Consider the following 130779-nt stretch of genomic DNA (forward strand, 5'->3'; position numbering starts at 1 on the left):
CCATTGAAGGAGAAGCTGAACCTCAAAAAGAGGTGAGAAATCCCCATTGAGGGGGTTGAACCTCAAAAAGAGGTGAGAAATCCCCATTGAGAGGGGGTTGAACCTCACACAAACCTCTGGTAGTAAAAAAATATGTGTATATATATTCAAAACTTCCCTTCCCCCTCTTCTCGAGGAAAGAAAAAGGCTAAGCTCCTCTCTCACTCATTGCTCCCCTAGTGGAAGAGGAAGGAGAGGGAGGAAAACAGCCGCAGAGGGAAAGGAAAAGACCAGCAGAGAGGAAAAAGAAACTAGGAGAGGAAGTCAGAGAGAAAGAGAGCAAAAACAGCAAGTGTGGTGCCAAACAGCCAGGCACGCCAAAAGTTAAGTTCCTCTCCCCAGTCAGGCTGTATGTGAAAAAGAGGGTGAGGACCGGTGCCAAGAGGAGAGCAGAAGAGGTGAAAAGGCATAATTCTTGCAAGTTGTGGCAGGCATCTGCCAAGCCTCAAGGCCGGTGAAGGCCCGGGACCTGGACTGCAGCCGTGCAAATCCCACGAAGCCCAAGAAACTACGTGTAGGAAAAAAGGGGGGGAAAAAAGTAAAAAGTGAAATCAGATAAAAATAAAAACAGGAGAAACAGACAGCAGCGCATACATGGGGGCGAGGCCCATGCCTTTGCCCAGCCCTGCCGGCTGCAAGACCAGAAGAACTCGGAAAGGAAAAAAGAAACAGAAGATGACAGAGAGAGAAAGAAAAATAGAGTGCAAATGAGAGAGAGAGAGAAATAGAAAGAAAGAGTAAGAGAGAAACTGGAAGAGACAGAAATCAAACAAAGACCCAGAAGGTGAAACTAAGAAAAGAAACAGTGTAAAGGAAGGCAGAAAGTTAAAATATGTTGAAGATTGTCTGTGAAAGTCATAAGAAAAGTTATAAAAAGGAATTTATGCAAGAAATATTGTATAATTTAAAAGTAATTAGGCCTCCTGAATATAAAACTATTTTAAAAACAGTTTATGTGCAAAGTTTTAATAACAGGATTATAAGGAGGCATAAGAATATGGATTTTTACTTACATTAAAAGGTTAAAAAAATTTGTTTTAAATAAGCAAGTTTTAAAATGTTAATTGTAAAGGAAATTCTGTGTGTAAATATATTAGCTAAAGTTAAAGAGGTATCATCCAGTTTTTCTGTGAGCTGGACATTAAAATAAAAGCACAATAGATTTTTCTTAAAGCACTAACCTGCTCTTTAACAAAAATTATAAAAGGTTAAAAAGAGTATAAAAATCTTACCTTATAGTCAGACATTAAAATTGGATAAATAACGTCTACAAGATTTTATTAAAATTAAGTTTAACATTAATAGCACATTAAAGGTAAAATTTAACTTATCTGGTATAAAATCATACAAAAAGCATTGTCAAATATAAAATGGTATTTAGTTTTCTTAAGGCCTGAAGGTGGCCAGGTAAGTCACAGAGCCCCTCATCCCCAAGGTTACAACGCACAGGGGCGGTGAAAGCCACGAGAAGGCCAAGACCTTAAGACGGCTCAAGGCCGCCGCGTCCCCTGGGCAGCGCTGAGCAGGAATGGAGCGGGAGGCATCACCATGAGGCCTCAAGCCCCAAGATATGCAGCAGAAATTATATACGTAATTTATCTTCCATTTTCCCTTCCCTCAGAACGAAAAGTCTTTTAGCACAGGTACCACCCCTAGAATTTCCAGTACACCAGCACCAGCCCAAAAATCACGTCCTCATCAAAAGAAAGAAAAAAACTCGAGTCAGCCTAGGAAGGACCCTATTTTATGCTGTTAACCACTGAGACTGCCGTGGCACAGCCAAGAAAGAATGGACCCACCATACTCGAGTCAAGAAAACATCTTAGGTTACTGTACTAAGATCAAGCCCTACTAAGTTAAAGAAAGCTTAATTTTCATATACCTTCTATATTGCTTCCTTTTCTTTCCTTATTCTGTTACTAGCTCCTTTGTTATTAATGTAACTATTGATAACTCACCTCAGAACATTGCCTTTAATGCTTGCTCTATCATACCTTGTAGAAATGTAAAAGATCAACGACAGCTAGCCTTTTCACACAAATATTTATATCCTGGCGCTCTAATTGACACAGTTACCCCTAGCACTCATCATTGTGATCACCTGCAGCCAAGATGCTGATTTTCTGATCCTACAGCCTGGGAACCTTGTAGTAAATAGGACTGTGTCCTTTAAACTACTTAGGAGCAAAGTTAGACTTCCACAAAAAAGGTTTGTGCAGATCTAAAACCTTTCATCTATTTCACTAAAAACACTGCCCCTTCTAACTGTCAGCTTTATCAATGTAACCCTGTCCTTCTCTCTGTCACCACCTCCACCTTAACTAACTCTAGAAAATATGCATTATTACCCCATCTTCTCCTTCTTCAGTGGCCTCAGTTCTAGATCTCACACAGGTTGCTCCTACATCTAATAAAACTAGAGTGTCTATTGTAAAGACACTGGCAGACCTTAACCATCAAGACAAAATATCAAGATGCAAATGCCAAGCTGGAATGGATTAAATATTCCGTTCGCCTTTAAATAAAGGCAATTATTACGCTTGTATGCATGGTAGGCCAGAGGCCCAGATTATCACCTTTCCACTCGGATGGTCTCCTTGTAGACCGGATATGAACTGTATGGTGGGTCTTTTTCAGAATCCCGCTGCTTAGGATAATCCATCATGCCGAGCTTTCTCTGCTATTTCCTGAAATTCAACACCCTGCTAGTCAGCCCCTGAAGGCAATCCAGCTTCCACCTCTAAATGCCAAGTTTACTTTGGGCCTCTCACAGCAAGAGGAAAATTTGGTTTCCTTGGAAGCATGAAAAGGTGCAAGGAGCTCAAGCCTTTCCAAGAGCTTGTCCATCAGTCCATGCTTAGCCATCCCCAAGCAAATGTATGGTAGTACTGTGAAGGACCTTTACTGGATGCTCTGCCAAATAATTAGAGCAGGACTTGTGCTCTAATCCAATTGTCTATCCCCTTCACCCTGGCATTTCATCAATCTAAAAAAGTAAAAACAAAACACCGCAGGCCAAGAGAAACTCCTTATGAGTCCTTTAATCCTATAAATGCATAAATGCATAGGATAATGGCCTCCAGTTACATCCATGTGGCTGCAAAGGATGTGATTCATTTTTTCATGGCTGCGTAGTATTCCATGATATATATGTACCACATTTTCTTTATCCAGTCCACTGTTGATGGACATCTAGGTTGATTCCATGTCTTTACTATTGTGAATAGTACTGTGATGAACATATGAGTGCATATGTCTTTTCAATAAAATAATGTATTTTCTTTTAGATATATACCCAGTAAGGGATTACTGGATCAAATGGTAGTTCTATTTTGAGTTCTTTGAGAAATCTCCAGCCTGCTTTCCACAGTGGCTGGGATAATTTACATTCCCACCAATAGTGTATAAACATTCTCTTTTCTCTGCAGCCTCACCAGCATCTGTTATTTTTTGACTTTTTAATAATAGCCATTCTGACTGATGTGGGATGGTATCTCACTGTGGTTTTGATGTGCATTTCTCTAATGATTAGTAATGCTGAGCATTTTTCCATATATTTGTTGGCCACTTAGAGGTCTTCTTTGGAGAAGTGTCTGTTCATGTCTTTGCCCACTTTTTAATAGGGTTGTTTGGTTTTTGCTTGTTGGTTTATGTTTCCTACAGGTTCTGGATATTAGACCTTTCTCAGATGGATTGTTCGTGAACATTTTCTCCCACTCTGTATGTTTTCTCATTACGCTATTGATAGTTTATTTTGCTGTGCAGAAACTCTTTAGTTTAAATAGGTCTCACTTGTCAATTTTTGTTTTCGTTGCAGTTGTTTTTGAGGACTTAGTCACAAATTCTTCCCCAAAGCAAATTGCCCAGAATGGTGTTTCCTAGGTTTTCTTTTAGGATTCTTATAGTTTGAAGTCTTATATTTATATCTTTAATCCTTCTTGAGCTAATTTTTGTATATGGTGAAATGTAGGGGTCTAGTTTTATTCCTTTGTGTGTGGCTAGCCAGCTATCTCAACACCATTTATTGAACAGAGAGTTCTTTTCCCATTGCTTATTTTTGTCAACTTTGTCGAAGATTAGATAGCAGTAGGTATATGGCTTTATTTCTGGGTCCTCTATTCTGTTGCATTGGTCTATGTGTCTGTTTTTGTATCAGTACTGTGCTGTTTTTGTTACAGTAGCCTTATAGTGCAGTTTGAAGACAGGTAATGTGATGCCTCTGGCTGCGTTCTTTTTGCTAGGTATTGCTTTGGCTTACCAGGCTCTTTTTTGGTTCCACATGAATTTTAGAATAGTTTTTTCTACTGGTGTGAAAAATGACATTAGTAGTTTGATAGGAATAGCACTGAATCTGTAGATTGCCTTGGGGAGTATGGCTATTATAACAATATTGATTCTGCTCATCTGTGAGCGTGGAATATTTCTCCATTTGTTTGTGTAATCTATTATTTCTTTTAGCAGTGTTTTGTAGTTCTCCTTGTGCAGATCTTTCATCTCTTGGTTAGATGTATTCCTAGGTATTTTAATTTTTGTAGCTATTGTAAATAGGATTGCATTCTTGATTTGGCTCTCAGCTTGAATATTACTGGTGTATCAAAATGCTACTAATTTTTGTACACTGATTATCAGGGGAACCAGCCCCCAATAATTCAACGTTATTTTGCATAGGTTATTTTCTATTTCCCTAAGTGTCAGCTGGTCTGAGAAATAAAGGGAAAGAGTACAAAAGAGAGATATTTTAAAGCTGGGTATCCGGGGGAGACATCACATGTCAGCAGGTTCCGTGATGCCCCCTAAGCTGCAAAACCAGCAAGTTTTTTTTAGTGATTTTCAAAGGGGAGGGAGTGTATGAATAGGGTGTGAGTCACAGAGATCACATGCTTCACAAGGCAATAAAATATTACAAGGCAAATGGAGGCAGGGTGAGATCAGAGGATAGGGGCAAAATTAAAATTGCTAATGAAGTTTTGGGCACACACTGTCACTGATAACATCTTATCAGGAGACAGGGTTTGAGAGCAGACAACCAGTCTGACTAAAATTTACTTAAGTAGGTATTTCCTCATCCTAATAGGGCCGGGAGCACTACAGGAGACCGGGGCTTATTTCATCCCTTATCTGCAATCGTGAAAGACAGACATTCCCTGAGCGACCATTTTAGAGACCTACCCCTGGGAATGCATTCTCTTTCTCAGGGCTGTTCCTCGCTGAGAAAAAGAATTCAGTGATATTTCTCCTACTTGCTTTTGAAAGAGGAGAAATATAGCTCTGTTCTGCCTGGCTCTCAGGCAGCCAGACCTAATGGTTATCTCCTTTGTTCCCTGAACATTGCTGTTATCCTGTTCTTTTTTCAAGGTGCCCAGATTTCATATTGTTTAAACAATTTGTGCAGTTAATGCAACCATCACAGAGTCCTGAGGTGACATACATCTTCAGCTTGCGAAGATGACGGGATTAAGAGATTAAAGTAAAGACAGGCATAGGAAATCACAAGAGTATTGATTGGGGAAGTGATAAACGTCCATGAAATCTTCACAATTTATGTTCAGAGACTGCAGTAAAGACAGGTGTAAGAAATTATAAAAGTATTAATTTGGGGAACCAATAAATGTCCATGAAATCTTCACAATTTATATTCTTCTGCCATGTCTTCAGCCGGTCCCTCCGTTCGGGGTCCCTGACTTCCCACAACAAACTGCATTGAAGGAACATACCTCAAAATAATAAGGCCACCTATGACAAATCCACAGCCAATGTCATACTGAATGAGCAGCAGCTGGAAGCATTCCCACTGAAAGCTGGAACAAGACAAGGATGCTCATTCTCACCATTCCTATTCAGCATCGTACTGGAAGTCTAATCACAGCAATCAGACAAGAGAAAACAAACTAAAAGGCATAAAAAAGGAAGAAATCAAATTATCTGTCTCCTCTGACAATATGATTCTATACTAGAAAACCCTGAAGACTCTGCCCAAATGCTCCTAGAACTGATAAACGACTTCAGTTGATTTTTTTTTTTTAGTGTACCATTTCAAGTCCCTTCCCAAAAATAAATGAAAAAAGAAAAGACAGCAAAAAAAATAAATAAATAAAATAAAAACAAAACTATCTCAGTCATTGCAGGTTAGCATGGTTCTGGGACACTCTTGCAATGCTTAACAGGCTGTTTATAATTCTGCCTTAGCCTTCTCTTAGAGCTTGCACTGACCAAGCTGTTAGCCAGAGGTGAAAGCTGAGGGTCTTCTCAGGTTTGTTCTTTCTTCTTATTTTCTTTTATTATATGCATTTTATTTATTTATTTATTTATTTATTTAATTCATTTACATAGACAAGTAAAATTGTATATATTTATTTTTTATAACTTATTTTTAGATATGTATACACTGTGGAATGATAATGTAATTAACATATACATTACCTCACATATTTATCACTTTTGTGTGTGGTAAGACCACAAAAATCTACTCCCTTAGGAATTTTCAAGAAAAAAATGCATTATTATTAACTATAGTCATGATGTTGTACAACGGATATCTTGAACGTATTCTTCCTACCCAGCTGAAATTTTATAGCCTTTGACCAACATCTCCCCAACTCTCACCCCACTACTGAGTCCCAGGAAACCACCATTCTACTCTCTTCTTCCACAAGATCAACTTTTTTAGATTCTGCATATAAGTGAGATCATGCAGTATGTGTCTTTGTGTGCCTGGCTTATTTCAGTTAACATAATGCCCTTCAGGCTTATCCATGGTGTCACAAATGACAGGATTTCCTTCCTTGTTAAGGCTGGATAGTAGTTCATTGTATATACAGGACACTTTTTTAAAATAGCCATACCACACTTAGGTTGCTTCCATGTCTTCATTATTGTAAATAATGCTGCAGTAAACATGATAGTACAGATATTTCTTTGACATACTGATTTCATTTCCTTTGGATGTATACCAAGTAGTGGGATTGCTGGATTACATAATAGTTTTATTTCTAATGTTTTTGGAAACCTCCATACTGTTTTTCCTCAGGTTTTTTCTAAATGTATGTCCTGCCCTGGGCATGCACTTGACTTTCTAAATTCCTAGTACACATAAGTGCTTTTGAATGCCCCAATTTTCTAAAGAAACTCTGTTCCCTGCTTTTCCTTTTATGCTTTTGATTATCTATTACTTTATTCAGTTCTAATATTTTGCACCAAGTGAATTTGGATTGTTTGGTTGTGTTACAAAGTTTTTGAGGAATGCTTACTAATTTCTACCTTTTATGCTGTTTTTTGCTCCATTCAGCCTTTGCTTGGTTGTTATTCAACTATGACTGTTTTGCAGAGTTCTGATAATTTTGGTTCTGATTTTTTATGTAATTTTTTTCCTTTCAAATGTATTTAGAGCTTCACATTTCTACTAAGCACAACTTTAGCTGCATTCCACAAATTTAACATACTATATTTTAATCATCTTTAAATATGAACTATTTTTAAATATTCATTGTAATTTCCTCTGGAATTATTTTGCAGTATTGCATAATTTCTGAACTTAGAAGCTTTTTTCCCAATATCATTATAATGGCCCAGTTTATGATCTTTTCAGATATCTGTTGCATGTAAACTTGAAAGAAATATGTGTTTTTTAGGCTGAGAGTGTAGTGTTACATATGTTAATTAAAATAAGTTCATTAATCATTACATATGAGTTTATTAAGTCCATTATTCATGTTGTTCATAAATAAATATGTTAAATGTTTTTAACTCTTCTATCTTCTACTTATTGTTGAGAGAATTGTGTTAAGATTTACAACTATGTACCTGCATTTCTTTTGTTTTTTAATTATACTTCTGTCATCTTATCCCATTATATATACATTTGAAGCCATGAAATTAATTTTACATAAAATTAGAATTTCTGGCCACTACTTTTAATTGATAATTTTATTAAAGTAATTTATTCATTACTAGTAGTGCTTCCTCAAAGACTAATTTAGTATTATTATAGCTATGAACGCTTTCACTTGATTAATTCTTAATTGTTAATGTTTCCATCCCTTTACTTTCAATTCTTTTTTCTTTTTAATATAACGTTTATTTTGTACATGATGAAATATTCCTCTAAAACCTAATTTTTAGTAGCTACAATTAAACATTTAGGTTATATTCAACCTTTCATTGTGTATAAAAATATTAAGGTGAGCATTATTGCATATTAATCTTTACATACATCTATGATTATTTCTCTAGGCCAGAAATGATAAAATGATAAGTGGAATTTTTCTAGGTTAAAGGTATGCACGTGCCTTTTTTAACATGACAAGTTTTTTTTTTTTTTTTTTTTTTTTTTTTTTTTTTTTGAGATGGAGTCTCACTGTGTCTCCCAGGCTGGAGTGCAGTGGCGTGATCTCGGCTCACTGCAAGCTCCGCCTCCCAGGTTCACGCCATTCTCCCGCCTCAGCCTCCCAAGTAGCTGAGACTACAGGCGCCCGCCACCACGCCCGGCTAGTTTTTTGTATTTTTAGTAGAGACGGGGTTTCACCACGAGGCGGGTGGATCACGAGGTCAGGAGAACATGACAAGTTTTTAAATTAATACTTGACAAAAAATAATGGTATATATTTATGACATACAAAGTGATGTTTTGATATGTGTATACATTATGGAACAATTAAATCAAGTTAAATTAACATATTCATCACATATTTATCGTATTGGTGGTATGAGCACATAAAATCTACTCTCAGCAATTTTGAAATATACATTACATTATTAGCTATAGTCACTGTGCTGTGCAATAGATCTTCAAAACTTGTTCTTCCTGTCTAACTGAAACTTTGTACCCTTTGATGAACATCTCCATATTTCCCCTCATCCTCTGGGAACTGCTATTCTACTCTTTACTTTCATGAGTTTTACTTTTTTATATTCCATATATAGGTGAGGTCATGCAATATTTGTCTTTGTGAGTCTGGCTTATATCATGTTAATGATAACCCTCAGTTCCATCCATGTTGCTGCAAATGACTTGATTTCATTATTTCTTCTGGCCAAGTAGTATTTCATTGGGTATGCATACCATGGTTTCTTTATATGTTCATCTATTGATGGACACTTGGGTTGCTTCCATAGCTTGGCTATTGTGAATAATGCTGAAATGAACATGGGAGTGCAGATATTTCTTTGATACTGATTTCAGTTCCTTTGGATATGCCAAGAAGTGGGATTGCTGGATCATATGATAGTTCTACTTACAGTTTTTTGAGGAACCTCCATGGTGTCTTCCATAATGGCTGTACTAATTTACATTCCCACCAGTAGCGTACAAGGGGTCTTTTTGTTCACATCCTCACCAACACTTGTTACCTCTTGTCTTTTTTATAATAACCATCCTAACAGATTTGAGATGACGTCTCATTTTGGTTTTAATTTGCATTTTGCTGATAATTATTGATGTTGAACATTTTTTCATATACCTGTTGCCATTTGTATGTCTTCTGTCTTCTTTTGAGAAACATCTATGCAGGCCCTTTTAAAATTGGATTACTTATTTTCTTATTATTGAACTTTGAGTACTTTATATATTTTGGATATTAACCTCTTTTCAGATGTATGGTTGCAAATATTTTCTTCCATTCTGTAGGTTCTCTCTTCACTGCACCTATGCTGTGCAGAAACTTTTTAGTTTGATGCAGTCCCGTTTGTGTATTTTTGTTTCTGTTGCCTGTGCTTTAGGGGTTATATCTAAAAAATCATTGCTCAGAACAATGTCATGGAGCATTTCCCCTATGTTTTCTTCTGGGACTATTACAGTTTCGGGTCTTATGTTTAAGTATTTAATCAATTTCAGTTGATTTTTGTACAGGGTGTGAGATAAATGTCCTATTTCATTATTCTGCATGTGGATATCCAGTTTTTCCAACACCATTTATTGAAGAGTGTCTTATCCCCATTGTATTTTCTTGATACCTTTGTCAAAAATCAAGAGACGATAAGTGCATGGGTTTAATTCTGTTATTTATTCTGTTCCATTGGTTTGTGTGTCTGCCTGTATGCTGATACTATGCTGTTTTAATTACTATAGCTTTGTAATATATTTTGAAGTCAGGTAGCATAATGCCTCAAATGTTGTTCTTTCTGTTCAAGATTGCTTTGGCTATTCAGGCAGTGTCTTTGGTAGTTTCATATAAATTTTTGGATCATTTCTACCTCTAATATGAAAAATAACATTGAAATTTTGTAGAGATTGCATTGACTCTGTAGATCACTTTGGGTAGTATAGACATTTTAACAATATTAATTCTTCCAACCCATCAACTGGTATATGTTTCCATTTATTTGTCTTTTCAATTTCTTTCATCAATGTTTCATAATTTCCAGTGTACAGATATTTCACCCTCTTAATTAATTTCCAAGTTTTATCTTCTATTTTATTATTAAATTATTAAATTTATTCCTAAATTTTAAAAAATTTACTTCTAAATTTTTAATAAAATTGTTTTTATTATTTTGATACTACTGTAAATTTAATTTTTTAAATTTCTTTTTCAGATAGGTCACTGTTAGCATATAGAAATGCTCCTAATTTTTCTATGTTGATTTTCTATCCTACAACTTTACTGAATTTGTTTACTAATTCTACTAGTTTTTTCATGGAGTGTTTAGGGTTTTGTATATAGAAGATCATGCCATCAGCAAACAGAGACAATTTCACTTCTTACTTTTCTATTTACATGACTTTTTTTTCCTAATTGGTCTGGCTAGGAACTTGCAGAAATATGTTGAATAGAAGAGATGAGAGTGGGCATCTTTGTCTTGTTTCTGATATTGAGAAAAAACTTTCAGCTTTTCACCATTGAGTATGATGTTAGCTGTAGGTTTGTCATATATGGACTGTATTTCCTTGAGTTACATTCTTTGTATACTTAATTTGTTGGCTTTTTTACTTGTAAAAGGAGGTTGAATTTTATCAAATGTTTTTTCTGCATATATCAAGATGATTATATGGTTTTTGTTTTTCATTCTGTTAATGTGATGCACCGTTGTCACCGTTTTCCCTCCCTTATCCACAGCTTCACTTTCTGCAGTTTCGGTTATCCACAACCAACTGCAATCTGAAAATATTAAATGGAAAATTCCAGAAATAAACAATTCATAAATTTTAAGTTGCACATCATTCTGAATTGGGTGATGAAATCTTGCACCACTTCATCCCACTCAGGACATAAATCATTCCTTTGTTCCGGGTATCCACACTATAGACAGTACCTGCCTGTTAGTCACTTAGTAGCTGTTTTCATTATCAGATGTATCATAATATCACATGCTATATTCAAAATAACTCTTACTTTACTTAATAATGGCCCCAAAGTGCAAGAATAGTGATGCTGGCAATTAAGATACACCAAAGAGAAGTTGTAAAGTGCTTCCTTTAAGTGAAAAGGTGAAAATTCTTGACTTAATAAGGGAAAATCATATACTAGGTTGCTAATATCTACAGTAAGAATGAATCTTCTATCCATGAAATGCTGAAGGAAAAAAAAATATGCTAGTTTTGCTCACACCTCAAACTGTAAAAGTTACAGCCACAGTGTGTGATAAGTGCTTAGTTAAGATGGAAAAGGTGTTAAATTTGTGGGTGGAAGACATGGACAGAAAATGTTCCAATTCACAATGATTGAGTTCAGTACTATCCAAAGTTTGAAGCATCCACTGGAGGTCTTGCAACATATTCCCTGTGGATAAGAAAGGACTACTAGATATCCTTCTTCATGTTAAATATATGTCCAGCATGGACAACAAAGAGCGATTATGAAAAAGAAGCAAAAGAGAAGTTGAGCTCTCCCCATATCATTGCTTACTCATAAGATCAAATGACTTCGTTTATTAGTTGGCTACTCCTATTATAATTTTAAGTGAGTCTCCCAGATGGTAAGAAATTTGCCCGTTTCAACAGCAAATTCTGTCAGATTCCAAACTTTATGGGTTGCATAGTGTTATTCAGTAAGACCCCAACTGACAATGTTTTTAGTCTTTTGCCCTTGGAAATTATACTTCAATGACAGTTCTTGAACACACATTATTTCACTACTTTGCGAGTCTTAATCTGTGGTAGATGCCAAGAATTTGGATTCCTGTGAAGTTAAATGCACAAGTAATTTTACAAACTAGTGTCGCATTTTTCTCCATAAGATTTATAGAATTTTTCGTTCTCAATATCAATGTATGCATTTCCCCCAGAAACTTGCCAATTGGTATGTCATTAGTCATTTTTTGGATTTATGCCATTTTGATAAATGGGACATTATCTCAGTGTAATTACATTCACATTTGTCTTATAAGAAAAATGCTATACTTTTTAATGCATAAAATCAATTTTATATTTTTTGTGAACAACCTTTTGCCCATTTTTCTATTCAGTTGTTCTTTTTCATTTAAAGTCTTTCTTAATATATTAAGAAGATTTACATATTTATGTGACTAAATGTAAATATTTTTCCAGTTGATAAAATCACATAAAATTCAACATTTTAACCATTTTAAGGTATACAATTTAGTGGAATTTAGTACATTCATGGTGTGGTACAGCCACCACCACTACCAAATTCTAGGACATTTCATTACCCCAAAAGGAAACCTATGCCCTTTAAGCAGTCACTCCCATTATCTCCTCCCCCAAGTCCCCAAAACCTCTTGTTTCCTGTCACTATAGACTTACCTATTCTGAATATTTCACATAAATGGAATCATACAATAGGTGACCCTTAGTGTCTGGCTTCTTTCACTTCGCATATGTTTTCAATATTCATTTATGTTATAGTATACATAAGCATTTCTTTTTTATGGCAGAATAATATTCCATTGTAGGAATTTGCCACATTTTGTTTAACCATTCCTCAGTACTGCAACTTGGTTATGGTGAATAGTACTACTATAAATATTCATGTAAAAGTTTTTATTTGAAAATAAATTTTTAATTCTTTTGGGTATATACTTGAATTTGCAAACTTACTATTCTATTTTTAACTTTCTGAGGAACCACCAAAATATTTTCTATAGCAGCTGCACCATTTTATATTCCTATCAACAATGTGTGAGGGTCTCAATTTCTCTGCATCCTTGCCAATACTTGAGAGTTGCATTATTATTATTATTATTATTACTACTACCATCCTAGTGGGTGTGAAATGGTCACTCAGTGTGGTTTTGATTTGCATTTCCCTAAAGAGTAATGACATTGAGCATGTTTTCTTATGTTAGGTGACCATTTGTATATCTTCTTTGGAAAATGTCTATTCTTGAAGCTCTTGGTCTATTTTTTAATTGGGTTGCTTGTCTTTTGTTACTGAATTTTTATGTATATACTAAATACAAATCCCTTATCAGATAAATAATTTGCCAATATAGTCTCACACTCTATGGATTGACTTTTCACTTTCTTCATAGCGTTGTTTGATGCGCAATTTTTAAAAAATGTGATAAAGTTCAATTTATCCAATTTTATCTTTTGTTGTTTGTGCTTTTGGTGTCATATCTAAGAAATCATTACCACACTCAAGGTTACGAAGACATATTCCTATGTTTTTATCCAAGAAGTTTATACTTTTAACTCCTATGTTATTTTTATGGTAAATTTTGAGTTAATTTTTGTATATACTATGAGGTAAGTGTACAACTTCATTCTTCTGAATGTGTATATCCAGTTGTCCCAACAGCATTTGGTGTATACTTTCTCCCTTGTCAAAATTTGATTGACCATAGATGTATAGGTTTATTTCTGGACAATTATATTCCATTTGTTTATAGACTAATCCTTATGCCAGTAATATGCTATAATGATTGTTGTAGCTTTGTAGTAAGTTTTGAAATTGGAAGTGCGAGTCCTCCAAATTTGTTCTTTTTCACAAATTGTTTTGACTATTTGGGGCCACTTCAATTTAATATAATTTTGAGAATTGGCTTTGTGTGTGTGTGTGTGTGTGTGTGTGTGTGTGTGGAGAATGGGGTCTTGCTATATTGCCCAGGCAGGTCTCAAACTTCTAGGCTCAAGCTATCTTCCCACCTCTGCCTCCCTAAGAGCTGGGATTACAGGCGTGAGCCCCCACACCCAGCCTCTCCACATCTGCAAAGAAGGACACTGGGGTTTTAATAGAGATTGCATTGAATCTATAGATCACTTGAGGTATTGTGTCTTCCAATTATTAATTCTTCCAGTCTGGGAACACAGGATGACTTTCAATCTATTTAGATCTTTAATTTCAGTAACATTTTATAGTAACATTTTATATAGTAACATTTTATAGTAACAGTATATACATTTTGTATCCTTTTGGTTAAATATGTAAGTATTTTATTCTTTTTGATGCTATTGTAGATGAGATTGTTTTCTTTTTAAATTTTCTGTAATTTAAAAAAAAATGTTGTTGGTACATAGTAGGTGTATGTACGGCATACATGATATATTTTGATACAGGCATACAATGTGAAATAAGCACTTCATGGAGAATGGGGTATCCATGCCGAGCATTTATCCATTGAGTTACATATAATCCAATCACATTCTTTAAGTTATTTAAAAATATACAATTAAGTTATTATTAACTATAGTCACCCTACTGTGCTATCAAATCGTAGGTCTTATTCATTCTTTCTAATTTTTTTGTACCCATCAACCATCCCCACCTCCCATGAACCTTCCACTACCCTTTCCAGCCTCTGGTAACAATCATTTTACTCTCTATGTCCATGAATTCAATTGATTTGATTTTTAGCTCTCACAAATAAGTGAGAACATGTGATGTTTGTCTTTCTGTGTCTGGCTTATTTCACTTAACATTATGATCTCCAGTTGCATTCATGTTGTTGCAAATGACTGGATCTCATTCTTTTTATGTCTGAATAGTACGCCATTGTGTATATGTAGGACATTTTCTTTATCCAGTCATTTGTTGATGGACACTTAGGTTGCTTCCATATCTTAGTTACTATAAACAGTGCTACAACAAATATAGGAGTGCAAACACCTCTTTGGTATGCTAATTACCTTTCTTTTGGGAAATTTCAGTGGGATTATTGGATCATATAGTAGCTCAATTTTTAGTTTTTTGTGGAAGCTCCAAACTCTTCTCCATAGTGGTTGTACTAATTTTCATTCCCACCAGCAGCGTTTACAAGGGTTCCCTTTTCTCCACATCCTCGCCAGCATTTGTTATTGCCTGTCTTTTGGATATAAGCCATTTTAAGTGGGGTTAGATCTCCATGTAGTTTTCATTTGCATTTATCTGATGATTAGCGATGTTGAGTACCTTTTCATATGCCCATTTGCCATTTATACATCTTCTTTTGAGAAAGGTCTGTTCAAATCTTTTCCCCATTTTTGATTAGATTATTATATTTTTTCCTATACAGTTGAATTGGTATCTCCCAGAATTCCCACGTGTTGTGGGAGAGACCCATAGGGAGGTAATTGAATTATGGGGGCTGGTCTTTCCCATGCTATTCTCATGATACTGGATAAGTCTCACGAGATCTGATGGATTTATCAGGGGTTTCTGTTTTTGCTTCTTCCTCATTTTTCTCTTGCTGCCACCATGTAAGAAGTGCCTTTTGCCTCCTGCCATGATTCGGAGGCCTCTTGGCCATGTGGAACTGTAAATCCAATTAAACCTCTTTTTCTTCCCAATCTCAGGTATGTCTTTATTAGCAGCATGAAAACAGACTAATACACCCCTTTATCGTTACATAGTAACCTTCTTTGTCTCTTCTTATAGTTTTTTATTAAAATCTATTTCATCTGATATAAATATAGTGACTCCTGCTCTTTTGTGGTTTCCATTGGCATGGAATATCTTTTTCTGTCCCTTTATTTTTAGCCTATGTGTGTCTTTAGAGGTTAAGTGTGTTTCTTGTAGGCAGCAGACCAATAGATCTTTTTTTTTTTATTCATTCGGCCAGTCTGTCTTTTGATTGGAGAGTTTAGTCCATTTACATTCAATGTTGTCATTAAGAAGTAAATAGTTACTCCTGCTATTTTGTTATTTGTTTTCTAGTTGTTTTGTGGTCATCTCTTCCTTCTTTCTTTCCTTCCTGTCTTCCTCTAGTGAAGGTGATTTTCTCTGGTGATAGGACTTAGTTTCTTGCTTTTTATTTTTTGTTTATCTATTGCATGTTTTTTGGTTTGAGGTTGCCGCGAGGGTCACAAACACTATTTTTGTTTGTTTGTTTTGTTTTTTGTGTTTTGTGGGGTTTGTTTGTTTGTTTGTTTTGAGATGGCATCTCACTCTGTCACCCAGGCTGGAGTGCAGTGGCTTGATCTCGGCTCACTGCAACCTCTGCCTCCCAGGTTCAAGCAATTCTCCTGCCTCAGCCTCCTGAGTAGCTGGAACTACAGGCATGTGTCACCACACCTGGCTAACTTTTTGTATTTTTAGTAGAGATGAGGTTTCACCATGTTTGCCAGGATGGTCTTAATCTCCTGACCTTGTGATCTGCCTGCCTTGGCCTCCAAAAGTGCTGGGATTACAGGCATGAGCCACCATGCCTGGCCAACAAATACCATCTTATAACCCATTATTTTAACACGATAACAACTTAACACTATTTGTATACACAAACAAGCAAAAAGAAAACTAATACAAACTCTACCCACCTGCTTTTTAACAGTTTTTTGTCTCTATTTATATATTGTATTGACTATGTCTTGAAGAGTTATTGTAGTTGTTTTTGATTGATTTCTTTAGTCTTTAGTTCATCATTTAGTCTTTCTATTTAGGATAAGGGTAGCTTACACACCACAGTTACAGTGTTATAACATTCTGTGTTTCTGTGTACTTACTATTTTATCCGTGAGTTTTGTACCTTCAGGTGATTACTTATTGCTTTTTAACGTCCTTTTCTTTCAGATTGAAGTACTCCCTTTAGCATTTCTTGTAGGAAAGGTCTGGTATTGATGAAATTCCTCACCTTTTGTTTGTCTGGGAAAGTCTTTTTTCTTCATGTTTGAAGGACATTTTCACTGGATAATACTATTCTAGAGTGAAAGTTTTCTTCCTTCATCACATTAAATATGCCATGCCTCTTTCTCCTGGCCTCTAAGGTTTCCACTGAAAAGCCTGCTGCCATATGTATTGGAGCTCCATTGTATGTTATTCATTTCTTTTTTCCTGCTGCTTTTAGAATCTTCTTTTGTTTCCTCTCTGTATTTTCAGTTAGCCTGTCTTTAAGCTCACTAATTCTTTCTTCTGTTTGTTCAATTCTGCTATTAAAAGACTTTAATGTATTCTTTAGTAGTTTGCATTTTTCAACTCCAGAATTTCTGCTTTGTTCTTTTTAATTATTTCAATCTCTTTGTTAAATTTATCTGATAGAATTCTGAATTCCTTCTTGGTGTTATCTTGACTTTCTTTGAGTTTCTTCAACATAGCTATTTTGAATTCTCTGTCTGAAAGGTCACATATATGTTTCTCCAGGATTCGTCCTGGTGCCTTATTTGGTTAGGTCACATTTTCCTGGATGGCATTGATGCTAGTAGATGCTCTTCAAAGTCTGGCATTGAAGGGTTAAGTATTTATTGTAGTCTTCACTGTCTGAGCTTATTTGTAGCCATCCTTCTTATGAATGCTTTTCAGATATTTGAAAGGACTTGGGGTTTTGTGATCTAAGCTGTATCTGCTTTAGGGGGAAACCCAAACCCAGTAATGCTGTGGTTCTTGCAGTCTTATAGAGGTACCACCTTGCTAATCTTGAACAAGATCTAGGAGAATTCTCTCAATTACCAGGCAGAGACCCTTGTTCCCTTCCCTTACTTTATCTCAAACATACAGAGTCTCTCTCTGTTCTGAATCACCTAAAGCTGTGGATGGAGTGACAAAAGCACCCCTGTGGCCACCACCACTATGACTGCACTGGGTCAAACTAAAGCCAGAACAGAGCTGGGTCTTGCCCAAGACCCACTGTAGCTTCTCCCTGGCTACTTCTTATGTTTACTCAAGGCCCTGGGGCTCTACAATCAGCAGGTGGTAAAGCCAGTCAGGCCTGTGTCCTTCCCTTCAGAGCAGCAAGGTCCCCCAAGCCCCAGGTGGGTTCAGAAGTACCACCTAGGAATCAGGGACTAGAGTCAAAAACCTTAGAAGTCTACATGGTGTTCTGTTGTATGCAGCTAGGCTGGCACTCAAACCACACAGTGCATTTCTTCCGACTCTTCCCTCCCCTTTCCAAAGGAAGAGGAGCCTCACCATAGCTACTGCCACCCAAGGCCATGAAGAGTACTGCCAGACTACCACGGTGTTCTGTTAAGGCCCAAAGTCTTTTAAGTGAGCTTGTGGTGAATGCTGCCTGACCTGGGACTCATCCTTCAGGGCAATGAGTACCATTCTGGCCCAGGACAGGTCCAGAAATGTCCTCCAACAGTCAAGTCCTGGAATTGAGAACCCCAAAAGCCTGCTTGGTGCTCTACACAACTGTGACCATATTGGTATCTAAGATGTAAGACAAAGTCTTCTTTACTTTTCCTTCTGCTTTTCTCAAGCAGAAGGAGTTTTGTCCCATAGCCACCATAGCCATAGCTGGTTATGTCCTGAGTCTCACCTAAAGTCATCAAATCTCAGAAGTTCACCAAGGCCCTCAATGTAGTACCTGAATATTGCTGCTGGCTTTTTAGGGCCCGAGGGCTCTTCAGTTAGCAAGTGATGAATGGTAGCAGTACTGGGTCCTTTCCTTCAAGGCAGCCAGTTCTCTTCTGGCCCAGAGTGTGTCTAGAAAAGTTGTCTGGGAGCCAGGGCCTGGAATAGGGGCCTCACAATTCTGACCAGTGCCCTATCCTACTGTGGCTGGGCTGGGATCCTAGATGCAAGACAAAGTTCTCCCTACTCTTCCCTCTGCTCTCCTCAAACAGAAGACAAGGGTTCTCTTTGAAGCCACAAGCTGTGTAGCCTGGGCTTAGGAGAGGCGTGATGCCAGCGCTCCCTTAGCTGACCTGGCCGGTGTCTCAGTATGTCACGTGTCCCCCTAGTCCACTGCCTCTGGGCCTAATTCAACACCAGGACTCACCTACAAGTTGCAGTCCTTATGGCCTAGACTGCCTTTCAAGTTTACTTGCAGACAGAGTGCTGTAGCCCATGGTGGTGAGGTTTGCAGGAACTCAAGTTTAGATCACTGGGTCCCTCCCTATGTGGGCAGGTCAGCTGAGTTTGGTCTGTGTTTCCTTTCTGCTCTAATAGAACAGCACTTTCAATAACTCACAGTTGGTGTGTTCTCCCTCCCCCAGTGCCCAGAGATGCCCACTGCTGCTGCCAGGGGTAAGGGAGGGGTGGTGTCTGCGATTCAGGATTCTTTTTTTCTTTTTTAATCTCTTCAGTGCTTCTTTCAATGATATGAATTTAAAACCAGGTACTTATGAGTGGTCACTTGATTTTTCATTCATATGAAGGTGTTTTGTCTGTATAGATAGCTTGGTGTCCTTGCATTGAGGGACAATCAGTGGAATTTTCTATTCTGCCATCTTGCTCCACCCTCCTGAAATTATTTTCTTAATTTAGTTTTGGATTATTCATTGCTATGAGTAGAAACAAAACTAATCTTTTTTTAACATAGTGAACAGCATGTTGACAAAACTAAGTTTTAAGTGCTAGTTATATACTCAATACTTTCATGAATGTATTAGCTGTAATAGTTTGTGTGTGTATATCTTTTAAGATTTCCTATCTATAAGATCACATGATCTGCAAATAGTTTTATTCCTTCCTTTATAATTTGGATCCCTTTTGTTTGTTTGTTTGTTTCTTGCATAATTGTTCTACCCAGAACTTTCAATACTATGCTGAATAGAAGGGACAAAAGCAGGCATCATGTATTTTTCCTATACTTAGGGGAAAGCTTTCATTCATTCTTCATGGAGTATGATGTAGCTATGTGTTTTCCCTAAATGCTGTTTATCATGTGTTGTAGGTGAGCGATGACTATCTGGGTTGGTGGTATAGAGATAAAAGAATTTACCAAGATAATTGTAGGTAAAGAAAGGTAGATTCATTAAAGAAAGTATGAAAAATATGTTGTGAGGAGGCAATGTGCAGGCCAGCAGTAGAGGAGGTGACTACAAAGAAACAAAAGCTTGCTGGAGATTTTATAAGATGGAACTTGGAAACTTGCATTCTTCTGTCAGCCAGGATGTTTGATAAATTGAGGCATTTTATGGTAAGCAGAAAGTTTGTAGGTTATGTATGTTATTTGTTCAGGAGGACTATATGTCTTGGGTCATAAAGAAAAACAGACCTATAATTCATTTACTTCCTCTTTTGTTTATATAACTATGAAGAAAGACATATTTATAGTTTATTTGCGCTATCTTTTTGCTTTGCCTTGGTCCCACCAGCCTGACTCCTTTTCTCTAATTAGGTCTCTACATCATGTTAAGTAATTTCCATTCTATTTCTAATTTGTTGAGTATTCTTGTCATTGTCAAATACTTTGCATAAATCAAGATGGTCATTCATTTTCCCCTTCATCTTGTTACTGTGGTGTATTACATTGAATAATGTTCATAAGTTGAGCCACCCTTGTATTCCTGTGATATATTCAACTTGATCATAGTGTATAGCCTTTTTAGTATGTTACTTGATTTGGTTTACTAGTATACATTGACTAATTTTCATATGTTTTCATTGGGAATGTTGGTTTGTGGTTTTCTTGTCTTGAGGCGTCTTTGTCTGGCTTTCATATCAGGGTAATGCTGGCCTCAAAAAATGAGTTAGAAAGTATTTTCTCCCCTTCTATTTTTTGAAGAGTTTGAAAGGGATTGGTGTTCATTCTTCAGCAAATGTTAGGCAGAATTCACCACTGAGACCAACTGTCTTGGGCTTTTCTTTGTTGGGAGGCTTCTGATTATTGATTCTATCTTTTTAGAAGAAGTAAAGTGTTTAGAAGGTGTAAACATATCTACTGTTATAGACATGTTCAGATTTTCTATTTCTTCTTGAGTCAGATTTCAGGGTTTGTGTGTTTCTTGCCCGTTTCATCCAGGTTTTCTAATTTGTTGGTATACATTTGTCCCCAGTATTCTCTTTTAATCCATTTTCTTTTTGTGTGTCCAGGAGAACACCTTCATTTAACTTCTTATTTTAGTAACTTGAGTCTTCTCTCTTTTCTTACTGATTTGTTTGAATTCATCGTAGATTCTGGATATTAGTCCTTTGTCTGATGTGTAGATTGTGAAGATTTTCTTCCACTCTGTGGGTTGTCTGTTTACCCTGCTGCCTGTTCCTTTTGCCATGCAAAAGCTCTTTAGTTTAAGTCCCAACCATTTATCTTATTTTAAAAAGTCAACTGTAAAACAGCCTCAGGTAGGTCCTTTAGAAGGAATTGCAGAAGAAGCCATTGTTATCCTAGAGATGTGATTTCGGTCAAGTTACTTTACCCCACTGAGTTTCAGTTTTTTCAACTATAAAATTGGAATAACAATAGAACTACAAAATAAGAATGTAGTTCTGAAATTTAGATGAGACAATTTGCAAAAAGCAAATGGCGGAATGCCTGGCATGGGCATTACATAAGCTGGCTGATAGTGTAGGAAGGTAAGGCCTCAGTGCAAGTTTGTAAAGACATGAAAAATACAATGCGAGGAACAGGGTAGGTTTTTTAGTACAATTTAGAGTAGTTAGATTAAGCAGGAAACTTACCAAGTTACTGTAAAACTGACAATTAAATAATAATAGCTGTTAGCTAAGTTTAGAAAGCCAGTCTCTTCTAAGTAATTACTCAGGTTTTCCTTTCAGAAACTGTTTCATACAATGCATCACCATTATTTAACAAAAGGCAAACAATGTAAGAAATCTTCCTTCTTATACGTCTTTTTCTAAATTATGGAAAGGCATATTGAAAGTGATTCACAGGCCGGATGTGGTGGCTCATGCCTGTAATCCCAGCACTTTGGGAGGCCAAGGTGGGTGGATCATGAGGTCAGGAGTTCGAGACCAGCCTGACCAACATTGTGAAACCCTGTCTGTACTAAAAATACAAAAATTAGCCATGTGTAGTGGCACGTGTCTGTAATTCCAGCTACTCAGGAGGCTGAGACAAGAGAATCACTTGAACCTGGGAGGCGGAGGTTGCAGTGAGCCAAGACTGTGCCAATGCACTCCAGCCTGGGAGACAGACTGAGTCTCCATCTCAAAAAAATAAGTAAAATAAAATAAAGTGATTCACTGTGTAGTTTAAAGTTTAAAAGTTTAACCCTTAGAATATGCTTTAAAACAGAGAGAAAAGAAATAAAATTATGAAATGAAATGGTATAAATTATAAAGTACATTTTGAAATCCTTAATGCCATAATTAAAGAGAAAACATTTTCTTTAAGTACAATCTTTTCAAAATATGTAATTAGCAAATTATTACTGCATTATCTATCTTGGGCTTGTAATTGAGACTTCTGACAATTACATCCCCAAAAGATTTATGCAGTACCAATTCTATGATTACTGACTATGAAAATTAACTGTTTTTTCTATGCATCACATGTACACAGCTTCCAAGTGGAACACTGGTTTATAGTCAGTGAGATAAGTTCCAGTCCTGGATCATCCATTTACTGGCTGTGGACTCTGGCAAGTGACAATTTCTTTCATCTTGACTGCTTCAATTAGTAAAATGTAATCAAGGTTATTATGTAACTAAAATGAGATAATATAGAGCTTGATAAATAGTACTCAGCAAATATTAACTTGAAAATAAAATGATAACTTCTCTTTTATCCTTTCCTTGTTCAGATCAATCCAAAGGACACTAAGTGGTAAGAGAAATGAATATGGCAAGGATAGGGGGAATCCTGTGGTTACCCAAATCAGAATGCTAAAGCCCAAGCAAGGTGAGGATGCTGGACTAGTTAGGGGTAATGGAGCCCAAGTAGACCAAGAAGAACATCAGTGAGAGGAGAAGCCTGGTGTGGGATGTTGGAGCCCAAGCAGGTGGGGAAAGCATTGCACAGGGAGTGTGGGATGCAGCAGCAATGACAGACTGGTGACATACAGAAGGCTTGATCAAAAATATATCAAGGCTTCTCACTATTGGAGAAGGAAGTTTCAAATATGGAAGGAGAGAAAACATGAATGAACCCTGTGCTGTTAGATTGGAATTGGAGATATCAAAGTGAACCCATGGTTTTCAATAGGGATATAGAAATATAGACATAAAAATGTGCTTATGTATGTATACAAGTATATACATATATTAACTAGCTCTGTCCATTGAAAACAGGAAGTAACAAACCCCCAGTAACAATGAGCACACCTGGCTCTGACATCTTTTCTGAAGACCATACTCTGAAACAAGATCCAAGGCTCCTTGGAGAAATGGCTGATCCCAAGTCTAGGACAGAGAAACTATAAGATGAGCCTGGGACATCTTTGCCAGGAAGGAAAGAAGTGCTAAAAGACTTATGAGAACATGTCAAAAAGACTCTTGAAGGAGTTCTAACTTGCAGGGGTCTGACCCACAGACCCTGAGCCAGTGACGGATGAATGAAGTACACTGACACACAGATAATCTGCTTTGCTTGTCCAGCTGGGTGTCCGAGCCGCTTGCAGACTCCCTGGAGAGTACTGTAAACAGTTGTGACTGTGGCCCTGACCAGCTAGTGAGACTCGCATTTATTTGGTAAAGATTAATTGACAAAGGCTTGAGTCAACAGCACTAGAGGGTAATTGACATTGTGGACTTCCCAAGTAGAAAGACTTGGGGGAGTGAGACTCACATTTATTTGGTAAAGATTAATTGACAAAGGCTTGAGTCAACAGCACTAGAGGGTAATTGACATTGTGGACTTCCCAAGTAGAAAGCAATTAAGTACCTGTGGTACATGAAAGGTTAGTCTTAAGACCACATGAGTAAATAAGCTAGCTAGATAACTTCCCCATATTCCTTAGTTACTAATTTAACTTGTTTAACTAAAGGTAAAGGGAACAGGCCACCTTCAGCCAGATCTATTACTGAAGTTATACAAACTCTCAGGCCTTACAAGAGAGTTTGTTGCTATTATTATTATATTTTTCCCACCAGACTAATTGAACCCCCACACTCACTGACCAAATCTGGAATAATCTGAGCATCAAACTAAGTAATGAAAGCAACTGGTTTTAACCTATTGAATAAGATAGGAACCCATGAGTCCACACTGAAATAAATAAATGAATGGACAAATTGAAAGTCTGATGAGGAACAGGATATTTGCATAGTCTCAAAGTGCCTCCTTACAAAGTATTTATTAATTACAAAGGGAAGAAAGAGTAACTTTACCATGGAGAAATCTAGCAGACACCAATCAGTGACCAAAGTTAATATCACCAGTAATGAGGTGAATCATAATTGTCACCATTGCTATGATATTCCTATCAAAGATGCAATCCTAAATCTATTCATAAGAAAACATTAGGTGAACTCAAATTGAGAGTTATTCTACAAAATAATTGGCCTGTAATCTTCAAAAGTGTTAATGTCATAAAAGCCAAGAAAGACTAGGGAACTGTTCCACACTGAAGAAAACCAAACAGATATGACAACAAAATGAAACACATGATGCTGAACTGGACCCCTTTGCTATGAAGGACATCATTGAGAAAATTGAGGAAACTTGACAGAATTTGAGGATTATATGGTAGTAGCCTATCACTGTTAATTTGCTGACTTTGATGGTAATATGGTTATGTAGAAGAATGTTTATAGGGAATACATAGAAGTAGTCATGTAAGTTGAGTGATCATGTTAGCAACTACACTCAAAAAATTTCAAAAAAGTTCTTTTACTGTACTTACAACATTTTACAACTTCGAGATTGTCTTTAAATACAAAGTAAATGGAAAGCATACAAATGAAAGAGAAAAAATACCAAATCCACTCTGAAAGAAGGAAAAGCCACATGAGATTGTTCACATAGGAAAAGGATGATACAATGAAATGAAAGAATAAATTTTGCAAATCTCAATATTCTCCTAGAAGATAATCATAACAAACATTGTTTTAGAAATGTATGCCTCCTGAGATTCAAATAATCAGTTTCACTGTTAGTATGAATCATAACTTCATTTAATGCAGGAGTGCTTTACATTTCTTTCCACTATCAGTCAAAATTTCTCCTAAATAAAGGACATGTTGGGGTTATTGTAGAAAAATAGTCTAGCATATCTCTGGCTACCCTGCTTTAGTTCATGATGACTAAATAATTGAAAACTGTTCTGTATCACAGAGGGGAAAAAATGTCTTTTCTACCATGAAAATTAAGAGTCCATTGGTTAAAAGAAAGGCTCTAGACATTAGAGCAGGAGCATCCCGATGATTTGTTTTTAATGAATGAGTAAGGAGTTGTGAGCTCCTGGGCAATTGAACCTCATACATATGCCTGACATTTTCAAATTAAACAAGTGCTGATCATTATTAGAGTGGCATGGGCCTTTGAGAAAATTAAGAAGTTTATAAGAATTACATTACAAATATCTAACAGAGTAAGGAATTACCATTATCACTTGAAGCGAAGAGACATTATCACCATCAAGCATTTTTTTAAAAAAGAATAAGAATAGAGAAGAATAAAGAAAAAAAGAAATCAGAGTCAAGTAGATTCAATAGAGTAAATGGAGAAACATCTCAGAATAATCAGAAAATTAAGACAAAACTTACCTGGTCTGAGGCAACATAAAATAACAAAGGCCTCATAAGTTTATTTTATACTAATCCGACCAATATGCTTGGGAAATGTATGTGTTCCTGTAAATACCTGGAAGACATGCAATGATTCCTGGCTGTAAACCAAGGAGAAGAAAAATTCATCAAAGTTACAGTCTCCATCAATAAGTTTGAATTGTTTACTAATAATCAGAGGCACTAAAGAGTTAGGAAAGGTCTGGGATGTGTCTTAGAGGGGAAAAAAGTTGTACCGCTCTACATCTTCCCCTTAAAATGGAAAGAGTAGAACACTGTGGGAGCTCCTGTAGATGGGAACAAAAATCAGAAAATGAGGCAATATTTTCATTTCTACAACCCTCTTGACACTGCCAGTCCCAGTTCACTGGTCCAGTTGTACAGAAACATAGTTGACGGAGATTCTTAATTAGAACATTTTTCTTGAAAAATTTTTGATAGAGAACATTTTGAAATTTATTTTTATTGCTTTCCCCCACTTGATCTTGACTGATTAGATCAAACATACATTAGCTCTGTCAGTGTCCAGGTTTTAGCCCGAACTGGAGAGAGAGAGTGCAGGGAACTTTCTTCATTTAACTAAGTAAACACTGCCACAAGAAAAAGCATTTGCTGAAGAAAGAGACGAACAAAATTGCTTTTACAAGGTAGACTTGTTAAGGGCTGCATGGCTGTGTGTTTCTTTGGTGCTTTTCCTGGCCTTTTCACCAAGCTTTGGGGATCTGGCTCTGAAGTTTGTGCTTCCCACCATCCATGGTCCACCTGCCCGCCCCTTCTGGAATGTTGTCAATTGGACACCTAAGAATTTGTGTAAGGAGAATTGTTTCTCCTGCTCTTTCTCCTGACAGAAATTACTGACCTTGCAGGTTTTCTATCAAAAGAAAAAAAAAATCTTTCACATGAATCTAGTAGTTAGGTAACATTTTTGTAAGATTACATAAACAAAATAATGGTTTTGCAGGTACTAAGAATTCTTAGAAGCAATGAGAAGATTTCTCATACACCTCAACATATTCCAAGAACAAGACGTTTTTCCATGATTTGATGGCCAAGAAATCATGTTTTCTTAAGTTCAAAGTAGAAGTTTTAAAATATATTTTGAGGCATTTTCACTTTTCACTTGTAATGTTAATCTATTTTAACCTTATGTATTAAGATTCACTAGAGAAATAGAACCAGTGGTATATCCTGTTCTTTAATAAATCTCCATATTTATTAAGCAAGAGAAAAAGAGAGAGACAGAGACAGAGATTAATGATGGGAATTAGCTCATGGGGTTATAGAGGCTGAGAAGCTCTGCAACCTGCCATCTGCAAGTTGGAGAATTTGGAAAGCCAGTGGGTAATTTAGCCCAAGTGTGAAGATCAGAGAACCGGAAATTCTGATGTCCAAGGGCAGGAGAAGATGGATGTGCCAGCTCAAGAAAAGAGAACAAATTTGCCTTTCCTTCACCATTTTGTTCTATTGGGGTCCTCATTGGGTTGGTTGATGGACTCTCCAACCACCACATTGGTGAGAGTGATCTACTTTACTCAGCCTACCAATTCAATTACTAATCTCTTCTGGAAACATCTTCACAGATACACCCAGAAATAATGTTTTACCAGCTATCTGGGCGTCCTTCAGCCCAGTTAAGTCAACACATAAATTAATCAGCACATTCCACCTCTTCTGTTCAAATTTTCATTACCCAGTTTTAGGGATAAAATTGCTCTGGTACCTAGCTAAACTCTGAGTTAATAGAAATATTTCAGCCAGGTGCAGTGGTTGAGTCTCCCATTTTGTTTGCTATTGTGTTAATTCTTGTCTGTTTTCTTAGGTGTCCTAAGCTTCTATTTTATATGTAGCTTTGGATACCTCAGCTCTGTCTGATCATTAAAGCTGCCTTTGTCACATTCAGCCTTTCAGAATAAAATAGAGCCTCTCAGAGGGCAGAGCTACTTTCTACCCTCTCCCTAAGTTTAGAGATCCCTTTAGATTGGCAGGAATCCATAGCCGTAGCCAAAAAGAAATATTTTTTTCAGACATAGCCTATTTTCTCCAAACAATTGCTTTCTTTGTGCTGCAGCACTCTAAGTGAGAGTCCCATTTTCAGAATTTAAAAAGCTCGACTAAAGTTAAAAGGATGCATTCCTCCCTTATTTCATACAGCTAAGCTTTGATAAGCATCAGTGAAAAACTCCTGACTCTTAGTTTTCTAGGGCTCTTTTCTGGGTGACTTTTTCTTCTTTTCCAGTATCTCATTTTCTTCCCAATGTGATGACTGAGTTATATGTGTCTCCATACTTAAGCTACTGGTTTTTATTGAGGTTTTTCCATCACCATAACATCCTAACTTAATGTTTCTGAAGAGAATATTACTAAAACATTGCATTTTCTCCAAAAACTTTCTCTGAGAGGTTATTTCTGAGATAAGATATTTACTTAAAATATGTGCTTCATCACACACACACACACACACAAAGCAATCTGAATAAAATATGAGAAGACAAAGTAGCTCCCTGAAATTAAAACATATTTAGGGATATCATTTGTTTTTCTCCTCAGTCCGTACTCTGCTTGGGTACGATGTCCTCCCTATTCCATCTCCTTAGCTCACATTCTGGTTATTCACCTTCCTGGTGTCTGTTTTTCACTTTTTTTCCTCACTCCCCCGACTCCTTTCTAATGGCTATCATGTCATCTCCCCTTACCCAATAATGTTTATTCTTTAGAATAACTTTTTTTTTTTTTTGGCAGAGTCGCCCTCTGTCGCCCAGGCTAGAGTGCAGTGGCGCCATCTTGGCTCACTGCAACCTCTGCCTCTTGGGTTCAAGTGATTCTGCTGCCTCTCAGCCTCCCGAGTAGCTGGGATTACAAGCACCCACCACCACACCCGGCTAATTATTCTTTAGAATTCTTAACCCATTCAAGCAATTATGAAAAAACTCTCTTATTCCTCCATCAGCTTACCCTGTGTATTAGTTTCCTGTGGCTGCCGTAGCAAATGATCACAAACTTGGTGGCTTAAAACAACAGAAATTTATATTCATGCAGTTGGTTGCCAGGAGTCCAAAATCAGAGTGTTAGCAGGGCCACACTCCTCTGGAGGCCAGGGGATGATGTACCTCTTACCTCTTCCATCTTCTGGTGGCTACAAACTTGCCTTGATTTGTGGCCACGTCACTTCAGTCTCTGTCTCCATGATCATATTGCCTCTTCTCTGTGTGTCAGTCCTTCATGTATGTTTTATAAGGACTCTTGTCACTGGATTAGAACCCACTCAGATAATCCAGGATCACCTCCCCATCTGGAGATCCTTAACTTAATGACATCTACAAAGACCCCCTTTTTTTTCAAAGTAACTTTCACAGGTTCTGGATTTAGGAAGTAGACATAATTTTGGGCGGGGCCACTATTCAACCCATTACTCCGAGACAATATATTTATCCCTCACAAAGTTCTCATAATCTCCTCTATGCTCCTTCCCATCGTGTTTAGATGTGGATGCATATGTATTCTAAATATTATATCTAGTCGCAGCACCCTCAAATTCTTTTGCATGGGCATTGACCTTTTCTCCATCTTACATAAAGAGCTATGAAAAACTATAGCAGTTCATGTTGCATTTTTCAACTAGTCATCACCCTTAGCCCATAATATGAAAATTCTGGAGGTGTTGCTGAGAAGGTGCAATTTTGTATTTTGCTTTTTGTTGACTACCAATAGACAGTGCTTAGTTGCCATGTTTTATTTCATTGTTTGTACAATATTTACCAGACCATTCCTTTATGTCTGTATAAATACTATAATTGTTTCTCTTTTTTTCTTCTAATAATTATCAAACAAGTTGATTATTTCTGGAGTCGGAATTGGGAAGGGGGAAGTTTGGAAGAAATGTTATTAATGATCTTTAGTTATTACAGGAATACTGTTCTGATTTACCAAACATCCTTTTCTTCCAAAATGTTACTTCTGCTACCTTCAGTCGGTATTAAATGTGGAAACATGAACTGACATGTATTGGGAGCTGATGGAAAATAGGTTCATGTATTGTTCTTACCTATAAGCACATATATATTCTTTACATTTTTAAATGTAAATCATCTCACACGACTAAATAATTTAAGCACTAATTTCAATGGATACAATTTTTAAACTCTGATATATGTTATCAGACCCCTTATTTTTCCAAGAGGCCAACAAGTTTGGATTCGGAATTTGTATTTTCATTCTCTTTTCAAAAAACACTATACATTTTCTAACTAAACTATCTCACTATTCTTTTTTTTTTTTTTTTTTTTTTTTTAGTAGAGACAGTGTTTCATCATGTTGACCAGGCTGATCTCGAACTCCTGACCTCAAGTGATCCGCCCGTGCTGGCCTCCTAGAATGCTCATTATTCTTTTAGTATTATTACAGCAATACTATAAGCAAAGTTCTCATTCTATCGCCACCAATAGACCTCTCTGAGCTCTCCTTGAGGCCACCAATTCATTACCATCTCTATTTCTAGAAGACCATCTGCCTCCCATTAACAGAGTTTTTCCCCCATAATGCTGGATCACATGATGGACTTAGAAGTGGAATTGCTAGGATACTAATTGATAGGAATTAATAGATTTTTCTTCCATCTGGATCAATTAAGGTATACTCTAGCAAATGGAAATTAAACATGCTTTATTTATTTATTCTTTTTTTTTTTTAGATGGAGTCTCACTGTCACCCAGGCTGGAGTGCAGTGGCACGATCTCAGCTCACTGCAACCTCCGCCTCTGGGGAACAAGTGATTTTCCTGCCTCAGCCTCCTGAGTAACTGGGATTATAGGTGCACACCATCACACCCGGTTAATTTTTGTATTTTTAGTAGAGAGGGGGTTTCACCATGTTGCCAAGGCTGGTCTCGAACTCCTGACCTCTCGGCCTCCCAAAGCGCTGGGATTACAGGTGTGAGCCACCACACCCAGCCTAAATATGCTTTAATATAGGGAATTATGTGCTTAAAATCATTAAAAGGACTGGGGGAGCACAGAGGGCAGGGGTTACTAGAATTCCTTCCAGATCAACACTGCAAAACCAGCCATCTTGGGGAGCTACTACTTCTGTAACAAGTGGGAAGCTAGGGAACAAGAAAGCCACAGCCTTGGCTGTGGGCTGCAGGACTGTCCCATCTCAGCTGAGATCCAGGCATGAGAAAGCAGCTTAGCTCCAGAGTGTGCTGCAGCTTTGGGATTCACACCAGTGTTGTGATTGTCTCACACCCTGTCCTGGCTCTCCCAGCTGAACTGGATTCCAAACTAAAACATGGCATGCCTGCATCTGAACAGCAAAGCTTAAATCACGTTTGAATCTCTATCAAGTGTAGTTACAGAAATACAGGTTTTTACTTTCACTGTAGTTTTATTTGTTTTGTTTTACTTTCCAGGCTCTGCCATCCAGGAAGCCATGCCAGAAAAACAGTTGGAAGAGATGCTGAGCAAACCAATCAGAATCTTATGACATATAACTAACCCCTTGCTATGGTCTGAACGTTTGTGTCCCTGCAAAATTTGTATGTTGAAACCCAACCCCCATGGTGATGGTACCAAGGCGGTGAAGCCTTTGGGAGGTGATGAGGTCATGAGGACTCTGCTCTCATGAATGGGATTAGTTTCCATGTAAAAGAGGCCTGAGGGAGCTTGTTTGTCTCTTCCACCACTAGGACACATAGAAAGTACAATCTATAGGCCAGGTACGGTGGCTCATGCCTGTAATCCCAACACTTTGGGAGGCCAAGGCGGGCAGACCACCTGAGGTCGAGAGATCGAGACCAGCCTGACCAACATGGAGAAACCCCATCTCTACTAAAAATACAAAATTAGCCAGGCATGGTGGCACATGCCAGTAATCCCAGCTACTTCGGAGGCTGAGATAGGAGAATCGCTTGAACCCAGGAGGCAGAGGTTGTGGTGAGCCGAGATTGCACCATTGCACCGCAGCCTGGGCAACAAGAGCAAAACTCTGTCTCAAAAAAAAAAAGTACCATCTATGAGGGACAGGCTCTCACCAGACACAAAATCAGCATGTGCCTTGAACCTCTGTGTCTCTAGAACTGTGAGCAGTAAATTTCTGTTGTTTCTGAATTACCAGTCTCAAGTATTTTGTTAGAGCCACCCAAATGCACTAAGACAGAAACCCCCTTCACCATTTTCCCCTGACGCCCTCCTGTAACTCTTACCTCTGTATTACAGTGCTACTCCTGGAAAGGTTTCTGTTCTCACTGTCTCAACTTCCTAACCTCCTACTCATTTCTTAATCTACAAAATACTATTAGGGCCAGGCGTGGTGCCTCATACCTGTAATCCCAGCACTTTGGGAGGTGGAGGTAGATGGATCACTTGAGGTCAGGAGTTCAAGACCAGCCTGGCCAATATGGTGAAACCCCATCTCTACTAAAAAACAAACAAACAAACATATATATATATATATGTGTGTGTGTGTGTGTATATTATTCCACCTCTGTTAAAACACCTCATATTATAGGACCTATCCAATCTCTCTTTTTTCCCCTTCTATTCTCCTTCCCCTCCTATTTAGTGTCTTCCAAGTTCTGCATTTAGCATCTCACTCTCCTAAGTCTGTATATTCTGATCCTATCTGCTTGTACAGCATTATCTACCATAGGGGTTAATCCCCCGTACCCTAATACCAGACATAACATCTTTCCCAAGAATAGACTCAGATCTCCAACCGCATCCTGAATGTGTCCACCTGAATATCACAAGCACCTCAAATGCAACACGTCCAATACTAAATTCATGGTCTTATTTGTCATTCTTTGAATGTGATATTCAAAATCTGTTCTTCCCCTCTGGACTATCTGTGTGTAACCTGCACAACTGCACCCATGTGCTGAAGCTAGAGCCCTGGAAGTAAATTTGATTCTCCTCTTCCCTTTTCTGTTACTATATTCAAACTGTCTCGAAGGCCCATACCTTCAGTGTAAGGCTTTTACTTGAGTTCTGAGTTTAACAATTGCTCTTTAAAGAAAGACCTCAGACATGCACATTCTAGCACTTTATTGGAAATCGGTTGTGTACACCAATGAGATCACATCAAAGTAAAAGCAGCATTTTCCCACAATAATATCCCGATATCTGTGCTATCTTCTTACATAATTTAATAAATCCCAAGATGCTCCTGATTGTGGTATTGAAGAGCTTGAGTGGTCCAGAAACAGCTCTACATAGATATAAATCATCACATCTAAAATAACCATCATTGTTTCAGTAGGTCCCAAAAGCCTGGGAACACCTCTTAAAATATAATTGCTGTAGGCTGGCTGCAGGGCTGGCGCGAGGGAGTGAAGGGGGCACACGTGGAGCTAATTACAGCAGGAGCTGGGCAGAGGGACACACACACACACAAGAGGATGGGGGCCAGAGATCCCGAAAGCTGGGCAGGGAACTCAGTCACTCTGCATTTTCCAACACTGCTTGAGTGTCAACACTAACAGGTGTGAGACTCCAGTGCAGAAAGAAGCCCATCACCCCAACTCCCTTGGCAGTGCCCAAAGATGGCACAGCCTTCCTTCAGATTATACAAGGGCAGAAATTCTGGAATAGAGAAGGTTCTGGAAAGCTCTACCCATCACCTTCCAAACTGAGAAAACATGAAGGAACATGAAGGAATGGCACCTTAAAGAAAATAACTTTGAGCCATAGTGCTGCTGGCCCCTTGGAATGGGGACAGGGTGCTCTTGGCTTGCTTTGACCTGAGGGGCACTGGCAAAGTCTGCTCTGCCCCCAATATCTCCCTCACCACCTTTAACGCCATCATCAGCAATCAGGTTCTCTGATTCTTCAAAGCTTCTCAGCACTCAGTATAACACCTTTATATCTGTGGCAGCTTTACTGCTCACAAACAGCTTTCACATCCACTAAGGCAGGTGGTTCTCACACCCCTATGAGGTAGGAAGGGCAGGGATCACCATCCCCATTTGAAAGATAAGGAACCTGGAACTCAGAGAGTTAGGTCCCTTGAACAAATTCACACAGCTGGCTCATGGCAGAATCAAAACCAGAACTCAGGTCCACGTCCCAAAGTCCCTCCTGCTGCTTTTCTGAAGACAGGAAGAGGCTGGGGACAGGATGCCTGTCATCATCCCTCACCCAGCCCTCTTGGGAGGCTCTCAAACAGCCCCACTGAGGATTGGATGAGTCCGCATGCGATAGATGATGACTGCAGTGGCTGGGCACAGCAACAACGAGGTCATGATGACAATGGTGGCCAGGATGATGAGGACAATAACCCAGATATCCAGGATGTGCTTGGGAAGCACGACTTCCATGGGGACTTGGCTGACTGCATCCATGTTGCTTCACTCTGCAATAGACAAGAAAGGAAGATCACTGTTGTGTACTCTCTCCCTGCCTCCCTGCTTAGAAGGAAATCCTCAGGAGTCAGAAGCCTGGGTCACTTACTGGATATATAAACTTTAAAGTTTCCTGATTAGTAATTACAATGGCTTCATTTACTGAGGGCTTCCTATTGCCAGACCTGTGCTAGACACTTTATGTCTATTAACACATTCAGTCCTTACTTGAACCACTGATCCTATAAGGCAGGGACTATAATTGTTGTTTTCTGTTTATTGGCCTTTACCTTCCATTACACCCATTTTACAGATGAGGACTCTAAAGTCTTAAAAGACAAGATGTCATTAATTTGACCAAGAACGTGAACCCAGATGGGTGGGACTCCAAAGCCTTCCTGCTTAACTATTAAGCTACCATACTACCAGTCTGTTCTCTCATCTGTAAAATGAGAGATGCACTGTTTTTGGTCCTATACCCCTTCTCCCATTCTCCCCTTTCTGGGGAGAACCTACCTATTCTGTGTGGTTTAGTTGGGACACTGACCTGAGCACAGGGATGGATATGTGACCCAGAGTTGACCGTTATAAATCTCCATAACCACAAATCAGAGTTAGGAAAGTGACCAAGGCTAGGTCAACCAAAGTCTTCCCCACAGAGCTTTTATGCACAAGCTCTTGGGAAAGATGATCCCTTCTCCTGGGATTGCTAAATTGAAAGGATGTGAGTCTGGAGAAAACTGGCCTGAGGCTGTCTCTCCCAAAAGTGGTGAGCCTGTCCTAAAGCTGGAAAGACAGATGGAGCCTCAGTGACCTCATATGAGCACCTAATCCAGCCAAGATTGATGCCATCTGCAACTCTAGACATCCCAGATATACAAGCCAATAATTCCCTGTTTTTGCTTAAGCGTTGTCCATTTGGTGTCTTTCATTTGCAGCTAAAAGAGTTCAGATGGATAAGGATGTAAATCAGCTGTTCCCAGTCATTTTCAATTCACGGAATCCTTAGTGTCTTAGTCATCTTTTAATTGCACCCTAGGTCAAAATAAATACCGAGCAGTTCAATTTATTAAGTAGTTAGGCTCAAACAATTTATTTATTTATTCCTTTAAATCTTTATTTTTCCATAAGTTATTGGGGTACAGGTGGTATTTGGTTACATAAGTTCTTTGGTGATGATTTGTGAGATGTTGGTGCACCCATCTCCCATGTATACACTGTACCATATTTGTAGTCTTTTATCTCTCACCCTCCTCTCACTCTTCCCGCCAAGTCACAAAGTCCATATTATCATTCTTATGCCTTTGCGTCCTCACAGCTTAGCTCACACATATCAGTGAGAACATATGATGTTTGGCTTTCCATTCCTGAGTTACATCACTTAGAATAATAGACTCTAACCTCATCCAGGTCACTGCAAATGCTGTTAATTCATTCCTTTTTATGGCTGCGTAGTATTCCATCCTACGTATATATCACAGTTTCTTTATCCACTTATTGATTGATGGGCATTTGGGTTTGTTCCATGATTCTGCAATTGTGAATTGTGCTGCTATAAACATGCGTGTGCAAGTATCTTTTTCGAATAATGACTTCTTTTTCTCTGTGTAGATACCCAGTAGTGGGACTGCTGGATCAAAAAGTAGTCCTACTTTTAGTTCTTTAAGAAATCTCCACACTGTTTTCTATAGTGGCTGTACTAGTTTACACTACCACCAGCAGTGTAAAAGTGTTCCCTGTTCACTACATCCACACCAACATCTAGTGTTTTCTGATTTTTTAGTTATTATTATGGCCATCCTTGCAGGATTAAGGTGGTATCACACTGTGGTTTTGATTTGCATTTCCCTGATCATTAGTGATGTTGAGCATTTTTTCATATGTTTTTGAACATTTGTACATCTTTTAATAATTGTCGTTCATGTCCTTAGCCCACTTTTTGATGGGATTGTTTGGTTTTTTCTTACTGATTTGTTTGAGTTCGTTGTAGATTCTGGATATTAGTCCTTTGTTAGAGGTATAGATTGTGAAGATTTCTCCACTCTGTGTGTCTGTTTACTCTGCTGACTGTTCCTTTTGCTGTGTAAAAGCTCTTTAGTTTAATTAGGTTCCAGCTATTTATCTTTGTTTTTATTGTATTTGCTCGTGGGTTCTTGGTCATGAAATCCTTGCCTAAGCCAATGTCTAGAAGGGTTTTTCCAAAGTTATCTTCTAGAATTTTTATAGTTTCAGGTCACAGATTTAAGCCCTTAATCCATCTTGAGTTGATTTTTGTATGAGGTGAGAGATGAGGATCCAGTTTCATTCTCCTGCATGTGGCTAGCCAATTATCCCAGCACCATTTGCTGAAAAGGGTGTCATTTCCCTATTGTATGTTTTTGTTTGCTTTGTTGAAGAGCAGTTTGCTGTAAGTATTCGGGTTTACTTCCCAGTTCTCTATTCTGTTCCATTAGTCTATGTGCCTATGTTTATAACAGTACCATGCTATTTTGGTGACTATGGCCTTATAGTGTAGTTTGAAATCAGGTAGTGTGATGCCTCCAGATTTGTTCTTTTTGCTTAGTCTTGCTTTGGCTATGCAGGCTCTTTTTTGGTTCTATATGAATTTTGGAATTGTTTTTTCTAATTCTGTGAAGAATGATGGTAGTATTCTGATGGGGATTGCTTTGAATTTGTAGATTGCTTTTGGCAGTATGGGTTATTTTCACAATATTTATTCTACCCATCCATGAGCATGGGATGTGTTTCCATTTGTTTGTATCATCTATGATTTCTTTTTAGCAGTGTTTTGTACAAGAAAAACTACAAAACACTGCTGAAAGAAATCACAGACGACACAATCAAACAATTCAATACGTATTTATGGCCTAACAACTTAGTAGCTGTTTGAAAAAAAAATACACACAAATTGAAAAAAACAGTTTTTATTTCATTCTTAACTAGTTACTAATGGAATATATGCACCTGCTGGACACTGTGTAACTTTTCAAACTTTGGAATAATATTGGACAATGCTATCCTCACTTATTATTCCACATTAATTTTTGCCCAGTACTTGCCATACCATGCAACCACCAAAAAATCAACTTCAGGCTGGGTGCATTGGCTCACACCTAAAACCCCAACACTTTGGGAATCCAAGGTGGGAGGATTGCTTGAGCCTAGGAGTTCAAGACCAGCCTAAGCAACAGAGTGAGATACCATCTCTATATTTTTTTTTAAGTTAGATTGGCATGGTGGCTTGTACCTGTGGTCCCAGCTGCTTGGGAGGCTGAGGTGGAAGGATTGCTTTGGCCCAGTAGGTCCAGGCTACAGTGAGCCATGATCACACCACTGTACTCCAGCCTGGGTGACAGAGCAAGATACCATCTCAAAAAAAATTTTTTTAAATCAACTTCACAAATGATAACATTAACAAAAGGAATGCAGTAAGATTAGTGTTAAACTGTGAACTATCTTAAGCTAGTCATTTGCAAAGTGTCTGAGAGATGTCAAATATCACTATTTTTGTCAAAAATCTTAAAAATCCTGCAGCACTTCCCTCCTTCTAGTGAGTTCACTGGGGCTCCCAGGACACTTCAGTGCACAGCTTGGGAACCATCGATGTAATACATTCCCTGCCCAGAGGGCGCAAGGCTAGAATTATCTCCTGCAGTTCCTTTCAAATGTAAGATCGATAATTCTGTGATTCTAGGTTCCAAGCAAAATTCCTAATTGCAATCCTACTTCCTATTCTTATCTAATCACTAACTTTTCCTTTCTAATGCCTTTGACTCCATGTCCAATGTTGCCACCCTAAGTAAGGTATTGATCAGCATACCCCAAGGAGAGTACCCAAGAAATACATACAAGGACGTTACTTTCTGCATTATTTGTTAAGGCAATAGACACAGCAAGCATCCACTAATAGTAAAATAAAGAAGGGTATATCTATATAATGGGATGCCGTGCAGCAATTTTCATGTATTTATTCACTCACCCTTCATTCATTCATTTAACAAGTATATAGTGCTTACTCCACATCAATCATTGTTCCAAATGCATTACAAATATTAATTTACTTAATTAATACAGCTACTTTGAAAAACAGAATGGAGGTTCCTCAAATAACTGAAAATCGAGTCACTATATGATCTCAGTAATCTCACTTCCGGGCATATAACCAAAGGATTTGAAATCAGTATGTCAAAGGGATTTCTGCACTCCCATGTTTATTTCAGCATTACTCACAATTGCCAAGTTATGGAATAAACCTAAGTGTCTATCAACCATGAATGGATAGAGATAATGTGGCATATACTCAGTGGAATACTATTTAGCCTTAGAAAAGAAGGAAATTAGTGCCATTTGCAACAACATAGATGAACATGAGGACATTATGCTACAGGATATAAGCCAGGCACAGAAAGACAAATACCTCAAGTTCTCACTTATATATGGAAGCTAAAAATATCAGACCCATAGAAGCAGAAAGCAAAGCCTCTGGTGGTAGATTTTAGAGGAATCTGATCTGTAGTGAGCTCCAAAAGTTTTAAGTGGAAAAAATAAAAATAAAGTGTAGAACAGTGTATATAGGATGATTCCTTTGGTTCAGATTTTATAGAATTAAGTAGGTAAATAGGTGAGGATATATATAGGAAAATTACTTTCTGAGTGTACTCTCAAGAAAGTGTTAATAGTGGTTACCTTTTTGGGAGCTGGACTAGGAATAAGAGGTTTTGCTTTTCATTCTTCATTCATAAAACATGATTTTATGCCATTTGAATTTTCTCAACATGAGCATTTATTACTTCTAATTTTTTATGCCAACTGGGTTAAGGGGACAAAGAGGCTTTTTTTGTTTTTGTCCTAATAATTCTCTGTCTTAAAAAGTAAAAACACATATATACAATTTTAAAATCAAATAAAATTAAGAGATGAGACTAGATCAGTAGTCACCAAATGCCATATACCATGGTGAGTGACCTTAAGACAGTATAAAAGAACACTGATTTCTGGGTCTCAATCCATACATACTGAATTAGACTCAAAGGGGATGAGGAGGACCCCTTTTTTCCCATTGTACAGGTGATTCCAACATGCAGTCAAATTTGGGAACCTCTGGACTCAACAAATCTTTAAGACCTCTAAGGCCTTTTCTGGAATTAAGATTTGGGAATTGATTTCCAGGTGCTCTGCAGCCAGGCTGGGCAGATCTGGGCAAGTTCCCAGATGAAGGAGAAGCCTCTGACAAAGCTCCCCAGGGCCACAGGATTATCTGCCAAGGCTTGCAGAGGAGACAGAAGCACAGGCTGGCCCTGTCTCAGCCTAGGAAATGGAGTAACTTTCTCCAAGGTCTAAGACACAGAAGCATGAGTCACAGGAGATTGAAACTGTCAGAGGACCGGGGGTGGGATAAATCATTCTTTGCGGTCTCCTGACTACATCAACAGCTAGCTGCCTTAGACTAAAGGAACCCCACAACAGCCCTTTCCTGTAAACCCATTCACATCAAATGGTCTTCGTGACTTCAAATGCCAGGAATACATAATCACCCTGGTGACTTTCATAAGCAAAGCCTGTCAGATACAGGAACTCAGGCTTCAGGGCTCATCCACAATCAAGAATCCTGGAACATTAAAGAAAGAATCAGTGCCATTTCACAGATGGTGAAACTGAGGTCCAGGGGGTCTTCTCCCTCCTGCCATCTTACTCCTTAAGGGAATAATCATTCAAATACATAGATCTGATCATGTCGCTGCCCCTAACTAAAACAAAACAGAACAAGTAGATGAATAAATGAAATTATTCTGGAACCTGTATCCTAGACTGTACCAATATTACTCTTTTGCAAATGAAATTGTCTTTCTGGCCAGGCGCGGTGGCTCACGCCTGTAATCCCAGCACTTTGGGAGGCCGAGGCGGGTGGATCACAAGGTCAGGAGATGGAGACCATCCTGGCTAACATGATGAAACCCCGTCTCTACTAAAAATACAAAAAATTAGCCGGGTGTGGTGGCGGGCGCCTGTAGTCCCAGCTACTCAGGAGGCTGAGGCAGGAGAATGGCATGAACCCAGGAGGCGCAGCTTGCAGTGAGCCAAGATTGCACTGCTGCACTCCAGCCTGGGAGAGAGAGCGAGACTCCGTCTCAAAAAAAAAAAAAAAAGAAATGGTCTTTCTAACCCCAATACCCAACAGCTAACATAAGGCTGCTCTAGTAGAGCCTGGAAAGTGGGGGGGCTGGCGGGGGAAGCATGCAGTCCTACCTACCCAGCAGGGCTGAATACATATCCTCAGAGACCCTAAGCACTAGAGATGAGGGTGCCCACTCCCTTCACATACGCAACTCAAACTAAAAACAGTACTACACCAGAACACACAAACTTTACATGTTATGAAATTAAAGTCATTTTTTTCTTCTAACTGAAAAAAATTGGAAGAAACGTTTCCCAGCTGTCTTTTGGCATGCCTGCTCAGTGCAGTGGGCTTATATCGGCAGGGCAGCAGCACTGTTCAGTGTCCCCTCGACTCCCTGGGCTCCTCAGAACACAGTTTGAAAGCCACAAGTTGCAGTGTTCTCCAAGGGCCCTTCCAGAGCTACTGTTCCAGGATTCTAAGGCTGGCCATAGATGTAGTCAGGTGTCAGAGGGCACAGGGAGCTCTATCTCCGTTTCACTCTTCTCCATACTCAAACATGTCCTTCACTGCGCTCTTCTTCCCCATGTAACACGGGTTCCAGTCGCTTCCACCTCTCCCTACTGTGAAAGAAAAATCTTGTCTACCAAGTGAAAGCTAAGGAAACCATATGTTCAGCATCTTTAATTGCACACTAGAAATATTTGCTTGAGAAAAAGCAGGACTCTAAGCTTCTCCTAGGTGACTTCTATTTGACCTCTCTGGCATGAATGCGTAAAACCTTGTTTATTGGTATGTCTAACATAATAGTCATAGATTAATTTATCATTTGCCTCACAGACATATTGCTTGATATTTCTGATTAATGGTTCACATGGGATATGGCCCAAACCATTTATGTCACAAATTTATGCCTATCACTGATAAGAATATGATGCTTTTATGACCATAGGAAGTAAAACATCAGTCAGGCCTAAACTCTCGTTATTTTGAACCAGCATACTTTATCTGCTATTTGCCTCCTTAACAAATAATAAACTTTGACATATGTTCAGTATAAGTTTGTTTAAGAAACTGCACTGAAACAACCCTGAGCTCACCAGCAGAAAAGCCACTAGTACCAAACATGCCATCCTATCAGGTCACAGGCCCTATACCACCAGCGCTGTGAACTGGACACACCATTGCTCCTCCTCAGTCCATAGTAGTTAAGTAACTTAGCCAATTTAATGGAAAAGTCAATAATCCCAAAATGACTATTTTGTATCCACTAACAAAACTGAATGTGGGGGGTGGGGGGAATGTAGTTTCTACAAAAGAGGAAAAAAACTTTTTACTTTTTTTTTTTTTTTGAGACAGAGTCTTGCTCAGTTGCCCAGGCTGGAGTGCAGTGGCACAATCTCAGCTCAGTGCATCCTCTGCCTCCTGGGTTCAAGCAAACCCGTGCCTCACCCTCTTGAGTTGCTGGGACTACAGGCGTGCACCACCACGCCTGGCTAATTTTTGTATTTTTTTGTAGAGATGAGGTTTTGCCATGTTGGCCAGTCTGGTCTCAAACTCCTGGCCTCAAGTGATCCACCCACCTCAGTCTCCCAAAGGATGAGCGACCGCACCTGGTCAAATTTTACTTTTCCAAAGGTAGAAAATTCATCCCCTCTATCAAATATTCCACTTGATCCAATTTAGGCAGGCAAGGGGAAGCCCTGCTGCCTGATTAGAAAACACCAAGTTTTACTTCTGGGACCACTTTTCTTAAGTAACAAAAAGTTCTTTTACAAAAGAAAGAATCCTTGTTCCAGCCAATCCCACCATTTGGCAAGTTTTCTAGTTATATAAAAATTATATAAATTTCATAAATTAAAATTTCCCACAAGTTTATAGTTTTGGGGTAACTGGATTCAAGGCAACAAGCCCATGTTATCTACTCGCCAGACTCACTAGCAAGCAACTTTTTCCTCTCTGACACGACAATACTGTTTTTGGTTTTGGTTCAGTGCTATCATGACAAGTAACTCAGTCCAGGATATTCATTCATTTATTCATATGTCAAGCACTTGGTATTTGCAAGGTACTCTCTCAGGACTTACTATCACTTACTCCTTATGACTCTGTGCTTCAAGAAGCACAGAGAAGTGAAATACCACTTCCCGTATTTCCTCAAACACAGGATCATACGAGCCAGCATTTGTTTAACAAATTGTATTTGTTTAAATTTGTAAGAACAAAAATAAATTGTTTTATTTCCCAAATTTGTATTACTTGTATTTGCTTTAAAAATCCCATTCATTAACATATTAAAACTTCAAAAAAATCCTATGTATCCTATGTGGGGATTTTACAGCTATGAAAACTAAAACTGAGAGAGGTTAGCCAGACATTGATCATAAAGCTAAGCGAACAGGATTCAAACTCAGGAATCCTGATTCGGCACTTACCACTACGCTAGAGCTACCTTCAAAGAGTCCACACAGACCCAGTGTATAAGCACGGAGTATACCAGACCCACAGCTTTCTTCTAAGTCCAGGTCAAACACTGTTTCTAGCTGAAGGCCATTCCATATTTACAGAATTAAGAAGAGATATGCAATCTACAAAGATCAGGACTTCTGATTCTGGTAATGGTAAACTAGACAATTTGGACCAGTTCTTTTACTGAAGACAGCTAGAAAAGTGGGACCAAAAAAACCTGCTTGAAGGCACTAAGAGTCAACGAAATAATGAAGAATTTCCATTCTTCATTGCTTGAGAAAAAGCAGGACTCTAAGCTTCATGCAGGTTTTTGTGGTCCCACTTTTCTGGGAGAAGGCAAAAATCTAGGGAGGAGAGCCTGTGATTTTCCCCTACTGGAGAATGGAGACTAAGCAGTTCTGACAGACTCAGGAGACTAAGAGGACAAAAGGTGGAGTCCAAGACTGCCAAGAGAGGGAGAGTAAAACTTCTGCACTTTGAGCTTGGACCTTAAAAAGCACCCTTAGTGCTAAAGACGAACTGGAAGTACACCAGTCCTCCCAGAGACTACAACTCAGCTTTGCATTATCATAGCTCCTGAAATTAAATTAAGGAATCTCCAGGTGCTTGGCAGAGGCAAATATACATCCTCTCTGGAGGCAATAACATCATGATAGGTCTCAAATTATGTTTTGTTTACAAATATAAGGTCCAACACATAACCAAAATTAATCAAGAATGAAAAAGAGCCGGGCGCGGTGGCTCACGCCTGTAATCCCAGCACTTTGGGAGGCCGAGGCGGGCGGATCACGAGGTCAGGAGATCGAGACCATCCTGGCTAACACGGTGAAACCCCGTCTCTACTAAAAATACAAAAAATTAGCCGGGCGTGGTGGTGCGCGCCTGTAGTCCCAGCTACTCAGAGGCTGAGGCAGGAGAATGGCGTGAACCCAGGAGGCGGAGCTTGCAGTGAGCCGAGATGGTGCCACTGCACTCCAGCCTGGGCGACAAAGTGAGACTCCGTCTCAAAAAAAAAAAAAAAAAAAAAAAGAATGAAAAAGACAGGATGATACAAACAAAACAATCAGAAACAACAGACAATAGGAAAAAAAGTCTACTGGGGCTCCAGGTATTGGAGTCATCAGACAGACACATAGTTCAAATAACTTTGCTTACTATGTTCAAGGAGGAAAAAACTCCAAGTTTGAGAATTTTGATAGAGAATTTGAAATTATAAGAAAGAATAAACAGATTTTTTTTAAAGAATCGAATAGAGGTTACAAGTAGTGGCTCACACCTGTGATCCCAGCACTTTGGGAGGGAAAGGCAGGTGGATCACTTGAGCTCAGGAATTCAAGATTAGCCTAAGCAACATGGCAAAATCCCATTTCCACAAAAAAGTTTTAAAAATTAGCCGGGCGTGGTGTGCACCTGTAGTCCCAGCTACTCAGGAGGCTGAGGTGGGAGGATCACTTGAGCCCAGGAGGCTAAGGCTGCAGTGAGCCATGACTGGGCCACTGCACTCCAGTCTGGGTGACAGAGTGAGACCCTGTCTCAAAAAACAACAACAACAAAGAGAACCAAATAGAAATTCTAGAATTGAAAAATATAATAGAAATTAAAAACTCAGTAGATGGGCTTAAAATTCAGTAGATTAGCCATAGTTAAAGAGAGAATTAGTAAACTGGAATCAGGGGAAAGATCAGGGGAAAATACTTAGAATGAAGTAGGGAGAAATGAAAGGATGGAAAATACGGAAAAAAATAGGTAAGAGAGATAGAGGAAACAGTGACAAGGTACAACATAAATATATTGGAGTATCAGAAGGAGAAAAGAGAGAATGAAGTAGAACAATATTGGAATAAATAATAACAGAATTTTCCAAAACTGATGAAAGACACCAATTTGCATACTAAAGAAGTCCCATGAACTCCTAGCAGAATACATAAATTGGAATCCATGATTAGAAATACAGTAAATCTGGCCAGGTGCGGTGACTCATGCCTGTAATCCCAGCACTTTGGGAGGCTGAGGTGGGCGGACCATTTGAGGTCAGGAGTTTGAGACCAGCCTGGTCAACACGGTGAAACCCTGTCTCTACTAAAAATACAAAAATTAGTACGTTGTGGCACACGTCTGTAGTCCCAGCTACTTGGGAAGCTGAGGCAGGAGAATCATTTCAACCCAGGAGGTGGGGGTTATAATGTGCCAAGATGGCACCACTGCACTCCAGCCTGAGCAACAGAGTGAGACTCCATTAAAAAAAAAAAAAAATAGTAAATATGCTGAGACCCAAAGATAAAAGAGAAATAAGACAGAATATCTTTAAATGAGAAACAATTAGATTGACAACCAACTTCTCAACAGAAACAATGGAATTTAAAAACAGCAGAATGATCTCTTCAAAGAGGTGAACAGAAATAACTGCCAAGAATAATGGTGCAATAAGACATTTTCAGGCTGGGTGCGGTGACTCACGCCTGTAATCCCAGCACTTTGAGAGGCCAAGGCAGGTGGATCATTTGAGGTCAAAAGTTCAAGACCAGTCTGGCCAACATGGTGAAACCCGTCTCTACTAAAAATACAAAAATTAGCCAGATGTGGCACACACCTGTAATCTCAGCTACTCGGGAGGCTGAGGCAGGAGAATCGCTTGAACCCGGGAGGCAGAGGTTGCAGTGAGCCAAGATCGCGCCACTGCACTCCAGCCTGGGCGACAACGCGAGACTCCAACTCAAAAAAAAAAAAAAAAAAAAGACATTTTCAGAAAAAAAAAATACAGAATTAAAGTATTCAAAAACAATAACAAACAAATTGTGGAAGAAATAAAATTAAAGTATTTTGATTTTCTTGTATTGCCTAAGAAAGGGCAGAAGAACCAAATCATATCAGACTTTGTTAAATCAAGGATGCATATTGTAATCTCTATGGCAGCCACTAAAAATATCAAAGAGTGCATAATTTCCAGGGGAAAACAGCAGAGGTGAAAAACAACAACAAATACTTACAATAGAGGGGACAAATAGAAAGCATAGAGAAAGATGGTAGATTTAAACCCAAACTAAGAAGGACCATTAGGGTATATACAAATAAAAATAAAATATACACATACATATATATTTTTTAGAAGAGACACATGGGGTTTAGAAAGATTGAAAGTCAAAGGATACAAATGAAACACTGTGTAAGCATGAATCACCTACACTGGTAGCCCCATACTAGTATAAGGCCAAGTAGACTTTTAGGCAAAAAGTATTACTAGAGATACCAGAAAGGTAAAGTGATTTTCTATTTTTATGTACCTAATCTCAGAATTATAAGGAGAAATAGACGAGTCTACAATTATAGTGGGAGATTTCAAGACATCTCTCTCAGATACTGATAAAACAAAAAGCTTGTGGGGAAAGGCAGGATGAGCAGAATAGATGTTATCAACAAAGCCCAGAGTTGATGAGATACATGATGTGTTGTAAGCATATCGAGTCCTGGTGGCTTTGGCAAGAGGTTTAACCTCTTTGAGCTTTAGTTTCCTCATTTGTAAAACGGAAATAATAACTAATAATTGTAACCACTTCATAGGGATGCTCTGGAGGTTAAATGAGCTAATGCACATAAAGCACTTAGGACAACACCTGGTACACAGTAAGGGCTTCACAAAGTTAAGCTGAGCTAGTGAACCCAGCATTGTTCCTAAATCACAAGGTCAAGAGATCGAGACCATCCTGGCCACCATGGTGAAACCCTGTCTCTACTAAAAGTACAAAAATTAGCTGGGTGTGGTGGGGCATGCCTGTAGTCCCAGCTACTCAGGAAGCTGAGGCAGGAGAATTGCTTGAACCCAGAGGTTGCAGTTAGCCAAGATCGCACCACTGCACTCCAGCCTGGCGACAGAGTGAGACTCTGTCTCAAAAAAAAAAAAAAAAAAGAGTTCAGAGCCTCTGCCATTAGTTAGGGTGTCGTGACTGCTTCGTGACTGATCTGGGACCAATGTAGGAAACCACAGTGAAAAGTTTTTTTAAGTAAAAAAATTTTAAGTTGTCCCCAGCTTGAACCTCCCACCGGAAACTTACACCCTCCACATTTGAGCTGCAGCTAACAGTCAACTTTTGAGAGCTTGCCAATGGTTATCCAACAGGTTTTACTGCCAGAGAGTTCACTAAGGAAGAAGGCAATAAAAGGAGTGACTTCCTGCTGGCAGGCAAGCTTAATTATCTCAAAGTGGGAGACAAGGCAGATAGAGGCAGGCGGCTTCCTGCAGGTGTGGCCTTAGCCCAGCACTGCCAGCGCTCTGTGCAGACCATGCTGCTGCTGTTTTGTGTCCACCAGCCACGGTGGCCAGAGAGCAGACAGCTATAACCAGCTCCGAGTTACTGATGCTGGGGCGTCCAAAGATGCATAACTCTTCAAGTATTTTGCAGAATTTGAACAAGGCTGATGGTTCCCAGGGCACAAGACTAGAGGGTTTGCCAGCGTTGTCCACCTTATAGGACCCCTTCCAAAAAGGCTCCACCCTCAGAAGATGCTGCTGAGGTTGTCAGGAAAGAATGGAACATTTAAGCCAGAGATGGCAATTCAGGTTCCTAGATGGAGCCACACTAGTCACTTTGTAGCCTGGGGAACCCTAACAACTGTGTCCTGGCGGCCGATCCCACTTGAAGACCTTTGTGCTTGCTGTTTCTTCTCAGAATGCTCTTTTCCTCCCCTGTCCACTGCCTCAATGTCCATGACCTCAATCTAAATGTTACGTTTTAGTAAAGTCTTTCCAGACCCACTCCGTTAAACTACCATTCTTATCTTGTTTTATTTTCTGCAGACGCTTTTCACAATCTAAAATTAGCTTGTTTGTTGCTTGTTTGTTTTTATTGGCTTTCTCCCTATCAGGCTAAAGATTTGTTCATTTGGTCCCTCAAATGCAAGCACAAGGATAGCAGAAGCCTCAGCTCTTGTGTATTGCTGTGTCCTCAGCACCTATCACAGGGCCTGGCATATCATAAGTGCCAAAAAATATAAAATCAATGAAGAAATGAGTATGGGAAGACTATTTCAGATGTGAGCTCACTCGTGGCTCACTCGTGGAACTGAAGAGGTCCAGAAAGAATCCTCATCCCTGCAAAAGTCCCAATGATCCTAAAAGTCAGAATCCTATCTCCAAAATAACATGACATCCTCTGATTTTATCATTTTCTGGGCTCTTTGTACATTCAGGAAGGATTATGGGGGCCCCTTTCCTTCCCAGACCACCCTGTACATACCAGGCAGAAGAGAACTGGCCTTTCAGAATGAAGTCCTCTAGGGTTCCCACTTGTTGATTTGCTTGGACTGATAAGTTCAAATTCGAGTTCTGACACCATGTGCTCAGGAGCTGGGCACTGAGGTGGGGAGGGGGGACAGGGGTGAGGGGAGCAGCGTTGTTGCCCAAGATGTGAATCTTTCTGTTCTCAGAAGAGGACAGGGAGGCTGATAAAAGGGGTGGCAGGTTTCCCATGCCAAGTCCATTATGAGAAGGCCATACCAGCTTCACATTTACTCTTAGCAGTATTATTTCTCCTCCCATTGTGTAACAGCCTCAAACATTTACCAACCCAGCACAGTCATTTCACCAGGGACCTTTGGTCCAAATAAAGGGGCCAGACGAAGGAATGGACAGGACATACAACTACCAAAACTGTGAAATGAATCAAATAACAGGCTTTTCTCCACTGTCCCAAAGTCCCTAAGGAGCACTGTGTTCTCATTTCACCCCAACTGGCCCCTGTCTCTCCAAACTTCCTAACAGGCTACAGACCTGCCTGAGTTTCCATCTGCTCCTCTGTGGCTGCAAAAATGGAAAAACACCAGGATATTTCAAAGAGATCGGAACACAGCCAGAGCTGTGTAAGACCGCACGTACCATCTGACCCAGCCAATCACAGAGTCTTAGAAACCAACAGAGAGCTAGCAGAGGAGAAAGCCCAGGCCAAATCCCCAGCATCCTGTTTAAGGCACTACCGTCCATCATTGCTATTTGCCAGTGACTAAGTGCCTGCTGTGTGTCAGGCTAACAAAGGAGACTGTCCATGAGAGGGGCTGGTAGGGTGCTCCGGGACAGAGCTGCAAGAGCACCGGGTGGTGGTAGTGCCTTGCCTCAATGTGTGAGCCTCAACAGGTCTCTCTCCCAAAGTGGGCCTCATGTGTATAGAAGGCAGAATAATGCCCACCACCACCACCAAAGACATCTATGTCCTGGTCCCCAGAATCTTGAATATGATCCTATATAGTGGGTCACTAGCAAGAAACATCCAATCAGCCAATCAGAGTGCAAATCAATAAAATCAGGAAGCTCTTTGTATCCACAACTAGGAATTTAAAGTATACGCGGTTTAGACATGGAATCTGGCTTGCTGTTGTTTAATGTGCTAGGCAATTATACTTCTGAGCAGTTCCCCTTCCTAACTACCTAACTCGAAGCCTTTACTGCTAGATGTCTCCATTATCTCTTGAGGTTCACCTTCTGCTTCCCTAGTAAGTTGGAAGGGTACTAGGTCTCCAGGGATCCACTAGAACAGTGACTATCAAATTCTCACTTCACTTCTCCCAGGTCACCCTGAAAGTAAGTGACAGAGGCAAGATCTGAAACTGGTTCCCCCCAATTCCAATGAAGTTCAGAGGATAGGCCCTGGAGCCAGGGTGCCTGCATTCAAATTACAGCTCTGCCACTTACTTTCTGTGTGATCATGGGTGAGTCACTCTCTCTGGACCTCAGTTTCCTCATCCACAAAATGGAGGTGATGACAGTCCCTCCCTAATAGGATTGTGGTAAAGCCTAAATGAGTTAATACAAGTAAAATGCTTAGAGTCATGCCTAGCTTATAGTAAGTACTCAGTAAATGGCAAGTATGATCATTATAACATCATTCCGCTTACTGGGCCAGTCAGAGTTGGGGAGGACAAGGCAGGGTGTGGCAATGCTAACATTTACTCCTATACTCCAATAAACTGTGTTTGTGAGTACCCGTGCCCATTTTTTATACCACTGTCACGCTCAACCAAGATATCCTCTTTCCTTGGAGGTATTTCCTCTGTTTGCATGTTTCAATCCATAGAGGAGAAACGGAGGCACAATGTTTAAAGGATTGGCATATGGCTGGGAAAGCATCTGAGGCTGTGACCAGCCCTTATTCCCTTGGTCTGTCACCCCCAAGGGCCTGGGATCTGACCTGACCACAGGTCCCCAGAGTCTCTCATTTGTTTGGCATCTCTAACACCTCACTGCAGCTCAGTGGTTCTCTGGCTGTTCTCTGGGACTCCCCAGATCTTTTGTGTCATGGAGCCACAGTTCTGAGGTTTGGAGAGGTCAGTTGTGGGAGACCTCATGAAGCATGACTTGTGACCCCCATAGCATGATTCACAGTCCCAGGACGGCTGGGAACAGGAGGGCCCGGTTGGAGCAGGAAAACAATTTTTGTTTTTTTCAGTTGTCACTGCAGAAGCACATGATGTCCTAAAGCTCAGCTGTGCTGCCTTGCGTGTGTCTAGATGGCTGCTGTGCGGCCTGCATAAACCAAAGAGCATGTCATGCTCAACCACAGACAAACAAACATCTGTTCCACTCCCGCGTCTTCACTTTACAGATGGGGAAGGCAAGGGCCAGAGAGGGGAAATGCCTCCATTAGGGTAACTGAGAGGGTCTCCTAACCTGCAGAGAACCGTTCTTTCCACTCCCACCTCCACCTCATTCAGGCATCCCCAATTCTTCCAAACTATGTGCCCACTGCAGTAGCAGCACGCATCATAGCAGATGTTCAAGGAATCTCTGATACTTGTGTGATTGTGCAGCCTTCACCACCACACCCGGGAGCTTTGAGGACCTTAGTATTCACTACAGACGATCTAGAGATTCCTCAGCCCCCAGGTGCAGCAGGATTCCAGCTGGTCCAGAAGAAACAAGTGCAGCTGCATGAGTAAGAGCCCAGCCTAGCCCTCAATCAGAATAACAGCCCCCGAGGTTTGTTTCAATTTGGGGGGGGGTTACCCCTTTCATCCTTTCACTCAGTACCTATGTATGGAGCACTTACTGTTAGCCAGGCCCTATGCCAAGAGCTGAGGATGCCTCAAAGATGACGATGGACAGGCAGTCCCTACCCTCAAGAAACTGGCATGGGGGAGAGTAGGGAGCAAAAGAACCGGCAGCTGGAACAACTACGTCCTCAGGAAAGGGAGAGATAACCAGCAGGAGGAAGCCTGAAGAAAGGCTTCTCTCCAAGAGACTTTGCTCACGTCCTTTCTCGCTTGCTTTCTGCACGCAAAAAAAATGTTTTCCTCGTTTCACTGATGGAAAAACAAGGATGGTGAAGCAGCTAGTGATAGAACCAGGGCTGGAACTCGCCACTCCCGACTCCAAACTCCTGGCGCCTTCCACACGGGGCCTCGAGAAAAGGGGGACAGATAAGTGCAAAGACCAAAACCCAGCACAGCGCCCAAGCAGGTGCGCAGGCCCGGGCGCTGAATCCTGACGCTGGGCCTGGAGAGCCAGGAGGTGGCAGTCCGCCCGAGGAGAAGGCTTCCCGAGAAGGCAAGGGCAGGGGACCCGGAGAGAAGCCAGTCTCCGAGTGGGGCTGGGGCTCGCCCACCCAAGCTCCGCCTCCCCCAGGCCCAAAATTCTGTGCACGAGTGGGCTCGAACTTAGGGGCTGACAGCGGGAGAAAAAGGAGGAGGGGGTAAGGGCAAGAAATACAAAAGTGATGAAAAGGGAGAATGGGGGAGGAGAGAACGGACTTAAGAAGAACGTTGGGAGCCCTGGGAAAGGGGCCGCACTAGAGGTAGGTCGCAAGTCCGAAGAGCTCCGCTCTGCCAGAGTCCCCACAAACAACCCCCCGGTGGCTCCACTCACTCCAGATGGCGGCGAGTCTGCGGAAAGTTCCTGGGGCAGGGATGACTCGGTGCTTCTCAGGGTCCCCAGGACTGCATGGGATCTGGCGGATGGAAGCGACCCCCAGGCCAGGAACCTCAACCCCAGGCAGCGCCCGGAACGTGCCCCGGCTGCCCCGGGAGGCGGGAGCGCGCAAGAGCGTCCGGGACGCGCGACTGGCTCTGGAATGCGCGGCCGCTGGGGACCGCCCCCGGAACGCCCCAGCCCGGGGCCACGGCAACTCCGGCTCAGCTCCTCCTCCAGCGTCCCCTGCGGGCTGTGCACCGGGAAAAAGGAACCTGCGAGAGAAAGGAGAGACCAGGGCGTCTCGGTCTCCCCTCCTACCTTGCCACACACTCGCCGCGTAGCCTCGGACAAGTCACTTGGCTTCTCGGGGGTCTCTGGATTGTAAACGGAGAGGGTTGGCCTAAAATGTGTCCTCCAGGACCTTTCCAGCTATAGTCTAGACATAGGAAAGAAAGTCTAGTTGGACGGAGGAGCCGGGACTCAGATCCTGCTTTGCAATGTCCGAAGTGTAGGGTCCTTCGAAGGCTTTGCCTCTCTGTTTCATTCTCTGTAAAGTGGAAAGGTAACACCTGTCTCCCAGCCCTGTTGTGAGTATTGGTTTAGAGGACCAGTGTGAAGCTGGTTGGTTCTCTGCCATAACATTACTTTGAGCGTCCTGTTTATTTTGTGATAACAATGAAATAGCCCAATCCAAGGTGATCAAGAGCCCATTAGAATCCAGCATCTGAGAGGCTTCCCACGCCACTGTGGGTGGCCCAGCTTCCATGCAGGACAATGCCAATTCTGCAATCTTCTGCCCCCTCCATGTCATCCACAGAGTGAGAGGGGACTCCCGTCCCATCTTGGTACCCACACTTTTTAATTCACAGTTTTCTTTAATCTTACTCTTCTGAAAAAGGGAGCACAAGCCTTGACTATCAGTGAGACTTTGAGCAGTCTTGGAGCCCAGTAGTGTTTTGGAGGGTTTGGAAAGAGCCATACTGCCTTCCCCAGGCCTAAATTTGATATGGTGTGGGCCCCAAACTTAGAACTTACTCCTTGCTGTTCCCTCTGATTCAGGGATGAGGTCAGCAGAAATGACCTCTAAATCATCATTATCAGATGCTAGTTTCTTAAGTGAAGGACAGTGAGGATGAAGGGGATTCACAGGAGAAATGATTTGACAAAAACCCTAAGGGCTGTCCCAACAACATGTTTTATTCAAAAGAGATAGTGTGGGAACCTAAAAACAAGGACAACCAAATTCTGAATGGTTTAATACAAAACTCTCATTTAATAGTAAAAAAAGAGTTGAAGGAGGACAATCTTTTTTTTTCTTTCTGCCCGCAGAGGAGTCTCGCTCTGTCACCCAGGCTAGAGTGCAGTGGCACAAATCTCAGCTCACTGCAACAGGAGGACAATCTTAATACAACATTTTCCCTGGTTAGTGAAGGGGATGAGAGTTCCCTTGGGTGGACAACTGGTAACTCCATGTACCCTGCTGTGAACATTGGCTACCCTCTGGGACAAGGCAGAAGCTCAGGACTGGAGTCAGCTGAGGCCTAGTCTCGCTTTCCATTTAGCAGTTTATTAGTATCTCTTTAATATCGACTTGCCCTGGGACCCTAAAAGCAAGCCAGAAATAAAGTTTGAATCCCCACGGGAGCATACCATGTTAAGTCTGCTGCCTCAGCTGGACTGATTTTGCTAAGAGAGCACTGAAGGGAAGAATAATGGATGCTGTGCTGGATGTATGAGGAGGGGAAATAGCCAATTTCAACAAGCTTTTGTTACAGCAAAAGCCAGAAAACAACTCACAACTTCTTTGGCCCTCTGTTACAACCACTCCAAAGAGAAAACCATCAGGACCTGAAAGAAATAAGTAATACTCTGTTAGAGAGCCCCTGATACTGGGGGGGAACTTGTACATTAGAAGTTGTAGTCTAATGACATTGGCTGCCATCAAAACACGGCCTTGGCCAGGGGTGGTGGTTCATGCCTGTAATCTCAGTACTTTGGGAGGCTGAGGCGGGTGGATCACCTGAGGTCAGCAGTTCGAGACCAGCCTGGCCAACATGGTGAAACCCTGTATCTAATAAAAATACAGTAATTAGCCAGGTGTGGTGGTGGGCCCCTGTAATCCCAGCTACTGGAGAGGCTGAGGCAGGAGAATCGCTTGAACCCTGGAAGCAGAGGCGGCAGTGAGCCGAATTGCCCCACTGCATTCCAGCCTGGGCAACAGAGTGAGATTCTGTCTCCAGAAAAAAAAAAAAACAACACTGCCTTTTGAGGCCCCCATTAGGATGCAATCCATAGCAAATACCCTCTCTAGGAATTATATCTACACAAGACTTTTTCTTTTCATTTTTGACTTGTACAGATGTATTTATTTTGTTGTGGGGAATAATATGATCGATTGTATTAGAAATCAGAAAACCAAAATTTTGAGTCTGACACCCAGTAGCCCACCCAAGCTCCACAAAATAATAAAATGAGACCTATTCCTCACATCTGGTACAATTATGATGAGTAAAGATTTTATTCATGTACAGCAGACCCCTGAATAACATCCTTCTGTTATAACGTTGATGAGGAAAAAAAATTGTTTCCCTGCTAACTGTGTGGAGTTTGCATGTCCTCCTCATGTCTTCGTGGATTTTCCCCAGGTACCCCGGTCGGTTTCCTCCCACGTCCCGCAGATGTGCATGTTAGGAAAACTGGTGTGTAGCCCCAGCGTGAATGACTGTGGGTGTGTGTGAGTGTGCTCTGCGATGGGATGGCATCCTGTCCAGGACTGGTTACTGCCTTGAGCCCTGAACTGCCGGGATAGGCTCTGGCCATCCGAACTCTAAACTGGAATAAGCGGGTAAATAATTCTCTTCCTTGTTTTTACTAATCTTTACTAAACATATGTATGACTCACAATTATTTCAGTGTTCAATATTGAAAGTGTGTTAGTCTTTATTTAGAAGTTTGGTGGTATTTTTGTTATCAGAAATATGCTGTAGGAACTTAACTCTTCTTTCTGTCCATTTGTATATGGTAAAATTGATTTCCTTATATATAATTTCACTTAAAATCAAAGTGTCCAAGCCTATTGAGGAGGCTGAGTGAGGACTTACTGTATTCCTTCATTCAAAGCTATTTATTGAATATCTCCTACATGTTCTAGGCACTAAGGAAGACAAATTATCTTTATTTATTGTGCTTACATCTACTGGGAAAATATTCACAAAAAATAAATAGGCAAATAAATAAGCAAGATGATACCAGTTTGTGAAACCATGAAGAACATAAAGCAAGATGATGAGAGAGTGATGGAGAGTGTTTTATCGTGGAGATTGTAGCTAATCTGAATTTCCTAAATAGTTTATATCATTAATGATTATGTTACTCTGTAATATATCAACTTAAACGTAATTTCCAAGGTCTTTAATTAACTGAGAATTTAGATTGATACTAAATTAAGTAAACTGGTGAATAATCTTAGCTGCTTGGATAAGTTCTAAGCAAGATAGAATACAAAAACATTGGTCACCAAGCATGGTATTGTACACCGTTTGCACACCTTTGCCTCTTATTTTTATATGTTTGAGAGTTGATAAACCTTTGGAATATATTAATGTACATGTTTTATTTTACCACTTAAAGAAATGCAAAAGGGGTCAGCACCGTGGCTCACACCTGTAATCCCAGCACTTTGGGAGGCTGAAGCCAGCAGATCATTTGAGGCCAGGAGTTCAAGACCAGCAGGGCCAACATAGTGAAACCCTGACTCTATTTAAAAATACAAAAAATTAGCCGGGAGTGGTGAAGTGAAATCATTACTGTGAAAAAGCATGTGCCTAGTAAATATTACCTATTTGAATAGATAGTATATATGCATGGCATGATCATATATCAGACTTTTCCCTAGGCCCTAGAGTAGAGCCTTCACACTACATACAATTCTTTCCTTCCTGAATTTTCACTAAAGTGAAACACTGCACGTCCAAAACTAAAGGGAAAATTTAAAACAATGTAATCCAAATTCTCCCTTTTACAGATGCGGAAACTGAGGCTCAGGGAGACTGAGTGACTTGCCAAGGCCACCAACTGACAATTGTTAGAGCCAGACTATGAACCCAGGACAGCTTGACTACTGAGCCTAAACTCTTTGCCACTCTGCACTAATAATTTTGAGTGGGTTCTGGTTTTATCAAAGTCCTCCCTAAGTTCAAATTTCTGGTTACAATATTTTCCTTTCAATCACCTGCACCTAGGTGCAGAATAAGCGCTCTACTAGTTGAATGAATGAATAAATGAATGATAGGATGACAAGAGGTCAACCTAGACTTCTCTTTCCAGTTCTGAAATTGTGCCGAAGGCAAAGTTGTATGCTTGAAAAACTATTGTATTAACTCACAGAGTTCTCCAGAGAAACAGAACCAATTGTGTGTGTGTGTGTGTGTGTGTGTGTGTGTGTGTAGAGAGAGAGAGAGAGGGAGAGAACAAGAAAGAGAGATTGATTCTTAAGGAAGTGGCTTACATGATTGTAAAGGCTAGCAAGTCTAAAATCTGCAGGGTAGCCCAGCAGGTTAGAAACCTAGGGAAGACTTGATGTTGCCTCCTGAGTCGGAAAGCAGTTTGCTGGCAGAATTCCCTTTTCCTAGGGAAGGTCTATCTTTTTCTTAAGGCTTTCAATTGATTGCATGAGGTCCACTGACATTATGGAGGATAATCTGCTTTGCTCAAAGTTCACTGATTTGTTTTTTAAGAGGCAAGGTCTTGCTCTGTTACCCAGGCTTGAGTGCAGTGGCACAATCATAGATCACTGCAGCCAAAAACAGAATAGAATTGTAAGACAATAGGATGTTTAGTCTAGAGATGGGAGGACTCATATAGGCAGTGCGGAATCAGAGCAAACCTCTGAAGTATGCCTGGGGCAGAGGGAGCCGACCTAGCATCAGAGAGTGTCAGCTGAGGAGAAGCAAATCTCAGCTCACTCAAAGAAAGAATTTTTTAAAGAGCTGTCTGAAAATGGACAGAATAGGCCTTCTTGGGATGTCATGCATTCCCTAACACGAGAGGCATGGGAGCAGAGAGATATCGCAGAAGGTTTTCATTGACAGAGTGGACGACTGGGGGATGGGGGCAGGGAGTGTGTCACTGGCACAAGGTAAAGGTACTAAACTGGCACTAAACAGTACTAAACCATGACTTCTAGTCCTGGCTGTGTCACTAGTTTGCTATGTGATCCTGAGGAAGTCCCTTCTCCTTTCTCTATCTTCAGGTTCCAGAAGTGAAAAGAAGATAGTTGAGTTAAATGTTCTCTGAAGTCACTTGCACCTCCAAAATTTTTTAAAACTAAGGCTCAAGGATCTTAAGATTACTACAGTTTTTAATTAAAAGCATACCTGTGTGGGGGTGATCTATTTTGTTTCACTGATGAATCTGGCTGGCTCTGACATTAGATCTTCACTTACAGGCCCATAAACAGCTCGGGTCTTCCCAAAAGTCAGGCAATAAGCACCAGGACTCCTGATATTACTAGTCTCCCTCTCTTCCCCTTTCTTCCTGAAAAAATTTCCAAAGTTCTTTCAAAATGCCTTCTTACTCTTTGGGGGAAGCTCCACTTGCTTGCTAACTCAAAAGAAATAACTTTCTAGCCTCAAAATAAGAGACAGGAATTTTTATTTTAATTTGTATTGTGGCTGAAAGACTTCATTGAATTAATGACAAGGAAGGATGGTGAAATGATGAAATTTCTCGAACATGTGGAATTTGAGATAAAACAAAGTGCTAAGCAGACAGGGAGAAGGAAGAGGAAATGGAAGCGTTCCGTTTTATAGCTTTGAAGTGGAGTGATAGTCATATGGCCTCATTAGTGTGGTTATAATTATTTGAATCAATTCTCATGGCTTAATTCCAAAGTGTTCAATTATTACACAGTCATGTAGCTAGAGATAATAGAATGTCTATTACCAGAAGATATCTCTGTTCAGTCAGTCTAATTTTTGAAGTAAACTTTGGTCTTAAATATTTATATGCATTTGCCTATATTTTTCAAAAAAGAGTATTTACTTGAATGAAACACTTATTTAGCACTTATTGTATAGCAAAGATTTTATATGCATTATATTACTTAGTCCTTAAAACAGTTCTAGGGTGAAAATGTTATCAATCCCTATTTTACACATCAGAAAACAGAAGCCCAAAGAGGATATGTTAACTTTTCTAAGATTACCCAACAGTAAGTAAAAGAACTGATTCTAAATATCTTGCATCTTATTGAGTTAGGGCCTCTCTGTGCCTCTTTTTCTGCTCATTGAGTAATTCCAACTCCTGACCTAGGTAAGGCACAGTGAAATGCACAGGCACAATCAGAATTGCAGTGCACACTGCATAATGCACAAGCAGAATCAGACAATTAGCTACATGGTTACAAGAGAGGGTAGAGTAATTGTGAGAATAAAAGGGAAAAATTATTGTTCTGAAACCTATACAGTGCATCTATATTTAAGAGTATTAATAAGTTTTACTTATTAACTTTAAGCATGCACTTAAGTTTCATTTTTGCTTCCAGATTCACCCTCTGCACAGTTCTCCATCCTGCCTTGTGAATGGGAGGTTCATCTGAATGTATCCCATCAGTGGGCCTGGTAGCAGACACTGCCAATCCCTGCACAAATCTCTTAGGCCTTCTCTACCTCAACGTTTCACAGACTTCCAGTTGCCAGTATCTGTATCTTTGTGTCTGAGGGCTTTTCCCAGAAACACAGAAGGTTGGTCTGTCAGTCCAAAAGTATCCAGGAATTAACCCTTTTCTCCAGGAGCAGCCCTCAACCAAGACTTTAGGGGTATAAATACCCCAACTCCCTCATCCGTTGGTGAAATAATTCTGAGAGGTGTGTTTTCATTGTTTCCAGAGTTTCTCTGTTGGACTAGGCTCCAGTCACCCACTATGATAGCTGGCATAATAACACAATGATAACAGCTGTCTTCTCTTCTTTATTTCACTTCCTCAATTCCCTACTGGTATACCCTGAACCTCTGAACCTCTCAAATAAATGACTTGCACTTAAACCCTTATCCCACAATCTGCTTCTGAGGGAAATTAAGATAGATTTCCTTGATGTCTAGCTTTCTGGTGGGTTCATCTAAGAGGGAAGCACCAGCAGGAGCTGAGGTGTTTTGCATTCTACCCCCACCCCCACCCCAGGGGCTGCAAGGCTGGCTCTGTGGCCCAATTCCTGTCAGCGGACCCTCTTCACACAGCTCTGTCTGTCTCCAGAGTACAGTAACTGCTCCCACCCTTGCTTGCCTCTTCAGGCCTCAGGCCATAAACAGCACCCACCTTTACTAACCCTGTGAACTGCAGTATTCCTTCCTTTTCATTGCTCTCCACCCCACCCACAATTTCGCAAATAGTTTAATTTCTATATAAACCTTTTATATGTTAAACTTTTTAGAAATTAAAAGTTTAATTTCTATATTAAACTTTCTTCAGATTATCCATTTTAGCCCACCATCTGTTTCCTGTTGGTACTGTGACTGATTCAGCTGGTTTGATGATTTCTGGGTTTGACCTCAGAGAAGACAGTTGGTTATGGGGACATGTGGGGAGGGCATGAGGCCATGACTAGGACAGTGGAGCGGGCAGAGATGGAAAGAGAAGTATACAGTGTGGCAGAGGTTAACTGTTATGGTGGTGGTAAGGAAAGAACAAAGTATCCCCACACTTAGCAGCTTAAAATAAACATTTATTATCTTACAGTTTCTGAGGGTCAGAGTCCAGGAGTTGCTAACCTGGGTGGTTCTAGCTCAGGGTCTCTCACAGGTTTGCAGCCAGGCTGTCATCTGGGTCTGTAATCATCTCTATACTCAAGTGGAGCTGGAGAATCCACCTCTGAGCTCACTCGCTGGTTGCTGGCGGGCCTCAGTCCTCACCAGCTGTGGGCCAGAGGCTTCAGTTTCCTGCCACACAGGCCATGCTATGGGGTTGCTCACAAAATGGAAGCTTGCTTCTCCCAAACAAATGATACAAGAGAAAGGGTGTGTGTGTGTGTGTGTGTGTGTGTGTGTGTGTGTGTGTGTGTGTGTGTGTGTGTGTCAGAGAGAGAGAACTCCAGCAAGAGAGGGTCCAACACAGAAGACACAGTCTTTTATAATCTAGTCTCGGAAGTGTCATCCCATCACTTCTGTCATATGCTGTCGGTCACACAGACCAACCCTGGTAGACAAGGGTAGAAACACCAGAGGGAAGTAGCCGCTGATGGCCAACTTGGAGGCTCACTTCCACCAGTGCTCAAGAGTAACAAAATATCCCATTAAACTTCCCTGTGAGGACAGGAAGGCTCTCAGATGAGACAGCTGAAAGTCTAAAAGAACTTCCCAGGAATAAATTGTAAGAGGGGCAACACTGGAAATTCCAATTGTTCACAACAATTTTTTTAAGAAGCCAACTTAGTGCTGCTCAGAAGTAAAGCTGGAAAGCCCATGTAACTTTAGACAAATGAATTCCTCTCTCCAAACCTGTTTTCTCACTTGTTAATGAGGGGATTGGGCCATACTCCATGGCCTAATAACCAATACTTACATAGCACTGATAGCACTGACAGCACTGATAGTGTGCTGCCCTCTACCCACTTTACTTGTATTAACGCATTTTACCTTCACAGCAAGGGGAGAAGCTACCGTGGAGAGCCTTTGGTCCCATTCCAAACAGGCTGGGCTCTCCCACACCAGCGTCACCTCAGCATGAGCTGGAATACTGAAGGTCTGATTAATGTGTTTAGCAACTGACTGACTGGCTATTTCTCTGGCCTCTTGTGAAATATGCCTTCCTGTGTTGTCATCACTATGCTTTGTGGGTTGAAACAAAATAAGAGACTGAACAAGTTAGCTTCATTTCCTTTTCTTAAATATAAAAGTGTCTAGTCCTTTCCTGGATGTTTTTATCTTGACCTCAGGGAGAAGAAATAGTCTTGGTAATTTCTGAGGAAATAAACCCCCAGTGGCTGAATTTGGTCAAACTGAGAAACAAACTGTCCCCTGGCCCAACCAGGGCCTCCCCATTGCCTAACTTCAAGCCGTCCCCTCCCATATGGCAGTCTATGGGCATGAGGAAATCCCATAGGCTCTATCTTCAAAATACAGCCAGAATCCCTGGTCCATGGCACTATCTTCTTTTGCTTGGATCACTATTGCAGTTTGCTAACTGAGCCCTGATTCTATCCTTGTCTCTCTACAGTCCATTTCCAAAATGATGAGAGGAATGACCCCTGTAAAGTGTAGATTAGATCACATCACTGCTGTGCTCGAAATCCTGCAATGGTTCCACATTCCCTTCAGAGAAAAATTCAACATCCTTTAAACGCCCTTTGAGATCCTACATGAGTGCACCCCCAGCCCCCATTAACTCTGGGACATCATCCCCTAAACCCCTCCCCCTTGCTCACTCTCTAACAGTGACACAGGTCTTGCTGCTCCTCACACACACCTTAGAGACCTTAGAGAAGGCTCTTTCCCCAGATAGCCACTGGGCTCTTGCTCTACCTCCTTCAAATCTTTGCTCAAACCTTACCTTTTCAAGAGGGTTACCCTGACCACACAATTCAAAACTGCAATCTTCCTTTCTCCCCCCAGTTCTTGTTCTGCCTTCTGAAAGAAGGAACTGCTTAAAGGTGAAAAAGAAAAAAAATTTTTTTTTTAGTTGCCAGCTTCCATATGGCAGCAAGTTCCAGACGGTTTAAAATAGTATTCATCCACTCAACAAATACTAACTGAGAGTTTGCTTTGTGCCAGGCACTGAGTTAGGCAGGAATTCAGTCTTCAGTTCTATTTTGCTCAATTCAGTGAGCAATACACTGGTGCTCTCCTAGAAGCAAGCCTTGGGGTTGGGTGGTGAATTGTGCAAGAGGGAGGGTGAGAAACATTCTTTGCTTGGCCAAATTTTAGTCAGGCTTCGGAATCTTCTGTAGGCCCATCTGTGCACTTCCTCATAAAAAGTGGTTTTAGTGGGCCAGGCATGGTGGCTTATGCCTATAATCCCAGCACTTTACGGGGGCCAAGGTGGGCGGATCACGAGGTCAGGAGATCGAGACCATCTTGGCTAACACGGTAAAACTCCATCTCTACTAAAAATAAAAAAAGTTAGCCGGCTGTGGTGGCGGGCACCTGTAGTCCCAGCTACTCAGGAGGCTGAGGCAGGAGAATAGCGTGAACCTGGGAGGCGGAGCTTGCAGTGAGCTGGGATTGTGCCACGGCACTCCAGCCTGGGTGACAGAGCGAGACTCCGTCTCAAAAAAAAAAAAGTGGTTTTAGTGAAGAACTCTGCTAAGTCAGTTTACTGAGAACCCCCCTATGACTAGGTTCCTCATCCTCTACCATCCCCCAGGTGCTATCTGATGACCCTGGCCTGTCCTCAGCAAGAATCCCGTTAGGTGAGTTTAGCCAGAATCCCCCTTACTCCTGATGTTTGCTCTTAGCAATTTTCCTTCCAGTAACCCCCACCCTGCTCCTTGGCTATACATTCCCACTGGGCCATGCTGTATTGGGAGTTGAACCCAATCTCTCTCCCCTACTGCCAGACCCCATTGCAGTAGTCCCTATACCGATCACGATGGTCCTGAATAAAGTCTTTCTTCTTGTGCTTTGACAACTATCTTTGAATAATTTTTTCTTTACCAAGCGCCAGCCAAGTGTAGTAAAAGCAGGAAACTTGGAACCAAGCCCTGAGTTCAAACCCTAGCTTCACCTCCTTTGATCTTAAAGTAAGGGGACTGGATTAATCTCTAAGGTCACCTCTGGCTTTACTGTTTCATGATTTCACCCTCATTTCACCGAGAGCTGTAGCCCTTTGTTCGGTGTGAGTGCTCAGAGGTGAGTCAGGACAAACATGCAGAAGAGATGAGTGGAATAGAGAGGCATGTGTTAGAGATACTCGGGTGGTAAAATCAAAGGAAGGAGCCACCAAGGAAGCTCTCAGGTTTTTGGCTGGGGCAGCTAGGTGTGGGTAAGGGTATAGCTACTGTAGGAGTGCCAGGTATATGAGAAAAAATGAGCCCTGTAAAAAAAAAAAAAAAAAAAAATCGTAGACCGAACTTGGCCAAACACAATGGCTCACACCTGTAATCCCAACATTCTGGGATGCCAAAGTGCGGAGGATCCCTTGAGCCCAGGAGTTAGAGGCCAGCCTGGGCAACATAGCAAGACTTCCACCTCTACAAAACATTTAAAAATAAGCTAAGCATGGTGGCATGTGCCTGTAGTCCTAGCTACTCGGAGGCTAAGGTGGAGGATCACTTGATCCCAGGAGGTCCAGGTTGCAGTAAGCTCTTATAGCCACTGCACTCCAGCCTGGGCAACAGAGCAAGACTCTGTCTCTTAAAAAAAAAAAAAACAAAAAAGAAAAACAAAAAGAAAAGACTGAACAATTTTGCACTTGAAAAAACAAAAGACAAAAACAATTTACAGTTCAGTTCAATTCAAAAGCAAAAACAATTCAAAAGATTTCCCAGAATAAAGGCAGGCCAGCAGCCTTTTGCCATGTTTACACTTGGGAAATTAGCTTTAGCCCTGCCGCCACCACATTTCCTGGGCAGGGCCCCCACAGGCGCTAGCATGGATAGTTATGAAACAGGGACTTCTTTTTTCTTCCCCCTCTGTTCACTTACTATGACTTTGAGATTAGCCTGCAGATAGATTCAACACAGGAAACCCTGTAATTAATACAGTTTTCAAGTAGGAAACCAAAAGTGGGGAAGGCAGCCAGGGCAGGTGGCCAGCATTGGTTAAAGCAGTTCCCCGGGATTCCTAAGCTATAGAAAACCCTGAGTCTTCGAGGTCAGAGCCCAGATTCGGTCCCCTTCACAAGACCTCATTTGACCAAATTCTGACTAACTCCCAGTTTTTTCCATTATTATTGTGGATTTACTCTGAAGGACTCTATAAAAATGAAAACCACTTTCAGTTTTTTATATTTGGGACATTAAGGGAGCATTTCTTCCATGTGCTTAGTACTTCAAAGCTTACAAAATGCTTTCACAGCCTGGATGATTTTTTATTTTCACCAAGGCAGGGATTATTGTTCTCAATCTATGTGTCTTGAAACAAGACTCTGAGGTGTTAATGGCTTTTAAAAGATCACATAGCTAGAAAGTGCCAAAACTATCCACTGGAAATTGGATAATATTCCAGGTAGGCAAAACAGTGGGAAATCGATATCTCATACACTTACAGTGACAGTGTAAATTGGCCTAGCATTTCACAAGGGCTCATTGCCAGTATTTACTAAATGCGGTTATCCTTTGACCTGCCAGTTCAACTTTAGGGTCTCTGTATTAGCCTGAGCTCCCCCTAGAAAGCAGAGCTCAAAATGAGAGCCTGCAGGCAGGAAGCCAGCATTGAGAAGTGAATGAGCGTGAGTCCAGGGCTGGGAAGAGTGAAAAAGCAACACAAGGCTACATTATCAAGCTGGTCACCATTGTGCATAACTAGGACTCGATCCTGCTAGAACCCTTTAAGGAACCATGGAGAGTGGGCCTGAAAAAAAGAAGACGCCTGAAAAAAAGAAGACGCAGACATTTATTCACAGGCTCACACCCTACACTGGTGAAAGGTTACTCCATAGACTGTTAACTCTTCCGCACTTCCATGTTTGACAGAGGAATCCCAAGAATGTATTCATGTATTAATTATATAGTTATTAATAAAAAGATTAGGGGAGAGCCTGGGCCTGGAAACTGGAGTTGGCACTGGAACATGGATCTCCAAAGTCAAGTCTAATTTTCAGAGTCTGGCAGATAGGGTTCTGTGGAACTGGAGTTATAAAGAATAGAATCCAGTTCCCTTGAAAGTAGAGAGAGAGGCATAGCAAGAGATAGGTAGGGTGTTTCACTTTTCTGCCACAAGCGACTCCATATTCCACAGCACACTGGGCACAGAACATCTGATATCCTGCCAGGCAGTGTTATCAATAGTCAAAAGGCATCAGAGATAAGGCCCACCATGCCCAGTCCCAAGGCCAAAGACAGACAATTTGTGGGGAAAAGAAAGATCAGACTGTTACTGTCTCTATATAGAAAGAAGTAGACATAAGATACTCCATTTTGTTCTGTATTTGAGATGCTGTTAATCTGTGACCCTACCCCCAACCCTGTCCTTGCAAGAGACATGTGCTGTGGTGACTCAAGGTTTAAAGGATTTTGGGCTGTGCAGGGTGTGCTTTGTTAAACAAGTAACTGAAGGCAGCTTGCTGGTTAAAAGTCATCACCATTCTCTTAATCTCAAGTACCCAGGGACAGGTACACTGCCAAAGGTCGCAGGGACCTCTGCCTAGGAAAGCTAGGTATTGTCCAAGGTTTCTCCCCATGTGATAGTCTGAAATATGGCCTCGTGGGATGGGAAAAACCTGATCGTCCCCTAGCCTGACACCTGTGAAGGGTCTGTGCTGAGGAGGACCAGTACAAGAGGAAAGAAGGCCTCTTGGCGGTTGTTGGCAGTTGAGATAGAGAAAAGCATCTGTCTCCTGCCGGTCCCTGAGCAATGAAACATCTCGGTGTAAAACCCGATTGTATGTTCTGTTTACTGAGAAAGGAGAAAACCACCTTAGGGCGAAAGGTGGCGCTTGCTACCGCAATGCTGCTCTTTATGCACTAAAAGGTTTATGAAGATGTTTGCATATGCACATCAAGGCACAGCACTTTTCCTTAAACTTATTTATGTCACAGAGATCTTTATTCATATGTCTTACTGCTGACCTTCTCCCTACGATGATCCTATTATCCTGCCACTTCCCTTTTTTATAAGATGGTAAGAGAATTATCAATAAATACTAAGGGAACTCAGAGACCGGTGCTGGTGTGGGTCCTCTGTATGCTGAGCGCCGGTCCCCCGGGCCTACTTTTTCTATCTCTATACTTTGTCTCTGTGTCTCATTTCTTTTCCCAAGTCTCTCGTTCCACCTAACGAGAAATGCCCACAGGTGTGGAGGGGCAGGCCACCCCTTCAAAATTAAGTGATTATCAAAAAGCAGTACTTTTCCAATTTAGTAAGCATGAGATTCACCTGGGAGCTTGTTAGAAATTTAGATTCCTGGACCCCACCCCAGAAATTCCAATTTGGGTCTTGGGCAGAGCCCTGAATCTACATTTATAAATCCCTCAAGTAATTCTCATGTAGGTGATCCAGGACCACACTTGAGAAACACTGCCCTAGGACCTAGACTCTGAGCCTTCGAGGACAGAAAGTATCTCATTTATCGCTAGTTCCCTCCCCAGCACCGGGCATGTAGCACGGACAAGATAATTGGCCACTGAATTATTCAAAAATCAGTGCTCTATAAAAAGTGTCTGTTTTATGTGGATTCAGCTCAAGTCTGCAACCTTTCTGTACCTGCAGCCTCTTGGACTTCATTTTAACAGCATAGTCCAGAAGAGGGAATTTAAACTCAGTAGAGACTAGTTTATAAGCCAGAAAGCCAACGAATTCATTAACCTAAAGAAGTAACTGCAAGTCAGTTGGCTAGTAATATATTTTCTCCTAGGAGCAGAAGCTACCTATGAAACTAAATTAGTACCAGGCTATTGCTTGGTGAACACGTAATGACTTTTAGGCTTAATTGGTAAAGCGTGACATAAATTGTGAGATTAGCACTGCATAAGTCAAAAAGGTCTATATGAATGTAAGGTATTATTTGTTTGGGTGAGGGAGAAGGGACAAGATGGAGGAAGGTGAACAAGATGGAGCAGTCCCTGTTGTTTCCGGGTTCTTCATCACAGATTTTCCCGTGCCCGGGAAAAATTCCCATGCCCGGGAAAAGAACCAAATCAACTGAGCATGAGCAGAGTGACGTCAAGCTGGGGACACCGAAATTCAAGAAACCACTCCTACACACACGCCCCAAACTCCTCCCCTTCCAGCTCCCAGGCATAAAAGTCCACCGCCGGTAAGCGCCGGTGTGACTTCTTCAGCCCCCGCATTTGTGGACCGGAGAACATCACCCAAGAGAGCTGGCGCGACTTCCCTGGCCCCCCACACCTGAGGACCAGAGAACCTCGCCCAAGAGTGTGTGCATATTTGCAATAAAAGACTGCCACTTTCTTACGTACCTTGGCCTCATGTTTAATTACTTAGCTCTCCTAAATTAAGTTACATTAAATTAAATTAAAACATTATTAACATCACTATATTAGAAAATATGCTGCAGAGAGTATACATAGGGGTTATGCCTGGAAGCACTAGAATCAGACAGAAAAGGGTTCTACCTCTATGAAACCTTACAGATGAGTCACTGCACTTCCCTGTGCCTCAGTTTCCTGCTCTGTAAAATAGAAATAATGATAGCCACAAGCCTTTTGGAGTTGTTGTAAGAATTAGACAATATATGTAAAGTTTTGACACAGTGTGCTGCATTTAATAAGTGCTCAATAAATGTTTGCTAATAGTATTCAGTTCCCTTTCTCCTAAATCACCAACTCTAACGTCAGACAGGTAAATAATACAACACTACTACAATTATAAAAACGCAGACCTGGTAGCAGGCAACAGAGGCTCCAGTTTCTGCTAGGCAATTCTAGGTGGTCATTTTACATACTGTGGAGTCCCAATGAGAGAAAGGCAGTCAGGCTAGTAGGACCAAGGGAAAGCAAAAAGAGCAGATGCGCTCTAAGTCTGCCTTTCTTCATGGTGCAGGACACATAGCCCTCCTGTGCAAATAACTCACAATCTTCCTGCACTCAGCTATCACGAGACACATGCAAGTTAGCTCCCTGTAACCTTGGAGTTATGGGTATTGCACAGCACTCTGCAGCCCAAGAACCATCCGATAAAATCTCCAGCAAGTCTTTGTTTCCTTGAAGTCAGCTCCTCTCTGGCTGGTCGGCCCACTGCAACTTTTCAACGTATTTCCATACCTTTTCTAATACATCTGCATTTCTTTTAGGTTGAATGTATCAACCTAAAACTGTTGATATATTCTTTTCCCACCCACGTAATACCAGTCTCACATAGTCGCTGCTCACCCAAGACGCAGACTTGAGCCTTAGTTTACACATGAGAAAAACGTAGATGCCTACCAACATTGTTCATTCATTGATTTCATTCCCTCCTTTCATACTTATTGAAGGTCCACAATACACACTTAGACCTAATGCTAACTCTGTACTCAAAACCTGCGTGGAGGAACTCACAGCCTGAGTTTCAAGCGAGATAATGTATGTGAAAGTTCCCAAAGGCCATTGGCAAGACTCAGAAGACAGTGCTGGTGTGACTCTTGTCTTTCAGTCCCCACGGAGCCCTGTCCCTTTGAGACCTTCCATTTGTCTCCTGGATGCTCACCTGTTAAGTGGGGCAGGGGAGGCCGTAGTAAATAAGACAAAAGAGCTGCCTTCCATTCTGGAAGAAAAGAATAAAAGGAGCTCACTGAGTCCAGACCTAATGACAGGAAGAGCAGTGGACGCTCACACAACCGCTGGGGCACAGTCCCAGGGTTGGGGAGAAAACTGGGATCCCAGCTGCGCACGCGCGCTCTGGTTTTCGACGGGCGCAGAGCAGGACGAGGTGGGAAGCCTAACGTCAAAGTCTACGTAGGAAGACGTAGGGAAGGCAGCTAGGAAGACGCTGGCTCTCGGGTCACGTGACGCGGCGGGAGGGTCGTCGGCTCCTCCCTCCCCAAGATGGCGTCGTTGCTGCAGTCGGACAGGGTTCTCTATCTAGTCCAGGGAGAAAAGAAGGTTCGGGCCCCGCTCTCGCAGCTCTACTTCTGCCGCTATTGTAGCGAACTGCGGTCGCTGGAATGTGTGTCTCACGAGGTAAGGGAGTCGCCCCATAGCGAGTGTGGGGGGTGGGGGGCGCGGCGTTCCTCCTAGTCACTGCCACCGGCGGGCTGGAGCTATTTTCCTTCCTTACTGATTGGTTATGTCTTCCGTCACTCGGCTTTGCCTGCGATTTGATTTGCTTATAATCTGTCACTTGGAAAGGAGGAGCAGCCTCGGGTGGGGCTGAGAGGATCTTCTGGTTCTAGAGCGGCCTCTGATTGGACAAACTTGACTTAGGGACCGTGTCTGTCTCCGATGGGGCTTTGTAATTGGGTGGACTACAGAGAAAGGTCTGGGGGTGCTTAGTTCAGTTCATTAGAGGGGCGAAAAACTGCCTTTCCAGCTTTTATTGCGAGGATGGAGGAAGGCGCAGGCGTTCTCATTCATGGTTCTCCCATCGTGGAAGTTCTGCTCCTCTTTTGTCCAGAAATTGGGCCCTCGTCAGACTGCCCTTGCCCTGTTCCTGACTCAGGCCAAGGCCCGCAGCCGGGGAGAGGTTGGGGCGGCGTGAGTTATGTGCAAAGCCCTCAGGATAGAGTATGTCATGTAAGAAGCTGAAAGTGTATTCATGGAGCTAGAGAACGATCTGTCCTTCCCTGGCATGAGCGGGCGTCCGAAGTTGGATTTTTCAAAAAGAAGACGACCCCGGCCAGTAAAAAGTCACCAAATAACAAAACCCCAAAACTTCTGCAGCGCTTGGCACATCTTGTTTATTCAGTAGGCTTAAGGGATTAAAAGGCGAGTAAGACATAACATGCGCTGTTTAATAAGCCATAGTCTAGTGAAGAAAAAGCTGATAGTAATAATAGTTGCTGCTTGTTCGATACTTGCTATATGTCATGTGATTTATGTAATCTTCTGTCCAAACCAATGAAGTGGATACCTTTAAGAAAATTTTTTTTTACAGGTAGAGAAACAGATACAGAGTGTTTGCTGTAAGTCACACAGCCAGTAATTTGGGGGTGGGAGGGAGGGCCTGGATTTGAATCTAAACAGCCTAACTCAGAGTGTTTTTTACTGAAGATCCCGGGACTGTTAAAATAAGTGCACATGAAAACACATACTATAAGCTATTTAATGTGTTATTAATAACTTATTTTATTGAAGATACTTTTCATAATAGAAATAGTCAAGAAAAGCAATAAAATAATACGAGAAAAATCGTAAAAATATGGCATTGATTTTTCTTCTTATCTCCATTAGCACTTTCCTTGTGTGTATCTCCTTGATGATTCCCTATTCCAGCTCCACCTCCAGAATTTATTGGATCATATTCTTCTGTGGTGAACAGAGTGCTCAGTCTCCATGATCTGTCTCTAAGGGTCTCTTCAATTAGGACATCCAGTCTGTGACAGCATCTTTTACAGCCTGATGTATACCTGTGATGTGGAGGCCATTAGAGTTTAGGGAAAGATGAAGCTCTGAGGGCTGGGGCAGGCCGTGACGTTCTAATGGAGAATCTGGGTCTGGAGCTGCACATGAACAGACAAGCAGAATATGGAAAGGGGGCAAAAAGGAATGATTTGTATTTTGCCTTTTTTGATGAGTCAGTGCAGGTACTAGCAATACTGTATTTTGTGTTCCTGGAGATTATTTGAGCAACAACTTTATTAATCTTGTCAAATTGACCTGTTTATAGCAAATGATGAAAAAAGTCAGTTTCTGTCATAGTATTTATGTTCCAGTGATTGTCTCTTCATTTGCAGGTGACTAGAGTTCTGTAATTGTCAAATAGGACCTACATTAAAGAAAATAATTATTCAGACTTTGAAAAAGTAAAATGAACTTAATTTTTTGGCTTCCAGTTTTTTTAAGTACAATAAGACTGTCCCATTAATTTGTTTAAGAATCTCTAATTGGTTGGCTGTGGCTGACTATGTAAATATTTATGCTTTCCTTGAGTCAACCTGTATTACTTCAATAATGAGAAATCTTTAAAAAAATTTCCTTCAACAATTAAAGTATGGTCAAGTTTTTATAGTCATATAAAGCTAGCCTAGACAGGAGGATATTTTATCACAACTTTACAAATTGAATTGTTTTATTAAACTCTTTATTAGATTATCATAGAATTCTATGGAGTTCAATTGGAAACTGTAGATTGTTAAATAAACAACTTTCAACACATAAAATCTCAATGATGGAATAGGAGAGATGAGAAAAATAGAAGGGTTTTTTAAATCCGGAAGGAAAAAAAAACACACAAAAACAAAAAACAGGTGACTGAAGAATAAACCCTAAGCTGAGAACAGTCTACCTTCTGCTACAGTATAACGTATTTTAAAATTCACTATTTGACAAGACATATACACAAGTTAAACTGAGTTCTCCTCTTTCTTTTTTCTTGTTTCCTCCTAGGTGGACTCCCATTATTGTCCCAGTTGTTTAGAAAATATGCCGTCGGCTGAAGCCAAACTAAAAAAGAATAGGTAAGACCTGGATATATATATTTCTTTCCCTGTTTTCCTTGACTGTTCTCTAAAATAGCTGGTTAAAAAGACACATGGGCCAGGCATGGTGGCTCACACCTGTAAACCCAGCACTTTGGGAGGCCGAGGCGGGGATCACGAGGTCAGTAGATCGATACCATCCTGACTAACATGGTGAAACCCTATCTCTACTAAAAATACAAAAAATTACCTGGGCGTGGTGGCACGCACCTGTAGTCCCAGCTACTTGGGAGGCTGAGGCAGGAGAATTGCTTGAACCTGGGAGGCAGACGTTGCGGTGAGCCACGATCACACCACTGCACTCCAGTCTGGGCAACACAGCAAGTCTTTGTCTCAAAAAAACGGCACATGAAATTAACTTTTTTAACCAGCTCTTTTTCATTTTTAAGCATCACCATTGGCAAAGATTAAATGTCTTTTGATTTTTGAAATAGATTTTCTACTTTAGAACAGTTTTATACTTCAGAATTATGGTGAAGATAGTACGGAGAGTCCCCATTTACCTCACATCCAGTCTCCCCTATTGTTAACATTTTACATTCGTGTGGTATATTTGTTACAATTAATGAACCAATAAACTACATTTTATTCAGATTTCCTTAGTTTTTCCCTAGTCTCCTTTTTTCCCAGGATTCTTTTCAGGATATCACGTTATATTTAATAGTCATATCTCCCTAGGCTCTGCTTGGGTGTGGTAGTTTCTTAAAATTTCCTTGGTTTTGATGACCTCAAAAGTATTGAGGACTACTCGTGAGGCATTTGATAGAGTGTCATTCCATTAGGATTTGCATGATGTTTTTTTCTCATCAGACTAGGGGAATGTATTTTGGGGAGGAGAGCCACAGAGATAAAGTCCCTTCTTCCATTACATCGTGTCAAGGGTAAATACTTAAGACTTGTCACTGTTGGTGTTAACCTTGATTATCTGGCTTGAGCTAGTGTTTGTCAGGTTTCTGCACTGTAAAGTTACTGCTCTTCCTTCTTTTTTGTACTCTCCTCTTTGGAAGGAAAATCACTGTCACAGCCTATACTTAAAGACTAGGGAATTATGCACCCCTGTCCTTAAGGACTATCTGCATAAATTATTGGGATTTGTAATTCTTTTGCATGGAAGATCTATCTGTGTCTTCTCCCCCCATTTATTTTTTAAATCACTTACTTATAGGACAGTGGGATCATGAATATTTATTTTACACTTTGGGGTGTAATCCAATACTACTTTATTTATTTATTTATTTATTTTGTTCAAATTATTTCAGCTTTCGCCATTGGGAGCTCTTTCAGTTGACTCCTAGATCCCTTTGACATACCCCCATCATTAGGGGCAGGAGAGAGTTCTCTGTTCATTACTTCGATCATTTTCTTACCAGTACTACAAGATACTCCAGACTCATCTTGTGTGTATGTTTTGTGTGTGTGTGTGTGTGTGTGTGTGTGTGTGTGTGTGTGTGTGTGTGTTTGAGACTGAGTCTCACTTTGGCGCCTAGGCTGAAGTGCAGTGGTGCAGTCTTGGCTCACTGCAGCCTCAACCTCCCAGGCTCAAGTAGTGCTTCCACCTCAGCCTCCTGAGTAGCTGAGACTACAGGCACGTGCTACCACACCTGGATAATTTTTGTATTTTTTGGAGAGACAGGCTTTTGCCATGTTGCCCAGGCTGGTCTCCAACTCCTGGGCTCAAGCACTTCACCTGTCTTGGTTTCCCAAAGTGCTAGGATTACAAGTGTGAGCTGCTGTGCCTGACTTCATTTTGTATATTTTCTGTGTCAGTCTTAACAGTTGTTTCTCCAAGGAGCCTTAGTTCACTTTATTGGAGAATAGTCTTAGGAACCAAGGTATGGCTGCTAGGCGTGCTCATTGCTTCAGGATGGTGTTTAGTTTTTAGCTTGAAGTGAAAGTCCTTTTGCTATTAGTCACACCCCCATACCCTGATGGATGTGAACCACTATTGTTTGTCTTTCCTGCCCTGAGAAGTAACCCCTGATAACCAGATACTGTTTTATGTGCTTTCCACAAATTAATTTTTATCATTTGATCCTAACGCTTTCTTGTAAGATGAGTACTATTACTATCTTCTTTTAATAGTATCCAGATGGCAGACTATAACAGATAATGCAAGTTATATTATAGAACAGAACTTCAAGGCAAGTACAGGACTACAGGTGAAATCTCGATAATCTGTGGTGGTAGGAGAGTTAAAAGCAAGAAGACATAGGGACCTCCTAAAGGAGAAATGTTGGCTGAGCACTAGGAAGAGTAGCATTTAAGGAGAGAACAGAAAGCCCTGAAAATGTGCTGCTTCTGAACCATTCCAGTTTGACAGCATTGTTTGCTTTCTGTTTCAGCTCTCTGGCACAGCAGTCAGTTATTTTCCAAATCCAGTTTCACAGCTTCTTGTATTGTTGACTCTAAATTTTCTATGGCACAATTGGTCTGTCATCTCTAAAGTTACAAGCTGTGACATTTCTCCTGTCCTCAGAAATTTTTGTGATCAATATAAGCATAAAAAGAGTCTGGAATCGTAAACTCCATCTGTTAACAATGATTCTCTCTGTGGAGTAGGATTAGGTTGGGCTCCATTTCTTACTTTGGCAATAACTGCATATTTTTTAAAAGTGATGAACATATAGTACTTTTGAACTATTAAAACAAAGTTGGTAAGAGACCTGCAGAGTGTTACTGTTTTTTCTTGAGAGGTACTTGTCCTTATATTTATTCTCTCTTGAATTCCTAACACCTGGAACAATGTCTGGCACATAGTAGGTGCTTGATAAATATTGGTTAAATGAATGAATGGTTGTGTTTGTCATGTCACAGATGTGCCAATTGCTTTGACTGTCCTGGCTGCATGCACACCCTCTCTACCCGGGCCACAAGCATCTCCACACAGCTTCCAGATGACCCAGCCAAGACCACCATGAAGAAAGCCTATTACCTGGCATGCGGATTTTGTCGCTGGACGTCTAGAGATGTGGGCATGGCAGACAAATCTGTAGGTGAGTGAGGTGGACTTCAACATGAAATTTTGTGCAATTGACAGTGCTATAATTGCCCATAGATTATTATTTCTGTAACCTGTTGGGGCGATAGGAGCTAATAACTCTTCTGTGTTCCCATATTTTCACATTTATAGACCTTGGTGTTTTATCCGAGATTGGATAATATTTAGTTTTCTTGGACTTAATAAAATAGCTTTTTTAAATCTGGTACTTTCTTGGAATCAAAATATTAATGCTCTTCATGAAAAACAAACATTCATGTTAAGACATCGTGGATAAAACTAAAAGATAAAAATGACAAACTAAGAAAAATAGTTGGGTCTTATATAACAGGCTAAGGATGAATACTTAAAAATGAGGAACACTTGTAAGTCAATAAGAAAAAGACTTACTAGGAAAACAGGCAAAGGATATGAACAGCAGTTCTCATAGTAGAAATAAAAATGCTCAATGAATATGCAAAAATATATATTCCACTTCCTTAGTAATCATGTAAATGCAGATTAGACCTTCCGTCTATTTGGTACAACATGTTTAATCTGGTTGTATCAAGTGTTGGCTAGAACATGGGAGAATAGTTCCCTCATACACTACGGTAGTCTATCTTGGAGACCAATTTTAAAACACTTATTAAAATTTTAAATTGCTTATATCTTTCTGCCCAGTAATTCCATGTCCAGGTGTCTGTCCTGGAGCATTCACATGTGTGCTCAAAAACTTTTATATATATGTATATATAATGTTTATCAGTGAAAGAGAAAAATTGTGTATGTTTGGATTTAAGACCACCTAAGGCATTATATACCTCCATCATTTGAGTGTTTGAGTGTTTTAGAACAGAGATTGCACTTAATTTTATCAGGAAACTTTATTTTTACAAATTCTGTATTTTGTGGTTAACATCAGAGAGTGGAAACATTCTCTGAACAGTCAGTTCAAAATCTTGAGTTGCTTTTGATTGAAGTGATCCAAAGTTTAAAAAAAATTAATAAAATCTTGAGTTGCTATTTATGCTTTATATAAGTAGTAGCATCACTAACTCTCTATTTTTTTTCTGAAAGTTTCATTGTTTAATTTTCTTTTTGTTTTTTTTTTTTTGAGACAGAGTCTCGCTCTGTCACCCAGGCTGGAGTGCAGTGGCCGGATCTCAGCTCACTGCAAGCTCTGCCTCCCGGGTTTATGCCGTTCTCCTGCCTCAGCCTCCCGAGTAGCTGGGACTACAGGCACCCACCACCTCGCCCAGCTAGTTTTTTGTATTTTTTAGTAGAGACGGGGTTTCACCGTGTTAGCCAGGATGGTCTCGATCTCCTGACCTCGTGATCCCCCCGTCTCGACCTCCCAAAGTGCTGGGATTACAGGCTTGAGCCACCGCGCCTGGCCTCATTGTTTAATTTTCTAAAAACATTTTAAACTTGTAAAAATTCTCATTTTGGGATTTTCATAAAAAGTATAGCTTATTGACTAATAATTGGGGAAGCTCATAACAAACTCATTATATGTCATTTGACATAACTAAAACGAAGCAGACTGGCTAAAACCTTTCCATATATTCTCACACAATTTGGAAGTAATTATGGGTGAAGTTCTTTAGATTCAACTATGTTCTTAAAAAGTTAATCCTTGATTCTGTTGAATTTACTCTTTGGTTTAGAATGCTTTGAGCTGTTGATGGTTTTTCTGACTTTGTACATTGAGTTGATAAAATACATACTCTTTTCAAAAACAGAAAGTTAAATAAGTGTATCTTAGTTCCTTAAAAAGCTCATTGATGGGTAGCTGTTTACCTGAAGTGTGACTGAAACTAGAAAGATTCTGTAACATCTTTTAAAATTGCCAGTAAGTGTTTATGTGTATATGTTTTAGTGTCAGTATAGGAGATGTTAGAATTTATCAAAGAAAGTAAGTTAAATGTTAAAAAGCAACCTCAAAGTGGCATAAGGTAGGCCTCAGTGAATTAAAGTATTGTTTTTTCATGTTTGTGTTTTGTGTCTTTTTATCAAGTGAAAGAAACAGCCCAGAAATCCAAGTAGATTTCTCAGTTTGTTACTCTGTTAGTGAATGTTTTATGCTTTTTGGATTATGAGTCATGAAGATTGGAGAATTTATATTTCAGAACTATAAACTTACACTGGCTTCTAGAACTCCATCTCCTCTGGGGTATCTCAACAGTGATAATTGAATACCAGGAGTTCTTAAAGAGTACAGATAATTTCATTTCCTCCATGATGTCATTGGTATCTTAGAAGCCCTGAAACCACTTAAGTTAGAACTATTTGTTTATTTATAAGTACTTGTCTGTAATGTACAGAGAAAAACTTACAATGAGATTATTATGTCTCCCAAATTGCTATTTAGAATAAATTACCAGTTCAAAAGAAGCAATTAGATAAAATATTCAGACATTTAAAAATATTACAACTGAAACATTTCTTTCGCATAATTATTTTTGATGATTGCCTTAAGTGAGGCAACTTCTAAAATATTATACTAAAATGCTATTTCTGCCATTTCTTGCAAGAGGATACAATGTCACCTTCAGCAAGGTAATTGAGTCCTTTTTGTTTTGAAAAAAGTGATTTTATATGAAATATGTATATTCATGTACTTACCACCCAATTTAAGAAATGAAACAGCCAAAACAGTTTAAGCCCTTCCCCCTACTTTATCTGTCTTCCTCTCTGCCCGCTAAAGATAATAATCACAATCCTGAATTCAGTGTTTATTAGAGTCCATGCATGTCTTTATACTTCTCCACATGTGTATGTAGCCACAGACAAATAACATTTTTCGGTTTTAAGCAAATGGAAACATAATGTACATATCCTGCTACAACTTTATTCTATCAACATTATGTTTTTGATACACAGTTGACTGCTGTGTGACTTACCACAGTTTACTTATTCCATCTTCTCTTGATGAACATTTAGGCTGTTTTCATTTTCTTTGCTTTTGAAAAAACAGAACTGCTGGAATCAATCTCGTATGTGTTTTCTAAGGCACAAGTATAAGGGCTTTTCTATATAACGAAGTAAAATTGCCAGTCATAAGTTGTGTACATCCTTAGCACTCCAAAATGGTTTAGCAGTCTTTGCTCCCATTAGTAATATATAAGAGTAAACTACCTGTTCCTCCAGTTCTTTGTCAGCTTATAGTATTTTTGGACTCTAAAATGTTTCCAGACTGATGGTTGTGAAATGGTATCTCATTATACTTTTATTTTTGCCTGTATTTGGTTAGCTTTATCGAGATATAATTTATGTATAATCAAGCTTACCAATTTTAAGTGTGGAATTCTGTGATGTTTGACAAATGTGTAATCACATAGCCACCACCATAATCATGATATACAACATTTCTGTCCCGCTAGAGAATCCTCATGCCTCATTGCAGTCAGTTTCTTCCCCCGACCTCCTTGCCCCGATTAGACTGATACGCTTTCTATCACTAGAATTTTGCCTTTTCTAGAAGTGTATATAATTGGAGTCTTATCTTATAGACTTTCCTGTCTGTCTTCTTTTATTTAGCATAATGCTATTGAGGTTCATCTGTGTTTCTTCTTTGTATTATTTCTTCTTACTGTTGAGTAGTATTCTGTTGTATGGACATACTATAGTTTGTTTATTCATTCTCTACTTGATGAACATTTGGGTTTTGGGTTTTGGCTTATATGAATAAATGTGCTATGAACATTTGCCTATAAGTCTTTGTGTGAATATATGTTTTCATTTTTCTTAAGTGCCAAGGAGTGAAATTATTAGGTCATAGGGTCAGTGTATGTTTAATTTGTCTAGAAGCTGCCAAACTATTTTTTTTTTTTTTTAAAGTAGAGATGGGGTTTCTCCATGTTACCCAGGCTGGTCTCCAACTCCTTGACTCTAGCAATTCTCCTGCCTCAGCCTTCCAAAGTGCTGGGATTAAAAGCATGACCCACTGCACCCGGCCAATGCCAAACTGTTTTCCAAAGTGACTGAACAATTTTGGATCCTCACCAGCAAATTAGGAGAGTTCCAATCCCTTGACAATGCTTGCCATATTGTCAGTCTTCCCCATTTTAGCCATTCTAGCACATGTACAGCAGTACTTCACTGTGGTTTTAATTTGCATTTTCTCATTGTGTTTATTTACCAGCCATGTATCTTTCGTGAAGTGTCTGTACAAATCTTTTCCCCGCTTTTTAACTGGGTTTTGTTGTTGTTGGTTTGTTTTGCTTTGGGTTTTTTTTTTGTTTTTTTTTTTTGAGACTTTGAGACAGAGTCTCGCTTTGTCGCCCAGGCTGGAGTGCAGTGGCACGATCTCGGCTTACTGCAAGCTCCGCCTCCCGGGTTCACGCCATTTTCCTTCCTCAGCCTCCAAGTAGCTGGGACTACAGGCGCACACCACCACGCCCGGCTAATTTTTTGTAATTTTAGTAGAGACGGGGTTTCACCGTGTTAGCCAGGATGGTCTCAATCTCCTGACCTCGTGACCCGCCCATCTCGGCCTCCCAAAGTGCTGGGATTACAGGCGTAAGCCACCGCGCCCAGCCTGCTTTGGTTTTTTAAACTAAGTTATAAGAGTTCTGTATTCTGGATACACGTGCATTGTTGAATATATGTTTTGCAAATATTTACTCCCAGTCTGTGGCTTGCCTTTTCCTTTTCTCAGCAGTGTGTGTTGAAAAACTCAAGTTTCTAATTTCAGTGAAGTCTAATTTATCAATTTTTTTGTTGTATAAAGTTTGTGCTTTTTGTGTCCTATTAAAAAAACTTTAGCCTAAACGCGGTGTCACTAAGATCTACCTGTGTTTTCTTCTAAAAGTGCTGTAGTTTTAACACTTAAATTTAAGTCTTACTCATCTCAAGGTAAATTTTGTAAATGTTGTGAAGTAAGGGTCCTTTCGGTTTTTGTTTTTTGAGGTTTTTGTTTAGTTTTGTTTTTGATATGTGGATATTCCATTGTTGCAGCACCATTTGTTAAAAGTATTCATTATAGTCTTACTTTCAGTACTTTCAGTTTTCTTGAATAATCTTTTCCTTTGTGATTTATGCTGTGTGCTGCTTACATAAGAAATTCTTCTCTAAGCCAAGGTCATAGAACGTAGAAAATGCACGGTGTTACAGATGAGAGCAAAGTCTCCAGAGTCAGACTGAGTTTGAATCAACCAAAACGGTTTAAGCCCTTCCCCCTACTTTGTCTGTCTTCCTCTCTGCCTGCTAGAGATAATAATCACAATCCTGAATTCAGTGTTTATTAGCATCCATGCGTGTCTTTGTACTTCTCCACATATGTATGTAGCCATAGACAAATAACATTTTTTTACCAGTTACTCTCCGTGTGACTTTGAGCAAGTTATTTAACATCTCTGAGCCTCAGTTTCCTCATATATGAAATGAGACTAATAATAAGAGTCCGTAGCTCAGAGGGTTGTTATGAGAATAAAAGGAAATGTAATACATTTCAAGTGCCTGGCACAGTGGCTGTGCATTAGTCATGGTGGTGGTGGTGATTGTTATCACCATCATTAGATGTTTTCTTTTTTTTTGAGACGGAGTCTTGCTCTGTCACCCAGGCTTGAGTGCAGTGGCCGGATCTCAGCTCACTGCAAGCTCCGCCTCCCGGGTTTACGCCATTCTTCTGCCTCAGCCTCCCGGGTAGCTGGGACTAGAGGCGCCCGCCACCTCGCCCGGCTAGTTTTTTGTATTTTTTAGTAGAGACGGCGTTTCACCGTGTTAGCCAGGATGGTCTCGATCTCCTGACCTCGTGATCCGCCCGTCTCGGCCTCCCAAAGTGCTGGGATTACAGGCTTGAGCCACCGCGCCCAGCCCATCATTAGATGTTTTTTAAAAGTTTTGTTCTGACCATTATAGTCTATATAGTTATATAGACCATTCTGGTCTGTATAACTTATGTTTTAAGTTTCATTTTATGGCCTACAGAAGACTTGTTTTATGAAAATAAAATTATCACATTATGAAAGTCTTGTTTAATATTCTTTTATTTTGTAGCTAGTGGCGGTTGGCAGGAACCTGAAAATCCTCACACACAACGGGTAAGTCAAGGGTGATCAGAGAGAGGGGATGAAATCAGAAAAAAATTGAGTAAAAGACTGAAGATCTTGCATTTTATCAGTGGATATGACCTGTGTTTAGAAGTCCATACAGTGCTCCTCATTGTAAGACATTGAAATTACACTGTCACTTTTTTCCAGGTGACTTAAGATAATGGAGAATCCTAGGTGTAGCTTTAGTTCTGTATTTGAATTGTGCATCAGGAAAAGGAACCAAGTTTTTGTTTTTTCTTCACACACCCACTAGTGAGTTAAGGTTCCATTTGTTCTCAGATGCTCTTAGAAATGTCATAAACAGCCAGGTGTGGTGGCTCATGCCTGTAATCCCAATACTTTGGGAGGCTGAGGCAGGAGGATTGCTTGAGCCCAGGAGTTCAAGACCAGCCTGAGCAATATAGTGAAACCCCATCTCTACAAACAAATTAAAAATTTAGCTGAGCATGGTGGTGCATGCCTATAGTCCCAGCAACTCAGGAGGCTGAGGTGGGAGGATTGCTTGAGCCTAGGTTTTCAAGTCTGCATTGAGCTATGATCATACCACCACACTCCCATCCTAGGCAGCAGAGCAAGGCCATGTCTCAAAAAAAGAGAAAGAATGAGGTAGAGACAAATGCAGTAGCTTATGCCTATAATCCCCATTACTCAGGAAGCTAAGGCAGGAGGATTGCTTGAGGCTAGGAATAAGTATTTATTTTTATACACATCAAAGCTATACATATACACACAAGTATTTTAAAATATATGCAAAATATAATATATTTTTTCTCCGAGTAAGAAAGATATCTAAACTAGTAATAGTTGATGCCTGTGATGAGTAGAAAAGTCAACTTGGGCATAAGGGATAAAAGAGAAGCTTTGCTTTTTATTCTTTTCATTTGTATGGTGTTTGAACTTTTTTCTTTTTTTGTTTTTTTGAGACAAGATCTTACTCTGTCACCCAGGCTGGCATGCAATTGCATGATCACAGCTCACTGCAGCCTCAACCTCCCAGGCTCAAGCAATCCTCCCACTTCAGCCTTTAAAAAAAAAATAGGTTTTTGAGGAACACATGGTGTTTGCTTACATGGATAAATTCTTCAGTGGTGATTTCTGAGATTTTGGCATACCTATCACCTGAGCAGGGCACACTGTACCTAATGTATAGTATTTTATCCTCACCCCCCTCCCAGCTTTTCCCGAGTCCCCAGAGTCCATCGTATCATTCATGTGCCTTTGTGTCCTCATAGCTTAGCTCCCTCTTATGAGTGAGAATGTATGATGTTTGGTTTTCCATTCCTGAGTTACTTAGAATAATGGTCTCCAACTCCAGGTTGCTGCAAATGCCATTATTTCATTACTTTTTATGGCTGAGTAGTATTCCATGGTGTATATATACCACATATTCTTTATCCACTCATTGATTGATGGGCATTTGGACTGGTTTCCTATTTTTGCAGTTGTGAATTGTGCTGCTATAAACGTGCGGGCTAGTGTGTTTTTCATGCAGTGACTTCTTTTCCTCTGAGTAGATACCAGTAGTAGGATTATTGGATCAAGTGGTAGATCTACTTTTAGTTCTTTAAGGACTCTCCATACTGTTTTCCATAGTGGTGTAGTAGTGTACATTTTCACCAACAGTGTAAAAGTGTCCCCTTTTCACCAGATCCATGCCAGCATCTATTTTTTTTTTTTTAATTAAGGCCATTCTTGCAGGAGTGGTTTAGATCTTCATTTCCTTGATCATTAGTGATGTTGACCTTTTCTTTATATGTTTGTTGACCATTTGTATATTTTCCTTTGAGAAATGTCTATGCATGTCCTCTGCCTACTTTTTGATGGGATTATTTGTTTTTTTCTTGCTGATTTGTTTGAGTGTCTTGTAGATTTGGGATATTAGTCCTTTGTTGGATGCATAGTTTGCAAAGATTTTCTCCCACCCTGTGGGTTGTCTTTTTACTCTGCTGATTATTTCATTTGCTGTGCAGAAGCTTTTTAGTTTAAGTTCCATTTGTTTTTGGTTTTGTTGCATTTGCTTTTGGGTTCTTAGTAATGGAGTTTTTGCCTAAGCCAATGTCTAGAAGGATTTTTCTCATGTTATCTTCTAGAATTTTTATGGTTTCAGGTCTTAGATTTAAGTCTTTGATACATCTTGAGTTGATTTTTGTATAAGGTGAGAGATGAGGATCCAGTTTCATTCTTCTACATGTAGCTTGCCAATTATCCCAGCACCATTTGTTGAAGAGGATGTCCTTTCCCCACTTTATGTTTTTGTTTGCTTTGTCAAAGATCAGTTGTCTGTAAGTATTTAGTTTATTTCTGGGTTCTCTATTCTGTTTCATTGATCTGTGTACCTATTTTTATTCCAGTACCATGCTGCATTGGTGACTATAGTCTTATATTTGAAGTTGAGTAATGTGATGCCTCCAGAGTTTTTCTTTTTGCTTAATCTTGCTTTGGCTATTTAGGCTCTTTTTTGGTTCCATGTGAATTTTAGGATTGTTTTTACTAGTTCTGTGAAGAAGGATGATGGTATTTTGGTGGGAATTGCATTGAATTTGCAGACTGCTTTGGCAGTATGGTCATTTTCACAGTATTAATTGTACCCATCCATGAGCATGGGATGTGTTTCCATTTGTTTGTGCTATCTATGGTTTCTTTCAACAGTGTTTTGTAGTTTTTCTTGTAGAGGTCTTTACCTCCTTGGCTAGGTATATTCCTAAGTGTTTTGTTTTTGTTTTTTGAGTGGGGTTTTTGCGGCTGTTGTAAACAGGGTTGAGTTCTTGATTTGATTCTCAGCTTGGTCTCTGTTGGTGTATAGCAGTGCTACTGATTTCTGTACATTGCTTTTATATCCTGAAACTTTACTGAATTCAATACTTTTTTTTCTTTTTTTGTGATGAAGTCTCGCTCTGTCAGCCAGACTGGAGTGCAAACTCCAGAGTGGTGCAAACTCGGCTCACTGCAACTTCTGCCTCTCAAGTTCCAGTGATTTCTCCTACCTCAGCCTCCCGAGTAGCTGGGATTACAGGCGCCTGCTACCACGCATATTTTTAGTGCAGATGGGGTTTTACCATGTTGGCCAGGCTGGTCTCGAACTCCTGACCTCAAGTTATCTGCCCACCTTGGCCTCCCAAAATGTTGGGATTACAGGCATGAGCCACTGCACCCAACCTTTTATTGAATTCATTTATCAGATTTAGGAGCTTTTTGGATAAGTCTCTTGGGTTTTCTAGGCATATGAGCATATCATCGGCAAACAGCAACAGTTTGACTTCCTCTTTACTGATTTGGATGCCCTTTATTTCTTTCCTCGTCTGATTGCTCTGGCTAGGACTTCCAGTGCTGTGTTGAATAGAAGTGGTAAAAGTGGGCATCCTTGTCTTGTTCCAGTTCTCAGTGGGAATGTTTTCAACTTTTCCCTGTTCAGTATAATGTTGGCTGTGTGTTTGTCATAGATGGCTTTTATTTAAGGTATATTCCTTCTATGCTGATTTTGCTGAAGGTTTTGCTCATAAAGGATGCTGGATTTTGTCAAATGCTTTTTCTGTGTCTATTGAGATGATCCTGCAATTTTTGTTTTTAATTCTGTTTACGTGGTGTATTACATTTATTGACTTGGGTATGTGAAACCATCCCTGTATCCCTGGTATTAAACCTACTTGATCATGGTGTATTATCTTTTTGATATGCTGTTGGATCCAGTTAACTAGTATTTTGTTAAGGATTTTTGCATCTATGTTCATCAGGGATATCTGTCTGTAGTTTTCTTGTTTTGTTATGTCCTTTCCTGGTTTTGGTACAAGGGTGATGCTGAATTCATAGAATGATTTAGGAAGGATTCCCTCTTTATCTTTTGGAATAGTTTCAATAGGATTGGTACAAATTATTCTTTGAATGTCTGATCGAATTCACTTGTGAATCCATCTGGTCCTAGATGTTTTTTTGTTGGCAATTTTTTAAAATTAGCATTTCAATCTCACTGCTTGTTACTGGTCTGTTCAGAGTTCCTGTTTCTTTCTGGGTTAATCTAGGAGGGCTATATATTTCCAGGAATTTATCCATCTCCTTTAGGTTTTCCAGTTTGTGTGCATAAAGGTGTTCATACTAGCCCTGAATGATCTTTTCTATTTCTGTGGTATCAGTTGTAATATCTCCCATTTCATTTCTAATTGAGCTTATTTGGATCTTCTCTCATCTTTTCTTGGTTAATCTCACTAACATTCTATCAATTTGGTTTATCTTTTCAAAGAACCAGCTTTTTGTTTCATTTTTCTTTTGTATTGTTTCTTTTGTTTCAATTTCATTTAGTTCTGCTCTCATCTTTGTTATTTCTTTTCTTCTGCTGGGTTTGGGTTTGGTTTGTTCTTGTTTCTCTAGTTCCTTGAGGTATCATCCTAGATATTCTGTTTGTGCTCTTTTAGACTTTTTGATGTAGGTATTTAATGCTATGAACTTTCCTGTTAGCACTGCTTTTGCTGTATCCCAGAGCTTTTGATAGCTTGTGTCTCGCTATTATTCAGATCAGAGAGTTTTTAAATTTCCATCCTGATTTCATTGTTGACCCAGTGAGCATTCAGAAGATTATTTAATTTCCATGTATTTGCATCATTTCGAGGGTTCCTTTTGGAGGTGATTTTCCATTTTATTCCATTGCTGTCTGAGAGAATACTTGATATAATTTCAGTTTTCTTGAATGTATTGAAACGTGTTTTGTGGCCTATCGTATTTTCTATCTTAGAGAATATTCTATGTGCTAATGAATAGAATGTATCTTCTGCAGTTGTTGGGTAGAATGATCTGTAAATATCTGTTAAGTCCGTTTGTTCTAGGGTATAGTGTAAGTCCATTGTTTCTTTATTGACCATCTACCTTGATGACCTGTCTAGTGCTGTTGGTGGAGTGCTGAAGTCCCCCACTATTATTGTGTTGCTTTCTATCTCATTTCTTAGGTGTACTAGTAATTGTTTTATAGATTTTGGAGCTCCAGTGTTAGGTGCATATATATTTAGGATTGTGATATTGCATATATATTTAGGATGTGCATATATATTTAGATTGTGATTGTGTATATTTAGGATTGTGATACTAGTCCTGTTGGACTAGTCCTTTTATGATTATATAATGTCCCGCTTTGTCTTTTTTAACTGTTGTTGCTTTAAAGTCTGTTTTGTTTGACATAAGAATAGCTACTCCTGCTCACTTTTGGTGTCCATTTGCAAGGAATATCTTTTTTTTTATCCCTTTACCTTAAGTTTATATGAGTCCTTAGGTGTTAGGTGACTCTCTTGAAGACAGCAGATACTTGGTTGGTAAATTGTTCTCCATTCTGCTGTTCTATATTTTTTAAGTGGAGCCTTTAGGCCATTTACATTTAACATTAGTATTGAGTATTCTATTAATTGTGCTAGTTGTTGCCTGAATACTTAGTTTTTTTTTCATTGTGTTATTGTTTTATAGGCCCTGTGAGACTTATGCTTTAAGGAGGTTCTATTTTGGTGTGTTTCAAGGTTTTGTTTCAAGATTTAGAGCTCCTTTTTAGCAGCTCTTGTAGTGCTGGCTTGGTACTGGCAAATTCTCTCAGCATTTGTGCATCTGAAAAAGACTTTATCTTTCATTCATTTACGAAGCTTAGTTTCACTGGATACAGAACTCTTGGTTGATAATTGTTTTGTTTAAGGAGGCTAAAGATAGGACCCCAGTCCCTTCTAGCTTGTAGGGTTTCTCTAAGAAATCTGCTGTTAACCTGATAGGTTTTCCTTTGTAGGTTACCTGATGCTTTTGCCTCATAGCTCTTAAGGTTCTTTCCTTTGTCTTGACTTTAGATAACCTGATGACTATGTGCCTAGGTGATGATCTTTTTGTGATGAATTCCTTGGGGGTTCTTTGAGTTTCTTGTATTTGGATGTCTAGATCTCTAACAAGGCCAGGGAAGTTTTCCTCTGTTCTTTCCTCAAGTAAGTTTTCCAAACCTTTAGATTTCTCTTCTTCCTCAGGAACACCAATTCTTAGTTTTGGTAGCTTAATCCCAGACTTCTTAGAGGCTTTATTTATTATTATTATTATTCTTTTTTCTTTGTCAGATTTGGTTAATTCAAAAGCCTTGTCTAAGTGTGTCTTTCATTTCTAAAATTGTGATTGTTTATTATTTATGCTGTCTGTTTCTCTGGAGATTTTTTTCGTCCATAACCTGTATTTTTTTTTTTTATTTCCTTAAGTTGGTTTTCACCTTTCTCTGGTGCCCTTTTGAGTAGCTTTTTGAGTAGCTTAATGGTTGGCCTTCTAAATTCTTTTTCTGACAATTGAGAGATTTCTTCTTGGTTTGGATCCATTGCTGGTGAGCTAGTGTAATCTTTTTGGGTTGTTAAAGAACCTTGTTTTGTCATATTACCAGAATTGTTTTTCTGGTTCCTTCTCATTTGGGTAGACTATGTCAGAGGAAAGATCTGAGGCTTGAGGGCTACTGTTCAGATTCTTTTGTCCCGTGGCATGGGTCCTTGATGTGGTGCTCTCCCCCTTCCCCTAGGAAGGTGGTTTCCTGAGAACTGGACTGCAATTATTGTTACTGCTGCTCTGGGTCTAGCCACCCAGCAGAGCCACCAGTCTCCGAGCTGGTACTAGGGAGTGTCTGCAAAGAATCCTGTGATGCAGTGCATCTTCAGGTCTCTCCATTGTGGATACCAGCACCTGCTCTGGTGGAGGTAGCAGGGGAGTGAAGTGGACTCTGTGAGGGTCCTTGGTTGTAGTTAGGTTTCGTGTGCTAGTTTTCTTTAATGCTTGGTTGTGCTAGCAGTGAATTATCACATGGACAGACTCAGGACCTCTGGTTAGCCAGGATGTTGCAGGTGGTGGAATTAGCTGCTATTTTCTCCTTTTGAGGGCAGGGTTGTTCTTTTATGAGTTGCTGTAATGGCTTGAGTTGGTTGGCCTTCAGCCAGGAGGTGGCGCTTTCAAGAAAGTATCAGCTGCAGTAGTGTGGTGGGGATACAAGCTTGCCCTAAGGTTGCCTGGATAAGTATTTCGGTTTCTCAGGTGATTGGTGGGGCCATAAGACTCCCAAGAGTTTATAGTCTTTTGTCTCGGGCTACCAGGGCAGGTAGAGAAAGACCATCAGATGGGGGCATGTCTGAGCTCAGACTCTACTTGGGCAGGGTTTGCTGTGGCTGCCGTGGAGGATAGTTGTGTGGTTCTCAGGCCAATGAAGTTATGTTCCCAGGGGCGTTATGGCTGCCTCTGCTGTGTCATATAGGTGGCCAGGGAAGTAGGAGAAAGCCAGCAGTGACAGGCCTCACCCAGCTCCCATGCAGCCAGCAAGGCCAGTCTCACTCCCACCATGCCCCACCAACAGCATGGAGTTTGCAGGGCCAAGATCTTGCCTTCACAAGCCTACCTGCTGAGAAAGCAAGCCAGCCTTTTGGACCCCACGCCTTCTCAGCTGCTGTGGCTTATGTGCTCATATCTGTGCTTCCCCTTCGCACCCTCCCCATCTTGATTCTGCCCAGGAAAATTTGCTCTGGGTCAAAATTATTACAAAATTCACCTGGAAGTTTCTGTCTCCGTGTGGTCCTTCCTCAATTCCACTGGCAGTTTTCCCCTAGGACCCCTGTGAGATTAAAGTCAGAAATGGCTTCCCTGGGCTTCCCTGGGAACTGTGAGTGCCTACAGGCCTCTTCCCGCTGTTGCTTCTTCTACTTTTATATTTCACTCGGCTCTCTAAATTTGTTTCAGCACTAGGTAAGGTTAAATTTTTCTCCTATGATCTGAATTTGTAGGTTCTCCAGTGAGGATGTATGTTTGAAGGTGGATTTTCCCCCTCTCACACTTTGGGCCCTCACAGTTTTTCTGCTGTCTCATGGATTTTGCAGCAGCAAGCCACTTCTTTCAAAGGGTCTGTGAATTCTTTCAGTTTTCCTAGTATGTTCCTGCAGTAGTTCTTGGAGTAAAAGTTCACAGTGTGAGTCTCCACAAGTTGTTCTGTCTATCTGAGGAGAAGCTGCAAGTTAGTTCTGCCTCCTATCCGCCATTTCTTTTTCGCCACCTCATCCTCTTGAGTAGCTGGGACTGTAGGCATATGCCACCATGCCCAGCTAATTTTTGCATTTTTTTATAGAGACAAGGTCTCACTCTATTGTCCAGGCTGGTTTTGAACTCCTGGCCCCAAGTGATCTACCCACCTCAACCTCCCAAAGAGCTGGAATTATAGGCGTGAGCCACCATGCCCAGCCTTGTTTGAACTTTTTATGATTAATATATATTGCTTTTATAATTAAAATGTGTTTAAAAAATTTTTAAGTGTGATGGAGTTGGGGAATAAAATACAGTATAAAATGTCATGTTTTTAGAAATAAATGTCCTGTGGCCATGCAGAAAAAAAATCAGAGCAGTTGTGAGGGGAAATAAGTAATGAAATAAGAGAGCAAGAAATTTCCGAGCCTTTTCATTGCCCATTTCATCCTGTCCTTGAACTTCAGTTTTCCATTTCACTTCGGAAAACAAATCACATAACAAAGAAAAATTCTCTTTGAAGAAAAAGGGCAAACTTGCCCATCTTAATTTGTCTTCTGTATTCATTATGTGTCTAATCAGTGTAGTTGATTAATTTGGTATGTTTTCTGTTAGCTTTTTTGTGTACCGAGTCTGTGATTTTTTTACAGATGAACAAATTGATTGAATATTACCAGCAGCTTGCTCAGAAAGAGAAGGTTGAGCGAGATCGCAAGAAACTGGCACGACGTAGAAACTATATGCCTCTGGCTTTTTCGGTGAGAATTTGGTACTAAAATGATTTGCAAGACCTGTAGGGCCTAAGAACAGTGATCATTTCAGAAAATGGCCATTGTCCTAGAGTCTTGAATGGTGGGTAGCAGAGAGGGGGATTCTTCAAATGATAGACGTTTAAGTCCAATAGTTAAATTATAGACGTTTAAGTCCGATTTGCTATATCAATAGTTCTGTTTGAGTTATTTGTGTTTTAAGGACATTTGTGTTTCTTTCTCCGTCACTCCCCTTTATCTTCTGATTATTTCCCCAGAAAGACTGTTAATTTTGTAGGCACTGCAGAGCTCTACATACAGCTTTTTTATTACAGAAAGTCTGAGAAAAAGGAGGTGGGCAAATGGTAGATTTTAGTCGTATTACTCCCGTAGCCCACCTTTGACATCCTGGCAGTAGTGGTTTCTCAGCTTTAGTTATAATAACTTGTTTAACATCCTCACCTGTTTCTCCAAGATGAAAAACACTGACTTTTTAACATAGTGCACTTGTGTGGGTAAATAGTAACATATGCAAGTAGAATTTTTGGTAAGAATTATTTATGAGAGTCATTCTCTACCAGTTTATGTACTGCTAGTAAGAAGAAAGAAATTAGGATTTGGAGTTTTTGTTATTTTCCCCTGAGTTTTATTTGCTCTCATAGTACAGTTTGTTTTCTGTGTGCTTGCTTGGGGCCCAGCAGATTGACATTCAATAAATAACATTTATTGAATGGCAATGATGTGTCAAGCTCTGTGCTAAACACTTTACATGTATTACTTTATTTAATCCTCACAAAAATCCTGTGGAGTATCATATCCCCATTTTACACTTGAGGAAATGAGACCTAGTTAAGCAACTTGTCATACTGCATCCACATGAAAATTAGTTAAGTCATTGAAACCCTAAGAGTTGGTAAAGTCCATATAAAAATATCTAGATTGAGCCAGGTGCAGTGGCTCACGCCTGTAATACCAGCACCTTGGGAGGCTGAGGCAGGAGGATCACTTGAGGTCAGGATTTCAAGACCAGTCTGGCCAACATGATGAAACCCTGTCTCTACTAAAAACACAAAAAATTAGCTGGGCATGGTGGCCCATGCCTGTAATCCCAGCTACTTGGGAGGCTGAGGCATGAGAATCGCTTGAACCAGGAGGCAGAGGTTGCAGTGAGCCAAGATAGTGCCACTGCACTCCTGCCTGCGTGACAGAGTGAGACTCGGTCTCAAAAAAAAATCTAGATTAGAATTTAAAAACGTTAACACTTGTAAAGCACCCTCATTTGCAAAAAGAAGTGAATTTTTCTGAATGTCCAGTGGCACAGTCCTCATATGCACCAATGTATGTTATATTTAGAGGTAGAATTTTAATTAAATGAATTATTTTTCCAATTTTCCCATATAACCTGCCTGCTATATGCGTTTGCTTCTATCTTATGCTGCATTTTTTGTCTCTGTTGCAACCTGCTGCTATTTTGGGGCTCTACAGCAACATACTATTCATGTAGTGGTAAGTTCTACTTTATGATTCTTGCTGACCCTGAAGAAGTTAGCAGATGACCACTGGTGTTCCAGGAAGACGTCTGTTGTGTATCTTAGACACACCACATAGCTCTTGCCTAGGCCGTAGCTTAGATATTTTTAGATTGCTAATAGAAGCTCACATTTGGTTCATTTTTACTGTATTAATGTAGTTTCAATCTCCATGTTTAGTGCTGTTACTATTTTAAGAATAGAATCATGATGTGGGGCTACAAATTGCTTTCTTTAAAAGAAGCCTTTAAATTAGCTTTTTTTTTTTTTTTTTTTTTTTTTTTTTTTTTTTTTTTTTGGCTTATTTCCCTGAGCTTCTCATGCTATCCTACCCAAAATTCTTTCTTTTGATAAATAGGGTGTGTAACTGTGGGCTTTCTAATAGGAATTTCTGAACTTTGTTTAGGACAAATATGGTCTTGGAACCAGGCTTCAGCGACCACGAGCTGGTGCATCCATCAGTACCCTTGCTGGACTTTCGTAAGTTTAGACATGAAATGACTTTGAGGAGAACAGCAGGTATCAAAATGAATAGCAAAGAAATGAGATTAAACACACACACACACACACACACACACACACACAGTTGCTAATGGAAAAGAAGATTCTCGTACTTAGAAAAGACCTACGCTGAACAGGTATTCTATGACACAGGAATACTTCCATTCAATTATTGATATCATAGACTGAGGATAATCAGGCGGATCCTTGAGAAATTAACTGATTTTTTTGTCTTATTTTGTTTTGTTTTGTTTTATCTTTTAGCCTTAAAGAAGGAGAGGACCAGAAAGAGATAAAGATTGAGCCAGCTCAGGCTGTGGATGAAGTGGAACCTCTACCTGAAGACTATTATACAAGACCAGTAAATTTAACAGAGGGTAATTTTCTTTGTTTTTCTACTTTGTTTCTAGTCTCCATCTAATTCTGTTTTTGTTATTTATATATCTAGTGATTTGAGATTTTTAATGGAATAGTTGTTAGTAGTAAAGTGATATGTATGTAGAAAATAAAACAGCTGTAATAGAAGTAATTGTTTGAAATCTAAAATGCCTGTCAAATTTCTATATTTTCATTTTTTATGAACAACACTGTTCATTACATAAAAGTAATGCTTTATGTAATTACTACTACATAAAAGTCTGATTTTGAAAGTCACTGTAAACTAAGCCTGTTTTCTGCCTTTCTTTCTAGTAACCACCCTTCAGCAGCGTCTGTTACAGCCTGACTTCCAGCCAGTCTGTGCTTCACAGCTATATCCTCGCCACAAACATCTTCTGATCAAACGGTCCCTGCGCTGCCGTGTAAGTATTCCATTCTGTAGAATGGCCATTTGTACAAGAGGAAAGCAAAAACAAATGTGGTTGGTGTCTGACCAATGTCAAAACCTTTGGAATGTAGTAAATACAGAAAATACTTGTAGAGAACATACTAATTGCCCAGGCACTGTTTTAAATGCTTTCAATGTAAACAACTCTTACAACTCTGTGAGGTAGGTACTACTGTTAAACCTGTTTTACAGATGTAGAAATGAAATATCTGAAGATTAGGTACATAGGGTTAACCCCTAAAAGAATAGTGAAAGAGTGTATAACTTTTAGGCTAGTGTTCAGGCTCAGGGAGGACCAATAAAAAAAAATCAATTTAAAAGAAAGCAAGAAAAAAGAAAAATCAGCAAAATCCAGGCTCTGGTAATCTACAGAACAAATGACAGAGTTTCTTCAATAAATAAATTGTAAAAACAAGATGGAAAGGAAACCTTTTAGATGAGTACTATCCAACAGAACTTTCTCTGGTAATGAAAGTATTGTGTGTCTGTACAGTCCCGCCTGATAGCCACTAGGCACGTGTGGCTATTGAGCACATGAAATGTGATAGTGCGGCTGAGGTACTGAGTCAGTCTTTAATTTCATTTAAATAACCACATGTCACTGGTGGCTAATGTTATGTAATCATTCTCTAGATTAGAAGACACTTAAAAGTTTACCAGCCAAACACAACATGTAGATTTTATGTAGATTCAGATTCAAACAAAACAGAAAGAAAGGGCCCAGGGGAGGAGGGAAGAAGGGAAAGAGGAAAGAATGAAAGAAAAATTTGTGAAATCTTTGAGAAAATGTAAACACTGGTAGGATTTTTGATGCTATTAAAGAACTATTGGGCAGGGCACAGTGACACGCACTTGTAGTCCCAGCTACTCTGGAAGCTGAGGCAGGAGAATCCCTTGAGCCTGAGGAGTTTGAGACTGTAGTGTGTGATGATCATGCCTGTGAGTAGCCACTGCACTCCAGCCTGGGCAACACAGTAAGACCCTGACTCTTTAAAAAAAAAAAAAAAAATTATTTTTTCTTTTTAGGAATAATGATAGTATTATTTTTTGTTGTTTTGTTTTTTGTTTTGTTTTTAAATGTCTTTATCTTTTGGAGAATACAGAAATATTTATGGAGGAAATGACATGATCTCTGATATTTGTTGCAAAATAATGAGGGATGAGGAGTGGGTAAGAGTATAAATGAAGCAAGATTGCCATTGTTGCTAATTTTTGATAACAAGTTGCTGATTCTTTTTGTTTGTTTAACCTGGGAGCATAGATTCAAGTCCTGCATATATATTCCCACGTTGATAATTGTTGAAGTTGGGTGATGGGTACCTAGAGATTTGTAATACCATTCTATATTTTTGTACATGTTAGAAAATTTTTGTAATGAAAACCCTTTATGTAAAGAAAGAAAAAGAACGGGCAAAGGAACATCGAATTGGTGGTTCAGATAGAAGACCTGGGCTCCTGCCTGTAATCACAACACTTTGAGAGGCCAAGGCAGGAAGATCACTTGAGCTCAGGAGTTTGAGATCAGCCTAGGCAACATAGTGAGACCCTGTCTCTACCAAAAAAAAAACAAACAAAAAAAGCCAGTGTGGTGGTTCACACCTGTAGTCCCAGCAAGTCGGGAGGCTGAGGCAGGAGAATTGCTTGAGCCCAGGAGGTTGAGGCTGCTGTGAGCAGTAATCACACCACTGCACTCCAGCCTGGGTGACAAAGCAAGACCCTGTCTGTTAAATAAAATAAAAATAAAAAAAGAATGTGTGTAGTAAGATAGTAGATTAAAATCCAGATGTATCAGTATTTACATTAATACAATGAACTAAATGCTTCCATTAAAAGACAAACATTGTCAGTCTAAATAATAAAGCAAATTGCAGTGACCCATCTATATGTTTATTACAAGAAGTGCAAACAGGAGAACTCAGAAAGGTTGCAAGTAGAGAGAAGTGGGAAAAATATTGGACAAACACTAATTTTTTTAGAAGAGGGATAATTTGTTTTAAAAAAAGATTCAATTTACAAAGAAGATATAACCATCTAAAGTCATATGCACCGAAAAACAGACTCAAAATATATAAAGCAACATTTGAGAAAATTACATAAATGGACAAATCGTTTTGGGAAATTTTGACATCTCAGTAACCTAGAGAACAAATAGATGAAAATCAATAAGAATCTAGAACATTTGGAGAATTTAACTAGCAAACTTGACCAAATGAGCATATATAGACCCCTGTATGCAATATCTGCAGAGTATTTGTACTCTTTCCAAGTACATACAGAACACTTATAAAGGTTGACTATATACTGGGTTATTAGAAAGTAAGTATGAACATTTTTCAGAAGATGAATTTTTTTTTCAGTTAAAAGAAAGTTTTTATTAACAAGAAAAGATTTCTTTAAATCATATTTATACTTTAATAATAATACATAGACTAAGATGCTCGATAACACAGGGTTTCTCTTTTGAACACTTTATTTCCATTTAGTACTCTTAAATATGTTTGCTTGTTGCGTGTTTATATTTTAACAGGTAAAAGTTATGAATTACCAGGTATTTTGCTACCTAACTGCACTGGAAAATGAAAATTTATAGAATTTTATCATTAGATCAGAGTTTTAAAAATCAAAGGATAAGGATTTAAAATCTTTTAACATTAGGGCATTATACCTTTTTCGGAACAAATATAAATTGCAGAAATTATACAAGGCAATTTTTTATCAGATATCAATATTTAACAATACTTTAACTGAAATGTTATTTCAGTTGAAAAAACTATCTCCAGTTACAAAAAAAAAATCAGGAACTTTATTGGATTTAATCTGCTTTAGAAATGTCCTAAGAAGCCTTAAATATTTTAAGTAGAAAAAAAATTTTTTAAATAGTATGTTATACTATTACTGTGGTTTATATACATATATTAAATGATCTCTTTTATAGGAAACATGACTGGAAGTTTATCACATTAAACACTGTAAAATTAAAAGCAAGAGCTAATTAACTTTTAGCAAAAGTACTCTGTATGCAACAGTTGCAAATATCAAAGCTATTATTTAGCAGTTAATAATTGCCTTGTATAAAATATAAACAAGGTACATTTACTGGATTGTTTTCAGTTTGCAGCTGCCCTCAAATATCCCAGATAAGGATTTCTCATAAATTAAAGCTGCAGTACAATTCACTTAGTGGTTAGTTAGGCCGATCCTCCCCGCCATTATCCTTGTTCTTCCCCACCACCCCCAATCCCTGCAGTGGCACCATATTATTAAAAACATAAGTACCTGGGGTTTGTGCTTTAGATCAAGACATCATTTGCATAATTTCAAATGATAGACAACTTTTCATGTAAAAATGATGTTTTGTGGTCACAGTTACTTCAAAAAGTAATTGTTTTCAAATAACCTGACGTATCATACCTTAGCAATTACAAAACCATGATTTGGACACATGGCATTTGTAAGGTAGACAAACGTGCACTGCTAAAAGATGTGAACAGCTGTTCTTCTGCTTACGCTTAGAGTACTGTGAAACTTGGGTAATGACTTTATTTTTTCAATTAGCATAACCAGCCCATGGTACAGCATACTAAATCACAAAGTACAAATCCAAGGAAGGTAATACCTTTGCTAAGTTGCAGGATTTTGGCAAATCAATACAGGTCTCTTTAATATGATAAAACCATATTTTTATGGGAGTCATATATAACTTTAGTGATCATTTTCACTCCAAAAATATTTAAGTGCCAGCTGATATTATTAAAAACATTATAATGGTTTTTAATGGTTTTTAATAGCAGAGCAAGTTATTTTATACAAATTAATGTATTTTAAACTACACAATATCTCCTTTTAAGTGAACTCCCTTATGCAAGCTGTTAAGAGTATCCAGCTGCAGAGCAGTGCATGTCTCAAGGAGGTGGCTTCGCTCAATTGTGGGGTTGGTACAAAGCCAGGGAGAGTTCCAGTGTGTTGAAAAGCTTTAAAAGTCCATTTTAAGGAGATTCATTGTCAGTACCAATTTCCAAGGACTTCTTTAAAAATTGTTAAATTTTCACGTAAATACTGGAACCCTCAAAATTAGACAATGAATATTCAAACAACGTTCATTTCAGATGATCCCTTATATTTAGAAGCCCTGCATCTTGTTGTTTTGATCAAAAGTCATATAGCCTTACACCAGCTTATTTTTTAAAAAATTCTACTTAAAATGTAGATTTGTCGGGAGACTGAGACAGGAGCATTGGTTGAACCCAGGAGGCGGAGATTGCAGTGAGCCAAGATTACACCATTGTACTCCAGCCTGGGCAACAAGAGCAAAACTTGTCAAAAAAAAATAAATAAATATAGGTTTGTTTTAAATAACAAAATATATAGTCAGCTTGGAGAGACCTGGGGCACCCACCCAGTATTGTCTGCCAAGTTTCATGATAGTTTCTTTGCACATGCTGCTGCCGCCGTTGGAGTCCCTATGCTTTCTCTTGCTGAGGCTGTCAGCTGGAAGATGAAATGATTAAAGTATATTATTTGATCACAATGTAGTTAAGTTAGAAATCATCTAATTTCTTTATAGCAAAACTTACAGGATACAACTAAGGCCATGCTTAGCTATGCAGTATATATTAGAAAAGAAGAAATATTAAAAGATTAGTGACGTCAGAATCCATTTCAAGAAGTTAGGGAAAAAAACAGCGAAGTCCAGAGAGCAGGTGTTAATAAATTAAGAAACCAACATAAAACACAATAAATTAAGATAAAATACAACAAATTAAGAAACCAATGTAGCCGGGCGCGGTGGCTCACGCCTGTAATCCCAGCACTTTGGGAGGCCGAGACGGGCGGATCACAAGGTCGGGAGATCGAGACCATCCTGGCTAACACGGTGAAACCCCGTCTCTACTAAAAAAAAATACAAAAAACTAGCTGGGCGTGGTGGCAGGTGCCTGTAGTCCCAGCTACTCGGGAGGCTGAGGCAGGAGAATGGCGTGAACCCTAGAGGAGGAGCTTGCAGTGAGCTGAGATCCGGCCACTGCACTCCAGCCTGGGTGACAGAGCGAGACTTCGTCTCAAAAAAAAAAAAAAAAAAAAAAAGAAACCAATGTAAAATACAAAAGAGCAACAGAATCAGAAGTTGATTTCTTTAAAAAGATTAGTAATAGAAATAGTTATATATAAATTAAATTTATATAAATATGGTTATATAATGCACCATTAATATAGTAATATCTACCAAAAGTAAAGTTACCTTTTGTCTCATCAACTTCACTTTTAGGAATCTACCTTGCACTTCCACAAATACAAACCAAAATATGCAGAGATTATGGTATATCCACACACACAATGAGTACTATAAATTTATTTAAAAGAATACGTTAATATGGGATACATTTTTAAATGCAAAAAGCAAAGTGCATGGTAGGTATGCAACTTTTGTATAAAAAAGGAGGGAAAGTACAAACGTACGTATAAACAAAAGTGTGTCTATATATATGCAGACATAGACCCATGCATGTGAGAAAATTTGTTATATGCTAAATATGGCATTGTAGATCACTGGGGAAAGAATAGGCTATTACATTTTGCTAGGTCAAGTGATTATATGGTCAAGTGATTATATGGAAGAAAATAAAATTGGGTTGCTACCTCACCCTACACAAAAGTTAATTTCAGGAATGATGGAAATTTGAAGAGCCAAACTTCTAGAAGAAAATACAGGAGAAGACCTTCATGACTTCTGGGTAGGGGAATGTTTCATAAGTAAGACAGAAAAGCACAAATTGTAATGTAAAATTATATATTTTACTTCATTAAAAGTAAAACTTGTACCCTCATGCCAAAGAAAACCCATAAAGAAATGAAAAGATAAGCTGCAGACTGAGAAAAGTAGTTTGCAAGGTATATTATTAACAATAGATTAATATCTAGAATATGAAGAACTTCAGCGAATCAGCAAGGAAATAAAAGTAACCAGCAGATCCTCACATTCAAGTTATGGCAGAGGAAATCCCAATAGCCAATAAATATGAAGTATATTCAGATTTATACACTAATCAGGGAAATGTACGTTAAGACTGCAATGAGAAAACGAAAAATTAAAATAACTGCAATGGAATATCATTTCATAATCATATTAGTCAGTTATATTGCAGTATCCTTTAAAATAGCAAATGCATACACCCTTTGATCTGCTCTTAGGAAACTGTCTTACAGATACTTAGACACTTAGGAAATAGATTAATGTACTAGAACACTCATTGCTGCATTACTTACAGTAGCAAAATAATGGAAACATCCTGAATGTCCATCATTTTCTATCTTATGTAAGTTATAGAAATTGTTACAGTGGGACACAGAGGCTCCTCTATATGTACTGAAATGGAATTAATTCCAAGATAAGAGTAAATGAAAAAAGCAAGAGAATAAATATAAAATGTTCCCTTTTGTGTTATTGTGAAAAAAGCAACATGATGTATGCTTGTACTTTTATGTGCATAGGCTATCTGGGGAGAGGAACAAGGGGACAGACAGATTATGGGTAATCTTTACACTGGACACCTTTTTTGTACTGCTAAAAAAAATTTAACCAGATGTATGTAGTACGTATTTAAGAAAGTAGTAAATAATTATTACTGTCCCAGTGCAGTGGCTCATGCCTGTAATCCCAGCACTTTGGGAGGCCAAAGCAGGAAGATTACTTGAGCCCAGGAGTTGGAGGCTGTTGTGAGCTTTGATTGTGCCACTGCACTCCAGCCTGGGTGGCAGAGTGATACCCTATCTCAAAAATAATCATTGTTACTGTACTTTAAAGCATGGGATCTGGAATTTTACTACCTGGATTTAAATCACAGTGTCCATTATTATTGGCTCTATGAAGTTGCGCAGGTTACTTACCCTTCCTGTATACCATTTTCATCATCTATAATATGGCAACCTTAATATAATACCTATACCTAGCTCATAAAGTTGATGTGATACTTAAATCCAGTTAAACCAGTGAGCACGTTGTTTTGCACATACAGTAAGTACTCAGTATGTGTTAGTTATTTTAGTAGTTTTTAAGTACCACAGAGGTATAATAATATTGGATAGTGTGGTTGCACATATCAGGAAGTGCAAACATCTTTTATAAACTTCGGTTGCTATACGCTATTTCAAAAACTTATGGTCTTATATCAGAATAAAACAAAACAAAATTCTCGTAAATGTTATCCTTCTGAATTTAGCAGCTCTATGGATCAACAAAGTGTGTTGTTGTCTTCTGATACATACTGTATTTGTTTTCTTTTTAGAAATGTGAACATAATTTGAGCAAGCCAGAATTTAACCCAACATCAATCAAATTCAAAATCCAACTGGTTGCTGTGTGAGTATTTTGGGATTGGTGTTTTCAGTTACTGTTTTGAGTTATTTTGGTTTATTCTTCTTCCCCAGTGTGAAGTGTGTTTACTCTTGGCCCTCCAAAAAAATAATAATAATTACATCAAAATCATCTTGACATTCTGTTCCGGTTTAGGTTTTGAATTTAGTTACATGCCACGAAAAACGTTTAAGATAAATAGATTCAGGGGTATTGGGATCAGGGACACAGTGGCCCAGTATGATCTGGAGCAACAAGGTATGTTAATTATTTGGTGGAAAGTTACTAGTCATCGTTACAAATTACAAAGTGTCTGCGTTTGGGAATAATCCTTCAAAAACTTAAAAAATAATAAAGTATAGCTGATTGAAGAGTATCCCTGTAACAATGTTCATTTTACTTACCTGTGTTATAACACTTCATTGGCTGGGATGAAAGTGATTAAGTTAGTGTTAACTCTCTGGGACTTGTGAGTAGGAGAGAATTTTGTGTATAAAAACTACCTATCAGGCTATCTGAATGGTCCTAATTAGAGACAAATACTGCCACTTAAAACTTACCCAGTGTTCATCTAATTAAATGTAAACTTTTCGTGTCTCATCATACTTTTCTAATACATACATTTTTTAAATTACGTGGCAAACAAAAATATTTTCAAAAATTAGGAAAGTATTGTCTAGCTTTGGAGTAAGACAGCCCTTCTTTAGCAAGACAGGAAACCCAGAAGCCATTAAAGAAAAGAAACACCTTTGACCTTAGCAAAAAGAAATAGTGGTTATAAAAGATGAAATTAAAGCCAGGGGCAGTGGCTCACACTTGTGATCCCAGCACTTTGGAAGCCTGTCAGGAGGATCACTTGAGCCCATGAGTTGAAGACCAGCCTGGACAACGTAGTAAGACCTCATCTCTACAAAAAAATTTTAAAATGAGCCAGGTGCAGTGGCATGCACCTGTAGTCCTAGCTACTTGGGAGGCTGAGGTGAGAGGACCCCTTGAGCCCAGGAAGTCGAGGCTGCAGTGAGCTATGATTGTGCCACAGCACTGCAGCCTAGACAATGGAGCAGGACTCTCTCTCTTAAGGAAAACAATTTTAAAAAGACAAAATTAGCAACAAAGTCCTGAGACAAATAGTAAAGCAAGAAAGAATATTTGGCAGTCGTGACAAACTAAAGTTTAATATCCCAGGCATAGAGAATTCCCAGAAATTGAAAAGATAAAAATAGGGAGGCAGTAAAGAGGAATGTGGAACAAGGGATTTGGACAGGTAGCTTATGGAAGAGGAATTTCAAATGGCTAGAAGATACACTGTATATGGAAAGAAACCAAGACTCAATAGGAAAAGTTTTAAAAAGTAATTAGCATCTAGTACTTATGAGAATGTGGGTAAACACATATTTGCACACATTGTTGGTAGAATCTTGAATTGCTAGTCTTTTTGGAGAGTGGTCTGGAAATACCAAAACAAATTACATAGACCTTTTAACCCAACAGTACTATTTCAGGAATGTATTCTGTAGAAACAAAAGCACCAATATATAAAGATACATTTCCAAAGATGAGTATTAGAATATTTTAATGGCAAAAAACTGCAAACAATTTAACCAACAGTTAAATCAGTGTCAAACTGATTAACCATTAACAAGGAAATAGTTGGTTAAATTGAGATAACTTGTACTGTAGAATATTATGCAGCAATTAAAAATAAGTATTAGGAAACAAAAATGTTGGGAAGTGCATGTCTGGTGAGTTAAGAGGAGCTAGGAGGGCCAGGTGGAGGGTCTGTCACTTACTGTTTTTGTCTAAACTTGTTTTCCTCCTCTCTGAAATAGGAATAATGCCTTCTTCTTGGGGTTCTTAAAAAGAATCAAATAAGTAATTATGTTTGCAAATGCCTTGTAACTCAACATAAAACATGTTCACTTTCCTAACTATTCTTATTTAATACATGATTGGTTAGGAATAGAGAAACCTACAGAAATGGCACATGTGAAGTCTGGGATGAACTGCTTTCTTACTTAAGAATTATACTCATTACAGAAACCCTGAATGGCAGCCTGTGCTTAGTATCAGTTTCTTAAGCTTGCTTTGAGAAAAAGTGGTTTTTTTCTGACATCATTTTAGAATTGCCTGGCTCTCTTACTACACATTCTCTGAGGCCAGGTGTTTGCCTCATGCCTGTAATCTCAACACTTGGGGAGGCCAAGGCAGGAGGATTGCTTGAGTCTTAGGAGTTCAAGCCCAGCCTGGCAACGTAGTGAGTCCTCATTTGTACAAAAAATCAAAAATTAGCTGAGCATGGTGGCACACACATGTACTCCCAGCTACTTGGGAGGCTGAGGTGGGACTATCACTTGAGCCTGGGAGGTTGAGGCTATAGTGAATCATGATTGTGCCATTACACTCCCGCCTGGGTGACAGCAAGACCCTGTCTCAAAAAAAAAAAAAAAAATATATATATATATACATACACACACACACACACACACACACACACATGCTCTGGTATCAAACCTCAGACCTACTGAATTCAAATTCTTAGAAGTGGGGTCCTTACATTTCTTTTTATTGTTGTTGCTTTTGTGTGTGTATGTATTTGTTTGTTTTTTTTTTTTGAGATTCAGGAAGACAAAAGTTTCTTAAATTCCTGTTAATTTGCTCAGATAATCCTGCTGGTCACCATGAAAAATAGCTCGTTTAAAGTTTAAATATCTGATTCTAAGATGTACTTTTTCCCCCACTTGTAGTGTTTCTGCAATAGATTTTGTATTACGTTAATGTATGCACAATAATTAACATTTATGTGAGCTTTGTTCCTAGCACTTCTCAAAGCATTTTTGCATGTATTCTTCACAATAACCTCAAGTGATAGATACCATTATTTTCCTCATTTTAGAATTGGGAAAACCAAGGCACAAGGAGATAAATATCTTGTCTTAGTCATTACAAAGCAGTATCTTATATATACATGCTAATCTGGGGCCTGGGCAGTTTAAAATAGAAATATACATAAGATTTCAGAAAGAAGTCATACCAGTTTGGTCTTATGTCTTTTCTTAAGTTCTTACTGTGATGATATGGTTCATTAAAATTATTTTTCTCTGATATGTTCTGATTAACATGAAATCCTTTATGTACTGCACAGCTTTAAAAAATAATAATTTTAAGAGACTCCAGTGAACATTAATGCATTTTTTTATTTATGCATAGCAATTATATTCCAGAAGTGAGAATCATGTCAATTCCCAACCTTCGCTACATGAAGGTTAGTACCTTGCTCATTAACAGGAAGAAAAAGGATTGATCAATGATGTGTGTGTATGTGTATGTGGGTGGCTGTGTGTGTATGTGTATGTGGGTGGCTGTGTGCGTATTTGGCACAGGATCCAGAGAGCAAGGGATAGAAAAGAAGACAGTTTGGGATAATAAAGACTTTAAATTTATTGACACTGAGATCCTTGACAACAACATCTTTGATGAAAAGTAGGGAGAAGGAGCAGAGTGCACATTATGTCAAGGTGAAATTCTGGGTGGGGAGAATGATGGATCCCACAGGCATCTTTTGTTCTTCTCCAGCCTAGAGATTCTCCTCGATCTCCTGTATGTTGTTTCGGGTACTAGGAATCAGTTAGATTTCCAGATTTCCATACCACAGCCCTTCTCTTCCTTGGAGTCCGCATCTACTCCCCTTTTCCAGACACATGCCCAGTGAATTGTAGAATATTCTGCAGCAACCTCTTTAACTCTTTCCTTTCACGCTGCTTGTGAAAACACAAATGTTTATCATATGGCCCTTCATTTGAAAGATTGGTTTTGCTTATCTAGAGAGAGTACCAAGCAAGGACAAATTATCACAGTTCAAGAAGTCTTAAAAAGTTTTTATAAGGTTGGGCATGGTGGCTTATACCTGTAATCCCAGCACTTTGGGAGGCCAAGATAAGTAGATTGCTTGGGCCCAGGAGGTCAAGACCAGCCTGGTCAACATGGGGAAACCTCATCTCTGCAAAAAATACAAAAAATTTGCCAGGTGTGGTGGCACACACCTGTGGTCCCAGCTACTCAGGAGGCTGAGATGGAAGGATCACCTGAGCCCAGGAGGTCGAGGCTGCAGTGAGCCATGATCACCCACTGCACTCCAGCCTGGGCAACAGAGTGAGACCTTGTCTCAAAAATAAGTAAAAATTTTAAAAAGTTTTTGTAGTCTTGGTGTGCCATTTTTGCTCTGTTAATGCATCTGACTGGCCTGTGACTCCCATGTTTTATTTATGAGGGCCTCCTTTTCAGTCCTTAAATGGCAGCCTGAGTGAGACAAGAGTTAAACAATCACTTAGATAATAAGCATTCCTCAGAATTTCTGGATCTAGTAACTGGCCCTTTCAGTGGAATCTGTCCCATTTCCTTAGTGAAATAGCAACTCCAGAGAGTATTTGGTCTAACGTAGATAATAGAACAAGGATCAGTAAGCACGTAGAGAATACAGTGATGTAGAGGTATAAGTGGGCATCATTGCTCAGGAGTAATGGGGGGGAATGGTAATTTTGCGAAATACTTGGTATAGCAGCTAAGAAAGTGGTAAATGTCTGAGAGGTGTGTTTCCTATTCTCCAGGAGAGCCAGGTCCTCCTGACTCTTACGAATCCAGTTGAGAACCTCACCCATGTGACTCTGTTGGAGTGTGAGGAGGGGGACGCTGATGATATCAACAGCACTGCTAAGGTAGGAGCATTTTGCCTCAGCCTGACTGACCCTCACTTTCCCTGGAGTGTCCTCATTTGACCTGGCTTAAAAGACTCCACACTCTCCTTTCCACATCTAGTCAGCATGTTCTTTTGATTCCACCTCCTGAATTTTTTTACTTTATCCTGAAATACACTGCCCTATTTGAAGGCCTCATCGTTTCTTACCTGGACTGTGACAATAACTTCCTAACTGACCTTGCTGTTTTTATACCACCACCTTCATTTCAACCCATTTCTTCTCTATTGCCACCAGGGTGATACTTCTAAAATCTAACTCTTCGCATGCTGGTCATTTAGCATTGCTCTTGACTGAGATGAAGTCCAGATTTTTGGCATAGCATAAGAGCTCCTTAATGACTACTTCTCTCTGTTCATCCAGTGTGATCTTCCTTCAGATCCTCAAATTTAGCATTCCCTGAATCATACATATTAGTGGTTGTGATCCAGACAGATGCAATGGGTTATAAACTTTGATGCTAGAGAATTGTGTATGCTTTTCGTTTTACCTAGAATGCCTCCTTCCTATCCTGACTCCTCTAACATACATGCGCCTTCAGTCTCTCAGTCTCATACATTCATTCTTCAACACTTGTGAAGTATCATTTCCTTTTAGAAATGATACGTTTAAAATCATTTAGAAGCTGGTATGCCTCCTCTAGATTCCTCTACCTTACAAAGAGTATACATAACATAGCACTAACTAGGCTTGGCATGGTGGCTCACGCCTGTAATCCTAGCACTTTGGGAGGCCGAGGTGAGTGGAGCACCTGAGGTTAGGAGTTCAAGACCAGCCTGGCCAACATGGTGAAACCTGTCTCTACTAAAATACAAAAATTAGCTGGGCGTGATGGCAGGTGCCTGCAATCCCAGCTACTGGGGAGGCTGAGACGGGAGAATTGCTTGAACCCAGGAGACAGTGGTTGCAGTGAGCCGAGATCGTGTCACTCCACTCCAGCCTGGGCAGCTGAGCGAGACTCCATCTCAGAAAAAAACAACAACAACAACAAAAAAACACTAACTAAATACTGAAGTGGGTGATTTTGACTCTCAGTCTGAGTTGAATGGATGTAATATGGCCTCTTTATATTTTGCTACTTCTAGTACTTGAAATTTTAGAACAAGAGCCTTTCTCTCTAAATCATCGATTACTGATTCATAATTCAGCTTGATATTTATAATAAAAATGGTTTAAAAGGATGCCTATATCTTTAGTTGTTATTCAAATATTATTAGAGAATTTCTGTCCTCTTTTTCTTTTTTTTTATTTTCCTGCTTTTTAATGATTTCACTTACAAGCATCACCTCCAAAGACTTTTTTTTTTTTTTTTGAGACGGAGTCTTGCTCTGTCGCCCAAGCTGGAGTGCAGTGGCGCGGTCTCGGCTGACTGCAATCTCCGCCTCCCAGGTTCAAGCGATTCTCCTACCTCAGCCTCCCAAGTAGCTGGGATTACAGGTGCCTGCCACCATGCCTGGCTGATTTTTTGTATTTTAGTAGAGACAGGGTTTCACCATGTTGGCCAGGATGGTCTCAATCGCCTGACCTGGTGATCCACCTTCCTTAGCCTCCAAAGGTGCTGCAATTACAGGCCTGAGCCACCTCACCTGGCTGCTGCTTTTTTTTAATTAACACTAATAAGCAGCTCCAGTTAAGACAGAGGCAGAAATAAGTACCTGATTCATAAGCACAGCTTGTCTTTCTCTCTCTTTATACCTCCCTTCCCACATTTGTATCTATCATTAGAAATTTGATCGACATTGTTAACTGTTAACCTCTGATAGAGCAAAGTTGAGGCCTAATTACAACATAAGTCTGAAGAATGCTAATTGTTTTCCATGACCATAAACTCCCAGTATCTCATGTGAGTTTATGTATCAGGTACCAGGAATCAGCTGGCACCATGTCAAAAAACATTGTGTTGGAGCCAGTGTTTCTCCTTTGTGTTGTTCTTAATGATGGACTGTTTCAGATGTATCAAAAAAAAAAAAAAAAAAAAGAATATGGCAAATACCCATTTCTCCCCAACCTCTTAAGAAATAAAACATTAGGGTCAGGTGCAGTGGCTCATGCCTGTAATCCCAGCACTTTGGGAGGCCAAGGCAGGTGGATCACGAGGTCAGGAGTTCAAAACCAGCCTGGACAATGTGGTGAAACCCCATCTCTACTAAGAATGCAAAAAATCAGCCAGGCGTGGTGATGGGCACCTGTAATCCCAGCTACTTGGGAGGCTGAGGCAGGAGAATCGCTTGAACCCAGGAGGCAGAGGTTGCAGTGAGCTGAGATTACGCCATCGCACTCTAGCTGGAGCGACAGTGCAAGACTCTGTCTCTAAAAAATAAATAAAACATTAAAGACACAATTGAAGCCCCCATGTTCTCCCCAGTTCCTCTTTGCAGACCCCATGAAGTAAGTACTTACTTTCTCTTAAAACCTTTGTTCTTATAAACTCCATATAAGTAGTCTATATGTTTCCTGAAACTTGCTGTATGTTTCCATTTGTCTAAATCAGTGTCATACTTTGCTATATTCTGTCACACTGGTCCCTTCTCAGGCAGGCCTTTCTGTGTTGCTCTCCAGGTGGTGGTGCCCCCCAAAGAGCTCATTTTAGCTGGCAAGGATGCAGCAGCAGAGTACGACGAGTTGGCAGAACCTCAAGACTTTCAGGACGATCCCGAGTGAGTGATCTTTTTGTGATCCCCATACCACAATTGGCTGATACAGAATGCCCACTTATATATCTGATTTTCTTGTCTGGATGTTTTTAAATTACTTTTTTCTTCCTGTTTCTAAAAATAATTATTGTAGAAAATTGGGGAAATATATATAAGACCATGAAGAAGAAAATAAAATTATCCCACCACCAGAGATAAACAGCATTAACATTTTGGCATTTGTCCTTCCAAATATTTCTCCCCTCATTGGGATCATTCTATAGATACAGTTTTTTAGCCTTTTTCACTTGAATATATTTTCCCATGTTAATTAAAAAAAAAAATTTAAGTATATGATTTTAATGGTTGTGGACAGGATACAATATTCTGTCCCTATAGATTTATCATTGGGTTTGTTCCACACCCCCACCCCCTTGGAGTAATTAATAGATTTTACTCTCTCATACCTAATAACTGAAAAGAACCAAACCTTCCACTAACTGGGAACTGTGACCATCAGAGAATTCAGTCTATAGACTGACTGATTTCAGTGATTTGAACAGAGAATTTAATATAAAGAATTATTCACTTGTGTAACATAAAAAGTGGAAAAGAACACTAAAGTAGCAATTTGATGCTACTTCATGGGCATAAAATTTCAAAGATAGCTATTTTATGAGCCAGCTACCACCCCTCGGGTGGAGGGAACAAAGGGAAATAGTTAGAATTATTAAAATTTAGAACTTAAAGAAGGAGCTCCATGTAGCTGAAACTCGGGCCTCCAGTGAGCTGAAGGGGAACACTGCTTGCCTGGTCCTGGCATCTCATGATGGCAAAGGAGGGGTGGCATGATTATACAAGAACTGGAAACTTCAGCTGCTTACCGCCACTTTCTCCTGGGTAAAGAAGCATTGCTGGGCTGGGCATGGTGGCTCACCCCTATAATCTCAACACTTTGGGAGGCTGAGGCAAGAGGATTGCTTTAGCCCAGGAGTTTGAAACCAGCCTAGGAATATAGTAAGACCCCGTCTCTACAAAAAAATTTTAAAAATAGCCAGGTGTAGCAGCGCATGCTTGTAGTCCCAGCTACTCAGGATACCAGGGCAGGAGAATCAGCTGAGCCCGGGAGGCAGAGGTTGTAGTGAGCCGTGATTGTGCCACTGCACTCCAGCCTGGGCAACAGAGTGATACCCTGTCTCAAAAAAAAAAAAAGGCCTTTTTGGAGTGATGGCCACAGGGAACAGGGACCACAAGCAAAAAGGAATCTCTAAAGGAAGAGCAAGAAAGACCCTTCCTCCTCTAGACTTCTAGTCTCCCTTTAGAGCCCGCTACTGACAGAACCTGACAAAGAGCCAGCCAACCCAGCAGATACGGTCTGAGCAGAATCCTGTGTCACACAGCAAAACAGAGAGAGGTGCGATTGGAACTGAAAAACAATAGCTTAATAAACTGGCACAGGGAACATTTACGGTCTTTGTTTTGTTTTTTGAGATGGAGTCTCACTCTGTCCCCCAGGCTGAAATGCAATGACGTGATCTCCTGCTCACTACAACCTCCACCTCCCGAGTTCAAGCAATTCTTCTGCCTCAGCCTACTGAGGAGCTTGGATTACAGGCGAGCGCCTCCATGCCTGGCCAATTTTTGTATTTTTAGTAGAGATGGAGTTTTGCCATGTTGCCCAGGCTGGTCTCGATCTCCTGACCTGAAGTGATCCACCCGCCTTGGTCTCCCAAAATGCCAGGATTACAGGCATGAGCCAACATGCCTGGCCCATTTGTGGTTTTTTGACCGAATGATCAAAAGCTTTCTCAACAAGATATTAGAAGAGATAACATAAGGTGGGTTAGAAAAATAAAGTGAAGCCAAGTGCTATGTCTCACGCCTGTAATCCCAGCACTTTGGGAGGCTGAGGCGGGCAGATCACTTGAGGTTAGGAGTTCGAGACCAGCCTGGCCAACATGGCGAAATCCTGTCTGTACTGAAAATAACGAAAATTAGCCAGGTGTGGTGGCACGCGCCTGTAATTCCAGCTACCCGGGAGGCTGAGATGGGAGAATTGCTTGAACCCTGGAGGCGGGGCTTGCAGAGAGCTGAGATCGCACCACTGCACTCCAGCCTGAACAGCAGAGCCAGACTCCATCTCAAAAAAAAAAAAAGAAAAGAAAAAGAAAAAGAAAGTGAAGGCAAAGATGAGATTAGTGATTACCAAACGTGGGTTAACTCCAAAAACACCAGGTCAAGTGTTGTTTTGTTTTGCTGTTCGATAGCATTCCAGACCCCAACCCCAGAGGATTTTTTTTAGCAGGTCTAGCTAGAGACCAGAAATCCAAATTTGTTTTGGAAAAGCTTCCCAGGTTTCAGTGGTTGCCTGGGAAATTAAGGATAAAAAGAAAGACTGACGTTTTCCTTTTTACCACTTTAAACTGTTTGAATTTTTTTTTATGTGACTCATACAAATCAAAGGTTTGGTTAGTTACTATAATACAAAATATACTGAGTTGTACAATACAAAATGTGTTCTCTGAAATCCTTGCTTTATGTGGGTCCTTAAATTAATTAGGTACAGAAATTTGTTAAGCCAAGATATATTTCTGGAATGATTGTCTGAGATATCAGATTTTCGCCTGATTACATGATAGAGTAATTAAAAACTGAATTAATTATATTTTACATTAGAATTAATAGAACTTTCAGATTTTATAAATATGTAATCCCAGTAACCTTTCTTAGAGTGACTGAATATCATTTGGATAGTAGACAAATTCTGTTTATTTCATTGCCCTTTTACTTTCAGAAACTACGTTATTAAAGCACAAACTTTATGCACAAATGAGGGGAAATTGAAATGGAAACCTCAATGAAGAGACATTTTTATGCTAAATTTCCTAATTACATAAGTTATTTACAAAAACACTCTTGATTTATGGTGTTCCAAATTTCCCTTAAAGCATTGAGTTACTAAAACTTTCCACAGTATGGCCAGGCATGGTGGCTCATGCCTATAATCACAGCACTTTGGGAGGCTGAGGCAGAAGGATCGTTTGAGCTTAGGAGGTCCAGGCTACCATGAACTATGATTGTGCCACTGCTCTCCAGCCTGGGTGACAGAACAAAACCTTGTCTCTAAAATATAAAAATAAGGCCAGGCAGGGTGGCTCACGCCTGTGATAAAGCAGCATTTTGGGAGGCCAAGGCGGGTGGATCACCTGAGGTCAGGAGTTTGAGACCAGCCTGACCAATATGGTGAAACCCCATCTGTACTGAAATTACAAAAATTAGGCAGGCATGGTGGTGTGCGCCTGTGGTCCCAGCTACTCAGGAGGCTGAGGCAGGAGAATCGCTGGAACCGAGGAGGTGGAGGTTGCGGTGAGCTGAGATCACGCCACTGCACTCCAGCCTGGTTGACAGAGCGAGACTCCATCTTGAAAATATAAAATAAAAAATAAAAAAATAACTTTCCATGGTATGAGTCTATGTTCTTTAGAAATATTACCACATTTGCACAGAGGTGAATGTAAAGGGATGTTTGCATTGTTTATAATAGAGAACAATTGGCAGCAACCTCAGTATGTGCCAGTTATGGATAAAAACATAATTGAATAGTATGCAACCATTACATAGAATGTAGACGATCTGTATATACCAGCATCAAAAGATGTTTGTGATAAACAGAGTAAAACAAGCAGTTATGGAATAGTGTGTACCATCTGCATTGGTTAGAAAAGCAGAAAAGTATAAGCTCATAAAAAAATATATGGCCGACGTGTTGGCTCATGCCCGTGATCCCAGCACTTTGGGAAGCCAAGGCAAACAGATCACTTGAGCCCTGGTGTTCGAGACCAGCCTGGGCAACATGACAAAACCCCATCTCCACCAAAAATACGTATTAATATATAAAGCTAGCCAGGTGTGGTGGTGCATGCCTGTAGTCCCAGCTACTCGGGAGGCTGAGATGGGAGAATTACTTGAGCCCGTGAAACAGGTTGCAGTGACCCAAGATGGAGCCATTGCACTCCAGCCTGGGTGACAGAGCGAGACTGTGTCTCAAAAAAAAAAAAAAAAAAAAAAAAAAAAAAAAAAAAAAAAAAAAAAAAAACTTGGTAGGTTAAGAACAAAGTGTTTATAGGTCTTCTATGTGTGCTGAAGGAAAGAATAAGGTGAAAGACTTCTACTGTAAGTCTTAGTGGTTTGGCTGATTTTTTATCTACCTAATACTTGCTTTTTTTTCTTTCCATAGCATTATAGCCTTCAGAAAGGCCAACAAAGTGGGTATTTTCATCAAAGTTACACCACAGCGTGAGGAGGGTGAAGTGACCGTATGCTTCAAGATGAAGCATGATTTTAAAAACCTGGCAGCCCCCATTCGCCCCATTGAAGAAAGTGACCAGGGAACAGAAGTCATCTGGCTCACCCAGCATGTGGAACTTAGCTTGGGCCCGCTTCTTCCTTAAAAGGTTCCATTGGAGGGCAGATCCCAAAGGACAGTATCACCATAAACCTGCGTTAAAATGCGGAAGCTGCTGCTTCATTAGGCCTTGTTTATAACGATGTACCCATGCACTACGGAATTCTATTGCTAAGAAAGTGGGAGCATAGGCAAGACATTGGGAACACAGGGTAGCTGCTATTGCTCTTGCTCTCACCTCTGTTGACACCAGTAGGTCTGTGTCTCCCTCACTGAGCCCTGCACATTGAGTAACAGCAGCATAATTCCATCTAGGAAAGGGGATGGGGGTTCCTTGGAGTGGCATTGTATTTACCACCTGAGAAACTGACTGTACTGTCTCTTGATCTGATCTCACTAAGGATCACAATGTCACAGATGAAACTTAATAACCCAAAGGTGGACCTGCTGTTAATGATGCAGCATTGGTCACAGTGTACCAACTGCTTTCTGCATTCCATTAAATATCATCTAACAGTCTAAAACATATCCCTTCACTTGCCATAGTGGCTGCCATTTTGCTATAGATTTCCATATAACCAAAAAATTGAATTGTCACATTATCTTTAGTATTGTGATGATTGGAAAAACCTATGAAGTTGTTAAGGCACTATCGTTTGCCCCCTTTTTCTAAGTGAATATGGGACACTTATTAGTTGTTCTTAATTTTTTTTTCCCAATAAAATATGGATCTTTTAAGAAGAATTTGAGAAGCAAGCAATTACATGTCATGTCAAGGGGGTAGCAAATTCCATTCGTTTTCAATATTGCCACAATACCCAGGGATTAATGCTGCCACAGGGGGGCAATCTCTATTTGTCTTACTTCCCACCCCTTCCCTGTTCTGCCTCTGTAACACAATTAAGTTGTTCTGTTTGGGACCTGGAAAAGAACCCAAAGAAAACCTGAGTGGACAGGTTCATTTCTGGAATGCAGAAAACATTTTAAAGGTTAGATTTTTAGCATATTCTCAACTAGCATTCTTTCCAGTGAGTTGAGGGGGAAATTAACTAGTATAATCTCTTGAATCCAAAACTGGATATTAAGAACTTTCCCCCTTACTAAGTTTAAGACTTTTGTCATATGGTGAGTCAAATAAGACCATTTTGATTGTAAACCATAAAATAGTTCAGCAAGTAGCCCACAATTCTGGCCTAACAGCAGACATGCTGTTTTCACTTGGTATCCTGGAGTTGGGTTGCCAACCTTAATTTCTATGATGTTTTCTAAAATGAAACTTGACAAAGTAGACCACCAGCTGCACCGTGTTTTCTGTAAAAGTATTGTTAGTAAGTGGCCAAGAGACTTGAGGAAAATACAGATTTTTTGTTTACCTTGGTCTTGTTTCAAGTCTTAAAAAATTAAAGTTACATTACAATGTAGAATACAGATGGGACGTAGTCCTTGTAAGCTTCCCTTGAAAATGTTTTAAATATTTAGGAAGCTTTTAAAAGACACTAAATTGTACTCTAAAAGACACTAAATTGTACTAGTTGTACAAAGATCAAGCCAATTTTATGAAACAGTCCCACAGAGTAATAATATATGTGATGCAGTGTGAGAAAGAAAATACTCATCTCTAACATGATGGTAATAATAAGGTTTAGCCTCTTAGGAGTTGGGGCAGGGGGATGGGTAATTACAAATTTGCAAACTATAGAAAGAGTTTCATTTTTTTTGTGACCCCACAGAGTCTCAAATTTTTACTTCACTACCTGCTAGAGACTACTGTGAAATCACTGCTCCATATTTGCCAGTGGAGGAAATGGGCATCAGAGTAAAGAATACTTCGTATGTTTACACATTTGCATAGACTACACACACATCATGCGTTTATGGCAGGCAGCTGGCATTTGTTCCCAAAAATAATAATGTTGAAGTATGGGTGGCATCATTCCCATATACAGAAACACAAAACACTTCGATCGTAAACTTGTTTCTTCAGAAGCCAAACTAATTTGCAGAATAGTACAGCCACTGGTTTAATGTTTCCTTAAGATAGGTTTTAGTGCAAGCTAGTATTCTGTGTGTCCGTAGAAATGGTTCAACACCTGCAGCTGGTGAATTAGGAATTGTATTTGTTGCCTTTTTTATATTAGATGAGGTGCAAACATTTTAATGCTAGTCAGTATGCACCATCACAGGAAAGTTAGATCCCATTAGCACTTGAAACTACACTTTGGGAAACTTAGGCTAAGTTAATTTGGATTTGTTATTTGATTCACCTACTGACCTTTTCTTTTGTTTGAAATGCTTATCAGCATAATGAGCTAGGTGTCGTGCGTATTTGTGAAGAAACATCCTTTTTGGTCCCTTTTGGGACAGAGAGGTACTCCTTGATCTTTATGAATGACAGGTTACTGTTTTGCCTTATTGCTTAACTTAATGTAGTGAAATAAAGCAGACAAAGCTTGAGCGTGTCTTTTGTTTGCTCTCATGTATATACTATGTAGCATGGCTCAGAACCAAAAGACAGGCGTGGAGTTAAGAGAGTTGGCTAAGAGAGTTGGTGGGGCATGTTTCCTTCCATTCCTTTAAATGAAGTAATCTAAAGTCTCTTAGCAGGTTAGTTCACCATAATATATAAGTAGATGTTGCTTTGAGCTTCTTATATACATATTCGCAGAACCATTATATAAATGTGCTTAGACCTCTACCAGTTTTTATCTTGGGTCATTGCTTCTAAAGATATCCTTTGCAATATACACAGTGGTCTGCCTCCACCAGTGGCCACTCATCCGCCTTCATCTGTACCTTCATAACTCTTCCTTCCCTCCTCTTACTTAGATGAGTTACTCATACTCTTCCTGTCTGAACCCAGCCCCACCTCTTAACACTCAAGCTCATCCTCTTACCTATTCACAGACAGCATCGGCAGCTCTCCCCTTCCCTTTTCCATCAGCATGTGATTTCTCTCATCTTAAAAAAGAAATTGGCCTCGGCCGGGCGCGGTGGCTCAAGCCTGTAATCCCAGCACTTTGGGAGGCCGAGACGGGCGGATCACGAGGTCAGGAGATCGAGACCATCCTGGTTAACACGGTGAAACCCCGTCTCTACTAAAAAATACAAAAAAAAAAAAATTAGCCGGGCGCGGTGGTGGGCGCCTGTAGTCCCAGCTACTCGGGAGGCTGAGGCAGGAGAATGGCGTGAACCCGGGAGGCGGAGCTTGCAGTGAGCTGAGATCCGGCCACTGCACTCCAGCCCGGGCGACAGAGCGAGACTCTGTCTCAAAAAAAAAAAAAAAAAAGAAAAAAAAAAGAAATTGGCCTCACTCTCCTCTTCAGCTGCCACTCCATTTCCCTACTCCCTTTACAGCAAAACTCTAACTCTGGCTGGGCACGATTGCTCACACCTGTAATCCCAGTGCTTTAGGAGGCCGAAGCGAGAGGATCATTTGAGGCCAGGAGTTTGAGACAAGATTGAGACCTTGTCTCTGTTTAAGTAAAAGTTTTTTTAAAAAAAACAAAAACACCCTAATTCGACCTTCCAGTTCTGTCGTTCTCACCTGAACCCATTCCAGTTAGACTGTCACCGCCACCACTTGGTCAAAACTGCTCTTGTCAAGGTCACTAGCAATCGCCACACTTAAATACGGGGTCAGTTCTCAGTCCTTAACTATGCAATTTTTCAGTAGATCTGACAGTTTCTCTCTTCCTTCTTGAAAGGCTTTACTTGGTTTCCAGAACACAACACTCCTGGTTTTAAGGCAGAGCAGAGACCCCCTCTTAGGAGGCTTGTGGGCCCCTCCACGCATGGAAATAAAAGAAAATCTTGAGTTCCTTCAAGGGGATTCTAGGCACTTAGCTAGCCCAGAGAAGTTAATGAGCAACTTGATAAGTAAGAAAGTAATAGTAGCTGAAAACAATAGCCAAGGAAGTCAGAGATGTTTTGTTCCCTATAGAAACTAAGGGTAACATCAGATATGTCCCCAACTTTTCAGAAACCTGCACTCTCACCAAACAGATTTAAACCTCAGATAAGGGGAAACAGAACTGAACTCTGACCACTGTTCATTGTTCTGAGTTGCTTCCTGAGGGGCCTGGAGGAAGTCATGCCCACCTGCCAGAGCTAACATTATTTTCTGTGGATCCCAAGTTTAGACAGCTTCACTGCCTCAACCAATCATAAATCAAAAAGTCTTTGAATCCACCTAAGACCTTTGAGCCCACCCCCCATCCCAGCTTTGAGATGTCCCACCGTTTTAGATCAAACCAATGTATAGTCTCTATGTATTGATTTATGACTTTGCCTGTAACCTCTCTCTTTCCCTGCCTTTAAAAGCCCATACCTTTAAGCCATCTGAGAGTTCGGGTCTTAAGCATGGTCTGTGCAATTCTCCTTGCATGGTGCCCTGCAATAAAATGCCTCACTTTTCTCTTGCTACTAGCCTGATGTCAGTGACTTTGCGGCACTGGGTGAGCAGACCCCAGTTTCGTTCAGTAACAGTTTTCTGTCTACCCTGCTAGAAAGTTTTCTTCCGTATTCTTTGCTAGTTCTTTCCCATCTTCCCAACCTTGCAGTATACCAAATCTCATTTCTCACACTTCTTTCCTCTTTACACTCATTTAATGATCTTGCCCAGTTTTGGGGGGCAAGAATGCTGAGAAAAGGTGTATTCCCAAGGCCAACACATAGGGCCTGCTGAAGACTGAGGCTGAATTGAATTAGAGCAACAGAGAATCCCTTTACTTCTCCCCGACTACCAGCCTACCAAGTGTCTAGTAACAAGCATCCATTTCTAGGGGATGGGCAAAGGCCTAGAAAGTTAGCCACCACTGTGCAGGTAGGCAGGACAGCTGTAAGCTGAGGATGAAGCATGAACACTTGAGTTCTTCAGCCCCAACCTACAATATAGAATAATGCTAGAGTAGGTGAAATCTGTGGTACACTGAAAGCAACCATAGCAATAAAACCCAAGCCCAGGCCAAGTGCGGTGGCTCATGCCTGTAATCACAACACTTTGGGAGGCTGAGGCAGGCGGATCACCTGAGGCCAGGAGTTTGAGACCAGCCTGACCAACATGGAGAAACCCCATCTCCACTAAAAATACAAAATTAGTCGGGTGTGGTGGCACATGCCTGTAATCCCAGCTACTCAGAAGGCTGAGGCAGGAGAATCACTTGAACCCGGGAGGTGGAGGTTGCGGTGAGCCAAGATCGCACCATTGCACTCCAGTGTGGGCAACAAAAGCAAAACTCCGTCTCAAAAAAAACCAAAAAAACCCAAGCCCAGCTCGATTCCTGACCAGATTGACCAAACCCCATGCAGACGGTCTAACAGAACACACTTGCCCATTACCGAGCATTAATATGATTTACCTCATTCTCTTCTGTTATATAAGCAATGACTCGGCCGGGTACAGTGCCTCACGCCTGTAATCCCAGCATGTTGGGAGGCTGAGGCAGGGAAATCACTTGAGGCCAAGAGTTCAAGACCAGCCTGGCCGACATGGTGAAACCCCATCTCTACTAAAAGTACAAAAATTAGCCAGGTGTAGTGGTGCAGGCCTGTAGTCCCAGCTACTCATGAGGCTGAAGCATGAGAATCGCTTGAACCCAGGAGGCAGAGGTTGCAGTGAGTTGAGACTGCACCACTAACTCCAGCCTGGGCGAGAGAGTGAGACCCTGTCTCAAAAAAAAAAAAAAAAGAAAAGAAAATATGTAAGCAATGACTGGCATTCAATAAAGAATCGAGACACACAAAAAAGCAAAAATAAACATTCCTCACAAAGCAATCTATAGGACTGTATGTGGAAATGACCCAGATGTTTGAACTAATAGAGACTTTAACATGTTGGGGCTCAGAAAATGATACCCCAAGTTAAGGCTCTGAAGCAGCCTCAGAAGCAAAAGTTTCTCTGACCTTCTGCCTTCCTGTCTCTGGCCCTTCATTCTTCCCCAAGCCTAGCCACAGACACTGAATCCCTTTTCCTCAAGGTGGGTCATAGAACCCCTTTTCCCCAAAGCCAGCCATAAAATGTAAAAATACTACTCTAGGGTGGGTGCAGTGACTCACGCCTGTAATCCCAGCACTTTGGGAGGCAAAGGCAGGTGGATCACAAAGTCAGGAGTTCAAGACCAGCCTGACCAACATGGTGAAACCCTGTCTCTACTAAAAATACAAAAATTAGCCAGGCGTGGTGGCGCGCACCTGTAATCCCAGCTACTCGGGAGGCTGAGGCAGGAGAATCACTTGAACCCGGGAGGCGGAGGTTGCAGTGAACCGAGATGGCGCCATTGTACTCCAGCCTGGGTGACACAGTGACACTCTGTCTCAAAAAAAAATAAAAATAACTTCCCCCTTGCTTTTCTGTGTAAAAACTGGCTCTAAAGAAATTATCTGAGCTACCTTGTTTTAGATCATAGGTCATAAGACGCCCATTCCAAAGAGGGTCCTGTCCATACCCAGAAGGAAGGAATGCTGCCGAGAGAGACCAAAAATCTAGACAGACAGGCCTCACTGGGTTTCCCCACTCAGTCTGTTAGCACTAAATCAGTACCCTTTTTATCCAATCCTATTTCTACATAACTGTCCATACTTTGTTGAACCTAAGCATATAAATGGACAATTTCCCATTTGGGTCTTCATTCTGAAGGCTCCTGTGTCATGTAAAACTATGATCAAATAAATTTGTATGCCTTTTCTCCTATTAATCTGTCTTTTGCTAGTTAATTTTCAGTGAATCTTAAGAGGGGAAAGGGGAACTTTTCTGTTGGCCCCTACAATGTTAAAACTAGTGGAAAATATGGAGCCAGGTGCCATGGCTCACACTTGTAATCCCAGCACTTTGGGAGGCCAAGGCTGGAGAATCACTTGAGCCCAGGAGTTCCGAGACCAGCTTGGGCTACATGGCGAGACCCGTCTCTACAAAAAAGTTACAAATTAGCTGGGCACCGTGGCCTGCTTCTATGGTCCCAGCTACTTGGGAGGCTAAGGCTGGAGGATCCCTTGAACCCAGGAATTCTAGGTAACAGTGAGCTATGATCATGCCTGGGTGACAAAGTGAGACCCCCATCTCGAACAAAAGAGAAAGAAAATATGGACAATATATATTGTGAAAGGAAATTAAATCTTGGGACCCCAAACTCATTAAGCCTAAGGGAAAAGTTGAGCTGGGAACTGGGTAACACAAACCTGTCTTCTGCTTTTGGTTCCTAAATAAGATAGCTACAAGATGAAAAGCTACGTGCCTCCCCCATATGTTGCCCAGTAATTCAGACCCTTCCAGAACCAGCAAACCCTTTTCATTTACAATCTCACTGGACACGTTCGGTATTCCAGTGGTATGATCACTTAGCTTCAATCTTTGTACCACAGATAGGTATTGAAGATGTTATATGGCATATAGAGGCTTTATCGAATTACACCCAAAGGCCCTAAATGGTAGCTGCATGAGTACCTCTTTGCTAAGCAATGAGGTCATGCTTATGAGGAAAGCTGTGCTGCAGAACTATATGGCTTTAGGTATACTCACGGCAGCACAAGGGAACCTGTGCCATCATAAAAACAACGTTGTGTGTATATTCCAGATGAATCGAAGAACATACCTGACTTATGACTGATACAAAAACCCAGATAACCAACTGTCAGATACAAAACCCTCACTAATCCATTGCTTGAGTGGTTGGTTTGGATTCTGGGGAATTTAGTAGCAGAAGCTATTGCTTATAATAGGAGGGATAATAATTTATGTTCTGTCCTGTTTCTGCTTACAATGTTGTTATAGTATGTGTCTGCAAATAAGCCAATGTGCAACCAAAAGGGCTAAGGTAATGATTGCCCAGAGAATTGCTTTAATTGAGGAGGCAGTAATATAGCCTGACCCAGCTTCCAGGTTTGCTTTCCTTTTATTGCTATAAATCTGGCCTAGTCCCTATATATTTTTTTTCTTCTCTTTTCTTTGTTCCTTTCCAGGAAAGTAAAATTCCTCACTAGGAATTTCCTTGTGGGCAAAATATGGGGGAGGCATGTAGCTTTCCATCTTGTAGCCATCTTATTTAGGAACCAAAAGCGGGAGGCAGGTTTGCGTGACCCACTTCCCAGCTGGACTTTTCCCTTTGGCTTAATGAGTACGGGGTCCCAAGATTTAATTTCCTTTCACATTTCCTCCTTTTTTTCTTTAAAATCTTTTGGAGAAAGCATTTTAAAAGGAGTGTGTGTTCCTGGCCTCAGGTTGCTTTTTCCTCCTTTTTTGAGCTGGTTTCTTGTCGCTAGGATGGTTTATTCCAGGAAATTCAGGTCCCACGTTGCTAGGAAGGCTCATTCCTAGGAAGTCATGTCCCATGTTGCTAGGAAGGCTAATTCCTAGAAGTCATGTCCCACAAAGATTTAAAAAAAAAAATTGGGGGAGGAAAGAAGGAAAAAGGGAGGCAACGAGATGATTTTGAGAGCTCCAAACTTAAAGGAGAAAGGGCTCCTATCCCTTTTCTCTTAATGTTAAATGTTATTTTGTTTGTGGAATGTTCACTCTGTAATATTTATATGAGGAATAAGTATACTATTATGCATGCTTTGCAATATTTATTGACCTAAGGAGTGCCTTGAGCCTGTGTGTCCAAGGCTCTGAGTGCTCAGTGAGTGGGAAGTACTAAGGAGAATTGTTTTCTTGGAAACTCAACATAGTTCGTGGCTTTTTTGATTGAAATAGCATCAGTAAAAGTCTGACATTGTGGAAAAACACAAATGTATGTGGACTCTGTTATTTCTGACCTTGCATTCCTCACAAGACACGTGAAATTGGAGTCACAGATGTAGAAACCAGGCAGAAGACTGAAGAGATGATACTTGAGAATTTTCCAAATATAATAAAAGACAACAAATCACAGATCCAAGAAGCTCAGATAAACGCAAGGACTTTCTTATAAAGGCAAAGATATACTTACCATATGAACAAATAATCTCACTCTAAGGTATTTACACAAGCAAAATGAAAACCGATGTCCATACAACGATCTGTATGTCAATGTTTATAATGGTTTTATTTATATTCACTAAAATCTGGGAACAACCCAAATGTCCAGCAACTGACAAGTGAATTGTATGATATATCCATACAATGGAATTCTACTCAGTAATACAAAAGAAGAAATTATTGATACATGTAACAATATGGATGAAATCTCAACTCAAAATACTAAGTGAAAAAAGTCAGATCCAAAAGGCTATGTAGGATTCCATTTATATGACATTCTGGAAAAGGCAAAACTAGGGACAGAACACAAATTAGTGATTGCCATGGTTTGAGTATGGGAATAAGTGGATTAACTACAGAAACAAGGGAACTTTGGGGATGATAGACAATTCCATATTTGACTGTAGTGAATGTATGTAAAAAATTCAAAACTAAAAAGGATAAAAATTTATGTGAAGTTACACTTTAAATCAACCTTTTTTTCCTGAGGTGATTTAAATAAATATGTTAGGTAGTTTGATGACCCGTTAAGTATGAAAGTGGTACCAGAATGGCTTGAAACTCATAAAATATTGGCGGAGTGGTTACGAGTTATTCCAAAAATCAAATAATGCATATGTTTATTCATAAGGCCCTTGTCATTTCAGAAGCTGGAAATGAAACAGTACTAATGTCTTTGAATTTGTGGCTTCACCACTTTTTAGCTCCACAACTAGGAGCTAAATCAGGAGAGATTAATCTCTCTAAACCTGTTTTCTTTTCTATAAAAGAAGGATCATCATACTTGCCTACAGGGTAGAGTTACCAGATAAAATACAGGAAGATTGGTTAAGTGATGCGACTTTCAGACCAACCACGAATCCTACTTTAGTACAAGTAGGTACCAAATATATTTATAATTAAAAAGCGATTCGCTGTTAATCTGAAACTCAACTTTAGACGTTCTGTAATGAGAGAGAAAGAGAGACAGACAGAGAGAGAGAGAGAGAGAGAGAGAGAGAGAGAGAGAGAGAGAGAGAATGAATAAGAATCTGACAGCCCTACAGAGAAGTTATGAGAACAAATGAGACACTGGAACCACAAGACGTTCGCCCAGCATTTGGCATATAATAAGCGCCTCAATGGTAGGGAACGCTGTTTTAATCCCAGCCTCTTATGCATTACGTCTTACTTTATTCTTTCGCCCAATTTTTAAATAAATCAGCTGCACGTGTGGCTCTTCTTTCCAAGCAGGCAAAAACTCAAAGGAACCATCCAGGTACAACATAACAGGACCCGGATTGTTAAGCTTAGAAATTCCAAGAGCGGGCGACGTCATGACGCAAAGGCTCCGCCCCGGAAGAGGCACTGGACGCGTAATTAAGACGCCGACTAGCCCGGCGCTAGCCTCGGGGCTTGACGGGATTGTGGCGGTCCTCTCTCCCAACTCGGAAGCTACAGCTGCCTCCGGACGCTCTCAAGATGGCGACCTCTCTGGGTTCCAACACCTACAACAGGCAGAACTGGGAGGATGCGGTGAGTGTTCCTGCCGGAGGAGGATGGAAGGAGGAGGCGAAGCCGCGCACCTTGCAAGCTCGCAGGACAAGGCCTGCGGCGCGGCCGAAGGAATTCCGGGGAGGAGCCAAGGCGGTGGCCTAGCTTTGGCCGGAGCAGGAGGCCGGAGGGCGATCCTCTTGCGGGCTTGAAGGGCGGGGGCTTAGCCAGGGTCCCGGGACCAGCGCCCTTTCCATCCCTGCCCCCTCCAGCCTATTCGAGCTGGTTTTCTTTTCTCCCGCCGCCTGCCGGAAGTGCAGACAGCGCCCCCTCCCGCGATCGGGTCGTGATGGACTTCGGGTTCCTGCCGTACCTTGTTCCCCACCCTGGCTTCCCGCCCCCTCGCCGCCCCAAGTGTCACTGAGGTGTCAGGGTCTTCGGAAGGTGGTCCTCAACCAGATTTCCCATTTTCACCAGGACTTCCCCATTCTGTGCCAGACATGTCTTGGAGAAAACCCATATATCCGAATGGTGAGTGATCGCGTGTGAAACGAGTTATTCATGTCCTGTCAGTGTTGTGGTACTTGCACACTGTGAAGTGTTTCTCTTAGACAAGCAGAAAAAATGATGCTGTTTTACTAACCCAAAGTGCTGGACGACTTGCAAAGAACTGTCATGTGTATTCTCTTACTTACGAATCCGGTAACACTCCTGTGATGTAGGGGTAATCATGATAGCTAGTATTTGTTGAGCATTTACCCAGGAAATAGGTCTGTTGACCAGAAGGTGAGAGCGTTTGTGTCTTTTCATACAATAGTAATGAATGGAGCTGGGATTCAAGTTCAGATATTCTGGCTGTAGGAATGTCAGCATGATAGGAGGAGAACCAGAACTAAAAACTAGGTTTCCTGACTCCTGGTCAAATGCCTTTTGGCCAGTGTACTTTATCTCTTTAAGCATTCCCCGTTTCTTATAAACAAGGGTAAAATTAGAACCAGTTAACAATAATTAGGTTAGGGCTGTATTATTGTGTAGTCGTAGAGATGTTGATATATTAGTATGTTCAAGATGTTTGAATGGTTCAAGATGTTTGAATAGTTCTGTTTAAACAGAACATTTACTATATCCCGGGCATTGGCACAGGTCAAGTCTACAGTAGCTACCTTTTGACTAAACTTTGTAAAGTGGGCGGGCCATAGCTGTATCCTCTTTGATTTAGGGATTGTGGAAACCATTAGGAATGTTAGTTCTTGGGAGTGAACTTGGGAGCCAAAAATGAACCTAGGAGTTGTGGCTGTGGAAAGACACTCAGTTACCTAGTATTAGATGCATATACTCTATTTTTTTTTTTCCTGTGGAGACAGCGTCTTGCTATGTTGCCCAGGCTGGTCTGGAACTCCTGGGCTCAAGCGATCCTTCCACCTTGGCCTCTCAAAGTGTTGGGATTACAGGCGTGAGCCGCTGCCACCTGGCCCAGATCCGTATACTCTTGAGATGTTATAACTTACAATATGTTGTTATAGTATGTTTCCTACCCTCTTCCCAAAAAAGTTTGGGTTTTGGTTTTTGTTGTTGTTGTTGTTGTTTTTCTCTCTCTCTAGGATGCCAGGGATTTCCAGACACATTTCTTGGGTTATGTTTAAGGAAATAGTAGACACCTGGCTTTTTTCTTTCTGTAACTCCAGTTCTTTTCTATTTTTTTTCTATTATAGACCAAAGAAAAGTATGGGAAGGAATGCAAAGTAAGTATGTCTGTTAAAGAGTAATGATTTCTGTTTCATTTTTCTTTTCTCTACCAAATTAGCCTTCAGCTTACTAAGTTTTGAGGTCTTCCAGTAAAAATCAGTGCCATACAACTTTTTATGTATTACTGATATATTCATTGGCTGGCAACTATTTATGTGGGAGGTAAGAAAATGAACCCTCTGATGTAGAGATTCTAATGTCAGTGGATGGGCATTGAAGGAGTTTGTATACCAGGTGGTATATGACTGTCCACATGAGCATTTTAGCTGAGGAGGAAGGTCATCCCTGTCAGAAGATTCTCAAAAAATTTTATGACACTCCCCACTCCCCCTAAAAAAGATTAAGGTTCAGATTATTATTGGTGCTTACCTCTAGGATGGGAAGAACTTTGACCTTTTGGCTATTTCATTTCTGTACTCTGAATTTTTGCTGGAGAAGGATGCTGAAAATTGTATTGAAACATCAAATCAACTAGATGGTTGCTAAGGTCTCTTCTAAACCCTACATTCAGGGATCCTTTTTTGAATGCCCCATTGTTATCAGAGCTCCAGATTGCCCAGATCAGGGCCATTAACATTCTGTGGCTCTTGTTTTGTGTTCCAGATCTGTGCCAGGCCATTCACCGTGTTTCGCTGGTGCCCTGGAGTCCGCATGCGTTTCAAGAAGACTGAAGTGTGCCAAACCTGCAGTAAATTGAAGAATGTCTGTCAGACCTGCCTCTTAGACCTAGAGTATGGTATGCTTGACCTGTCCAATAGATCTGAAAGTGTGCAGGTGCCTAAAACTACAAGCCAGTCTTTTGTCTCCCACTTCTCACCCTAGCTCTGGTTCTGATTTCACTTTGGAATGTCTGCTGTGGTCTGCTTTTCCCAGGAAAAGAACCATAATTAGTCTGTTCTAGAGTCCTGAACAATAGTAGGAACTTAAGGAAAATTTGGGAATTAATCAAAAGTGGCCTAGGCCGGGCGCGGTGGCTCAAGCCTGTAATCCCAGCACTTTGGGAGGCCGAGACGGGCGGATCGCGAGGTCAGGAGATCGAAACCATCCTGGCTAACACGGTGAAACCCCATCTCTACTAAAAAATACAAAAAACTAGCAGGGCGAGGTGGCGGGCGCCCGTAGTCCCAGCTACTCGGGAGGCTAAGGCAGGAGAATGGCGTAAACCTGGGAGGCGGAGCTTGCAGTAAGCTGAGATCCGGCCACTGCACCCCAGCCTGGGCGACAGAGCAAGACTCCGTCTCAAAAAAAAAAAAAAAAGTGGCCTAAACCTTTATCTCTGCAGCCCAAGTGAGGTAAAAGGCATTGATCCTATGACAGATAATTTATTTGCCTTAGGCTTCTTTCTTGATCCAGAGCTTTTTTCCACCATGCCAACCAGAAGCTCACAGGGTAATTGTGCTTTATTTTATTTTATTTTTTGAGTTGGGGTCTCACTCTGTCACCCAGGCTAGAGTACAGTGGTGTGATCACAGCTCACTACAACTTTGAACTCCTGGGCTCACGCCTTCTGCCTCCTGGTATGCCTCTGCCTCTGCCTCCTGGTATACCACCACACCCAGTGCACGTGTGTGTGTGTGTGTGTGTGTGTCACTATTTTGCCCAGGCTGGTTTTGAACTCCTGGCCTCAAGCAGTCCTCCCACCTTGGCCTCCCAGAGCCACCACAGCCAGCCTAATTGTGCTTTAGACTTTTGTCTCAATTGTGTTGTGAGAACTGATACATTGCTACTGTTTCAGAGTAACTGCTTTTGGGAGTATTTTTTTTTTCTAAACAGTAGGTGACTGTTTTTCAGAAAGATAATTTTTCAACAAGAGTTTCTACTATTAAAGGAAAGGGAAAATATATATGAGTTTATGTATGTTAAGTTCATTAGAGTTACTCTTCTAGTCAGAGTTCTGGCCACATTTTATGTAATATTATTTATATGTTTGTTAAGGAGGTGTCTGGTCCTGGAGTACAGTGACCCTTACATGACTGTGACTATCCAGATGATCTGTAGGACTAACCAAAGAAACCACTTTTACATTTACTTTAGGTAAATCATGTTGTAATAAAAAGTAGGTGCGTTACTAATTTACAAGTTGAATATGACCATGGGCACAGTTTGTTCATCTAAAAATTTTCTTTTATAATTTTTTTGATTTTGTTTTTGAGACAGGGTCTCACTGTTGCCCAGGCTGGAGTGCAGTGGCATGATCACAGCTCACTGCAGTCTTAACCTTTCCAAGTTCAGGTGATCCACCTCAGCCTCCTGAGTAGCTAGGACTACAGGTGCACACCACCACACCCAGCTAATTTTTGTATTTTTTGTAGAAATGGGGCTTCACTATGTTGACCAGACTGGTCTTGAACTCCTGGACTCAAGCTGTTCGTCAGCCCCAGCCTTCCAGAGTGCTAGTATTACAGGCCTGAGCCACCACACCCAGCCTAAAAGGTTTTCTAAAACATTGATTTCATCAAATTTCCTGACAGCTCAGGAATTTGGACAATTTCTTAGCATGCTGTGTAGCAGAAGTAACCTGATGGTGCTAAAGAGTTTGAATAGAAACATAGTAAGGTCTCTGGTACTAAATAGGAAGGAGGGGAAGGGAAAGGTGATGTATTCTGTGTGCATGGTTAGTATGGATATGTTTTAAAATACATCTGAGGTCTCTCTCCTCTTTTTTTGTACCAGGCCTGCCCATCCAGGTTCGTGACGCAGGATTATCTTTTAAAGATGACATGCCAAAGTCAGATGTCAACAAAGAGTACTATACACAGAATATGGAGAGAGAGGTATGCTGCCACTTTTTGGGTAAAAATCCTAATGAATTGACACAGTCTGCATAATTTATCTTTTGAATTTGTCATCCTCACTTAGATTTCTAACTCTGATGGAACACGGCCAGTTGGCATGCTGGGGAAAGCCACATCTACCAGTGACATGCTGCTCAAACTGGCCCGGACCACACCCTACTACAAAAGGAATCGACCCCACATTTGCTCCTTCTGGGTGAAAGGAGAGTGTAAGAGAGGAGAGGAATGTCCATACAGGCAAGAGCCGAGCCTCATTTTCAGTATTTGCTTTCAGATGATTTCTCATCTAAGAAATGGGAGGTGCTAGCTTAAACTGTTTCTGCTTTAAAATCTAAAGGTCATACAACCAATGTGGTGTATCTGATGTCTTAGAACTATGAAATTTAGAAGAGCATGAATAAATTGTAGTTTTTACTTACAATTGAGCCTTGGAAACTAAATTGCTATGCCATACAATATGGATGCTGGCCTTAAACATTTCTACCTGAGAAGTACATCTTCACTGCCATGATTTAAACGCTTGACTCTCAATGTATAGTTGAAGTCAAAGTAAGGTCAGACTACTAAAGGGTGTGTATGTTTTGGTTAAGACTGCCAAGCATCTGTATTAGGAGTTCTTAAATTTGGGATTAGTAAACCCTACCCCCTAAAAAATAATATATGTGCTTTCTCTGGAGCTAGGTCCATAGCTTTAATCAGATTCTCAGTGGAATACAATACCCCAAATGTGTTAAGAATCATTGACCTAGAGAGGGGTAATCATGTGTCCCTTTCTAGGGGGCAGGAGGGGGCGGATCATGTCAAGAGTTTTTATTTATAAGGAAAGTTTGGCATCCTAGATGGCCTAATGGCTTTTAGGAGGCTAGGAATTCCTTTTGTCATACAGTAAATCTCTTGGTATTAGGTCTATTTTGGTAATTGTATTTTGGTAGAAACCATAGTTTCTAGTTCAAAAGGCACTTCAGAATGTGTATCTAGGACTTTAATATGTAGCTATTCTTGGAAGATACCATTTTTTCACCTTTGTTTCACCTTTATGCCTTGTTTTTTTCTTGAATCATAGACATGAGAAGCCTACAGATCCAGATGACCCCCTTGCTGATCAGAATATTAAAGATCGATATTATGGAATCAATGATCCTGTAGCTGACAAGCTTCTAAAGCGGGCTTCAACAATGCCTCGGCTGGACCCACCAGAGGATAAAACTATCACTACACTATATGTTGGTGGTCTAGGTGATACCATTACTGAGACAGATTTAAGGTTTGTGGGTATAAGTTGAAGAGTTATTTTTGCCTTTAACTGCCCTGGGATAATTTATTTGCAAAAACTGCAAGGATGATCATTCTGTACAAAATCCATTTTTCTTTAGTCTCTCTACTGTTAGTATCATGCTGACTGGAATTTTTGTAAAATTGTCCTTTATGGTGCCACAGTAATAATGTGCTTATCTGGCTGGGCACAGTGCCTCATGCCTGTAATCTCAACACTTTGGGAGGATCTCTTGAGCTGAAGAGTTTGAGACCAACCTGAGCAACATAGTGAGACCCCATCCCTCTTAACAAATCAAAAAAATTAGCCAGGTGTGGTGGCTTGTGCCTGTAGTCCCAGCTGTTTGGGAGACTGAGGCAGGAGGATGGCTTGAGCTTGGGAGATCAAGGCTACAGTGAGCTGTGATTGCGCCACTGCACTCTAGCTTAAGCCACAGAGTGAGACCCTATCTCAAAACCAAAGCACAAAAAGTGCTTATCCATCCTGGCGTATGGTAATAATGACACAGAATTCTATTTGACCTAACAGCCAGGTTTTAAAGGATGGCACGCATCCAAGTATGATTAATTATGTAGAGGAGGGAGAGCTTTGTGATGATAAAACTCTTATGGTTTAAATTGTTGGCTTTTTAAAGAGACTGGCATTTGATACATTTGTATTATTTTTGGCTTGTATTATGCTTGGCTAGATGAGACATCTGGGCAGATAGTAATGGAAATTACCTCTTCCAAAGAGATAAAGTGGAGAAGAAACTCCTGTAAGTTTATAACCTGCCCTTGGTAGCCTGTCTCCGTTAAACCCTATCTGAGTGAGCTAGACAACCCCCAGGGGTTGGCAGACTTTTGCTGTAAGAGGCTGGATAGTGAATATTTTAGGCATTGTGGGCCACATGCAGTCTCTGTCACATATTCTTGTTTTAAACACTCTTGGCTCATGGGCCTTGAGAGCTGTAGTTTGCCAACCCCTTATCTAGGATTTAGGAACTTTAAGGAACCTATTAGAACTCCCTTTCCTCCATGGGGAAAAAACCCTGAGATGTTTGAGAACCTTTATTTACTCATTTCTCTTTCCTTCTCTCAATAAGCAGCACCCACATTAGGACAAGATATGGGAGGGAAGACCTGAGGGTAGTTAGGTAGATAACCTTGGGGCCCACCTGCCTAGTGGTGTGTCACTGAAAGTTAATCCATTTTCAGTCTCTTGGGAACATCTTTGTTCACTCCCATTTTCATTTTTTTTCTGCCTGTATCCCTTCAGAAATCATTTCTACCAGTTTGGAGAGATCCGGACGATCACTGTTGTGCAGAGACAGCAGTGTGCTTTCATCCAGTTTGCCACAAGGCAAGCTGCAGAAGTGGCTGCTGAGAAGTCCTTTAATAAGTTGATTGTAAATGGGCGCAGACTGAATGTGAAATGGGGAAGGTGAGAATTAAACTATTTTTAAGTGACATTTTGCTCACATTTTTAAGAAACTATGTCATTGTCTGGAGACTAGGAGGCTATTGGTTAACAGGCTTAAATGAACAGGATCTTTAAAGAGATCTTTCAAAAGTCACTCTCTGTTTGATACTTGATTCCTGTGGATGTTGGGAGAACCCTGCTTTGGAAATGTATTCAGGGGTTTGTTGTATAATCTGCTCCTTTGAAGGTTCATGTTTTTGTGACTAGCTATTATAGGCCAGGTATAATAGCCAGGGCATGAAAGGTGAGTTTCAGGGTTTATAAATGAATTAGACCTAGATTCTGCCTTTGGAGGCTGATTGTCCAATGGAGAAGATAAAACAAGGAAGAATCGCTATTTTAAGTTTAAAAGTGATGATTGCATAAGAGAGACACAGGTGAAAGACTCAGTTCAAAGGGGGAACATGTCTCCGACTTGGAACCAGGGAAGAGATGGCTAATAGCAGCATCTGCCTTTGTGGAGAGCTCCCTATGTGGTAAGCACAGTGCTAAACATGTATGTGTTGCCTCTTCTGGTCCTTATGATAGTTCTAGCAGGTTTTGAACCCAGGTCTTTTCTGGTGTCAAAACCTTTGCTCTTATTCACTGTGCACAGTGGCATTTATGGGAAAAGTGTGTGCTGAGGAGGAGGTAGGGCAAAGGAACTCCATTGGACTGAGGAATTTAGGAAGCAGACGTGTGAGATAAGGTGGGCCAAAGTGCCGACTGTATGCATGTGTGTTTCCCAGATCCCAAGCAGCCAGAGGAAAAGAAAAAGAGAAAGACGGAACTACAGACTCTGGGATCAAACTAGAACCTGTTCCAGGATTGCCAGGAGGTGAGTGCAGACTTCCTGCTGACTTCAGAAGCTCCGTCTGCCCTGATGTTCCTATTTTGGAAGACGGGACCCAGGTCTTGTTCTCGTTGCCACTCTGCTCTCCCAATAGGACCTCTGAGAATGTAAAGGTGGTAAAAACTGTTGCACAATTGTTCTCCCCTCTATGTGTTGACTATGTTCTCTCCTCCAGCTCTTCCTCCTCCTCCTGCGGCAGAAGAAGAAGCCTCTGCCAACTACTTCAACTTGCCCCCAAGTGGTCCTCCAGCTGTGGTGAACATTGCTCTGCCACCGCCCCCTGGTATTGCTCCACCTCCTCCCCCAGGTAACTTCCATCTTCCTTCTTAGCCCAGAGAAATCCTTGTGAAAGTTCTGTCTCATAAACGTCACCATCACGTTCAACACGTCCAAATCCTGTGAGTTTGCTCTGTAGAAGTCTATAAGTAAAGTTGATCTGTTGGGATTTCTGATATTTTTTTTTCTCCTGCTCTGCCAAGGAGAAGAAAGGGGCCAGTTTTCTAAAGATCCGAGTATATGTGTCATCAGAGTAAGATTATTAGATTACAAAGATCTATCACCAGTTTGTTCCCTTTTCTAAACTGAATGCTAATGGATGCCCTAGAGCACTATTGCTCAGTGTGGGCTGTGAGTGGGTGTCATTTTACAAAGTGTTTATCATCTGTCTGCCACCAGATCAGGAGCTTGTGCCGAAATGTAAATCAGTGAACCCCTTCCTTCATTGAGAAACTATTGTTACCAAAAAAACTGTCAGATGAACTAAACTCTGCCTGATCATATGATTTACATTCTGACTCAAGCTCTTTGTCTTTTCAGTGGCCAGAAATAGGTGGAAGACTGGCACTTTGTATAGCACTGCTCTAGACAGCGTTAACAGTGGAAGGAAATCACAGGTAGCCAGTTCTCCTGTGGCAGAGAGCCCATACTCTGAAGTGAATCTGGTTTCTGAACCCCCTCCATTCTGGTGTCAGGCATTAAGGTTAATGATGACACAGTCTTGCCATCAGCCTGATTTCTTCCTTATCTCCCAAATCCTGACTGACTCCTGTCTGGTAGGATTTGGCGTGTTGGATACATAGCAGAGACTCAGACGACATACTAGGCGATACCTTGTGTGCTCTGGAGTTTTTTGGACTTGGCGGGGAAAGGTTTCTAAAACCAAGGAAATAACAGGTGGAAGCAAGTTTTGTGAACTGACATTTGCTTAAGCCCCGTGTCAACCTTGATTTATGTGTAGATGGTTTTAACCTTAGCAAGATTGAGAGGTTTGAAAGGTTATCAAGGAAACTGCAAGCCTAACACATTTGTTCTCTCGTATCTGCAGGTTTTGGGCCACACATGTTTCACCCAATGGGACCACCCCCTCCTTTCATGAGGGCTCCAGGACCAATCCACTATCCTTCTCAGGACCCTCAGAGGATGGGAGCTCACGCTGGGAAACACAGCAGCCCCTAGCACCTTGTCACCACTCTGGGGCTCTGTGGAAGAAAGGGCACTTAAAACTCCCAGTAAATCTTGGAATAAATATATTTGTCCTTCCCTTGTAGTTTCCATGGTAGCTGAATGTGCTCAGATGTGGGCATTCAGAGACTGACAGCCATGCTTTCCTACACATGTTCAAAGGATCGATGGACCGTAAATAAGCTGCCGTTAACACATCTGGTTACTGCTATAACACGACTAATAAAGCCTAATGCCTGTTCCCCTTACCTGTGTGGGGGACAAGCAGATGAGTGAATTGGAATGTCCAG

The 130779-nt window shown here is 40.3% G+C and overlaps 3 protein-coding genes across 5 annotated transcripts in view; 2 read left to right on the forward strand and 1 right to left on the reverse strand.

Moving 5' to 3' along the window:
- Nucleotides 1–32719: 32719 nt before the first annotated feature.
- On the reverse strand, nt 32720–68006 carry LOC105466861 (small integral membrane protein 3). 2 transcript variants are annotated; one of them, XM_011715967.3, is made up of 3 exons: nt 67806–68006; nt 53304–53354; nt 32720–34040 (listed from the first exon to the last, which is right to left on the reverse strand). In XM_011715967.3, the coding sequence occupies exon 3, from the start codon at nt 34027–34029 to the stop codon at nt 33847–33849; it is 183 nt and encodes a 60-aa protein (XP_011714269.1). In that variant the 5' UTR covers nt 34030–34040; nt 53304–53354; nt 67806–68006; the 3' UTR covers nt 32720–33846. The 2 variants fall into 2 exon arrangements, with proteins under 2 accessions (XP_011714269.1, XP_011714268.1); XM_011715966.3 differs by lacking the exons at nt 53304–53354; nt 67806–68006 and adding an exon at nt 51462–51647.
- Nucleotides 68007–68099: 93 nt separating this feature from the next.
- Nucleotides 68100–112952, forward strand: LOC105466860 (dynactin subunit 4). Of its 2 annotated transcripts, XM_011715963.2 has the most exons (14): nt 68100–68278; nt 70643–70713; nt 73549–73727; nt 79715–79758; nt 88407–88514; nt 89991–90011; nt 90441–90514; nt 90800–90912; nt 91226–91335; nt 98642–98715; nt 101917–101971; nt 103314–103421; nt 106020–106117; nt 110331–112952. In XM_011715963.2, exons 1-14 carry the CDS (start codon nt 68144–68146, stop codon nt 110542–110544), a joined length of 1404 nt encoding a protein of 467 aa, XP_011714265.1. In that variant the 5' UTR covers nt 68100–68143; the 3' UTR covers nt 110545–112952. The 2 variants fall into 2 exon arrangements, with proteins under 2 accessions (XP_011714265.1, XP_011714267.1); XM_011715965.3 differs by lacking the exon at nt 89991–90011.
- Nucleotides 112953–120806: 7854 nt separating this feature from the next.
- LOC105466862 (RNA binding motif protein 22) overlaps nt 120807–130779 on the forward strand; it is a 10635-nt gene continuing 662 nt past the window's right edge. The window contains exons 1-11 of the mRNA XM_011715968.2: nt 120807–120963; nt 121399–121452; nt 122634–122663; nt 123271–123403; nt 125341–125441; nt 125527–125699; nt 126526–126726; nt 127993–128157; nt 128925–129013; nt 129204–129335; nt 130353–130779. The exon at nt 130353–130779 is cut by the window's right edge and continues 662 nt beyond it. Coding sequence (XP_011714270.1) covers nt 120910–120963; nt 121399–121452; nt 122634–122663; nt 123271–123403; nt 125341–125441; nt 125527–125699; nt 126526–126726; nt 127993–128157; nt 128925–129013; nt 129204–129335; nt 130353–130483 — 1263 coding nt within the window. The 5' untranslated portion in view covers nt 120807–120909 and the 3' untranslated portion in view covers nt 130484–130779. The remainder of the gene's footprint in view (nt 120964–121398; nt 121453–122633; nt 122664–123270; nt 123404–125340; nt 125442–125526; nt 125700–126525; nt 126727–127992; nt 128158–128924; nt 129014–129203; nt 129336–130352) is intronic.

The sequence above is a fragment of the Macaca nemestrina genome, chromosome 6, assembly GCF_043159975.1.
Source record: "Macaca nemestrina isolate mMacNem1 chromosome 6, mMacNem.hap1, whole genome shotgun sequence".
Taxonomy (NCBI): domain Eukaryota; kingdom Metazoa; phylum Chordata; class Mammalia; order Primates; family Cercopithecidae; genus Macaca; species Macaca nemestrina.

Bases quoted from the DNA above. Each gene is read 5' to 3' on its own strand.
- LOC105466861 (XM_011715967.3), bottom strand. From the start codon at position 34,029: ATGGATGCAGTCAGCCAAGTCCCCATGGAAGTCGTGCTTCCCAAGCAC.
- LOC105466860 (XM_011715963.2), top strand. From the start codon at position 68,144: ATGGCGTCGTTGCTGCAGTCGGACAGGGTTCTCTATCTAGTCCAGGGA. The intron at 79,759-88,406 runs GTAAGTCAAGGG...ATTTTTTTACAG, and splicing joins AAAATCCTCACACACAACGG to ATGAACAAATTGATTGAATA. The intron at 98,716-101,916 runs GTGAGTATTTTG...ATTTATGCATAG, and splicing joins AAAATCCAACTGGTTGCTGT to CAATTATATTCCAGAAGTGA.